This window comes from Idiotropiscis lumnitzeri, chromosome 2, assembly GCF_059441095.1.
Source record: "Idiotropiscis lumnitzeri isolate Australia: NSW breed Sydney's pygmy pipehorse chromosome 2, RoL_Ilum_1.0, whole genome shotgun sequence".
NCBI classification, from domain to species: Eukaryota; Metazoa; Chordata; class Actinopteri; order Syngnathiformes; family Syngnathidae; genus Idiotropiscis; species Idiotropiscis lumnitzeri.
Genome location: NC_142392.1, coordinates 28,356,164 through 28,500,342, shown reverse-complemented (window position 1 = coordinate 28,500,342; position 144,179 = coordinate 28,356,164). Strand labels below are relative to the sequence as shown.

The 144,179-nt window shown below is 42.6% G+C and overlaps 6 protein-coding genes, 2 long non-coding RNA genes and 1 pseudogene across 10 annotated transcripts in view; 7 read left to right on the top strand and 2 right to left on the bottom strand.

The window, feature by feature from the left end:
* Nucleotides 1-18,033, bottom strand: part of LOC148342209 (uncharacterized) — a 71,832-nt gene extending 53,799 nt beyond the window's left edge. Inside the window, exons 1-2 of one of the 3 annotated variants that reach the window (XR_015842003.1) lie at nucleotides 17,815-17,943; nucleotides 12,269-12,320 (exon numbers count right to left, since the gene is read on the bottom strand). Coding sequence is in view for 1 of the 3 variants with exons in the window: in XM_088287812.1 (XP_088143938.1) it covers nucleotides 17,815-17,938 (124 nt within the window). In the remaining 2 variants the exon portion in view is untranslated. Of the gene's footprint in view, nucleotides 1-12,268; nucleotides 12,321-16,271; nucleotides 16,715-17,814 lie in introns of those variants that run through there. The other 2 variants (XR_015842004.1, XM_088287812.1) reach the window with 2 other exon arrangements.
* On the bottom strand, nucleotides 10,575-16,498 carry LOC148342210 (uncharacterized; annotated as a pseudogene).
* A 9,031-nt stretch (nucleotides 18,034-27,064) lies between the features above and the next one.
* Nucleotides 27,065-56,323, top strand: LOC148342208 (uncharacterized). Its single transcript, XM_088288100.1, has 8 exons — nucleotides 27,065-27,158; nucleotides 34,755-34,817; nucleotides 35,217-35,507; nucleotides 35,604-35,822; nucleotides 36,251-36,995; nucleotides 40,168-40,896; nucleotides 50,493-51,486; nucleotides 56,153-56,323. Exons 1-8 carry the CDS (start codon nucleotides 27,065-27,067, stop codon nucleotides 56,321-56,323), a joined length of 3,306 nt encoding a protein of 1,101 aa, XP_088144226.1.
* A 4,906-nt stretch (nucleotides 56,324-61,229) lies between these two features.
* LOC148342207 (uncharacterized) lies at nucleotides 61,230-77,651 on the top strand. The gene is made up of 3 exons (XM_088288099.1): nucleotides 61,230-61,415; nucleotides 70,287-71,999; nucleotides 77,644-77,651. The coding sequence occupies exons 1-3, from the start codon at nucleotides 61,349-61,351 to the stop codon at nucleotides 77,649-77,651; spliced, it is 1,788 nt and encodes a 595-aa protein (XP_088144225.1). The 5' UTR covers nucleotides 61,230-61,348.
* Nucleotides 77,652-77,802: 151 nt separating this feature from the next.
* On the top strand, nucleotides 77,803-94,905 carry LOC148342206 (uncharacterized). Its single transcript, XM_088288097.1, has 3 exons — nucleotides 77,803-77,850; nucleotides 93,670-94,619; nucleotides 94,701-94,905. Exons 1-3 carry the CDS (start codon nucleotides 77,803-77,805, stop codon nucleotides 94,894-94,896), a joined length of 1,194 nt encoding a protein of 397 aa, XP_088144223.1. The 3' UTR covers nucleotides 94,897-94,905.
* Nucleotides 94,906-111,809: 16,904 nt separating this feature from the next.
* On the top strand, nucleotides 111,810-112,550 carry LOC148342205 (uncharacterized). The gene is made up of 2 exons (XR_015841560.1): nucleotides 111,810-112,022; nucleotides 112,111-112,550. It is a non-coding gene; the product is annotated as an uncharacterized LOC148342205 (long non-coding RNA).
* A 3,137-nt stretch (nucleotides 112,551-115,687) lies between these two features.
* Nucleotides 115,688-117,497, top strand: LOC148342204 (uncharacterized). Its single transcript, XM_088288096.1, has 2 exons — nucleotides 115,688-115,691; nucleotides 115,742-117,497. The coding sequence occupies exons 1-2, from the start codon at nucleotides 115,688-115,690 to the stop codon at nucleotides 117,247-117,249; spliced, it is 1,512 nt and encodes a 503-aa protein (XP_088144222.1). The 3' UTR covers nucleotides 117,250-117,497.
* Nucleotides 117,498-135,384: 17,887 nt separating this feature from the next.
* On the top strand, nucleotides 135,385-136,125 carry LOC148342203 (uncharacterized). Its single transcript, XR_015842367.1, has 2 exons — nucleotides 135,385-135,597; nucleotides 135,686-136,125. It is a non-coding gene; the product is annotated as an uncharacterized LOC148342203 (long non-coding RNA).
* Nucleotides 136,126-139,825: 3,700 nt separating this feature from the next.
* LOC148342202 (uncharacterized) lies at nucleotides 139,826-141,072 on the top strand (the record flags this gene model as incomplete). Its single annotated transcript, XM_088288095.1, has 1 exon — nucleotides 139,826-141,072. A coding segment is annotated over one exon (999 nt), but the record flags the coding sequence as incomplete, so codon positions are not given.
* Nucleotides 141,073-144,179: the final 3,107 nt, after the last annotated feature.

The following is a 144,179-nucleotide window of genomic DNA, read 5'->3' as shown; positions in this document are numbered from 1 at the left end:
CCTGCGGAAAAATATTTTACCATCAAAATGAAAACGCAACCTGTGGCCACAAAAAATGCATGTGGCAAGAAATATACTATGACCCCCCCCTGTCAACCCCACCCCCTAATGGGGTTGATCCCAATCAAAGTTATATGAGCCAACAAAAAGTAACAAATTAATTAGTGCCGTCCCGCAATTAAATTTCTTAACTAAATAATCACAACACTACCGTCATTAATTGCACTCAATCACCTTTTTAAACTTGTTTGTGAAGCTTGTATCAGTCACTTGAATAAGATATTGTAATTAACGTAGACCCACCAAATTTTATATCTTTATCTATTTAAATTCCCAGACTGTTGTAAAAGCTTTTTTTTAATATAATCTAGACAGTGGCATCCTCACAGGCATTGCCCCCAGAAACAATTTTCCAACGTATACATTTAGTTGTGCCGATAATCACCACAATCCAGCAGTGTTGGTTCGCATTAATGTCCGAATGATATCCAGCTAATATGGCACAATGTTAGAATTTAGCTTTGCAAGATGGGCAGATTATTCCTGAATTAAAGAAAATGTAGTTCACCGAGTTCAAATATCTAACTGTTTAGAGATTATAAATCAAGCCCTGAGCTAACGCTCCAATTTTGACAGTTTTTTGGCAAACCTTTAAAGCAAACCAAATGAAATAGTAACCATTTATGATAAAAAAAAAAAAAATAAATAAAAATCCCAAACTAGAATTACGCAGATACCAAATTAAACCATTTTTTACGGGAAGAATAGGTGCTCTCCAAGACGTAGACAGCTCCAAGACCGCTGCAGTCTTCACCTCCTATTGTCTCCCGAATGCCTCCCTCCACCTCCAGGCTGTGCCAACTCTGATTCTGTCAACTGGGCGAGGGTGTAGAGACGGTAAAACAATTGGGGGAGCTGTGGAGCAGAGCCCAAAATCAGTCGTGCCCCGTGTCCACAACCCCTCCGGCAGAGACGCACACAGAGCTACCTCTCCCGAGTGACACGTCTTGTGAAATTTTAAAATTTAGTCACGTTCCCAAAACCGAAGAATTTGTAGTGGGTGTTGAAATATGATATCCTGATAGTGACGCAGAGTATTCAACATTCGTAATAGACGTCTGAACCCAGCCCAACCGCCTCTACACACCGCTTTACCATGGGGCCTAGATCTTTAGTATGAAGACGCGCATCAATATTCAATGCGATTTGTGGCTCGGCGAAAGTAAACAATTCATACCATTTCCGCTGTCCAGGGACAAGGCACGCGTGCGAGGCAACGCAGGTAGACATAACACATATATAATTCTAACGCAAGATGCACTCATGACTAAATTTGGATGAATGCATTTTTGATAAACCAAATCATGTGTGCGATCATATGTACAGTGTACAATGTACTGGGTCAATTGGTGAATGGGTGCAGGTTGGATCAGGAACAGGGCATACCCACCGTGGGAGGATGGAGAACCAGGTTTCAGAGCTGCCCTCAGATGTTTCAGTTCAGCCACTGGAATGGAGGAGAGCACCACATATGCTCCGCGGCCCCCTGTCATGGAATGGGGTACCAGCGGGTTGGTGTCAAGAGTGCGTTGGGAGTGGGTAACGGTGGCGCCTCCTGCGCTGTTGGAGCTCTTTGTGACAGGCATGGCACCGGACCAGAGGATGGCACATTCCAGAAAGTGGCTCGGTGTGGACTGCTCATCACCCAGTGACCCCGCAGCAAGAGCACACCCCACTCACAACTCCCGTCTATAACCACCCCTACCTCTGTTACCGCAATCCTGACCTCGTTGACCGGCCGGGTACGGACAGCCAATCTGCTGTGGTGCCGCGTCAACCGAACCTTGCCTAGGAGCAGCAGAAGCGGAAGGCGCAGGTGCAATGGGAGCTGCATGCATTAGCTGCCCCACCCCTTTTTTTCATTTTTTTTATTTTATAATTTTTTGCCCTCTTGGCCACCTGAACCTGCAAGTACAACAATTTTTAGTAACGCTCCTTAATCCAATCCCACATTTTCCTTTTCTGATGTCGTGCAAAATGATGTAAAAAAATGTGTTCTCCTGAGACTGATTAGCATTTTTTCATTGATGGACTGTTTCACATGATGTCCGTAACCGGAAGGACACGCCCTAAGGACGGCCAACTGGAACAGCTGCGGAATGACGACATTATTGGATGGGTCACTGTCGGAAGTCTCACTCCATTCGCGTCTCGCCCTGGCCACAAAGACCAGGCCTGTCTCCTCCGCTCCCCACCTGAAAGATACAGCAACATCGGCCCCAACGGGGCCAGAAATATCTGATGCACGGTACGGCCAATCTCACCTGAGGTGTCCCCATTCAGCCGGTGACCGTCATGCTGGTCTGTAGGTCTGGCCTCGGCCTCAAGTGAGGACAGTTCCTGACAAGTAAATTTTGTCCCGCATGTAACTCTGTAATCCCCTCTACGAAGAACCTACCCTTGCGTTAAGTGAGTAATTTTCATAAAAACAGCGCCACCGCCAACTTAACTGAAATTAACCTCAAGTATCACCGCTGTGGTGCCGTATATTATGGAAAAGTCTCAACAATACAACAAAATTCTGCTCTATCCTGGACTGGGTGTGTGTTATCTATTCGTGCACCCAATGTGAATATTAAAACTGCGGAGCACATGAACAGGCTAAAGCAACAACTATATCTTAATCTGTTTTCATGGAACCTAACTTAGAATATCTTATATCTCCCTCCTTGTTGAGGAGAAACTCCGGGATGGGCGTGATGCGGCGCTATTTGAAGCGTTCTCCGACCTTCTGGTCACACAGGTCACATGTCACCTCAAACCTGTGGAGAGAACTGGAGGAGTGGCACTTGCCAGTGAGAAGGGGTAAATTACCTCCCTTCTGAAAATTTCAGTTTTGCATAAATTTTGTGTAATAATGTCAATCAATCATTCACTTGATGCTTGAATTTGATTAGTCCAATCTGTCTCCAATAACAATTTGAAAATCAGTACTTGGGAGTGCAATAGGGATTCAGGTTGATCAGACCTGTCCGCCCATTGCACCCTACGTGCTGTTCGGGCTTACCGTTGCCCTCAATCAGGTTTCTTTCCTGAGGCCCGTCCCTTAAACATTCACTCAAACCACTTAGACGTACAAACACTTTTTCTGTCACACTTTCATTCACCAAAAAGATACTTTCCAATTCCACACAGAGACCCCTCCCTCGGCGCTAATTTAGCCTCAATTTAGCCAGCGTATGCCAAAGTTTACCACTGTGCGTTTGTGGATTTTCCCATTCAGTCTCCGTGAAATCGTTTCTCCTGTTCCTCCTGGACGTAGCTGACGATCCTGCACCTGTGACATCAAACAACTCATAGATGCGGATGTTAGTCTGGTATTTCTGGAATGCTGTCTTGTCCCTTAAAAGTTGTCATGTCAGGGCTGGTGTCGCATAGTCATAAAAAATCTGTCGTCCACCTTTGTTACATTTGATACACATCAGTTAATAAATCAGCTGCCGAACTATTTAATCACACTTTATACTTAGCAAACTTCTCATCAATTGCTAGACATCTCCTGTTCTAAAGATTTTCTTTGAACATGATCATAAAATGTTTCAATTAAAACCTATCCCCAAAACCGAATCCTTTTGTGTCATGGTCCGTTTTGTCCTGTCATGTTTTTGTTTTGTGTTTGCCCAGCTGGAGTGGGGGCGTTTCCTTCCAGCGCTTGTTCCTGTTCATGTCGTCATGGCTGGAGAGACGCGGCCAAAAGACGCGCCGTATCAAAGGGCGCAGTCCCAGGTGAGGGTGCTATTTCTGTATTTGATACATAGATAGAACGCACCGTATCATTGGGCGCAAACAGAACCAAGCAACCGAGCAGTCGCGCTAGCTGCTCAGTCGCGCTCACGTGTTTTTAAAATGGCAGCGGGAGTTCTGTGGTATTTTATTTTAGCTCTTAACAACATGCTGAAGTTGTCCTTATCCAAAAATGCACCAAGTCCATTTCTTCTCTATCCAAGATAAACAGAGGGACAGTTCTCCACTAAACACGAGAGTCATTATCAGTCTGCCTCGCCGTCTCGCTGCGGCGCAGCCCCTCAGATGGGATGCCGACACAATGCCGGCGTGAGCAAATCACTAATCAACAAACGATGTGCGGTCACGGAGTTACATTAAAACTAAAACTATCACCCCAAATCAACTGAATAGCATAATAGTGTAGGCCCAGCAAAATTACACCTCCCAGATTACCATACACTAGCTTAGTTAACATGCATGCACACTAAAACAGAAGATAGCACGGCTAGCGTGGCTAGCTGTTTTTAAAAAGGCAACAGGAGCAAAACTGAGTTTGGTTGTATTTTATTTAACAATTTACTCACATTAATATTGATCAGTCATCCACAAATCCTTCAAAATCAGATTCTTCCGTATCAGATACAAACAGTTGGGCAAGTTCTCCCACAAACACGCCAGGTTCCCTCTCGTCATTGTCCAATTCTGTGTCACTGCTGAGCGGCTCCTCGGATGTAATGCCGGCTTTCGCGAAAGCTCTTACAATAGAGCTAGCAGACATGTTCGTCCAAGCACCTACAATGCACTCGCAAATTGTGGCATAACTTGCTCTTCGCTGTCTCCCAGTCTTTGTGAAGCTGTGTTCGCCCTCCGCCATCCATCGCTCCCACGCAGCACGCAACTTCACTTTGAACGCCCTGTTTATACTAATGTCGAGTGGTTGGAGTTCCTTTGTCAAGCCTCCCGGAATGATGGCAAGCTCTGAGTTCATATGCGTGACTTGGTTTTTCACAGCGGCTGTCAGATGGGTACGCATGGAGTCAGACCAACAGCGACGGTGACGCGTGGAAAAAACCACCGGGTCTCTTTACGTACACCTCACTCAGCCACTCTCTCATTTTGTCCTCGTCCATCCAGCCCTTTTGATTGGCCTTGATGATAACGCCGGCAGGAAACTTCTCTTTAGGCAGCGTCTTCCGCTTAAAAATCACCATAGGTGGCAATTTTTGTCCGTTAGCATGGCAAGCTAGCACAACAGTAAAAGCCGACTTCTCGTGCCCCGTTGTGCGGATTGCTACCGTGCTGAGCCCCTTCTTCTCCACAGTGCGGCTCGCCGGGATGTCGAAAGTCAGCGGCACCTCGTCCATATTGGTGATGTGACTGGGCTGGATACGTTTGTCGGCAATCTTTTTGCTGCAGTAAGAGCGGAAGTCGACCATCTTCTCCTTGTAATCCTCTGGGAGTTGCTGTGCGACGGTCGTCTTTGCCCGGATGGATAGATGGCGCCGTTTCATAAAACGAAAATACCAAGACGCCCCTCCTTGGAAATGTTCGATGTTCAATTCGCCAGCAAGCGTTACTGCTCTCTGTCGAATGGTGATGGTAGATACACTTCTCCCAGCTGTTCTGTGAGCAGCAATCCATTGCTCGAGCTGGTCTTCCAACACGGGCCATCTTGCCTTGCTTCCACGAAAACTCAGTGTAGTTTTCTTGACTTGGCGGAGTCTGTCTTCCTGCTTCCTCCACTTGCGAACCATGGATTCGTTGATTTTTAATTCCCTCGCAGCTGCTCGATTCCCATGAACATTTGCGTAGCTGATAGCTTGCAGCTTGAACTGTGCTTCGTAAGAGTGTCTCTTCATTGATGCCATTTTTGCTGATTAATTGCCTGAGCAACGTGTTGCACCTGGTATACATAGAGGCATTGGGGCTGCTTTGCACTGGGGGCGTGTCTTTGCATTGTCATTCACGCCCATCTCCCCTCTCATATCCGCATGTTGTCGTTCACGCCCATCGTTCCCCTCTCACGCCCCCTGCTGTCGTTAGCCACGCCCGCCTTCTCTCTCTATATAAGCGGTGTGCAGGCAGTAAATGTTCGCAGTCAGCCCAGCAGTGCACTTGTTGCACTTGGTCCACATAATGGGCGCTCCACCTCAAAAGGCGCCCTGGCTTTCTTGGACGAGTTTCAGGACTTTAAAGTGCGCCTGATGACTGCGAAAATAAGGTAATCCAATGTATAAAAAATATAATATAGCATTAAAAAAAATATTTGGTATATTTGACAAAATGATACGTTTTTTCCGAAGTGAGATCCTGCTTAGCAACAAACCCCAAACGCTTGATAGAGCTCAATCTAGAAAGTGGTTTTAGCAAGTCAGAAATTTATTCAGAAAGTGAAATATTAAATGTATGTGAGGGCATATTTGAAGAGTTTGAGTTATGTTCAATGAACCATACATATACGAGCCAGCCAAACACAGCGAGAAAACCAGCACTGATTCCAGTCGCCATCAAGTTGCCAACTCCTGACATTCCAAAACCTTTGAGAGAAACTGAGACTATTTGCGTTTCTCTTTCTGGTTCTTTTTATAGTTCAACTTCTAGTTCTGTTTTTCACCTTTTCACACAGCGTAATGAAGGCCAGTTGATCAAGTGGAACAAGTGATTTTATTGATGATTGTGGAAGGCACCGATTTCATAAGCACCGTTTCTTCTCACACCTTTTCCATTAAGTACGATTAAAAAGAAAACTGAAAAGCATAATGTTAACAAATGTTGTTCCAGGCGAAGGCAATTAATTTCATTTACATGTTTGATGTAAACACACAAAAAACTCATCATCACTCAGACACAATGGTTCTTCTGACACTGATCACATTGGCTTAATGTCAATAAAAAAGCTTTGCAAAATTCAATATAACATATTTGATTCAAAATCACATTTACATCTTACCACAAAGAGTCAGTTCCTTCAGTTTTTTGTTGTCTTTTTTTAAGCTTCAAGGATCGCTGCAATTCTCACCAGCACAATTGTGACTCTCAGCACCATTTTTAGAAAATAATTTTTTAGCACAAACCCTGCAACTGAATGGCTTGTCTCCAGTGTGTGTTCTTGTGTGGCTCGTTAAATACGACTTACGATAGAAACTCTTTCCACAAACTGAGCAGGAAAAGGGTTTTTCGCCACTATGGGTTCTTGCGTGTTCTGTTAAATGTGCCTTTTGAGAGAAGCATTTTCCACAAACTGAGCAAGAAAAAGGTTTTTCTCCACTGTGCGTTCTTGTGTGGATTGTTATCTCAAACTTTCGAGAGAAGCTTTTCCACAAACTGAGCAAGAAAAAGGTTTTTCTCCAGTGTGCGTTCTTGTGTGCCTTACTAGAGACTTTTGAGTGAAGCATTTACCGCAAATTGAGCAGGAAAGAGGTTTTTCTCCACTGCGTGTTCTTGTGTGGATTGTTACATCAAACTTTCGAGAGAAGCTTTTGCCACAAACTGAGCATGAAAAGGGTTTTTCTCCACTGTGTGTTCTTGTGTGCCTTACTAAATGAGACTTTTGAGTGAAGCATTTACCGCAAACTGAGCATGAAAAAGTTTTTTCTCCACTGTGTGTTCTTGTGTGCCGTTTTAAAGACAACTTTGAAGTTGATGATTTCCCACACTGAGAACATACCCAATTGTCAGTGTGACATGCCCTTTCACCTTTGCCATGCCCATCATCATCATTAGTATCATCATCATCGTCAAGAGCATCTGATAATGTGTCCTCACTATGTGCTTGTGATGGCCCCCAGTGGTCTTCATCACCTTCTGTTGTCACGTGATGACTTGAGCTGCTGCTTGTCGGCTCCGCCCCTCTGTTGTCCTCACTCTCATCCTTGTTTTCATCTTCAGTCTTTATAGGGACAACGTTCACTGGTGACTTGTTGATCTCCTCCTCCTCCTCCTCCTCCTTTTTGATGTGAGTCAAGTCTGGCTCCTCTTTCAGGGAACGGAGATTGTATTCACTGACGTCTGCAGGACACAAAAAGACAAATTTGGTTTGGTCAAGTCAAAGCTCAGGCGGCAACTTTGTCTTATATTGTTTCTACCGGACTACCTTGACTTGTGCCTGCCGCATACGGAGCAATGCGTGCGACCCCGATTTGGACCGGACCATGGGCACATTTCACAAAATTACGTCAGACGCAGTAAACCTCCCTTTCCTAGCAGCACAACAGTGATAAAAGAAGCATTTAAAAAGGAAGCACGCTGCGGCTAATGCCCGATTTCATTCCTGACATGGTCACAGACGTTTCCGGAAGCGAGCTGAAGTTAGCACACACAGGCTATTGTGTGCGTCTGATGGAACACCTGTTGTGGGACCCTAACATATTGATGGGGGCCATCGCAACATGTCATTAATAGAATAGAAATCCTTTTCGAGAAATATGTTTACAAGTATTTCTTTTTGCATTTCGAGATAGTTTCATCGTGGGTACTTTTTGCTTCCATTATAATCTGGATACTGTGGTAAATTTCCGCTGTTGATGTGCGGGTCTGGCTCAGCTCCCCTCCGGACAGGTCGCCAGGCAAGGTTGGCTTGGTGATGGAAAAAACTTCTGACACACACCGGTGGTTGGAAGAAGATTTTATTGATCTCAGCTGATGTCAGAAGTTCCCAAAAGAAAAAAGGTGTCCCCTTCTCGCGCCTTCCCTTCTTATAGGGAAGGCAAACAAAGGACATGAATATCTAATTTTCCCTTATTGCATATGCATTTTATCCAGCTGTCTCTTAGCTGACTCCTCAAACTGCCCCCATGGCTGCGGGGCACAGACTCCGCGAAGGTGCGACTTCCCGGCGCCAGACCCCTCTTTTGTAAACCCCCTCCTGGGACGCAGATAACCCCTGTTCTGCTTCCTGACCCCCGTAAATAAAGTTAAAGTCTCGTGCCTCTCAGGGCGGCAATCTACGTGTCAAAGGGGGAGTCAGGAAGCCCTGAGGGAGTTCAAAGCAACAGTTGTCATGGCCATAAAATAAGTTGTCTATGTCAGACCTTGTGAAAATACACTACAATACCAAAAAGAATTAAAGGGGCCCTGGCATCATAGTCACTATTTATTGCATGATTTACGTTTGTTTTGTTTTTTTTTCCCCAAAATGACTTTTAGCCTGCTAGTACGTTCCAACATTCCCCTTTTTACTAAAATTTCTCTTTCTAAATACAATTTAAAACAAAATTACGTTTGAAGAGACAAAATCCCTACACATAAGCATTAAGCAACAACACTTTCACTCTGACTTTCATGTTGACATATTTGAATTATGACTGTATACAGTGAACCCCCGGTTATCGCGGTTAATGGGGACCGAGACCACCCGCGAAAACTGAAAATCCGCGAAGTAGTGTCGCACCTTCAAAAAAAAAAAAAACACTGTATATAAATACTTCTATATCTATATATAAATATATATATATATATATATAAATATATATAGGTGCGAAGTAGCAGCACACCTTCCAAAATGCTTAAAAAAAAAAAAAAATATATATATATATATATATATATATACACACACTGGGAGCGAGAGAGAGAGAGTGAAATTCATGTTATAACAAAAAAATTATTATTAAAACTTATTATTTTTTTTATTCCCGGGCCATTATTTTTGTATTTATTCAATTACTTCTTTTTGTATTTATTTAATTACTTTGACTTTTACCTGGTGGTACGCCGTCCGGTGTGCCCTGTGAATGTTATGATCCTCCAGCAGAACTGGAGGATTGAACAGGACTCTCCAAACGCAGACATGGGAAAAAAGGTGGTGATACAAAGGTTATTTATTATAATCACTATATAGTCAGTGTAATCAGCGCGTTTTGCAGCAGCTGACGAGACGATCGCTGGAGGAACGCCCACACAGCTGAAAAAACAAAAACACGCGGCATGACAGGCACAGATCATGACAGTGAAATGATAGGTGGCATTCTTCATTTATTTATTTATTCATTTATTCATTCATAACTGACAGCCTCGCGCTCCGCCGGTGCCCGGGCGGAAGGTGCTCCTCTTCGGCTTACTGTGACGCGAGCATGCCCTCCTCCTCGGGAGCTTCCATTCGGTTAAACTTAGGGCCCGCTTGGCACCGCCCGTGCCCGGGGAAGGTGCTCATCTACGGCTTAACTGCCACGCACGCCGGCCGGAGCTCTGATACGGTCCGAACCGCGCGAAACGTCGCCATCAATTGTGTCCGGGGGAACCTGCTCTCCTTCGTCTACTCTCTTCTTCGTCCACTCTCCTCTTCGGCGCACGCCGGCCGTCTAACCGCTTCAGCGCCCCCTTGTGCCGCTCGGCGAAACTACAATGCCCCCGATTATTTTTTAGACCCGCGAAGCACTGAACCCGCGAAAGGTGAACCGCGAAGTAGCGGGGTTTCACTGTATTTGACAAAATGATAGTTTTTTTCCGAAGTGAGATTCCGCTTAGCAACAAACCCCAAACACTTGATAGAGCTCAACCTAGAAAGAGGTTTTAGCCAGTCAGAAATTTATTCAGAAAGTGAAATATTAAATGTATGGGAGGGCATATTTGAAGAGTTTGAGTTTTGTTCAATGGACCATACATATACGAGCCAGCCAAACACAGCGAGAAAACCAGCGCTGACTCCAGTCGCCATCAAGTTGCCAACTCCTGACATCCTAAAACCTTTGAGAGAAACTGAGCCGATTTGCGTTTGTCTTTCTGGTTCTTTTTATAGTTCAACTTCTAGTTCAGTTTTTCACCTTTTCACAGCGTAATGAAAGCCAGTTGAGCAAGTGGAACAAGTGATTTTATTGATGATTGTGGAAGGTAACGATTTCATAAGCAGAGTTTCTTCTCACACCTTTTCCATTAAGTACGATGAAAAAGACAACTAAAAAGCATAATGTTAAAAAATGTTATTCCAGGCAAAGGCAATTTATTTTATTGACATGTTTGATGTAAACACCAAAACAAATCATCATCACTCAGACACATTGCTTCTTCTGGCACAGATCACATTGGCTTTATGTCAATAAAAAAGCTTTGCAAAATTCAATAGATCATATTTTATTCAAAATCAAAATTTACATCTTACCACAAAGAGTCAGTTCCTTCAGTTTTTTGTTTTCTTTTTTTTAAGCTTCAAGGATCGCTGCTTTTCTCGCCAGCACAATTGTGACTCTCAGCACCGATTTTAGAAAAGAATTTTTTAGCACAAACGCTGCAACTGAATGGCTTGTCTCCAGTGTGTGTTCTTGTGTGGCTCGTTAAAAGCGACTTACGATAGAAACTCTTTCCACAAACTGAGCAGGAAAAGGGTTTTTCTGCACTGTGTGTTCTTGTATGATTTGTTAAAGTTGATTTTTGAGTGAAACCTTTCCTACAAACTGAGCAGGAAAATGGTTTTTCTCCACTGTGCTTTCTTGTGTGGCTTGTTAAATGTGTCTTTCAAGAGAAGCTTTTTCCACAAACTGAGCATGAAAAAGGGTTTTCACCACTGTGTGTTCTTGAGTGGCTTGTTAAATGAGACCTTCGAGAGAAACTCTTGCCACAAACTGAGCAGGAAAAAGGTTTTTCTCCACTGTGTGTTCCTGAGTGGCTTGTTAAATGAGACCTTCGAGAGAAACCCTTGCCACAAACTGAGCAGGAAAAAGGTTTTTCTCCACTGTGTGTTCCTGAGTGGCTTGTTAAATGAGACCTTCGAGAGAAACCCTTGCCACAAAATGAGCAGGAAAAAGGTTTTTCTCCCGTGTGTTTTCTTGTGTGTTCTGTTAAACTTGCCTTTTGAGAGAAGCATTTTCCACAAACTGAGCATGAAAAGGGGTTTTCACCACTGTGTGTTCTTGAGTGAATTATTAAATGAGACCTTCGAGAGAAACTCTTGCCACAAACTGGGCAGGAAAAAGGTTTTTCTCCACTGTGTGTTGTTGCGTGGCTTGTTAAATGTGTCTTTTGAGAGAAGCTTTTTCCACAAACTGAGCATGAAAAAGGTTTTTCTCCAGTGTGTAATCGTGTATGTGTTTTTAAATTTTGCTTAAAAGAAAAGCTTTTGCCACAAACTGAGCAAGAAAAAGGTTTTTCTCCACTGTGTGTTCTTGCGTGGCTTGTTAAATGTGTCTTTTGAGAGAAGCTTTTTCCACAAACTGAGCATGAAAAAGGTTTTTCACCACTGTGTGTTTTTCTGTGCCCTTTTAAAGACAACTTTGAAGATAATGAGTCAGTGTGACATGCCCTTTCACCTTTAGTTTGCTCATTATCATCATCATCATCGTCATGAGCGTCTGATAATGTGTCCTCATTTTGTGCTTGTGATGGCCCCCGGTGGTCTTCATCACCTTCTGTTGTCACGTGATGACTTGAGCTGCTGCTTGGAGGCTCCGCCCCTCTCTTGTCCTCACTCTCATCCTTGTTTTCATCTTCAGTCTTTATAGGGACAACGTTTAGTGGTGACTTGTTGATCTCCTCCTCCTCCTCCTTTTTGATGTGAGTCCAGTCTCGCTCCTCTTTCACAGAACGGAGATCGTTTTCACTAACCTCTGTCGGACACAAAAAGTTATTTGGTTTGGTCAAGTCAAAGCTCATGCGGCGACTTTGTCTTATATTGTTTCTACCGTGCTACCTTGACTTGTGCCTGCCGCACACGGAGCAATGCGTGCGACCCCAACTTGGACCGGACCATGAGGGCATTTCACAAAATTACGTCCTACGATGTAAACCTCCCTTTTGATGCCCGATTTCATTCCTGACATGGTCACAGACGTTTCTAGGAGCGAGCTGAAGTTAGCACACACAGGCTATCGTGTGCGTCTGATGGAACACCTGTTGTGGGACCCTAACATCAGGGATCGCGGTTAATTTGGCCACGGCAAGGTAAAATTATGGGCAACTTGCCCGACCGGGCAAGCATTTTTTAAAGCAGCCAAATATCTTTAATTCCGACGAAAACTGTGACGTGATCTGTTTGTGTGCACTGTATGGTGATGGTTTAACCCAGACACCCCCTTATGTTATGGTTTGGTCCATTGGCCTTATCGGGGGCAATGGGCGGGCGCTACGGGGATCAGTTAGTTCAGTGAATGTCGAGTTGAAGTGGACGTCAATAAATCCCGCAGTATTGGAACTCTCTGTAGTTGCATCCTCATTTGAAGTTTGAAAAACACAACAAAAACCTACGATATTTTGTCCGAAAATTGACAGCCGGAAGTTTTCTTACCTTCTGCGCATGTTTACAAGTGGCGACGAGTTCGTTCAAATCCGAACATTTCGGATTCCTCTGACATGATTAAAATAGCTCGAATATTTTTAAGTAGACAATTCAGTTGCGAGTAAGGAAGGGAGTAATATTTGATTATTGGCTGTTAATTCATTAGCTCCATGATGTGACCTGACATGTGTTCTGTTTATGCTATGAAACTTATGGAGGCAGCGCCACAGGCACTGGTCTTAAAGGAATACACAAATTTCCCACACTCATAATTTACTCATGTGATTCCTCAATTAATAGGCTCTCCTGGATTTAAAATTGATAATCTGGATTGCTGTAATATCATTTACCCAATTTAACATGCAGATTTGTTAATTATTAAAACTACAATTAACATTTTCATTAACTGCACAGGATGATACATGCTGTTGTGAGCAGGGTTTCATGGTTGATGATGAAAACAAGATTAATTTATGTTTATCAGATTATATGTTTATTTACATTTGTGGCGCACATTTTACAACCATAAACATTTTATTCTTAGAGAAAAAAAATTGTCACTTGCCCAAGTCGGGCAAGTAATTTGGCCACTCGGGCAAGGCAAATTTTAGTGGCACTTGCCCTATGGGCAAGCAGTTTTTAAAGTTAACCGCGAACCCTGGTTACGTGACCTTGTTGACCAGCCGGTGCGGACAACAAGCCTGCTGTGGCACTGCGTCACCAGAACATGGCCAAGGAGCAGCGGAAACGGAAAGAGCAGACGCAATGGGAGCTGCATGCGTCGGCGGCTGCATTAGCTGCTTCCCCCCGCTTTTATTTAATTTTTTTTCCCATATTCTTTTTTCCTTTCCGGGTGAATTAGCACTCTTGTCCCTCTGAACCCGCAGGTGTAACAATTCTTTTTCTCCATCCAATACAATATTTTCTTTCATCGATGCAAAAACGGGGGTTCTACTCATTCTGATTAGCAGTTTCTCATTGACGGATTGTTTCGCTTGATGTCAGTAACTGGGAGGCGCACGCCCTCAAAGACGGCCACCCGGCACAGCTGAGTGGTGGTGACACTATTGGACGGGTCACTGGCGGAAGCTTCAATCCATTCGCGTCTCGCCCCGTCTCCCATAAGAGCTCACAAACTTAATATTTTACATATATTTTACAAATGCCAATTGGTTTTGTCTTCTGTTTATTATTCATATTCAATCCCCATGAACACGTCAACTATAATTTAGCTATTCTTTTTTAACTAACTAATACAGTGATTCTCAAATAGTGGGGTGCGCCCCCCTAGGGAGGCGCGGTGCGATGCTGAGGGGGGCGCGTGGGACCCTGGGGAACCAGCTTTTTTGCATGGTTTTGGGACCAAAAAAGGCGATCTCAGACAACGCGAGTTTGAGCTTGTCAAAGCTGTTTGTGCCCCGAGTTCACGCAGTACTGATTAACAAAAAAAAAGCGTCACCCCGTCGCTCGTTGACCCGGAAGTGATATCTTTCGCCCCTCCTTAAATGCCCCGCGCCAAGCTATCTTGCGCAGCAGCAGAGCGAGCAAGGAGGCGCTAAGCGCGCTAATCGCTAAAATGAATTGCTTCGATGGACGCTCAACTTTGAAAAGAAGTCTGACTCAAACCGCGTTCGGGCGGAGAGCCAGCAGCTATGAACAGAAATGTTGGATTGCAACCATTACGTATCCAAAAAAATAAGACGATGGCTACGTGAGCACTTTAGCAGACGCTCTCAGGCTGGAACACAGAAATGGCTGACGTCATCACAACGAAGCGGTTCGACGTCAAACAGATTGTGAACATAAAAAAAATGTATAGTCAACAAATTGCTTTATGTTATTTATATAGAATTTTTGTTTCAAATCCCCCTGGCTCTTTTTGTCTTTTCTATATTAGGTACGTATTAATAACTGTTTGGGATATTTTATTGACAATCTAACATTAATATACAAAGAACATGTACATGAGTACGAAATGTAAAAAAACTGTAGTGGGGGGGCGCGAATTTATTTTCTTCTTGGTAGGGGGGGCGTGACAGGAAATAATCGAGAACCACTGAACTAATATAACCCCGTTTTCCTCAACCAATGAGTCAGTATAATTTGAAGTGGATTATGCGCAGACTAAAAATTTCCAATTTAATTTATATCAATTTACTGTATATCAAAAGTCCCCTCATAACATGATAATTCATGACATTCCTGTCATTTCCATCTGAAAATGTCGTTCCATTAATTGAATTACTGTAGTACATCCGTCGCCAAACTGAAGTATGTTTTTTTTTTTGTTTTACATGACCTTTAACCTTGCATGTTCTGTTTCAACAAAATTGTATCTTTTATCAGTTTCCCTGTTTCATGAGTTGCTGCCGGGGGCAAAAAGGAGGAGTTCAGAGAGGAATTTCACCCTCAGGGGCAATCCCAAACTTTTGTTTCCGGGACATTGAAACACTCTGGGCTGGTTTATTGTTCTTCTTATTGCAATTTTACTGCGTTCAGTCTTCCTCGAGACTGAATATGTTCTAGTGTTTGCCAAATAGTTAATCCTAGTTTCTCACTTTAGCTTTTCACAGTCAAGATATGAACTTTTTCAACTGCACAATCACTTCATTGAGGTCTAATTATCAATTGTTTACCATAGTCAGACTTTTGCCGTCAAAGAGACCTGTTCCTTAACCATATGTTAACGTTTTCATCACTCAGGGCATTTCCGTGTTGACAAATCACATTCCACGGAACATGCATTCATCCTTTTATTCTCTATTTATATGACCGCTTCTTGCAATGAAGATTAATTTCACCCCAATGATTATGTAGCCAATTATCTTTCTCATTCTAATTTTGCTTTAGTTATTATCCAAATTTTTGAACATTTTTTATGCTGCATCTTTCAATGCACACTAGGACGCACACGCGTTAGTTGAACTGATAAAACGGAATATTAATGCAATAACATTTGGGTTTTAGAAGGGGCAATTCGGCACTGGTTTATAACTATCACCCCTTATCTCCTGCGTGGGGAATGCCTGACTTCCTGGTCCCACAGTAGATGGAGGTGAGACCACAACGCTCTGCTTGCATTCTTCCTGCTGGGCCCAATCTTCAACTTTCACCTCTGCATGATCATTGTTGACATGTCCTATTAACACCTAAAAATCCTCACATGCAAAAAACAATTACGAGAACAAAATACTGCACCTATCTCCCCCCTTTGACACATGCCCCACATGTGTCAACATAAATAACAATAAAAAAAAATGAAGCAGCAACCCCCCTTATTAGGCCGAACTTCCACGTACTTTCATCTCATCTCTTCACAAACCCCTGCGTACATCCTGTGCCAATACGGGGCGGACCGCAGCCAGGTTTTTGATTTTGCGTGGCCTTGACCAGACCGTCTCTGTGTGCCCTGCGATTGGCTGGCAACCAGTTCAGGGTGTCCCCCCGCCTACTGCCAAAGACCGTTGGAATAGCCTCCAGGATGCCTGCGACCCTCGTGAGGAGAGGCATATCAAATGGTCATCCAACAGCTTCCGACACGTCACAGCCTCAGCAACCCTCCCATCCAGTCTGCCTGTTGTACTTCTGAAGGAAATCGAGGAGTGCTTTCTTCATTTGCAACTGGCAAATCTGGCCAGTTTACAACACTTAACTGGCTGAAGTTCTTCATTCCAAGTGTGTCCACACACTCAATTCGGTCCAGGTGTCGCAATAATGATATTAAGCCTACATGCAAAAAAAGTCAAAAAGCCACAAAGTAACCGACTGAGGATCAAACAATAAACAAAATTACACATAGAAATAGAATTCCAATTATAAAACAACTGACACAATTTACTGAGGACAGCATAAATATTACATAAGGACTGCACTATTACAGTATGTAAAGTTCTATGATACAGTAGTATTATTTATTTATTTTATTTTTTTATAGTATTAGCACTTAAATAAATATGTAAATGTGTGTTTGTGACTGTTTGCATATGCATTAATTTGATTACTGCATTTATCAAAGCAGGTGCTTAGAGGGGGGGGGTACTTATTGTGGCAGGGGCTGCCAGAATCAGTCCCCCCTGGTAACTATCCTACTGCCTAAGTGGTCAGTGAATGCACCTCGAGTCCGACGCAGAACGCGAGTGACTTTATTTATTTTTTTATTCTTTTGCTACTCTTGATGCAGCTATCGGTGGTTATAAAAAAAATAAACAAATCAGTCAATTGGAATACAATTACGTGTTCTCTAACAGGATACCACCTATCTGTATGTTGCCACTTAATTTGATCTCGCTGGAAAAACGATATAGCCCACTTCACTAATCCTCTCCCCTTTCCATCGTGTTTTGATCACTGAAATTCCCTTATGGTAGCTTCATTGATTGCAAAATTTCTTTGGTCTAACTAATGCAAATGCAGGGAATTTCCCCCCGATTTCGGAGGAGTCAAACGCTTACTTTACGTGTTAAATTGTAGCGAATGGTGTGCTGAAACCCACACCGACGAAGACTACCACTTTTATGGAAACCCTGGTTTAAATTACAGCAAATCAAACACACAAAATCATACATTCTTCGTGCCTTTCAATGAAAACAAACGTAGGAACATCGCGCCGCCTTCAGTCAATGCGTGCGCGCTCCCGCGACAGGGGATACAGATTTTGGCAGGGGTAAGTACTTTGGCACGACACCTGCAAGTAAAAGGCAATAATTAAAAATAAAACGGCAATAACCTCGAACGCATTTCCCCAAACAACTTAATGTTGTGATGCATATTTCTAATGATAGAAAGTCGTTCTTTACAAAGCAAATGCGAGTAAGACGTGTACAAACCTGCTTCGTGTAGCACAACACGAGGCTGCTTCCAACCTTCGCCCAGCAGTTGAAGATGTTGCTCGTTCTCTTCTTTTATTCCACAAAGTTCCTCTTTGTACTTGGGTGTCGTTCTTGCACACATTTTCAAACGTCAATCTCAACAAATCCGCACTTGACCTCTGCTTGGCGATAACTCGTGAGCTTCTCTTTGTTCGACGAGACGAATGAAAGATGGCGTCGTTTTTTTCCTTCGAGAAAATGGCAGTCTGTTCGTCACGAAAGCGGAAGAACAGGACACACCCCGCTGTGATATGATTGGCTGCTGGCTTTGTGGAGCACTGTCACCAACTCACCGACAGATGTCGCCATTTGCGATGCAAATCATTGTTATCTTCTTCTAAACATAGAGAAAAACCTAAGATGCACATGAACAAACATTTTAGTTCCCAAATATGAACTTGAGAGATGTATTGAATTTTACTTTTGTTGCTGGTTTTGTTTTCACATCTGACACCATGTTGTTGGTTGGATAGTATTCCAAATGTATTTCCCTATTATTAACAGTTGACATGATAAAGTGATACTTTATGTCAACATATTTGCCTTTTTACAGGGTTTTTCACCAGGTTGTGATGTGATTGCGAATTTTAAATTAAAATATGTCACTCTTTTATTACTTAACTGTTATTGTGTTCGAAAATGATTTCGGTATTTATTTAAAGTACTGTAATATTTCATTATTCGTTTCAGTATTTATTAAACTGCAATAATTCACTCTAAATTTCAAGATTCATTGATCTTGTCAGGGTTCGCCTTACGGCGAGGAGGAGGTGGACCCAAAAGGCGAGGAGGCAGAGAGGTGAGTAGCGTGAAGGGAATTTATTGAAGGGATCGAACATGGACAAACAACAGGGCAGGATACAAAACAACCAGGGCAAAGTGAACACGACTAACTGGGACAAGGATAAAGGGCATGAACGAGAGCGGGGCGTGAGCGAGAGCGGAACGAGAATCGGAACAGGAACGAGAATCAGAGCAGGAACGAGAACATGAACGTGCACAAAACGTGGTCGTGGCAGTACGTAAATTGCGGTAATGACCCGACACAGAGTGGTGGGTCTGGGATGCTTAAATAGTCCGAGTAATTAGGGGAGCAGATGGGAATCAGGTGCGTGATGAGGGTAACGGGGAACAGGTGCGTGGCTGGTGAGGACGAGTGCTGAGGGGAGGCGCTATCACAGCTGACCAAAACAATAACAGAAAACACATGGCGGGAAGGAGGGGACGAAAACAATAACAAAACCGCATGCACATGAAAACAATAACAAAGCCCCTCTCATGCCCGACGCGGATCATGACAGTACCCCCCCCTCAAGGGACGGATTCCAGACGTCCCACAAAAAAAGAACAAAAAGAAAAACCATGTCCAAAAACGAGGGTGGGCGGAAGGGGTCGGGCGGTGGGTCAACGACCCGTGATCGAAGCCGGTCTGGCGGATGTCCGGGAGGCCAGACCAGCGAGTCCTTTCGTGGCCATTCAGGCGGCCGTCCGGGTGGCCGAACCCGCAAGTCCAGTCGTGGCCATTCGGGCGGGCGTCCGGGAGGCCAAACCAGGGAGTCCGACTGTGGCCATTCAGGCGGGCGTCCGGGAGGGCCAGATCGCCACATCGAGTGCGCCGCCGAGGCTGAGACGAGAAGTGGCGGCGGGTCGCGGGGCGCAGCCGAGACAGGAACTTGGAGCGGCGGCGGGTCGCGGGGCGCAGCCGAGACAGGAACTTGGAGCGGCGACGAGTCGTCGAGCGTTGCTGACACAGGAACGTGGAGCGGCGGCTGGTCGACGAGCGTCGCCGAGACAGGAACGCGGAGCGGCGGCTGGTCGTCGAGCGTCGCCGAGACAGGAACGCGGAGCGGCGGCTGGTCGTCGAGCGTCGCCGAGACAGGAACGTGGAGCGGCGGCTGGTCGTCGAGCCCCGCCGAGACAGGAACGTGGAGCGGCGGCTGGTCGTCGAGCCCCGCCGAGACAGGAACGCGGAGCGGCGGCTGGTCGTCGAGCCCCGCCGAGACAGGAACGCGGAGCGGCGGCTGGTCGTCGAGCCCCGCCGAGACAGGAACGCGGAGCGGCGGCTGGTCGTCGAGCGTCGCCGAGACAGGAACGTGGAGCGGCGGCTGGTTGTCGAGCCCCGCCGAGACAGGAACGTGGATCGGCGGCAGGTCGTCGAGCGTCGCCGAGACAGGAACGTGGAGCGGCGGCTGGTCGTCGAGCGTCGCCGAGACCGGAACGTGGAGCGGCGGCTGGTCGTCGAACCCCGCCGAGTCAGGAACGTGGGGCGGCGGCTGGTCGTCGAGCCCTGCCGAGACAAGAACCAGGAGCGACCGGGGGTCGTCGAGCGCCGCCGGGACCAAGGCGAGCAGTGGCGACGGGTCGTCGGATGCTGCCGAGGCCAGAGCGGGGCGCGATGGTGGGTCGTCGTGCGTCGCCGAGGCTGAGGCGTGACGCGGCGGCGGACCGTCGTCCATCGCGGGCACCGGAACCGGGAGCGGCGGCGGGTCGTCGAACCCTGCCGAGACAGGAACCAGGAGCGACCGTGGGTCGTCGAGTGCTGCCGGGACCAAGGCGAGCAGTGGCGACGGGTCGTCGGATGCTGCCGAGGCCAGAGCGGGGCGCGATGGTGGGTCGTCGTGCGTCGCCGAGGCTGAGGCGTGACGCGGCGGCGGACCGTCGTCCATCGCGGGCACCGGAACCGGGAGCGGCGGCACTTCGTCAGGCGCCGCTGAGGCAGATACGGCAGGCGGCTGCTCGTCGTCCACCACGGATGCAGGGACCGGGGGTGACGGCTGCGGGCCGTGTTCGGCCGAAACGTGAGCTTGGGGCGGAGGCAAGGCGTGCCCCACCGGAACATGAACTTGGGACGGACGCACGACGTGCTCCGCCTGAACGTGAGCTTGGAACGGGCGCACAGCGTGCTCCGCCTGAACGTGAGCTTGGAACGGGCGCACAGCGTGCTCCGCCTGAACGTGAACTTGGGTCGGAAGCAGGATGTGCTCCGCCTGAACGTGAACTTGGGTCGGGAGCAGGATGTGCTCCGCCTGAACGTGAACTTGGGTCGGAAGCAGGGTGTGCTCCCCTTGAACGAGAACTTGGGACGGACGCAGGACGTGCTCCGCCTGAACGTGAACTTGGAACGGACGCACAGCGTGCTCCGTCTGAACGAGAACTTGGGACGGACGCAGGGCGTGCTCCGCCTGAACGTGAACTTGGGACGGACGCAGGGCGTGCTCCGCCTGAACGTGAACTTGGAACGGACGCACAGCGTGCTCCGCTGGATCGGGAACTTGGGGCGCGGGCGCGGCGCCGGAAAGGGGCTCAGCCGCTGGCGGGGAACCGGAACGGGGCTTGCCCGCGGGCGAGGAACCGGAACGGAGCTCAGCGGCCAGCGAGGAGCCGGGACGGGGCTCAGCAGCTGGCGGAAAGCCGGAACGGGGCTCAGCAGCTGGCGGGGAGCCGGGACGGGGCTCGACAGCTGGCGGGGAGCCGGGTACTGAAGGCTGCAGCGGACGAGGAGCCGGTCCTGGAGGCTGCACCGGACGGGGGGCCGGCACTGGAGGCTGCATAGGTTGCTGCAGCTGGCATGAAGGCGGCTTGGGTTGCTGCGACAGACGTGGGGGCGACATGGTCTGTGCAGCTGACGTGGAGGCGACTGCGGACCGAGCGCAGCATTCGGGCCGGGCGCAGCCGAGACGGGGGACCTGATCCCCGTCAGCCTTCTTCATGTCGACCAGCTGGGCTTGAAGTAAGGAGACCTGCTTCTCCGCGTTCCTCTTGCCCTCTTCTGCCTCAGCCAGCACCTTCCGCAGAGCGTTCTGCTCATCCTCCTGCTGCCGCAAGCGAGTGAAGAGGCTCAGCTTTTGGCGAGTCTCCTCTTGGAGCAACTCCTGGGCATCCTGCAGCTGCGACTCCACTGAAGACAGGTCTTGGCTGAGTTTGATGTTTCTGCCCTCGGCTTCAGTCAGCAGACTGTTGGTATTGTCCAGCTCCGACTGCATCTTGGCCAACTTGTCAGCCATCTCCCGCCTCTGCTGTTCGCTCTCTCCAAATTTAACCTGTAGCTCTTGCTGTGCTGCAGTTGAGTCTAAAACGTCCTCCAACTCAGTCTTGAGAGCTTCCAGCTCCTCTCCAAGGTCTCTGCGCCCCTCATCTGCCTTGTTGCGAGCCTGTCTCTCCGCTTCCAGATCCTCCTGCAGCTCCGAGATCTGAGCTTCCAGTTCCCGGGTCCTCTTCTGGACGAGGTTCTCCTCCTCCCTCCTTGCCAGTACAGTCAGCAGCTCCTCCTCTTTCTGGGCCATGCGAGCTTCCAGTTTAGCCAGGTGGGCCTGAAGTTCAGAAATCTGGTCACTGATTGAGTCCGGGTTGCGCTGGGCGTCTGGAAGACGGTAGAAATACTCGAGATCGTCCTCGTGATCCGAGTCGATGATCAGATGGGGTGGAATGACGGGTAAACCGTCGATGACGTAACCTGGAGACGAGGGGAGTGTAGCAGACGTGGCGCTGAGGTGATCGGCAGGTTGAGGGAGGTTGTCCGTGCGGTGGTGTCCATGACGCCGCCGCGAGCCCCTCGCTGGGTCCTTCTTTCTCGGTCGGGTCATTCTGTCAGGGTTCGCCTTACGGCGAGGAGGAGGTGGACCCAAAAGGCGAGGAGGCAGAGAGGTGAGTAGCGTGAAGGGAATTTATTGAAGGGATCGAACATGGACAAACAACAGGGCAGGATACAAAACAACCAGGGCAAAGTGAACACGACTAACTGGGACAAGGATAAAGGGCATGAACGAGAGCGGGGCGTGAGCGAGAGCGGAACGAGAATCGGAACAGGAACGAGAATCAGAGCAGGAACGAGAACATGAACGTGCACAAAACGTGGTCGTGGCAGTACGTAAATTGCGGTAATGACCCGACACAGAGTGGTGGGTCTGGGATGCTTAAATAGTCCGAGTAATTAGGGGAGCAGATGGGAATCAGGTGCGTGATGAGGGTAACGGGGAACAGGTGCGTGGCTGGTGAGGACGAGTGCTGAGGGGAGGCGCTATCACAGCTGACCAAAACAATAACAGAAAACACATGGCGGGAAGGAGGGGACGAAAACAATAACAAAACCGCATGCACATGAAAACAATAACAAAGCCCCTCTCATGCCCGACGCGGATCATGACAGATCTGTTTTAGGAATAATTTAGTATTCAATGTTTAATAGTTACAGTATTTACTTTTTAAATTTTTGTTTCACCATTTTGTTCAATCTTAATCTTATGGAAAATTATTTTGCAAGCACCAACACAAGGTTTTTAAAGATAACGATAAAGATGTCCTTTAATAGTCCCACAATGGGGAAATTTGCAGTGTTACAGCAGCAAAGGTATAGATCACACCGAGGCGGTGGTGCAATGTAGCCGTTAATGTATAACATTTGCAGCAGACATTCAGAAAAAGAAAACCTATGCGAATATACACAGTATATACGTAAATACACAAATCCCCATGTGTATATACACACTGACATCCCACAACATTTACAAGTGTAAGGAAACACTCCGAATGTCTGTCTATGGTACAGAGGGAAAATTAATAAAATGCTGCAATGATAAAAAATACTGCTGTCATAACCCGTGTCGGTCATGTCAGTGTTTTTGTTATTATTTTCTTCACCTTCCTGCCATGTGCTCATTCTGTTTATTTAGTCAGCTGAGTGGGGCGTTCCCTCCAGCACTCGTTCCCCACCAGCCACGCACCTGTTCCCCGTTACCCTCACACACCTGATGCCCATCTGCTCCCCTAATTACTGGACTATTTGAACACCTCACTCTGACAACTCATTGGCGGTGCATTACTCCGTTACGGACTGTGACGACCGCTCTCTGATCTCGTTCATGCTCTTGTCCTCGCCCCCCACTCTCGCCCCCCACTCTCGCCCCCCACTCTCGCCCCCTAGCATTTGTCCCTGTCCTTGCTCCTCACTCTTGTGATCCAGTTAGCCACGTTAAGTTCGCCTTTCTTATTTTGCACCCTGCCCCGTTGTCTGTCATTATTTTGGTCCCCTAATAAATTGCTTAAGTTACACCTTCTCCAGCTTCCTCGCATTCTGGGTCCACCTCCTCCTCGCCGACCGGCGACCCTGACAACTGCAATGATAAGACGACTGCAATGGTAAATGAAGGATTGTATTACGATTACTGGCATTATTTTAAACACTTACAGGACAGAAGGTCAATTATTTAATTTAGCAGGTTCATATTTACGGAATATGTTAAACATTGATGAAACAAAAAGCATTTATCAGATGAAAGTAGAAGCACGGGTCACAAGAATAACTGGGATTGTAGTCCTGTTTTCTGATTTATTATATTTTTCTCATATGCTAAATTTATAGTACTTAGTTTAAATGTGTGAACTTTATTGAAATTTTGGGTAGTGAGAACAAATTTGCACACATAGCATTTCCATGACTTGCATTCACAGCACTTCATGGTCTAATACGACGCTCATTCTCCACATTGGCTGTAGAGATGCAAACATACCAAATTTGGCACTAGAGGTGTCACATAGACACTATCGCCAAAAATACATTCCGAAAGACATAACAATTGGAGATCGGAGCACATGCACCTACGCATGCATACACACAGACACGTACTTACACCTGCACATACACGTGCACATACACACGCACACATGCACACCGACAAGATTACAGAGGAATGCCAGCGGGAAGAAAGACGGAGAGACTGCCTGCCGGAGAAGGCCAGCCTTGGCGTGCCAGTCTTGGGGACCAGACGGGAATCAACTATCCAGACGATGATTAACCTGGGGAAGACCTTCCCATGGACGTGGACCCGTGCCGTGGGAGGGAGCGAGTGTCAGGGCTCGCCGTAAGGCGAGGAGGAGGTGGACCCAAAATGCGAGGGAGCAGGGATGAGGGTAACTTAAAGGGATTTATTTAACCAAACAAAACCAAAAGGCAAACAAGGACAACAAGGTGGCCGTGAGCTAGATAACCAAGGGAAGACTAAACTGACAAAAACTGGGTTGAGGACGAGAACAAAAACCGAAACAAAATAACAAGGGACGTGAACGAGAGCGAAGGCGAGATTAAACACGTGAACGAGAACATGAACATGAACATGAACATGAACCAGGAACCAGGAACCAGGAACCAGGAACCAGGAACAAAATGCGGTCGTGGCAGTCCGTGATGTGCGGCAATGACCCGACCCTGCGTTGTGGGTCTGGAAAGCTTAAATAGTCCAAGTAATCAGATGAGCAGATGGGGACCAGGTGTGTGATGGTTGACGGGGAGCAGGTGTGTGGCTGGTGAGGACGAGTGCTAAGGGGAACGCCCCCACTCAGCTGAACAAACACAAAAGGCAAGGGAAAAGGAACGTGACCAAAACAATAACAAAAACACCTGACCAAACAATAACAGAAAAGCACATGGCAGGAAGGAGGGATGAAAATAACAACAAACACACTGACATGCCCGATGCGGGTCATGACAGTACCCCCCCCTCAAGGGACGGATTCCAGACGTCCCCAAAAAAAAAACAAAAAGAAAAACCATGTCCAAAAACGAGGGTGGGCGGAAGGGGTCGGGAGGTGGGTCAACGACCCCTGATCGAAGCCGGTCTGGCGGATGCCCGGGAGGCCAGACCAGCAAGTCCCGTCGGGGCCATTCGGGCGGACGACCGGGAGGCGGAACCAAGGCCCGCGAACTAGACCGGTCTGGCGGATGTCCGGGAGGCCAGACCAGCAAGTCCCGTCGGGGCCATTCGGGCGGACGTCCGGGAGGCCAGATAAGTAAGTCCACTCGTGGCCATTCAGGCGGACGTCCGGGCGCACCCGAGACAGGAACGTGGAGCAGCGGCTGGTCGTCGAGCCCCGCCGATACAGGAACGTGGAGCGGCGGCTGGTCGTCGAACCCCGCCGAGACAGGAACGTGGAGCGGCGGCTGGTCGTCGAACCCCGCCGAGACAGGAACGTGGAGCAGCGGCTGGTCGTCGAACCCCGCCGAGACAGGAACGTGGAGCGGCGGCTGGTCGTCGAACCCCGCCGAGACAGGAACATGGAGCGGCGGCCGGTCGTCGAGCCCCGCCGAGAAAGGAACGTGGAGCGGCGACGTATCATCGATCGCCGCCGAGTCAGGAACGTGGAGCGGCGGCTGGTCGTCGAGCCCCGCCGAGACGGGAACGTGGAGTGATGGCTGCGGGCCGTGCTCTGCCGAAACGTGAGCTTGGGGCGGAAGCAAGGCGTGCACCGCTTGAACTAGGGCTTGGGGCGGACGCCATACAGGCTCCGCAGGTACGGGAACAAGGGACGGACGCAAAGCGTGCTCCGCCCGAACAAGGGCTTGGGGCGGACGCCATACAGGCTCCGCAGGTACGGGAACAAGGGACGGACGCAAAGCGTGCTCCGCCCGAACATGAACTTGGAGCGAACGCACAACGTGCACCGCCGGACCATGGACTTGGGGCGGACGCGGAACGTGCTCCGCCGCAACATGGACTTGGGGCGGGCGCAGGACGTGCACCGCCGGGACCTGGACTTGGGGCGAACGCACGACGTGCACCGCCGGAGCATAGACTTGGGGCGGACGCCGGACGGGCTCCGCCGAAACGTGAGCCTGGGACGGACGCACAACGTGCTCCGCCTGAACGTGACCTGGGGACGGACGCACAACGTGCTCCGCCTGAACGTGAGCTTGGGACGGACGCACAACGTGCTCCGCCTGAACGTGAGCTTGGGACGGACGCACAATGTGCTCCGCCTGAACGTGAACTTGGGGCGGGCGCAGGGTCTGCTCCGCCTGAACGTGGACTTGGGACGGACGCGGGACATGCGCCGCCGGAACAGGGACTTGAAGCGCCGGAACGGAGCTCAGCAGCTGGCGAGGAGCCGGAACGGGACTCAGCAGCTGACGGGGAGCCGGGACGGGGCTCAACAGCTGGCGGGGAGCCGGGTCGGGTCATTCTGTCAGGGCTCGCCGTAAGGCGAGGAGGAGCTGGACCCAAAATGCGAGGGAGCAGGGATGACGGTAACTTAAAGGGATTTATTTAACCAAACAAAACCAAAAGGCAAACAAGGACAACAAGGTGGCCGTGAGCTAGATAACCAAGGGAAGACTAAACGTGACAAAAACTGGGTTGAGGACGAGAACAAAAACCGAAACAAAATAACAAGGGACGTGAACGAGAGCGAAGGCGAGATTAAACACGTGAACGAGAACATGAACATGAACATGAACATGAACCAGGAACCAGGAACCAGGAACCAGGAACCAGGAACCAGGAACCAGGAACAAAATGCGGTCGTGGCAGTCCGTGATGTGCGGCAATGACCCGACCCTGCGTTGTGGGTCTGGAAAGCTTAAATAGTCCAAGTAATCAGATGAGCAGATGGGGACCAGGTGTGTGATGGTTGACGGGGAGCAGGTGTGTGGCTGGTGAGGACGAGTGCTAAGGGGAACGCCCCCACTCAGCTGAACAAACACAAAAGGCAAGGGAAAAGGAACGTGACCAAAACAATAACAAAAACACCTGACCAAACAATAACAGAAAAGCACATGGCAGGAAGGAGGGATGAAAATAACAACAAACACACTGACATGCCCGATGCGGGTCATGACAGCGAGGACGACTGATTCAACCTACATTACCCTTGACATAAAAAAATTCCAATAAAAACTGAAGCTGGGCTGAAAGATGGGGCGCATTTTTCCACTGTGCTCGCCCGAGTGCAGTTTTCTCGTGAGATTAAGAAAAAGCTGCCCAGATATCTGTCTTTGTACTATTTCCTGAACTCCAGAAATGGAAGAAACTAAACATCGGAACTTTAATCAGTTGTTTAGTCTTTATTTGACCCTTTTCTTCTTGAGTACAAAAAACGAACACGTACTGGCGTAAGTTTGGCTTTTAAAGGTTGATTTACTAACTACTTCTCATTTCCACTGTGACTCAACTCCAACAATGCTAAAGCTGCTGCTTTATGTTATTCATATAGAATTTTTATTTTAAATTCCCCTAGCTCTTCTTTTTGTCTTTTCTATATTATGTACGTATTAATAACTGTTTGTTAATGTTAATAAAGTTTCTGACAAAAAACGTCTTCGTAAATATTTATCATGTCACTGATGGTGGAGTGGTACACTCGCCTGAGTTGTGTGCAGGCAGCGTGGGTTCAGTTCCCTCTCAGTTACGGTGTCTATGTCTGCCCTGTGACTGGCTGGCGACCAGTTCAGGGTGTTGTGCGCCTTTCGCCCGAAGTCAGCTGGAATTGGCTCCAGCCCTCTCCCGCGACCCTGTTCAGGATAAGCCGTGTGGATAATGACATGACATGACAAATATTTGTCATCTCATCAATATTTGCACAACAGAGTACTGAGCTTCGAGATCCTCACGATAATAGTTCTCGAAACTATATTTCTCATCAATGTAGGTTAGTTAAGGGATATTTTATTGACAATTTAATATCAATCTACAAAGACAGAAAAAAATTTGGTGGTGAGGGGGCGCGAATCTTTTTCTTCTTGGTAGGGGCGGGTGTGAAATAATTGAGAAGCACTGCTAGTATTTGCAGACATTATATCCATACAATCTTGCAGCCCGATTGAACCACAGCATTGTAGCAAGTTCGGTCGGAGAAACGTAAACGTCCCACTGCTGTTCCAGCAGCGGCTTCTCCGGGCATAGGCGGAAGTGATGCGAGAGATGACTCGCCAATGTGGCGTTAATTTAGTTATTTTGTTAATTTTTTTTATCAACCGAATTAAAATATTATATAAAATAAATATTAAAATAGAACAGCCAGGTGTAAAAAAAAACCCACTGAGGCAATGAAATATATATGGAAAATACGCGCTTAAAGCATGACGTCATTAGCAAGCGCGCCGCTTCCGAAGGACCTCGACCACATCCACCGACCCGTCCACATCGGAACAAAAGCAGTCCACCGCTAAATTCTAATGATTTAGTGTGGAACTGACTGTAATTTTCTCAAAGGATGTCCAGTGCTACTCTAAAGGACTACGACATAATTCATTAAGTCTTTGTGTCCCGATAACCTCATCTTCGCGCGTTGATGCTTTTCGGCCTAGTTAGCTTAGCTTGTTAGCTAGCTAGCCGCTAACAAAAAGAGGCACATGACTCATCGCCAAGCAGAGATCAAGTGCGGATTTTTGGGAATTATCATTTGAATATGTGTGAAAGAACGACACCCATGTACAAAGTGGATCTTTGTGGAATAAAAGAAGAGAACGAGCAACATCTTCAACTGCTGGACGAAGTTTGCAACCAGCCTCGTGTTGTGCCACTCAAAGCAGGTTTGTACACGTTTTACTCTCATTTGCTTTGTCAAGAACGACTTTCTATCGTTAAAAATATGCATCACAACATTAAGTTGTTTGGGGAAATGCGTCCAAGGTTATTGCCGCTTTATTTTTAAATATTGCCTTTTACTTGCAGGTCTGCTGAACATTTGTTTTTGCCAAATGAAATCAGTGCAGAAAATATATGCAGAAGAATAACCAATAGGGGGGGTGAACTCCATGGTTTTTTTTTATAAAATTTGAAATGATTATTTAACATTTTACATTTTCTGGTATTTCTATCTTGTTCAAGCAATTCCTTCCGGAAGGAATTCTGCCTGACTCTAAAGAATGTGCACACTGGGGCGAAAACATCAATGGTGGTTGATCAATTTTAGTGGATAAAACACAAAATATTAAGTTTTTTAAAAAAATCAAGCACGTAATGGTCTTATTTATTTATGAACTTTGTACTGGCTTGGTCGGGTGAGAGTCAATGAACCGCCGGTGGATCTGCACTGTTTTGTGCACATGTGCATAGTTTCACCCCATCCAAACATTTAAAATACATTGAATGCATCCATCCAGAGTTGCACGGATCTCATCAGTGAACAAGCGCATGCTGCAAGGAATGCATCTGCATCTTTGGCTTACAATGGGCTTAAAAAGGGAGTACGTCACAACCCCCTTTTCTACCAACAAGGCCAGGAACATTTATTTCCCGGTCATAAAGTTCCTGTGGCCCAGGTGGTTTGCATCTCCCCCGCAACTCATAGTTCCTGGTAATTTATGCAAATGACAATGTTGTGTTACTTTGTTACTCATTACTCACACCCTATGGCTGTTAAGCATTGTTGCAGTTCCAAAATAATTCAGTGAACTCTTAAAATATTGTGGTGTATCTTAGTCGAATTTGAATACATATTGGATAACTTTAAAATATACAGTCATTATTCAAATATGTCAACATGAAAGTCAGAGTGAAAGTGTTGTTGCTTAATGCTTGTGTAGGGATTTTGACTCTTCAAACATAATGTTGTTTTAAAATTTATTTAAAAACAGAAATTTTATAAAAAATAAAAAGGGGAATGTTGAATGTACGAGCAGGCTAAATGTAAATCATGCAATAAATAGCGACTCTGATGCCAGGGCCCCTTTATTTCTTTTAGAGATCCAGATTATAATGGAAGCAAAAATACCCACAATGAAACTTTCTCTAAATGCAAAAAGAAATACTTGTAAACATATTTCACTTGAAGGATTCCTATTCTATCAATGACATTATTTTGCGATGGCCCCCAGTGGTCTGCATCAATATGTTAGGGTCCCACAACAGGTGTTCCATCAGACGCACACAATAGCCTGTGTGTGCTAACTTCAGCTAGCTTCCAGAAACGTCTGTGACTGTCAGGAATCAAATCGGGCATCAGCCGCAACGTGCTTCCTTTTTAAATGCTCGTTTATCACTGTTGTGCGGCTAAAAGGAGGTTTACATCGTAGGACGTAATTTTGTGAAATGCCCCATGGTCCGATCCAAATCGGGGTCGCACGCATTGCTCCGTGTGCGGCAGGCATAAGTCAAGGTAGCACGGTAGAAACAATATCAGACAAAGTCGCCGCATGAGGTTTGACTTGACCAAACCAAATTTGTGTTTGTCTTTTTGTGTCCTGCAGACGTCTGTGAAAACGATCTCCGTTCTGTGAAAGAGGAGCCAGACTTGACTCATATCAAAAAGGAGGAGGAGGAGGAGGAGATCAACAAGTCACCAGTGAACGTTGTCCCTATAAAGAGTGAAGATGAGAGTGAGGACAACAGAGGGGCGGAGCCTACAAGCAGCAGTTCAAGTCATCACGTGACAAAAGAAGGTAATGAAGACCACTGGGGGCCATCACAAGCACAAAATGAGGACACATTATCAGGCGCTCGTGACGATGATGATGATAATGAGCAAATTAAACGTGAAAGGGCATGTCACACTGACTCATCTTCAAAGTTGTCTTTAAAACTGCACAAAAAAACACACAGTGGAGAAAAAACATTTTCCTGCTCAGTTTGTGGCAAGAGTTTCTCTCAAAAGTCAAGTTTAAAAACGCACACAAGAACACACAGTGGAGAAAAACCTTTTTCCTGCTTGGTTTGTGGAAGATACTTCTCTAGAAAGGCTAATTTACAAATTCACACAAAAACACACTGTGGTGAAAAACCTTTTTCATGCTCAGTTTGTGGTAAAAGCTTCTCTCAAAACTCAACGTTAACAAGCCACACAAGAACACACAAACAATGGAGAAAAACCTTTTTCCTGCTCAGTTTGTGGTAAATCTTTCTCTGTAAAGTCAAATTTACGAATCCACACAAGAACGCACAGTGGAGACAAGACATTCAGTTGCAGCATTTGTGCTAAAAAATTCGATCTGAAGCTTAAAAAAGGACAAAAAAACTGAAGGAACCGACTCTTTGCGGTAAGATGTGATTTTGAATAAAATATGATAAATTGAAATTTGCAAAGCTTTTTTATTGACACTAAGCCTATGTGATCATTGCCAGAAGAACCATTGTGTCTGAGTGATGATGATTTTTTTTGTTTTTATATCAAACATGTCATGTCTTTATCCACACCGCTTATCCGGTACAGGGTCGCAGGAGGGTGCGGGAGCCTATCTCAGCTGACTCCGGGCGAAAGGCTCACTACACCCTGAACTGGTCACCAGCCAGTCACAGGGCAGACATAGACAGTGAGAACTGAGTGGGAACTGAACCCACGCTGCCTGCACACAACTCGGGCAAGTGTACCACTACACCATCAGTGGCTTTATATCGAACATAAATAAAATTAATTGCCTTTGCCTGGAACAACATTTGTTAACGTGATGCTTTTCAGTTGTCTTTTAAATCGTACCTAATGGAAAAGGTGTGAGAAGAAACGGTGCTTATGAAATCGGTGCCTTCCACCATCATCAATAAAATCACTTGTTCCACTTGCTCAACTGGCCTTCATTACGCTGTGAAAAGGTGAAAAACTGAACTAGAAGTTGAACTTTAAATAGAACAAGAAAGATAAATGCAAGTAGTCTCAGTTTCTCTCAAAGATTTTGGAATGTCAAGAGTGTAGCTACACCGGTCCAGCGAAAAGGCCACGATTCAGACTGATGTCCAGATTTTCTTTTTTTATTTCTCTTCCTTTGATGGCTTTAGGAAATCACGTGACACAGTGAAAACTACAAATACATACACGCCGAATGAGTCCTTGAGGCTAATGCAAACAATGTACATTAATAAACAAAGTAAAAATGAAGAAAGGCACAAATGTCGTGTGCACCTCCTGAACACAGTGTATTTATCGCTCTGCTGATGCACGGTCCGTTCCTGCTTTCGTAAATCTTCCCGCTTCTTTTTTTTTGTCACCACGGAGGAGAGGATCCGCATTACGCAGTTCGTTGCTGCGCGTCTGAATTGCAAAAGTGAATCACCGTAATTTAATGAATACTGAAACGAATAATTAAATATTTAAGTACCTAAATAAATACAGAAATATTTTTTAACACTCTAACATTTACATAATAAAACAGCGACATATTCAATTTAAAATTCACAACCACATACTGAGTTAATTAAATTCATAATAAATATAGAAACATTTAATAAATATTGAACGAATTTTGAAAGATAAAAAATAATGAATGAAATTTTAAGTATTAATTAATGCAATAAATAAATAAAATAATTGCACACATATTTAAATGAACAAATATGTTGACAAATATTCAAGATTGAAATAAAAATAATTAAAAAATATTGAAATAATTTTTATGTATTAAAAAAATTAATAAATATTGTCGTATTATATAAGCAAGCTTAAATAATTCCATGAAAATCGAATTAAATACTGATAGTGGTAAAGAATAGTAAAAGAAAAAAATACTTAAATAGTGACGTGCAAATAAATGAAAAACAACAGACAAATCCCTGATGAAAAATACAATTTATCAACATTTGACAAACGACAATGTGAAATGTTGATCTGAGAGATTTCTTTCTTGCGTATTCATATTCTTAAAGAACCTTAATTATTTTTTTCTTTTACTTTTTTAGTTACTTAAGAGCTCAATCCACGTGAAATATCCCCTTGGGAGATAAAAAAAATATCTCATGCAAAAAATAAAGCGACTAATTGTTTTTGAGGACAATCAAGGCACCATAGCACTGGCGAAAAAGCCTGTAAAAAGGCAAAGGTGCAAATATGTTGACACCCTCCCGCGACCCAGTACAGGAAAAGCGGTGTGGATAATGACATGGCATGACATTTGGAATACTGTCCAACCGACAACATGGTGGCAGATGTTTCAACAAAACCAGCAACGAAAGTAAAATTCAATACATCTGTCAAGTTCATATTTGGGAACTAAAATGTTTGTTCATTTGCATACGGTTTAAATCTTAAGTTTTTCCGATGTTTAGAAGAATATGACAATGATTTGCATAGCAAATAGTGACATCTGTCGGTGAGTTGATGACAGTGCCCCACACGGCCAGCAGCCAATCATATCACAGCGGGGTGTGTCCTGTTCTTCCGCTTTCGTGCCGAACAGACTGCCGTTTTCAAGCAGGGGATCCATTCAGCGCTACTTTAAAAAACGACACGATCTTTCATTCGTCTCGTCTAACAAATAGAAGCACAGAGATCAAGTGCGGATTTGTTGAGATTGTCAGGGGAGGGATTTCACTGGTCACCACACCATAGAGTCATGGTTTTAAATCAAAACCAAAAATATCTCTGAACATCTTACAAGCAAACAATGAAACAAAGAAATAAAATTATCACAAAACGTGCATCTCTCATGCCATTCATATCCTCATAAGAAATAAAAACAACACAAAAACAGTACTGATGCATTCCGGGAGCCTCAGCCAATCAGATGGCTGGTTAGAGAAATGTGAGTGGTGTGCTTTGGGCAGTGTGTTTTCATTTATTTTTTTGCAGTCTGTTGTCTAAACCTGTGATGTATCTTGCTTGCAATAACATGAATGATAAGACAGACTACAACATCGTGGACAGCTGCCATTTTGTCCAGCTTTCTCCTGCACCATCTCCAAACACCGTATTCACATAATATATATGTCACAGTCAATTTGAAGCAAAGATGTCTCAGATTTTGGCCGGCAGGGTGTGCTAACATGCCCTCTGAAATACCTCAAGGGGAACATGCCCGATGGTCGAGCGAGTTGCTCAGTCCATATAATAGGCGAGTCGCATTACAAGGCGCGTCATATGTTTTGGGGAAGATTTAAGACTTTAAAGTGCGCCTGATGGTCGCGAAAATACGATAACCACGATGAAACTATCTCTAAATGCAAAAAGAAATACTTGTAAACATATTTCGCTTGAAGGATTCCTATTTTATCAATGACATTATGTTGCGATGGCCCCCAGTGGCCCCCATCAATATGTTCGGGTCCCACAACAGGTGTTCCATCAGACGCACACAATAGCTTGTGTGTGCTAACTTCGCTTAGCTTCCAGAAACGTCTGTGACTATGTCAGGAATGTAATCGGCATTAGCCGCAACGTGCTTCCTTTTTAATTGCTCGTTTATCACTGTTGTTGTGCTGCTAAAGGGAGGTTTACATGGTTGGACGTGAAGCCACTGAAGGAGGAGCTTCAAGACCTCGAGCGCAGAGGTATTATCGCACCTGTTGACTGTAGCACCGATTGGATCAGCAGCATGGTGGTAGTACAAAAACAAAATGGCAGGCCAAGAATATGCATTGATCCAAAGCCCTGAAACAAGGCTCTCAAGCGCAGTCACTTCCCATTGGCAACTATTGAAGATGTACTCCCAGACTTGTCTAAAGCTAGACTGTTCACAGTGTGTGATGTTAAAAGTGGTTTCTGGCATGTCAAACTTGAAGAGAATTCTAGCTACCTGACCACATTCTCCACCCCATTTGGGCGCTACAGATGGCTCCGGATGCCCATGGGGATTAGTCCGGCACCTGAGGTTTTCCAGAGGAAATTGAATCAAGCATTGGATGGACTGCCTGGTCTGTATATCATTGCTGACGATGTGCTTATTACAGGCCAGGGTGAGAGACAGGAAGATGCGATAAGAGACCATGATGCAAAGTTGAGACAGTTTCTGGACAGATGTAAACAAAAGAACATTAAATTGAACCCAGACAAGTTCAAACTGAGACAGGCTGAGTGCAATTACATTGGACACAGGCTCACAGCAAGCGGACTGAAAGTAGACCCAGACAAGGTCCGTGCCATTGAGCACATGCCGAGGCCCACAGACGTCAAGGCAGTGCAAAGACTGTTGGGCATGGTAAACTATCTGGCGAAATTTTGCCCCAAGCTTTCAGACCAATGTGAGGTACTGAGACAGTTGACATACAAAGATGTTGAATGGGAATGGATGGAGCAACATGAAACGGCTTTTGCGAAACTTAAAATGATGATTGCAGGTGCTCCTGTCCTGAAGTATTACTGCCCTGAGGAGGATTTAGTGGTGCAATGCGATGCATCGGACACTGGTTTGGGGGCAGCACTAATGCAGAAAGGCAAGCCCATTGCTTTTGCAAGCAGAGCACTCACGCAGACGGAACGTGGCTATGCTCAGATTGAGAAAGAGTTTTTAGCCATGGTTTTCAGTGTCGAGAAATTTCATCAGTTCACGTATGGCCGTAAGGTCACTGTCCAATCCGATCATAAGCCGCTCGAGACAATTGTGAGGAAACCTCTGTTGAGTGCTCCAAAGAGACTCCAAAGGATGATGCTGCGCATTCAGAAATATGATTTGACTGTAGTGTACGTTCCTGGCAGGGACATGTTACTGCAGACACGTTGAGCAGAGCATATCTCCCAGAATGCTCACCCCTGGGCTCTGTTGAGGCTGACATAGAAACTGTTAACATGGTACAGCACCTCCCTATCTCCAGTGACAGCCTGAGCAGGATTAGAGTAGCTACAGAAGAAGATAGAGCGCTTCAAACGCTTATTAAGACGATGCAACAGGGATGGCCATCAGACAGAAGATCAATAACGCCGGAGATCAGGCCATACTATTCGTTTCAAGGGGAGCTGAGTCACCAATATGGCATTGTTTTTAAAGGTGAACGTGCTGTTATCCCTACCGCACTCCAGAAGGACATCACCAGCCGTCTGCATTCATCTCATCTAGGTGTTGGAGGATGTCTGAGGAGAGCCAGAGAATGTGTTTTCTGGATTGGCATGAACGACCATATTACAGCACATATCACTCGTTGTGACATCTGCAGGTCAGTAGATGACAGACAACAGAAGGAAACACTCAACCCACATGATTTGCCAAACAGGCCATGGGCAAAGGTGGGCGTCGACATTTTTCAGTTAGAGGACAAGAACTACCATGTGACAGTGGACTATTACTCGAATTATTGGGAAATAGACTTTTTGCCTGACACTAAATCTGCCACGGTGATAAAGAAACTGAAAGCCCACTTTGCTAGATATGGCATTCCCAGCACTGTAATTTCAGATAATGGACCTCAATACTCATCGGAGGATTTCCACAGGTTCAGTCGGCTGTGGGAGTTCGAGCACAAGACATCATCTCCAGGTTACCCTCAGAGTAACGGCAAAGCAGAGTCTGCCGTGAAGACAGCAAAAAGACTTTTGCAAAAGGCAAAAGGGGCTGGGCAGGACCCATATCTTGCGTTATTGGATCACCGCAATACACCGTCACAAGGACTAGACTCAAGCCCGGCGCAAAGACTGCTGAGCCGCTGTACAAGGACACTGCTCCCAGTCAAGCCCAGCCTTCTTCGGCCCAAAGTGATTAGAGCAGGGCCAGTGCTGCTGAAAAATCAATTCCGCCAGTGTGCTTATTACAACCGCTCTGCTAGGGATCTCGATGCATTAAAACCTGGCGATTGTGTTAGGGTTCAGCCTTTTCACCCCCACACTAAGTGGAGGTTGGGCAGAGTGAAAAACTGTGTTGATTGCAGATCCTATGACATTGAATTGGATTCAGGTGCTGTTCTGAGAAGGAACCGTAGACACCTCAGGCGTGCTCTGGGAGATCCACATGTGGGGCCAATTGACATGGAGGCTGAGGATCCACCAAACACCCAAGCGAGTCCAATACAACCTCAGCCAGCCGCTCCGTCCGATAGGGATAGGCCGATGACAACTAGGAGTGGTAGAGTTATTCACAAGCCGCAGCGGTACAAGGACTTTACTACTTAATCACATGCTTTCGGGATTCTTATTTTTAAGGGTAATTGTAATTGTGGAAAAAAAAAAAAAAAGGGTGGGATTCCTCCTAACAGAGGAGCACTGTTTTGTTTGGGATGTTGAAATTGCATCTGTCACTGAGAAAAAAAAAACCTGTTGTCTCAGCATTGTTCACATTGTATGTGTTCGGCACCAAGTCCAATTTAAAGGACAAGCTTTCCAAAAAGAGAAAGGATGTAACAATATGGTATGCTGTGTTATCAGGTGCATCAGTAGGGGGCACTGCAGGGCAGTTGGATGTGTGTAAGCCTGTTGTTATGACTGCAGGGCATTCGAGGAACACGTTGTTGGAAATAAACGCTGGCCAAGTTGGGTCAGAGCAAAGAAACTGGACTTGTATCTTTTCTTAGAAAACCCCACTTAAACAGGGGTGGGTGTGAAATAATTGAGAAGCACTGCGAGTATATGCAGACATTATATTCATACAATCTTGCAGCCCGAGTGAACCACAGCATTGTTGCAAGTTCGGTAGGAGAAACGTAAACGTCCCACTGCTGGAGCAGCAGCGGCTTCTCAAGCCAAAGGCGGAAGTGACGTAAGAACTGCCTCGCCAATGCGGCTTCAATTTATTTATTTTGTTAATTTTTTCATCGACCGAATTAAAATATTATATAAAATATACATTAAAACAAAACAGCCAGGGGTAAAACAAACACAGAGGCAAAGAAATATATTTGAAAAATACGTGTTTAAAGCATGACGTCATTAGGAAGCGCGCATCTTCGACCTCGTCCACATCCACCGACCCGTCCACACCGAAATAAAAACAACCACCGCTAAATTTTTCTGATTTAGTGTGGAACCGACTGTAATTTTCTCACAGGATGTCCAGTGCTACTCTAACGGACATCGACATAATTCATTAAGTCTTTGTGTCCCGATAATCTAATTTTCGCGCGTTGATGCTTTTCGGTGCAGTTAGCTTAGCTTGTTAGCTTAGCTTGTAAGCTAGCTAGCCGCTAACGAAAAGAGGCACATGACTCATCGCCAAGCAGAGATCAAGTGCGGTTTTTTGGAATTATCATTTGAAAATGAGTGAAAGAACGACACCCAAGTACGAAGAGGAACCTCGTGGAATAAAAGAAGAGAACGAGCAACATCTTCAACTGCTGGGCGAAGTTTGCAAGCAGCTTCGTGTTGTGCTACACAAAGCAGGTTTGTACACGTCTTACTCTCATTTGCTTTGGAAAGAACGACTTTCTATCGTTAAAAATATGCATCACAACATTAAGTTGTTTGGGGAAATCGTTCAAGGTTATTGGCGTTTTATTTTTAAATATTGCCTTTTACCTGTCGGTTTGCGAAACATTTGTTTATGCCATATTAAATCAGTGCAGAAAATAAATGCCAAAGAATAACCAATAGTGGGGGGTACACTCCGTGTTTTTCCCAGTATAAAATTTGAACTGATTATTTTACATTTTCAATTTTCTATTTATATCTTGTTCAAGCAATGACTTAGGGAAGGAATTCTACCTGACTCTAAAAAATGTGCACACTGCGGCGAAAACATCAATGGAGGTTGATGAATTTTAGTGAATAAAACACAAAATGTTAAGTTAAAAAAAAAAGTACGTATTAGTCTTTTTTTTATTTATGAACTTTGTACTGTCTTGGTCGGGTGAGAGTCAATGAACCTCCCGTGGCTCTGCACTGTTCTGTGCACGTGTGCATAGTTTCACCCCATCCAAACATTTAAAATACATTGAATGCATCCATCCAGGGTTGCACGGATCTCATCAGTGAACAAGCGCATGCTGCAAGGAATGCATCTGCATCTTTGGCTTACTTTGGGCTTAAAAATGGAGAACGTCACAACCCCATTTTCCACCAACAAGTCCAGGAACATTTAGTTCCTGGTCATAAAGTTCCTGTGGCCCAGGTGGTTTGCATCTCCCCCGCAACTCAAAGTTCTTGATAATTTATGCAAATGGCAATTATGATGTATCAGAGGGAGGTCTTGTGTTACTTTGTTACTCATTACTGACACCCTATGGCTGTTAAGCATCATTGCAGTTACAAAATAATTCAGTGAACTCTAATAATATTCTGGTGTATCTTAGTCTAATTTTAATACATATTGGATAACTTTAAAATACACCTTATTCATATATGTCAGAGTGAAAGTGTTGTTGCTTAATTTATGCGTAGGGATTTTGATTCTTCACACGTAATTTTGTTTTCAAATTTATTTAGAAACAGAAATTTTATAAAAAAAATTAAAAAGGGGAATGTTGGAATGTACTAGAAACAATATAAGACAAAGTCGCCGCATGAGGTTTGACTTGACCAAACCAAATTTGTCTTTTTGTGTCCTCCAGACGTCAGTGCAAACGATCTCCGTTCTGTGAAAGAGGAGCCAAACTTGACTCACATCAAGAAGGAGGAGGAGGAGATTAACAAGTCACCAGTGAACGTTGTCCCTACAAAGAGTGAAGATGAAAACAAGGATGAGAGTGTGGACAAGAGAGGGGCAGAGCCTCCAAGTAGCAGTTCAAGTCATCACGTGACAACAGAAGGTGATGAAGACCATTGTGGGCCATCACAAGCACATAATGAGGACACATTATCAGACGCGCATGACGATGATGATGGTGATAATGATGATGATAATGGGCAAGCTAAAGGTGAAAGGGCACGTCACACTGACTCATTAACTTTGTGTTTAAAAGGGCACAAAAAAACACACAGTGGTGAAAACCCTTTTTCTTGCTCAGTTCATGGTAAAAGCTCTCAAAACGCAACGTTAACAAGACACACAAGAACACACACTGGAGAAAAAAAATTTTCCTGCTCAGTTTGTGGCAAGAGTTTCTCCCGAAAATCACATTTAACAAGCCACACAAGAACACACAGTGGTGAAAAACCTTTTTCCTGCTCAGTTTGTGGAAAATGCTTCTCGGAAAAGACATATTTAACAGAACACACAAGAACACACAGTGGTGAAAAACCTTTTTCCTGCTCAGTTTGTGGCAGAAGCTTCTTTGATAAATCAACTTTAACAAACCATAGAAGAACACACAGTGGTGAAAAACCTTTTTCCTGCTCAGTTTGTGGCAAGAGTTTCTCTCAAAAGGCAAATTTAACAAGTCACACAAGAATACATAGTGGAGAAAAACCTTTTTTCTGCTCAATTTGTGGAAAAAGCTTCTCTCAAAATTCAAGTTTAACAATCCACACAAGAACACACAGTGGTGAAAACCCCTTTTCCTGTTCAGTTTGCGGAAAAGGTTTCTCTCAAAAGTCTCATTTGGTAAGGCACATGAGAACACACAGTGGTGAAAAATCTTTTTCATGCTTAGTTTGTGGAAGAAGCTTCTTTGAAAAGTCAACTTTAACAAAACATAGAAGAACACACAGTGGTGAAAAACCTTTTTCCTGCTCAGTTTGTGGCAAAAGCTTCTTTTTCAAGTCAAATTTAACAAGTCACGCAAGAACACACACTGGAGAAAACCCTTTTTCCTGCTCAGTTTGTGGCAAGAGGTTCTCTCGAAAGTCGGTTTTACGAAGCCACACAAGAACACACAGTGGAGACAAGCCACTCAGTTGCAGCGTTTGTTCTAAAAAATTCGCCACTAAACAGCAAGCTGAGAGACACAATTGTGCTGGTGACAATAGCAGCGATCCTTGAAGCTTAAAAAAAGACAAAAAAACTGAAGGAACTGACTCTTTGTGGAAAGATGATGTTGGAGTTCAGTCACCATGGAAATGAGAAGTAGTTTCGTAAATCAACCTTTAAAAGCCAAACTTACTCCAATGCGTGTTAGTTTTTTTGTACTCAAGAAGAAAAGGGTCAAATAAAGACTCAACAACAACTGAATAGAGTTCCGATATTTAGTTTCTTCAATTTCTGGAGTTCAGGAAATAGTACAAAGACAGATATCTGGGCAGCTTTTTCTTAATCTCACGAGAAAACTGCACTCGGGCGAGCACAGTCGAAAAATGCGCGCCATCTTTCATCCCAGCTTCAGTTTTTATAGGAGTTTTTTATATCAAGCGTAATGTAGGTTGAATCAGTCGTCCTCGCTCCCTCCCACGGCACGGGTCCACGTCCAAGGGAAGGTCCTCCCCAGGTTAGTCATCGTCTGGATAAGTTGATTCCCGTCTGGTCCCTAAGACTGGCACGCCAAGGCTGGCCTTCCCTGGCGGGCAGTCTCTCCGTCGCTCGCCTCGCTGGAATTCCTCTGGAATCTTGTCGGCGTGCATGTGTGTGCAGGTATACGTGTATGTGCAAGTATGTATGTGCGTGTGCTCCGATCTCCAATTGTTCTGTCTTTCGGAATGTGTTTTTTTTATAGCGTCTGTGTGAGTCCTCCAGTGCCCAATTTGGTATGTTTGCATTTCTACAGCCAATGTAGAGAATGTGCTTCATCGTATTTGTCCATGAAGTGCTGTGAATGTGAGGGCAGCTCATGGAAATGCAATGTGCGCAAATCGCAAAATTCCGAACGAACTGGCGAGGCTGCCCGGCTCACCGTGGCTGGTCATCGGGGCCGGGAGGCGGCGCAGGCGACGCAGAGAGAGGAAGCAGAAGCGAGGTTGCAGGTCCGGTGTCTTGCAACGGCTGCGACGGCAACCCCATAGGCAGCCACTACCGAGTCTGCACCTCACCAACGCCAGATCCGTGGTCCACAAAATCGACGACCTGGGATTACAAATCCTGGGAAACCGCTATGTGCGCGATAGCAGTGTGATCGTCGTCACGGAAACCTGGCTGCACGCAGACGTCCCCGACGCTAGCATCCAGCTGGCCGGGCGCTCGCTACATCGCGCGGATCGGACGAGGGACACCGGTAAGAGGAGGGGCGGGGGGCTCTGTGTTTACGTGCATGAGAACTGGTGCGGCGATAGCACGATCGTCGAGAAGCACTCTTCCCCCGACATCGAGTTCATGTCCGTTAAATGCCGGCCTTATTTTCTCCCGAGGGAGCTAACGGTAGTGATTGTCACAGCTGTTTACATCCCTCCCGACGCTAGCACTAGCACGGCGCTCTCGCTACTCGCGTGCGTCATCAATAAACATCAGCGGGCCCACCCTGGTGGCGTTCACGTAGTAGCGGGAGACTTTAATAAGGCCAATTTAAAGACTGTACTCCCAGAGTTTCACCAGCATGTCAAGTGCCCAACGAGGGGAGACAACACTCTCGACCATGTGTACTCGAACATCAAGCACGCATACAGAGCCCTCCCACTCGCCCCTCTCGGCCAGTCAGACCACCTGTCCTTGCAGCTCGCACCTGCGTACACCCCTCTCAGACGCAGATTCAGGCCCACCACAAAGACTGTAAAAACCTGGCGTGACGACGCCATGAGTGAATTACAGGACTGCTTTCATGACACAAACTGGGACCTCTTTGATCATCAGGACCTTGATGTCTACACGCATTGTGTACTGGACTACATCAAGTTCTGCATGGAAACTGTGTCCCTACACAGGACTATACGGACCTTCCCAAATGCGAAGCCCTGGATGTCCAGCAGGGTTCGTTCTCTCCTCAAGGCCCGTGACGCTGCCTTCAGGTCAGGCGACAAAGCCCAGTACAGGGTGGCTCGTGCTGACCTGAGCAAAGGCATCAAGCTAGCCAAGGCAAACTACAAGGGGAGGCTGGAGGCCCACCTTGCCAGTAACAGGCCACGGGAGGTGTGGCAGGGTCTACGGAGCATCACCAACTTCCGTGGCAGCAGCACGACCTCTGTAGACCCGAGTGCATCGCTGGCAGAGGAGCTTAACTGCTTCTTCGCTCGCTTTGACTCGCCCCAACCGTCACACCCCCGCACTTCAAGCTCCAACTCCCCCCCACTCATCGTAGAGGAACACGATGTGAGGCGCGCGCTCCTGACGGTCAACCCCAGGAAAGCTACTGGACCCGACGGAATACCAGGCAAGGTCCTCAGAGCATATGCCCACCAACTGTCACATGTTTTCTGCAGGATCTTCAACCGCTCCCTGGCTCAGGCAGTCATCCCCTCCTGCTTGAAAACTTCCACCATTATTCCTGTCCCCAAAAAGTCACCAGCCGTCCACCTGAATGACTACCGTCCTGTTGCTCTCACACCAGTCATTATGAAGTGCTTCGAGAGGCTGGTTCTCCAGCACATCAGGGACTGCCTTCCTCCCACTCTGGACCCCTACCAGTTTGCATACCGGGCTAACAGATCCACTGAGGACGCCATCGACACTGCTCTGCATGTTGTGCTGGGCCACCTGGAACGACAGCAGAGCTATGCAAGGATGCTCTTTGTGGACTACAGCTCGGCATTCAACACGATCATCCCAGACATCCTCGTCGCCAAACTGGACACTCTCGGCCTCCCTGCCCTCACACGCATCTGGATTAAGGACTTTCTGACCAACAGACCCCAGACTGTGTTGCTCGGCACCTACACGTCCTCCACCCTCATGCTGAGCACCGGTTCCCCCCAAGGATGCGTGCTGAGCCCTCTCCTGTACGCCCTCTACACCTACGACTGCAGCCCGGCCCACGGCAACAACACCATCGTCAAGTTTGCTGACGACACGACAGTGGTCGGTCTGATCTCGGAAGGTGACGAGACAGCCTACAGAGAGGAGGTAAAGAGACTGACAACTTGGTGCAAGGACAACAGACTGCACCTTAACTCTGCTAAAACAAAGGAGATTGTCGTCGACTTCAGGAGGAACAAGACGCTGCCGCCCCCCCTCTGCATCGAAGGCGTGTGTGTGTAGAGGGTCCACACGTTCAAGTTCCTGGGAGTACAGATCTCCGATGACCTTTCTTGGAGTCACAACACCACAGCAGTGGTAAAGAAGGTCCGCCAACGTCTGCACTTCCTGAGAGTCCTCAGGAAATTCAACCTGGACAGGAAGCTGCTGCTGGCCTTCTACCACTCGTCCATCGAGAGCCTGCTGACGTACTGTGTCTCCACCTGGTACAGCGGCTGCACTGAGGCGGACAGAGTGAGGCTCTAGAGGACAGTCAAAACAGCGCAAAGGTTTATTGGCTGCCCTCTCCCCTCGCTGTCGGACATCTACACCGCCCGGTGCCTCAGAAGGGCTCTCAACATCGTCAATGACAATACCCACCCAAACTCACACCTGTTCGACCTGTTGCCCTCTGGCAGGCGCTACAGATGCATCAAATCAAGGACCAATAGACTGAGAAACAGTTTCTTTCCGAGAGCCATCTCCATACTGAACTCTCACACACACACGAGACCACCCTAACCTCGCAAAACAGCATTGTGATGTGTTTCTATATGCCCTATTCAGTACTGAATTCCATTGCACTGTCTTCTTTATTTATCTAATTTATATATTTGTCTGTATTATTGTTGTATTGCACTGGAGAGGGGAGCCCTCTAATCTCGTTGCACACTTGAGTACAATGACAATCAAGGGATTTCTATTCTATTCTAAAAAGCGGAAGAACAGGACACACCCCGCTTTGATATGATTGGCTGCCGGCTTTGTGGAGCACTGTCACCAACTCACCGACAGATGTCACCATTTGCGATGCAAATCATTGTTATCTTCTAAACATAGAGAAAAACCTAAGATGCACATGAACAAACATTTTAGTTCCCAAATATGAACTTGAGAGATGTATTGAATTTTACTTTTGTTGCTGGTTTTGTTTTCACATCTGACACCATAGTGTTGGTTGGATAGTATTCCAAATGTATTTCTCTATTATTAACAGTTGACATGATGAAGTGATACTTTATGTCAACATATTTGCCTCTTTACAGGGTTTTTCGCCAGCGACGTGGTTGCGAATTTTAAATTAAAATACATCACTGTTTTATTCTCTAAATGTTAGAGTCTTAAAAAATGATTTCAGTGTTTATAACTTAACTAACTTAAATATTTCATTATTCGTTTCAGTATTCATTAAACTACGGTGATTATTTATTTCAAGATTCATTGAACTGTTTTAGTAATAATTTAGTATTCAATGTTTACTCGTGACTGTATTTACTTTTTCAATATTTGTGTCACTATTTTGTTCAATCTTAATATTATGGAAAATTATTTTGCAAGTCAGGTTTTTGTTATTTATTGTGGCCACCTGCTTTTGAAGAAAGTGCCTTTCGCTTCTTGTACTCGAGGATTCTTTGTGAAGCCAAAACAACACGAACTTGACTGATAAGTAGGCTCAACGCAGAAAAAGTATCTTTTTGTTTTAAGATTACGCAGTTCCTGTCAAATAAATCTTCTTCTTCCTGTGTGCGTCAGTATCTTCCCACGCACTTCTCCCACTGAGATTACTCTGCAGACTGACCCAAAAGACAATTTATTTTCCAGACAATCTCATTGATCTTCCCTAACTGCTGAAAATTCCACAACAATCTGGGGTCAGACGTGGGATAGCAGAATATCCGCCGGTGAAATTCAGGGAAGCTGGCAGGTGACCTCCAGGGTTCAATTAAGACAGCAGCAGCAACGAACAGCGTGATGCGAATCATCTCGTCCGTGGTGACAAATAAACGCTGACTCCAGTCGCCATCAAGTTGCCAACTCCTGACAAATCAAAACCTTTGAGAGAAACTGAGACTATTTGCGTTTCTCTTTCTGGTTCTTTTTATAGTTCAACTTCTAGTTCAGTTTTTCACCTTTTCACACGGCGTAATGAAGGCCAGTTGAGCAAGTGGAACAAGTGATTTTATTGATGATTGTGGAAGGAACCGATATCATCAGCACCGTTTCTTCTCACACCTTTTCCATTAGGTACGATTTAAAAGACAACTGAAAAGCATAACGTTAAAAAATGTTGTTCCAGGCAAAGGCAATTAATTTCATTTCAATGTTTGATGTAAACACAAAAAAATCATCATCACTCAGACACAATGCACTGATCACATTGGCCTTGTGTCAATAAAAGAGCTTTGAAAATTCAATATATCATATTTTCTAAATCACATTTACATCTTACCACAAAGAGTCAGTTCCTTCAGGTTTTTTTTTTTTGTCTTTTTAAGCTTCAAGGATCGCTGCTATTCTCGTAGGGCTGGGCAATAAACCGAAAATTTACCGTGATCGAAATTTAATAAAATCATTTTGCCCATGTCAGTTAATTCTGTGTTTTAAAAAAAAAAAGAAGTCCTTTTAGTCTGCAGCTATGTTCATGCCCCTGTAAGACGGCTTGAGCGGCTGTAGTCACGTGACTCCACCCAGCTGAACAAGAAAGAAAACTGACGACGCGGTCGTAGCTGTCGATTCAAATCTAGAAGCAGCTGACACGGCTGAAGACGACGTAATGTTCGTTGAAATTGTTCCTGTCACGCTTGTCCCGAAAAGAAATTCGACATCTGTCGTTTGGAAATGTTTTGGGTTCCATTAAGACAATGTTTGAGCAAAAGAACATGAACTACAAAGTGCGTCGTAAGCACCTGAAACAGCGCGTCCAACCTTTTCTTTTTCACCACCCACAACACAACCATGCTGTTGACTTGGAGCTTGTGCTAAAAGTGAGAAGCAAGGTTCGACAAGTGACAACAGCCCATAACGGAGGCGACACCATACGAGACAACGTCTCAGAGGTGGACGCGATAGCCTAGCACATAGCTAAAGATAGCGCTCCTCTAGTTACAGTGGAGCGCACAGGATTGAAACGCCTCATGAACGTAGTCAACAAGAGGCACGAAAATATTTGTCGCAAACAGCACTTCCTTATATGGACAACATCGGGACGGGACCGGAGACATGTCGAGCATTTTGCATTCACATCCGACTTGTGGTCGAGTCGCAACATGGATCCCTGTTTGAGCCTGAATGTGCATGACGTAGACGACAAGTAGCGACCGCGCACCACTCGAGACGGCACATTTTCCTGATGAAGCACACTTGTTTATTTGGCATTGGCATTCCATTGACTTTTTTTTCATTTTAGTTCGCATTTTGTTTACAGGCGACTAGCTCCTTTGCACATGGCATTATTTATATTGTTTACAAGATACCTTTACACAAATTTAGGCCAATGCAAATGGCATTACAGCATCTCAGCACAATATTTGCAGAAAAAGATTTTGTGAGAGGTACCCTTTTTCTCCTGTTCTTTGTGACATTGTTCAAGTCATGCAAAGCAAGCTATTTTGAATGTTTATTCAAATGATTTTTGTACTTTTATTTTTCATTGAAACTAATGTGTACCAGTTGGTCAATAAAAAAAAGCCGTTAATATGCATTTCTTGCATTTATTTTGATTTTGGTCCTCAGGGGGAATTTATCGCACATTTATCGTGATTGAGGTCAAATTGCCCAATTTATCGCGATATTGATTTTAGGTCATATCGCCCATCCCTAATATCACCACTGATGGTGGAGCTGTACACTCGCCTGAGTTGTGTGCAGGCAGCGTGGGTTCAGTTCCCACTCAGTGACGGTGTCTTTGTCTGCCCTGTGACTGGCTGGCGACCAGTTCAGGGTGTTGTGCGCCTTTCGCCCGTTGTCAGCTGGAATTGGCTCCAGCACTCTCCCGCGACCCTGTTCAGGATAAGCGGTGTGGATAATGACATGACGTGACAAATATTTGTCATCTCATCAATATTTGCACAACAGAGTACTGAGTTTCGAGATCCTCACTATAATAGTTCTCAAAATTATATTTCTTATCAATTTAGGTTAGTTAATGGATATTTTATTGACAATCTAATATACAAAGACAGAAAAAAAATTGGTGGTGAAGGGTCGCGAATCTTTTTCTTCTTGGTAGGGGCGGGCGTGAAATAATTGAGAAGCACTGCTAGTATATGCAGACATTATATTCATACAATCTTGCAGCCCGACTGAACCACAGCATTGTTGCAAGTTCGGTAGGAGAAACGTAAACGTCCCACTGCTGGAGCAGCGGCGGCTTCTCGGGGCATAGGGGGAAGTGACGTAGAAGCTGACTCGCCAATGTGGCGTTAATTTAGTTATTTTGTTAATTTTTTTTATCAACCGATTTCAAATATTATATAAAATATATATTAAAATAGAACAGGGGTAAAAACAAACACAGAGGCAAAGAAAGATATTTGAAAAATACGTGCTTAAAGCATGACGTCATTAGCAAGCGCGCAGCTTCCGAAGGACCTCGACCACATCCACTGACCGGTCCACACCGGAACAAAAACCGTCCACCGCTAAATTCTTCTGATTTAGTGTGGAACTGACTGGAATTTTCTGACAGAATGTCCAGTGCTACTCTAAAGGACTACGACATAATTCATTAAGTCTTTGTGTCCCGATAACCTCATCTTCGCGCGTTGATGCTTTTCGGCGTAGTTAGCTTAGTTTGTTAGCTAGCTAGCCGCTAACGAAAAGAGGCACATGACTCATTGCCAAGCAGAGATCGAGTGCGGATTTGTTGAGATTGGCGTTTGAAAAATGTGTGCAAGAACGACACCCAAGTACAAAGAGGAACTTTGTGGACTAAAAGAAGAGTCCGAGCAACATCTTCAACTGCTGGACGAAGGTTGCAACCAGCCTCGTGTTGTGCCACACAAAGCAGGTTTGTACCCGTCTTACTCTCATTTGCTTTCTAAAGAACGACTTTCTGTCGTTAAACATATGCATCACAACATTAAGTTGTTTGGGGAAATGCGTCCAAGGTTATTGCCGCTTTATTTTTAAATATTGCCTTTTACTTGCAGGTCTGCTGAACATTTGTTTTCACCAAATGAAATCAGTTCAGAAAATAAATGCCAAAGAATAACCAATAAGGGGGGGGGGGTGAATTCCATGGTTTTTTTTTTTATAAAATTTGAACTGATTATTTAACATTTTACATTTTCTGGTATTTATATCTTGTTCAAGCAATTTCTCCCGGAAGGAATTCTCCCTGACTCTAAAAAATGTGCACACTGCGGCGAAAACATCAATGGCGGTTGATCAATTTTAGTGGATAAAACACAAAATATTACGTTTTTAAAAAAAAAAATCAAGTACGTATTGGTCTTATTTATTTATTAACTTTGTACTGCCTCGGTCAATAAACCTCGGGTGGCCCTGCACTGTTTTGTGCACGTGTGCATAGTTTCACCCCATCCAAACATTTAAAATACATTAAATGCATCCATCCAGGGTTGCAAGGATCTCATCGGTGAACAAGCGCATGCTGCAAGGAATGCATCTGCATCTTTGGCTTACTATGGGCTTAAAAAGTGAGAACATCACAACCCCCTTTTCTACCAACAAGCCCAGGAACATTTAGTTCCCAGAGTGAAAGCCAAAGATTTCTTCTCTCATGTGGCTTTTTATTGAAGCAGATTTGAATATGCAAACTCAAACAGAATGGACACATTTTGACTTTATCACACCCGTCCACACGCTTCCTTTTGTTCTAACGGTTTCAGCTTCCAAAACATCTTTGGGTCACACTTCTGCTAAACGGTTTCCCGTCGAACACGGTTCAAGACGTGCATTTGATTTTGTGGCTTCCTGCTAAACTGCCAGCATAGACACTTCTGTTCCGACTGAACTAACGTATTTCCGGTTTAAGAGGTCCATGTTTTTGTGACCTTCTATTAACCTGTAAGCATAGTTTTGAAACATGATGACATGACAAATTTAATTTCTTTAACACCGGGTCGCACGCATTGCTCCGTGTGCGGCAGGCACAAGTCATGTAGAAACAATATAAGACAAAGTCGCCACATGAGGTTTGACTTGACCAAACCAAATTTGTCTTTTTGTGTCCTGCAGACGTCAGTGAAAACGATCTCCGTTCTGTGAAAGAGGAGCCAGACTTGACTCACATCAAAAAGGAGGAGGAGGAGGAGGAGGAGGTCAACAAGTCACCACTGAACGTTGTCCCTATAAAGAGTGAAGATGCAAACAAGGATGAGAGTGAGGACAACAGAGGGGCGGAGCCTCCAAGCAGCAGTTCAAGTTATCACGTGACAACAGAAGGTGACGAAGACCACTGGGCTCCATCACAAGCACATAATGAGGACACATTATCACGCTCTCCTGATGATGATGATGATGATGGGCAAGCCAAAGGTGAAAGGGCATGTCACACTGACTCATTAACTTCAAAGCTGTCTTTAAAACCGCACACAAGAACAGTGGAGAATAGTGGAGAAACCCCCTTTTCTTGCTCAGTTTGTGGTAAAAGCTTCTCCCAAAAGTCGCATTTAACAAGTCACACAAGAACACACAGTGGTGAAAAACCTTTTTCCTGCTCAGTTTGCAGTAAAAGCTTTTCTCTAAAGTCACGATTAACAAGGCACACAAGGACACATAGTGGAGAAAAACCTTTTTCATGCTCCGTTTGTGGAAAATGCTTCTCTGACAACTCGGCTTTAACAAAACATAGAAAAACACACAGTGGTGAAAAATGTTTTTCCTGCTTAGTTTGTGGCAAGAGTTTCTCTCAAAAGTCGCATTTACGAATCCACACAAGTACACACGGTGGAGAAAAACCTTTTTCCTGCTCGGTTTGCGGTAAAAGCTTCTATGAAAAGTCATATTTAGGAATCCACACAAGAACACACACTGGAGAAAAACCTTTTTCCTGCTCAGTTTGTGGCATGAGTTTCGTTGAAAAGTCAAATTTAAAAAGGCACACAAGTACACACGGTGGAGAAAAACCTTTTTCCTGCTCGGTTTGCGGTAAAAGCTTCTCTGAAAAGTCATATTTAGGAATCCACACAAGAACACACACTGGAGAAAAACCTTTTTCCTGCTCAGTTTGTGGCATGAGTTTCGTTGAAAAGTCAAATTTAAAAAGGCACACAAGAACACACAGTGGAGAAAAACCTTTTTCCTGCTCAGTTTGTGCCAAAAGGTTCTCTCGAAAGTCGCATTTACGAAGCCACACAAGAACGCACAGTGGAGAAAAACCTTTTTCATGCTCCGTTTGTGGAAAATGCTTCTCTGACAACTCTGCTTTAACAAAACATAGAAAAACACACAGTGGTGAAAAACGTTTTTCCTGCTTAGTTTGTGGCAAGAGTTTCTCTCAAAAGCCGCATTTAACAAACCACACAAGAAAGCACAATGGAGAAAAACCCTTTTCCTGCTCTGCTTGTGGAAAATGCTTCTCTCAAAAGGGAAATTTAAAAAGCCACACAAGAACGCACAGTGGAGACAAGCCATTCAGTTGCAGCGTTTGTGCTAAAAGATTCTCCACTAAACAGCATGCTGAGAGACACAATTGTGCTGGTGAGAATTGCAGCGATCGTTCAAGCTTTAAAAAAAGACAAAAAAAACTGAAGGAACTGACTCTTTGTGGTAAGATGTAAATGTGATTTTGAATAAAATATGATGTATTGAATTTTGCAAAGCTTTTTTATTGACATTTAGCCAATGTGATCAGTGCCAGAAGAACCATTGTGTCTGAATGATGATGAGTTTTTTTGTGTGTTAACATCAAACGTAAATAAAATTAATTGCCTTTGCCTGGAACAACATTTGTTAACATTATGCTTTTCAGTTTTCTTTTTAAACGTACTTAATGGGAAAGGTGTGAGAAGAAACGGTGCTTATGAAATCGGTGCCTTCCACTATCAATAAAATTACTTGTTCCACTTGCTCAACTGGCCTTCATTACGCTGTGTGAAAAGGTGAAAAACAGATCTAGAAGTTGAACTCGAAAAAGAACAAGAAAGAGAAACGCAAGCAGTCTCAGTTTCTCTCAAAGGTTCTGGAATGTCAGGAGTTGGCAACTTGATGGCGACTGGAGTCAGCGCTGGTTTTCTCGCTGTGTTTGGCTGGCTCGTATATGTATGGTCCATTGAACAAAACTCAAACTCTTCAAATATCCCCTCAGATGCATTTAATAATTACTGTCAGGTTCAATCACCTAAGCATTCACTGAACAAAGGCTAAATGGATGGAAGGAAGACAAGAGTTGATCTTTTACTCGCGAGGAGAACGAACGGAGGTGTGCTCAGTTACATCTCCAACTTCGTTCTGGAGCACACTCCGCCGAGCCCTCTATTTTATTAGGGAAGTCCCTAACAATACAACGTATTTGCACGAAGGGGTGAAGGGGGGAGCACCAGCAGGAATATGTAAACATCTCAGACACAAGAGGAAAGACAGACATCAATGGCAGTCATCCACTGATTGAAAAGGCAGATATGCCTTTTAGTGCTCTGGTACTAAAGTCTCAGTCCTTTTGTTTCAGAGGTGTGTCTCGGCACACCTCTTTTGATGTTGCAGACGTTGATCCAGTCCTCAGGCATCCGCTTCTCTGTGAAGTCTTCTCATCCATATGGTCAAACATAGGTCACGCTGTGGAACAATTCTTTTGCAATACTAATAGAGTAAAATATGGGATAAAATATATCTTCAACCTAACAGTTTTCTTGGGTTTTACCCAATTTTAAAATTATTTGCATATGATCTGTTAATGGGGCATATTGATGATGAACTTCTTTTACAAATTGAAGAATAGATGATATTAAAAATAAATCTATTCTAGATTTCATTGTTGCATTTCTATTACACCAAGTGAATTCCACCACATTGGGGTTAAAAAAATCGCCAAGCATCAGTCAGGGAGAGATTAGAGCAAAGTAATGACAGAAGGTTATTTGTTGATCTCTGGGATAATCTAGGAGGATATCGATCCTTTGTGTCGTCTGGGCACTCGTTAAAATCTCCACAAATAATGGTGACAGCTCCTTGATATTTTTTGTTGAGGTCCTTTAATTTTGAATTTATTAATTCAAATAATCTTTTATTAAGACTGTGAGAGTTAAATCCGTATATGTTGCAAATGATAAATTTAGCGTTGTCTTGTTTAACTATCAACAGAATCCATCTACCATCACTTGCAGATATTGTCTCAAGAACTTCTCCCTTGAATTTATGCAAGAAAATCAAGACCCCTGCAGAATGATTAGTGCCATGGCTAAAATAAGATAGATTCCCCCATTGTGTTTTCCAAAAATTAACGTCTGACTCGCCAGAATGTGTTTCCTGAAGTAAAATTAAGTCAGCTTCTGATTTTTTACAAAACAAAAAAATTGCCTTACGCTTAGTAATATCCCTCAGACCTTTAACATTTAAGGACACAACATTAAGAGACTTAAACAAATGATCCATGAAAACAGAGTAGAACACTTGAAATTTTGAAATACCAGACAAGAAATGCGCTTTTAGAAAATAAAGATCTGAAGAGGTGGCGATTAACAACCATTTAAATTATCTAAGCATTTAGTAAAAGAACATGTTGCTCTCACAGCACAATCGTGAGTTAAACAAACTTGAAGAATAAAGGATCTAAAGTATGTGTAGACTATTTAGTGATTGAAGATGTCAGACAGTTGTAGGACGAGTGATTAGTGCAACAAAGTATAGGAATGGTTTGAAGAAAAAAAAGAAAAAAGAAGAGTTTAGTAATAATAAATAAATATATAAAAATGAAAATAAATAAATAATAAATAAATAAATGAATAATAATTAAATAAAATGTGTATATTAATATATATAAATAAGTAAGACAGAAGATATATATATAAAAAAAAAATAATAATAAAATAAAAAAAACAAACAAACACACACACACACACATAAATATAAGGAACCTTTTGTAATCAAAACAAATCTTTTCTAAAAAATTCAAAACAACCTTGTATTCCAAATATACTAGTGTAGAAATTAAATAAATTATAAATAAACTATAAAACAACCAAATAATTAAAATAACAAATTATTTAAAATCAAGTTCACATTAAATAATAATTGTCTCCAAAAGGGGTCCCATGAAAGTCTGCACAGTCTCAAACATTCTACAGTTTTGTTCCGGATTAGCCCACTTTAGTCAAAAAGACCAATTTATTTTAAGTTACCTGTGGAAAGTCCATCTTCTTCCCATTTATGAAGACGAAAGGACCACGGAAAGCAGCTTTCTCTTGCTTTCTGAACCAAAGGCCAAAGCTTTTCTCTTGCAGCTTTATCCTCTGGGGACAAAGCTTCGGTGATCCTCAGCTTGTTGTCAAGAAGAAACTTGGAACCTCTCGCCTCCTTCCAAACAGCATCCCGGTGTCGTCGCAAAGCAAACAGGACTATAGTTGAGCGAGTCGAGCCGTCTGGACGTCTCTGTCCAATGCGGTGAACGATGTCAATCCCCTCCTTCAAGCAACCTCGGGTGGATGGTGCAGTTCCCTCCAGGATGGTGATAACTTTGGACCTGATATTCTCGTTGTCTTCTTCCTTTATTCCGTGAATCTTCAATGACCAGCGACGGCTGTAGCGATGGCTCTCTGCAATACTTGCTTTCAGGAGTTTATTTTCAGCCTGGAGCTTTTTAATTTCCTTCTCCATTTGTACTGCTTTTTCTTTTTGTTGTCCAACATCTAACGTTAGTTGTTGGACTGTCGCATTTAGTTTTGCAAGCTCTTGTGAAGTGGCCTCCGTTGTTTTCTCAATGGTTGAAATTTTCTGAAAGGTCTCATCGTGTTTAGCAGATAGAGCTTTAATTGCCGCTAGTATACCACCTTCATCTTCGCTTTGCTCTTTTCGGTGACGGTTTTTTTGGAGTACCGTTCTGGGGCAATTTAAAGCTTGAAAGTTCCATATTTCCATCAACTTCTTCCATTGTTACCGCGGCAGTTGTGTCGTCGCTGGGCATGACTGAGGACTCCGCTGTCGACAAGTTATTGCTTTTCTTCCTTTTCTTCCCTTTAACTCCCTTTCCCATCCAAAAAAAAACGTGTCTCACTTCAAAATACAAGGTTGGATGCGTGAAAGCTTAAAAAAATCAACTTGTACTTACATAACTTGGTGTTAATCACAAAACCCCTTGACTATCTGAACAACATACGTTCTCTTACGTCGCAGCCATCTTGGCTCTCTCCCTGCATTCGTTATTTTTATTTTATTTTTTTTCTTTATTGCAAACTGCAGAAAATACAACAATTAGACAAATGTAAAAGTCATTATAGTAAATCGAACAATTGGACAAGAAAACGATCATGAATATAGTGGAAAAGAATAATATAACTATTAAGTAAAAATACAGATAGATTAACGGAGAAATAGAAACAAATAAAATAAATAAATAAAGAATAAATAAAGATATTAGGGAACAACTTGCTTGGGGCAGAAAAAATAGGACTATATAAACACCTTCAAGTTTTTGCAGATCTCTATTGTTTTATGAGCCTTTTGTTTAAAAGAATATTTGATGGAATGGATGTACTGTTGAAAATCGTTGTAAAAAACAATAAAGCATGGTTTCTTTCCACGAAATTTACAGGAGTGAATATGGTATTTTACCATTATAATCAAAAGATTTATCAAATAAAATACATTTCTTTTGTCCATGTTATCCTCAAAGAAACCAAACAACACATTTTTCCAAGCAATTCTTATATCACTTTCAATATTATTATGTATAAAATCACATAATTTCTGCCATAACAAATGAACATAAGGGCAATACCAAAATAAGTGAATAACAGATTCAGGGCATTTGTTACAAAAACTACAGTCCGTGTTAATACCGATCTTAAATAGTTTGTTTATATACATTTTGGATGGGTAGAATTTATGTATCAATTTAAAAGATATTTCTTTAATTTTGTTTGTGATTAGATATTTGCTTGATTGGAGCCAGACTTTTTTCCACGGTATATCATTAACAAACATATTCCAGTGTGGAATAACATAGGGTAATGTTGTAACGTCTTTCTGGAGCATGTTCCTTATGAGCCTATTGTTATTAATGGAGCCGCTAAGTAAACACACCTTCCCCACGGTTATGGTAGTTGGGGAGAGATAATCGGTTTTGTAAAAATCCAAACGCTTCTGACCTTTGAAAAGCATGCAAACACCAGTGGGGATGGCTCCAAAGACTTTGGCAAAATCACCAGGTGTCACAGGGATACGATATTTCCTAAGAAATTCCTCATATGTAAACAGAAGTCCTTCATTATTAAACAGCTGATCGACCCAGATGATTTTGTTTTGGAACCAGTATTCCAGAAAGAGTGACTTATGCTTATAAAGAATATCCTTGTTATTCCAGATCAAATACTTATGGGGTGAAAAATTGTGTTTGTAGATAAGTGACCAAGAAAGAAATGCCTGGCGGTGAAAAGCTGACAATTTAACAGGGATTTTATCAATGTTATAATTGCTGACAAGAAATAAATCAATACCACCCAGCTTTGATAACATATGGAGAGGAATAAGATTCCATATTGAGTCGGAGTTTTGATACATTTGCTTGATCCAATTGATCTTAAAAGTATTATTCAGTGTAAGAAAATCCAAAAAGTTAAGGCCACCAGTTTCATAAGAATTCATAACGACAGTCTTTTTTAGATGATGATGTCTGTTTTTCCAAATAAAGTTATATAGTATTCTGTCAATGTCTTTAAGGATCTCCTTATTGACATGTAATGCCATCGCCGCATATATAAGACGAGAGAGTCCTTCTGACTTGGCAAGCAAGATCCTACCTCTCAAAGACAGATCACGAAGAAGCCATTGGTTTAATTTGTTATGGGTACTTTTAATAATTGGAGAGAAATTTGTAGCGCATCTCATTTTTTGATCTTTTGTTATCAAGATACCTAAATATCTCACTTCATTTCTTATGGGAATGTTATACAGCTCAGAATTATCACAGTTTTTAATAGCAATAAGTTCACATTTTTTAATGTTCAGGCATAAACCGGAGGCCCTTGAGAATTCCCCGATGGTTTTGATAGCAATAGGAATTTGGTTTTCATTTTTCAAAAAAAGTGTTGAATCGTCTGCGAGTTGTGTCAGTATTAATTCTTTGCCGAGGAGAGAAATGCCTTCAACAGCACTACTTTGGATATGATAAGCCATCATTTGTGCCACGATTAAAAACAGATATGGGGAGGCAGGACAGCCCTGCCGTATACCTCTAGAGATTTTAAATCGAGGGGACGTGCCACCTGATAGTTTAATGGAGCTATTACCGTTTTCATAGAGAGTTTTCATAGCTGAGCAAAAATAATTACCAAAGCCAAATTTAATTAATGAATGAATTATGAACTGATGTTCAACTGTATCGAAGGCTTTATAAAAGTCAAGAAATAAAATAAAGCCATTAAGGTCCAAAATATCAGAGTAATCTAGTATGTCAATAACTAGTCTTATGTTGTTTGTTATGTGTCGTTTGGGCATAAATCCTGACTGAGTCTCATCAATAAGAAAGTTCAAAATTCTTTTCAGTCTTCTGGCAAATATCAGAGCAAAGATTTTGTAATCATTATTAAGCAACGAAATCGGACGCCAATTATCAATCAGAGTATTATCTTTGTTTGGTTTGGGAATTAATGTCGTTAAACCTTGAGTCATTGTTATAGGAAGTGTTCCTCTTTTTAGACTTTCTACATAAACTTCAAAAAGGAATGGAGTCAGCTCAGATTCAAAGGATTTGTACAGTTCTGAAACTAATCCATCACTACCTGGAGATTTGTTATTCTTTAGGAGAGTAATAGCTTCTTTTACTTCTTCTGGTGTAATAGGTTTATCACATAAGACCATATCAGCTTCCGTAATTGTTTTAACAATTAAAGGATTCAAAAGGGCCTCGGTTGACGCCTGACAAAATTTAGAACTGTATAAATTTGTATAAAAACGGCAACAGTATTTCGCTATAAGATTGTGGTCTTCTGTAAGTGTTCCATCAACATTTAATTTATTTATTTTATTAATAGTGGCATGACGTTTTTCTAAATTAAAAAAAGTAATGCGAGTTCTGTTCCCCTTCCTCCAGCCATCTTGTTCTGGACCTAATAAATGCTCCTTTAGCTTTTTGAACGTAAAGTTCATCTAATTTCGTTTGCAGAGTAGACAGTTCCACTTTTTCTGCCGCTGTCAAATTATCAAAGGGTTTGGAGGATAAGCAGGTGATTCTTGATATCACATTCGATTCTTCACCCCTTCTGGATTTAGCCAACTCACTACTAAATTTCCTGAAAAACTTACCAAGTTCAAATTTCAAAAGTTCCCAATTAGTGCAGAATTGTTTTTCATTTATAGCTTTAGACATGAAGTGAGAAATTAATTTTTTTACCTCCTTTTTAACAATATCATCTGTGAGTAATGAGCTATTAAGTTTCCAATATGCCGAGCGTGCATTACCAAGTTGAGATGTCGACAAGTTAATCTTAATGTATATAGCCTTATGATCTGTGAGAGGGGTAGGATGTATGCCCACCTCAATATTGTTTTTATTAACACTCTTTGATATTAGCCAAAAGTCAATTCTTGATTGGCTCGATCTTGTTTTATTACTCCATGTAAATGTTTTGTTCATGGGATATTTTACTCTCCATATATCATCAAGGTCAAATTTATCCATAAAGGAAATTAAGTTAGAGTTTGTCCGATTAGACGAGCTAGGCGGCCATTTATCCATGTTATTATCTAATATAAAATTAAAATCACCCCCTATAAGTAACACAGCATTAGGAAATTTAGTTAACCAGTTAATCAATAAATCATCAATTGACCTAATAAGATTATCATTTTCCGTTTTTTTATTATAACCATATATATTACTTATTATGTATACTTGATCATTAACTTGGATAGCTTGGCAAACACAGTGACCAGCTGGATCATATTCAGTAAGCAAAACTTCCCCGTTAAATCTGTTCTTTAAGGTAGCAACTCCAGCAGAATGTTCAGTGCCATGAGCAAGCCACATACTATTGCCCCATTGTGATTTCCAGAATTTTTTATCATTTGTGACTGAGTGAGTTTCCTGTAAATAGACCAGGTCTGTTTTGAATTGTTTGGCAAAAAGAAACAAGGCTTTGCGTTTTGTAGAATTTCGTAAACCCCTAGCATTTAGAGAAAGAAAAGAAAGATTCAATAACATTAAACAAACAGTTGAAAACAATTAGAGCTAAAGATAAACCTTTAAGTAAACCTGAAGATAGATTAAGTATATTGTCGAGATCAGCACTTGTAAACATGTCATAAAGACCAGGTAATAATAGCTACATATTAAATAAATATAGCGTTGCTATAAACACTAAGTATGTAACCGTTTAATAATACCAAAAGAACAGTCCCTTTTTTTTAAATGAACCCTGAGTTAGAAGAGTATTTCAAGAAAATAAGAATGGTTAGGAGCATGGTTTCAACTCAAACTTGATCCCAAGAAGATTGAGAAAAAAGAGAAAAGTACTGCAATACACCTGAGAGAGTCCAGGTCTCCTCTTTTGAGGAAACAATGACCCAACCCTTCTATATGCGAACTTCTGAACCATTGATGTATCCCTTTCCACCCACAAAGTAGGCCATCTTGCCCTCTTCTCGAGCCTTTTTAATTCTGGGCCACAGTCGTTGTCTATTATCGCGGTCCTCCTTTGTCAGGTCCTCAGTGAAGCGCAGTCCCTTTGCCTGAAGAAATGCAATGTTCTTTGCCGCTTTCCAGAGTTCCTCTTTGATCCGACGAGAGATGAACCTGATGATGATATTGCGAGGCTTTGCATTGTCTTGAAATTTTCTTCCTGCTCGATGAGTCACATCAACAACATCGGGAAACTTCTCTTTTTCAGATGGTAGTACGTGTTGGCAAACAGCGATAACCTCTGCGCGTACATCTTCCTTCTCTGCTTCTGGTAGTCCGTGTAGCCTCAAGTTCCAACGTCGCCCGTAGCTATCCAAGTCAACAACACGCGTCATGTATGTCAAGACAGCCTCCTCATTTTTGTCAAGACGTTTTTCAACGAGGGTTATTTTTCCATTCATCTCTTTTATTTTTGAGCGAACAATGTCCACCATTTTTTCAATAGCATCACATCTTGAGTTAATTTCTGAGCGAACAGTATCCACCATTTTTTCAATAGCATCACATCTTGAGTTAATCAAGTTGGCCAAAGTGCGGACAGCATCGTCGGAAGAAAGAGCACTTTCTTGAGCGAGGGTGTAGGACAAAATAGGTCTCTTGGCAAGCGGAGGCTTACTTGGAGTAACAGGCAGCAGCGGAAAGTCATCATTCGTCAAATGTACAGCGTCGTCCATCACGTTGCTAAAGACGTGGTCGCTAGCATTAGCAGAGGCTTGTTCTCCACATTCCCCGCTTTTTTCACTTCTTCTCCCCGACTTTGGCATTTTCAGCGGTTCAATAATTCAAATCGGGTTCAATTGACGTCGGACTGGCTCTATTGTATACCTTAGTTTTACCCGGGAATGTCTTATAAATCCGTTTTATGCTGAGAGCTCGACATTCACCGTCTCTTCAAGCCGCCATCTTGGGAGCAATCATCCCCTGCATTCGTTATTGATGGATGAGCGCAACTGGCGCTGACGTCATCAATTGCCCTAGTGGTGGTGTTGCCATACTGCATTACTCAAAAGAAAACTGCTCCAACACTATCCAACCAACAATATGGTGTCAGATGTCGTGTTCTTCAACGGAACAAAGTAGACGGGGGAACAACTGCAGGCTTGTCGGTGGCTTTATTTGTCTCTGCTTACACATCAACCTAAAGCAACAGTGCCTCCCCAATATATACCATCCCCGTAATCAGGATCAGCTGCAGGCCGTAATCAAGGATCAGCTGCAGCCCAGATGAACCTGTCTCATGCACAGCACCGTCAGTCCCAAACAATACAATCCACCACATCAGATGTGAAAACAAAACCAGCAACAAAAGTAAAATTCAATACATCTCTCAAGTTCATATTTGGGAACTAAAATGTTTCTTCATGTGCATACGGTTCAAATCGTACGTTTTTCCAATGTTGAGAAGAAGATAATGATTTGCATCGTAAATGGTGACATCTGTCGGTGAGTTGGTGACAGTGCTCCACACAGCCAGCAGCCAATCATATCACAGCGGGGTGTGTCCACTGCTCTTCCGCTTTAGTGCCGAACAGACTGCGGTTTTCTCGAAGGAAATCCTTTCAGTGCTACTTTGAAAAACGATGCCATCTTTCTTTCATCTCGTCGAACAAAGAGAAGCACACGAGTTATCGCCAAGCAGAGATCAAGTGCGGATTTGTTGAGATTGGCGTTTGAAAATGAGTGCAGGAATGACACCCAAGTACAAAGTGGAACTTTGTGGAATAAAAGAAGAGAACGAAGCAGGTTTGTACACGTTTTACTCTCATTTGCTTTGTAAAGAACGACTTTCTATCGTTAAAAATATGCATCACAACATTAAGTTGTTTGGGGAAATCGTTCAAGGTTATTGCCGTTTTATTTTTAAATATTGCCGTTTACTTGCAGGTCTGCTTAACATTTGTTTATGCCAAATGAAATCAGTGCCGAAAATATATGCCAAAGAAAAACCATTAGTGGGGGGTAAACTCCGTGTTTTTTTAAAATTTGAACTGATTATTTAACATTTTACATATTCCGGTTTTTATATGTTGCTAAAGAAATTAAGTTTGTCATGTCATCAAGTTTCAAAACTATGCTGACAGATGTAGTGTATGTTTATATCCACTGTTGGAGTTGAGCCACCGAGAAAATGAGAAACATTTAGTAAATGAATCTTCAAAGCCAAACTTACTCCAATGCGTGTTCGTTTTTTGTACTCAAGAAGAAAAGGGCCAAATAAAGACTCAACAACAGCTGATTAGGGTTGCGATATTTTAGTTTCTTCGATTTCTGGAGTTCAAGAAATAGTATCTGGGCGGCTTTTTCTTATTCTGACGAGAAACTATTATCAGACGAGCACAATCGAAAAATGTCGCGATGATCTCAGCCCAGCCTCACATTTTCTAGGTTTCCTATGTCAAGGGTCATGTAGGTTGAATCGGTCGTCCTTGCTCCCTCCCCCGGTCCACGTTCCACGTCCAAGGCTGACCTTCTCAGGCAGGCGTCAGTCTGTCCGTCTCGCCTGCTCACATTCCCCTGTAATCTCGTCAGTGTACAGATTGTGTGGTGTATGTTTTCACAGATCAAATTATGTGTTTTTGGTACTCCTGATCGTGTCCCTGTGACGTCCCCAACTTGATATGTTTGTATCTTCTATGGCAGCGGTCGGGAACCTATGGCTCTCGAGCCATATATGGCTCTTCCGGAGACGTCATATGGCTCCCAGACAGTTTGGAGTTGAGGGGGCCGAAAAAAAATAAAATAAAATTAAATTAAATTAAATTAAAATATATATATATTTTGCAACTGGTTTTAAAATACTAGTGATAATCTTAATAATATTAAGTAATTTAAAATTAGTTTTAAAGATACATTTTAAAAGTCAGGGGTGGGTTGCGGCACTTGCAATCCGCCGGTGACCCGAGGATCAGGTCGGGAACCAATCGATCGCAAGGACGTCACGGGTCATTGTCAATGTACGGAAATTAATTTTATCAGAGATAAAATTTCAACCCTTCAACCCGCTCAACCCTTGTAACAGAAAAGATGGCGAAAAGAAAAAAAGACGATGATTACCGTACATTCCAGGCTGCGTGGACAGAGGAATTTGCATTTGTGGAGAGAGCAGGATCCGCAGTATGTCGAATATGCAATGACAAAATTGCATCAATGAAACGCTCAAATATAAAGCGGCACTTCGATACGCGTCATGCTTCTTTTGCATTGAAATATCCACCGGGGGACAGCAGGAAAAAGGCATGCGAAGAGCTGCTACGGAAAGTGCAGACGAGCCAGCAGCAACTGCGTGTCTGGACCACGCAAGGTGACGGTAATTCCGCTAGCTTTGCGGGTGCTTTGGCAATAGTGAAGAGTGGAAAGCCGTTCACAGATGGCGAATATGCCAAAACATTTATGCTTGATGTGGCCAATGAACCTTTTGATGACTTTCCAAATAAAGCCAAGATAATCAAAAAAATAAGAGACATGCCACTGTCAGCAAGAACGGTTCACGATCGGAGCATCATGATGGCGAATCAAGTCGAGGAAACACAAATTAAGGACATAAAAAAAACCATGCAGAACCAGAAGTCGCATTAAAAGTAAACCTTTTATTATTTTTATTATTATTATATTTAAAATACTATATGGCTCTCAAAAAATATATATCTAGAAATAATTAGATTTTATGGCTCTCCAGGTCAAAAAGGTTCCCGACCGCTGTTCTATGGCCTATGTGGAGAATGTGTTTAGTCGTATTTGTCCATGAAGTGCTATCTGGTTTGTCATCAGTTTGACCTGAGCAGACTGAATCTGTTTATTCTGAATGAGAGTGTGGGTCATGAAAATACTATGTGTGCAATTTTGAGGTCTTACATTTAAACTAAGTCATGTAAATTTAGCATATGAATGCATCAGTAAACACCATGACTACAATCCCAGTCAATCTTATCGATGCACTGTACTTCTACATTCATTTGATAAATGCTTTTTGTTTAATCAATGTTTAACATATTCAGTAAATATGAACCTGCTAAATTAAATAATTGACCTTCTGTCCCGTAAGTGTTTAAAATAATGCCAGCAATCGTAATACAATCCTTCAATATTCATGTCCGGTGTGGCCATTCCCTATAAGAAGGGAAGGCCGGAGAGAGGGGACACCTTTCCCTTTTTTCTTTTTGGGGAGACTTCTTTTGACATCAGCATGTGACGAGAATAAAATCTCTTTCTAACCAAAATGGCTGTGTCAGAGAATTTTTTTCCATCACCAATTCTGCCATACTCGGCGACCTGTCCGGAGGGAAGCTGAGCATCAACAACAAAATATACCACATTTTTGGCATTTTGCTCCATTGAGGGTCTCAGGGTGCTGGGGCGCAGGCGTTCAACAGCCGGCCGGCTGAACGTTCGGTGAGATGCTTTTACTCACAAAGGGTGTTGTGCGCCTGTGTCCAAGCGGTCGGGGCTTTTGGGGTCGTTAAAGAAAGCTTGTGCGTGTGGGTCTGCTGGCTGATTGGTCATGGAAAATGTCCCTGTGTTAGTTTCAATTATCGTTTAAACAAGAGGCCTCCATAATGATTAAGACATAAAAGATGTGAAAGTAACCGCACTTTGAAAGAACATTAAAAAAAGTATTAAAAAAAAAAATTAATTAAAAAAATTATGATAGGAACTAAGTAAATGGGGACGAGTGTGGGAGAAATGTGCAGAAGATAAAGGAAAGAAAGGTCTAGTGCTTAAAGAGATGAGAAATAAGAAGTGTAAAATTATAGCTATAGACAACATAGTTGTGAATAAGCTCAGTTTGAGCACAGACCCTGGCCACGGTGTAAATTTTAGCAGGAAAATTATGAGCTCAAAATAGAAATAATGAAGAGAAGCGCGCTTCCACGTATCGTATTGGGCACTTTGTGGCATGGAACACAGTAAGGATCGAGGCGTACCGTTGTGTGGAGGGCCTGGGGCTGAGCCGACAGTTTCGCTGGTACGTAGCAAGAGTAATGCATTAAGTCTGGGCCGGTTCGACTCCGCTGTTCAGATACGTACCCTGTGATTACTCGTGTTCTGGTAAAGGCCACACAAAATCAAAAACCTGGCTACCATCTACTGTGGGACCAAGAAGTCAGGCAGCCCCCACGAAGGAGATAAGGGGTGATAGTTATAAACCAGTGCCAGTCCCGCCTTTGTAGAAAGAATTGCCCCTTCTATAACCCAAATGTTATTGCATTAATATTCCGTTTTATCAGTTCAACTAACGCGTGTGCGTCCTAGTATACATTGAAATTTGCAGCATAAAAAATGTTTAAAAATTTAGATAATAACTAAAGCAAAATTAAAACGAGTAAGATAATTGGCTACATAATAATTGGGATGAAATTAATCTTCATTGCAAGAAGCGGTGAATTAAATACAGAAATATAAGATCATAAAAGAATGAATGCATGTTCCGTGGAATGTGATTTGTCAACACGGAAAAGCCCTGAGTGATGAAATCGTTAACACTGATAAGAGATACAATTTTGTTGAAACAGGACATGCAAGGTTAAAGGTTATGTAAAACAAAAAAAAAAAAACATCTAATGTTCCATACTTCAGTTTGGCGACGGATGTACGACGGTAATTCTATTCATGGATTGACATTTTGAAATGGAAATGACAGGAATATGAATTATCATGTTATGGGGGACTTTTGATATACAGTAAATTGATTTAAATTAAATTACAATTTTTTAGTCTGCACATAATCCACTTCAAAGAATACTGACTCATTGGTTGAGGAAAACGGGGTTATATTAGTTCAGTGGTTCTCAATTATTTCCTGTCACGCCCCCCCTACCAAGAAGAAAATAAATTTGCGCCCCCCCACTACCTGGAGGCACAATCAGGTCCTACGGCAACTGGCGATCATACTGGAGAAAAGGAGAACGACCAACAATGCCCTCCCTCCCCACGCGCCTGGACTCCCAAGCACAATCGCCTTTGTGAAAGCAGGACAACTTCCAGGGAGACCATCTGTAAGAGTGGAAACAACCCTCCTGGACACAGCCCGAGACTGGAAAATGAAAGTTGACCTGGATCAGAAAATCATCTTTCCACCGGTGATCATTACAACTAATCTCAGGCCAGACCTGATCTTGTGGTCAACCTCACAGAAACTCCTGTACATCGTGGAACTAACAGTCCCATGGGAGTCTGCAGTGGATGAAGCCTATAATCGCAAAAGCCTGAAATACATGGACATCGCAGCAGAGGCAGAGCAGCGTGGCTGGCGTACACAGGTGCTCCCTGTGGAGGTCGGGTGCAGAGGATTTGTAGCCACATCAACAACAAGGCTCCTGAGAAGCATGGGGATCCAAGGCCAGGCCCAACGACAAGCTGTGAAATTGCTGTCGGAGGCTGCGGAGAGAGGCAGCAATTGGCTCTGGATGAAGAGGAAGGACCCCACTTGGGCTGTTCGATGCCAAATGTGAGGAAAAGTGGAGGAGGAACACCCTCATAAGACTTCAAAGACCTAGTAAAGGACTCTTCTCCCTTCCCAATTTTGACAATAGGCAGGAGGAGCAGAGGCAGAGGGGGGCACACCTGAGGCGCACAGATGTCGCTGTTGAACCCATCCTGAGGTGTTGTGGGTTTATCAACGAAACACCGATGAAGGAGGGGACCCACCTGATGACCCCAGTGAAGCCTCTGGTCCTCATGCAGGTCAAATTGAGTTGCTTCTTTTTCCCCCACTCTAAAACACCAGGAGTGCTGATTTTTTTGGGGGGATTATAACAACAAGTCCTATAGCTAAACGAATAGTTGACGTGTTCATGGGGATTGAATATGAATCATAAACAGAAGACAAAACCAATTGGCATTGGCATTTGTAAAATATGATGAGGGATTAAGTTTGTGAGATCTTATGGGAGACGGCGCAAGACGCGAATGGATTGAAGCTTCCGCCAGTGACCCGTCCAATAGTGTCACCACCACACAGCTGTGCCGGGTGGCCGTCCTCGAGGGCGTGCGCCTCCCAGTTACTGACATCATGCGAAACAGTCCGTCAATGAGAAACTGCTCATCAGTATGAGTAGAACCCCCGTTTTTGCATCGATGAAAGAAAATATTGGATTGGATGGAGAAAAAGAATTGTTACACCTGTGGGTTCAGAGGGCCAAGAGTGCTAATTCACTGGGAAAGGAAAAAAGAATATGGGAAAAATAAATAAAATAAAACAGGGGGAAGCAGTTAATGCAGCAGCCGACGCATGCAGCTCCCATTGCGTCTGCTCTTTCCGTTTCCGCTGCCACCGCAGGCTTGTTGTCCGCACCGGCCGGTCAACAAGGTCACGTAACAGAAGTAGGGGTGGTTATAGACATGGGTTGTGAGTGGGACGTTCTTTTGCTGTGGGGTCACTGGGTGATGAGCGGTCCAAACCGAGCCACTTCCTGAAATGTGCCATCCTGTGGTCCAGCGCCACGCCAGTCACAAAGAGCTCCACTAGCACTGGGGCGCCATCGCTACCCCCTCCTCCGACAACGCTTCTATGGCTTCCAAACGCACACTTGACGCCTCAACCCGATTGGGACCACATTCCACGATAGGGGTGCCCGCGGAGCCTCAGCATTCAAGGACCGGCAAGTCTTGGCATTCCGGTGACGATTGATGGACAACAGTTTTTGATGGTGGAACAAGATATTCCACGCTTTGCAAGCTTCTTCAGCATATCCCAATGAGCAACAATACTGTCATGCTTGTGGGACTCTTGAGATTGGCCAAGTCACTGCCGTGGACTGAATTTGACTGTGCACATCCGGCGGGGAAGCATATGTTGTCCTCCGTTCCAGTAGACTGGGCTGCTCTGAGACCAGGGTCTCCATCCTCCCGCGGGTGGTACGTCCTGTTCCTGCTCTGGTCTCTGAATTGTCTCTGTTCGCTGAGCCACAAATCACATTCACTATCGGTGCGCATCATCATACTAAAGATTTAGGCCCATTGGTGAAGACGGTTGGCAGAGTTAATTTCAGATGTAGAATACTCCATGTGACTTGCAGGGTGTGGTGTTTCAGCACCCATTGCGAATTCCTCTGTTATGGAACATTTTCAGAATTTCGACACTTTCACTCCCGTCAGATAATCATCACAAGTCTCGAATCTTCTCACACAGCTGACATTTATTAATTTGTCACCGTCAAACTATAAAACATACAAAAAATATAAATATACAACTGCAATATACAATATTTACAAAGATAATGAAAAGAAAGCACAGCAACACCATCAAGTGTAAACATAGTTGTTAGCAGCAAAACATACCTCGATGACTGCACAATAATTCTGAGGGGAATGAGCTTCAAATGCTGGCAGAAAAGTCACTTCAAAAACTGACAATTAGAACGGAAAATATTAACCATTGCCACTATAGACACAAAACCAGCAGGATATTAACCTGTAATCTTACAGGGGAAAGTTTACCATCTTATTCAGCCGACCAAACAGACTCAGCTTGTCAATCATGTCCGACGGCACTTGCCTTGCCACGTAAAGAGCGCATGAGTATGAACAGTGCAACTCTCAAACACGTCCCCGGAGCAACAAACAATATAATTACTTTCCTATTGTTCCATGTACAAACGATTCACAAATAGGAAAAGAAAACTTGCATGACAACTATACACAAATTATCAATAAAGTCAACTTGCCAATTGTTTGATGAATAATAAAATTATAATAAATTAAATGACATAATATTTTGGCAGTTAAAGACACTATGGTGGACCCGGGGTCTGACTGATGTTGTGCTCTGCTCCACAGCTACTCCAATTTGTTTTTGCAATATCTGCGAAAGTTTTTATATTATTGTGAAAGAAATTAAGTTTGTCATGTCATCATGTTTTAAAACTATGCTTACGGGTTAATAGAAGGTCACAAAAACATGGACCTCTTAAACAGGAAAACGTGAGTTCAGTGGTAACAGAGTTGTGTCTATGCTGGCAGTTTAGCAGGAAGCCACAAAAACAGATGCACGTCTTGAACCGTGTTTGACAGAAAACCGTTTAGCTCGCATTGAACAGAAGTGTGATAAAGTCAAAGTGTTCATGTTTTTCCATTCTTTATGAGTTGACATTTACAAATTGCTTTGCTGCGCTTCAATAAAATGCCGCACAGGAGCGGGAAAGCTTTTCTCTTTGGCGGACTGCTCCTCGCGAGTGACAAAGACAATCTTGGCTGGGTGATTCATTTGTGCACACTTGTCTCGTTTTTGACAAAAACTGTGCACACTGCGGCAAAAAGATCAATGGCGGTTGATGAATTTTAGTGGATAAAGCACAAAGGATTATTTTTTTTTTTTACATAAATCAAGTACGTATTGGTCTTATTTATGAAATTTTTACTGGCTCGGTCAATGAACCTCTGGTGGCTCTGCACTGTTTTGTGCTCGTGTGCATAGTTTCACCTCATCCAAACATTTAAAATACATTGAATGCATCCATCCAAGGTTGCACGGATCTCATCAGTGAACAAGCGCATACTGCAAGGAATGCATCTGCATCTTTGGCTTACTATGGGCTTAAAAAGGGAGTACGCCACAACCCCCTTTTCTACCAACAAGCCCAGGAACATTTAGTTCTATCTCTAAATGCAAAAAGAAATTGTCATGATCCGTGTCGGTCATGGCAGGGCTTTGTTGTCATTTTTCACGTCCCATGCCTTGTCCTTGTTTTTGTTTACCCCGGTAGGCTGAGTAGGGGCGTTTCCCCTCAGCTCTCCGTTCCCACCAGCCACGCACCTGTTCCCCGTTAGCCCCGCACACCTGACTCCCATCTGCTCCCCTAATCAATGGACTACTAAACCACCCTACTAAACAGCTCAGCGTCGGCGCATTGCCCCATTTGCGGACAGCACTGACATTGCTTTGCCCTTTCCTCATGCCACCGTTACTCTTTGCTGTCATTCCTGTTCATAGCTCGTAGTCACTTGTTATTGTCCCCGTTTCACAGTCGAGTTCAGTTCTGTCCTGTTGCGCCCTTGTTCGTCCTCATTGTTTTGTTATTTTGTCCCTAGTACCTTGTTGCCTTTTGGTTTCGTTTTGTTGAATAAATTCCCTTTAGGTTACCCTAATCCCGGCTTCCTCGCATTTTGGGTCCACCCCCTCCTCGCCGACCGGCGAACCTAACAGAAATACTTGTAAACATATTTCACTTGAAGGATTCCTATTTTATCAATGACATTATGTTGCGATGGCCCCCAGTGGCCCCCAATTATATGTTAGGGTCCCACAACAGGCGTTCCATCAGACGCACACAATAGCCTGTGTGTGCTAACTTCAGCTCGCTTCCAGAAACGTCTGTGACTCTGTCAGGAATTAAATCTGGCATCAGCCGCAACGTGCTTCCTTTTAAAATGCTCGTTTATCACAGTTGTGCTGCTAAAGGGAGGTTTACATCGTAGGACGTAATTTTGTGAAATGCCCCCATGGTCCGGTCCAAGTTGGGGTCCACGCATTGCTCCGTGTGCGGCGAGCACAAGTCAAGGTAGCATGGTAGAAACAATATAAGTCGAAGTCGCCGCCTGAGGTTTGACTTGACCAAACCAAATTTGTCTTTTTGTGTCCTGCAGACGTCAGACAAAATGATCTCTGTTCTGTGAAAGGGGAGCCAGATTTGACTCACATCAAAAAGGAGGAGGAGGAGGAGGCGGAGATCAACAAGTCACCAGTGAACGTTGTCCCTATAAAGACTGAAGATGAAAACAAGGATGTGAGTGAGGACAACAGAGGGGCGGAGCCTACAAGCAGCAGCTCAAGACATCACGTGACAACAGAAGGTGATGAAGACCACCGGGGGCCATCACAAGCACATAATGAGGACACATTATCAGACGCTCATGACAATGATGATGATGATGATGGGCAAGCCAAAGGTGAAAGGGCATGTCACTCTGACTCATTCACTTCAAAACTGTCTTTAAAAGGGCACAGAAAAACACACAGTGGTGAAAAACCTTTTTCCTGCTCGGTTTGTGGCAAAAGCTTCTCTCGAAAGTCTCATTTTGTAAGGCACACAAGAACGCACAGTGGAGAAAAACATTTTTCCTGCTCAGTTTGCGGAAAAGGTTTCTCTCAAAAGGCAAGGTTAATAGCACACAAAAGAATGCACAGTGGAGAAAAACCTTTTTCCTGCTCAGTTTTTGGGAGACGCTTCTCTGTAAAGTCAAATTTAAATTGTCACACAAGAACACACACTGGAGAAAAACCTTTTTCCTGCTCAGTTTGTGGCAAGAGTTTCTCTCAAAAGTCGCATTTAATAATTCACACAAGAAAACACAGTGGAGATAAACCTTTTTCCTGCTCAGTTTGTGGCAAAAGCTTTGCTTATAAGCCAAATTTAACTTGTCACACAAGAACACACACTGGAGAAAAACCATTTTCCTGCTTGGTTTGTGGTAAAAGCTTTTCTCAAAAATCAAATTTAACAAGTCACACAAGAACACACAGTGGTGAAAAATCTTTTTCCTGCTCAGTTTGTGGAAAATGCTTCTTTCATAAGGCAAATTTAACAAGCCACACAAGAACACACAGTGGAGAAAACCCTTTTTCCTGCTCAGTTTGTGGAAAATGTTTCTTTCGTAAGGCAAATTTAACAAGCCACACAAGAACTCACAGTGGAGAAAAACCCTTTTCCTGCTCAGTTTGTGGCAAAAGCTTTTCTTATAAGTCAAATTTGAAAAGGCACACAAGAACACACACTGGAGAAAACCCTTTTTCCTGCTCAGTTTGTGGGAAAAGCTTCTCTCAAAAGTCTCATTTGATAAATCACACAAGAACACACACTGGAGAAAAACAATTTTCCTGCTTGGTTTGTGGTAAAAGCTTTTCTCTAAAATCAAATTTAACAAGTCACACAAGAAAGCACAGTGGCGAAAAACCTTTTTCCTGCTCAGTTTGTGGCAAAAGCTTCTCTCAAAAGTCAAGTTTAACAGAACACACAAGAACACACAGTGGAGAAAAACCTTTTTCTTGCTCAGTTTGTGGAAAATGCTTCTCTCAAAAGGCACATTTAACACAACATACAAGAACACACAGTGGTGAGAAACCATTTTTCTGCTTGTTTTGTGGTAAAAGCTTTTCTCTAAAATCAAATTTAACAAGCCACACAAGAACACACAGTGGTGAAAAACCATTTTCCTGCTCAGTTTGTGGCAAAAGCTTCTCTGTAAAGTCAAGTTTAACTTGTCACACAAGAACACACACTGGAGAAAAACATTTTTCCTGCTCAGTTTGTGCCAAGAGTTTCTCTCAAAAGTCGTATTTACGACGCCACACAAGAACACACAGTGAAGACAAGACATTCAGTTGCAGCGTTTGTGCTAAAAAATTCTCCACTAAACAGCATGCGGAGAGTCACAATTGTGCTGGTGAGAAAAGCAGCGATCCTTGAAGCTTAAAAAAAAGAAAACAAAAAACTGAAGGAACTGACTCTTTGTGGTAAGATGTAAATGTGATTTTGAATAAAATACGATATATTGAATTTTGCAAAGCTTTTTTATTGACATTAAGCGTGTGATCCGTGCCAGAAGAACCATTGTGTCTGAGTATTTGTATTTGTATTTGTTTTTATTTTTGAAAGTATACAGGGACAATGCATATTAATCAAACAGTTTCCTGTAAATATGCCAAATTATAGCCAATGGCTAATTTGCATCCGTTGTCCCTGAGTGATGATGATCTTTTTTTTGTTTTCATATCAAACATTATTAATGAAATTAATTGCCTTTGCCTGGAACATTTGTTAACATTATGCTTTTCAGTTGTCTTTTTAAACGTACTTAATGGAAAAGGTGTGAGAAGAAACTGTGCTTATGAAATTGCTGCCTTCCACAATCATCAATAAAATCACTTGTTCCACTTGCTCAACTGGCCTTCATTGCTCTGTGAAAAGGTGAAAAACGTAACTAGAAGTTGAATTATAAAAAGAACAAGAAAGAGAAACGCAAATAGTCTCAGTTTCTCTCAAAGGTTTTGGAATGTCAGGAGTTGGCAACTTGATGGCGACTGGAGTCAGCGCTGGTTTTCTCGTTGTGTTTGGCAGGCTCGTATATGTATGGTCCATTGAACATAACTCAAACTCTTCAAATATCCCCTCACATACATTTAATATTTCGCTTTCTGAATACATTTCTGACTGGCTAAATACACTTTCTAGGTTGAGCTCCATCAAGCGTTTGGCATTTGTTGCTAAGCAGAATCTCACTTCGGAAAAATATACCAAATATTTTTTTTCATGCTTTATTATATTTTTTATAGATTGGATTATTTATATATTGATATAGGGAAATATTAAAATTTAAAATTGGCAACCACATACAGACTTAATTCAATTAATAAGAAATATAGAAACATTTTATAAATATTGAACTCATTGAGAAGAGTCCTGATCTTGAAATAAATATTGAATTATAAAAAAATACTAAAAAATTAATTCAATAACCCGACCCCGGATGAGCGGTAGAAAATGGCTGGATGGATGGAATAATTTAAATTGCATACATATTCAAATGAACAAATATGTTAAGAAATATTCAAGTGTGAAATAAAAAGGTTTAAATTAATATTTATATAATTTCACACATTAAAATAATTGAATAAATATTGTAGTATTACATCAGCAAGCTTAAATATACATTGAAATGAATAAAAAAAGTTGTGTATTTTTAAATCGCCTAATTTAGATATGGGAAGTAATTCTCTTTATGAAACTATGAAGGGACTGGAGCTCACAGAAGTGACCAGTCTTGGTTCTGAAGTTCCGATGTAACCAGATACTGCCCTGAGAGAAAATAGGCCTGAGCATTGTTTATGGTGGGGGCAATTCTCTCGCCAGGTCAGTGACCTTCCAGCATATGAGAGTAATTTAAGGTGGTCACGAGTAGACTGGTCGTATCAACGGGGAGACGCATCTGCTCTCCCTCAGGGGGACTTTTGGAGGGAAATCCCAAAGACTAGCGTGAGGGGAATGCATATGCAACAAGGGAAAATTAGATATTCATGTCCTATTTGGGCATTCCCTGTAAGAAGGGAATGTCTGAGAGGGGGCTCAAGTTTTTGGGGAGACTTCTTTTGACATCAGCATGTGACGAGGATAAAATCTTTTTCGAACCAGTTCTTTTCCATCACCAATCCAGCCTTGCTCGGCTGCCTCTCCGGAAGGCAGCAAGGACCCACACTTCAAAGACAAATATACTACATATTGAAAGAAAAATAATACTCAAATATTGAAATAAGTATAGAATTGAATGAATAAACAACAAAGAAATAAATACCTCCTGGAAAATATCATTATTTTTAGCATTTGTCAACATTTTTCTTTCTTGCACATTCTTAAACAATCGTAATTTTATTTTACTTTTTAAGTTACTTCAGTGCATTTCACACCTGTGCCTTCAAAGAAGTCCTACTTCGTCCTACTTGAATGAATCCCCATCAAAATACCAACATTTATGACACCACGGCTGGACAAATAATATCCAGAAACACACTTACGCACCACTGAGTGAGTGTTGGACGATATAGCTTCTTTTGAAAGGTCCGACTTGAAAATGTCCTTGCAAGTGGATCTGAAATTAAATCCACACTTTTCCTTCCTTCGGCCATTGTGGTTTAAAAAAAGCAAGAATATATTTTAGATTTTAGAACGGCCGCCAATTACAACTTTTGGGTGTGTTGATTCGGCATAGCGCCGCCCCCTCACAAGTGAGTATCCAATCACAAAATGCGTTCATCACCCTCAGCATAAGGCCAGCGAAAAGGCTCACTGTAACCAACTCGTGATCTGATTGGCTATCGCAACCGTCTAACAAATATGAAAGCTCATTGACTTTGACAGAAGAGATGCTCGCACAATTGCATCTTAAGGCCTCGGAACGCATAATGCGTGCCCCTGCTATTGTGAAACCTGCCCAGCAACACGAGCGAGCGGAATTCCGATTGGATTCAAAACTCTCACCTAAAAATAAAACGCTCAGCTATAATATGACATCAATGCGATGATTATGATCTTTTTTTTTTTATTGATTTTGTTCGGCCAACAGAGAAGGCCTTGAAGGCCCACCACTGAGTTACTTAATAGCCTAAATTAAACTTTACTTCCATGAATAGAGTTAAAGTTATGCTTTATTGTAGGATTTATGTAATTAATAGCCTTTGATGGACTTTAGTGTACTTAATGTAAACTGGTAACGCTGAAAAAACAAAACAGACAACAATTCAAGTTTAAACCCATATACGTGACATGCGCTTTAGAAATAAAGTATATTTTTGCACACATTACACCGACATTGAGTTACTCCAGATCGACGCTGACCTCAGTGATTAAGAGAGCCAATCAAAAATCGCAACCCAAAAGACAAGCAAACAGGAAAAAGTGACAAACAAGAAAGCTGGCAAAGTGAAGAGTGTGAAACAGGTGAGAAACCCTACAACATTTTACGTTTGTATTTCCATACGTTGTAATTTATGGATGGTAATAATTCTTCATTTCTACTTCTAACATAGCGCAACTGTTGGTCTGGTGAATGTATAATCTTGTGTTGAGCCGCCACTACAATGAGTTACGATTCTGAACTGCAGCGGGCCTCAACATAGTTTATGTCAGGTCAGGGATTTCGACAGGGGTCCCCGACAAATCAAGGGATGGATATACAGGAATGGGTCCCGGTTTAGACGAGATGGCGCAGAGGAGCAACATAAGGGGAGTCCACATCTGTTCTCGTCCTTGAGGGTTTTTGGAATGGCAGGAGTGTAGTCCAGCAAAAAGGCCACGATTCAGACTGATATCCAGATTTTCCTTTTTTATTTCTCCTTTTCCTCTGACGGCGTTCGGAAATTCCGGAGCCCCTTAGGGGACATGGAAGAAAAAAAAAACAACAACAAATCTTTGCTTTCCCTTGCAAAGATTGCGTTCCCTCGCAAATGCAAAGTAGGTTTTTTTTGAGTGAATGTTCGTTTATTTATTTTTCCAATACGTGTTTATGTACTTCCGGGTCAGTTTGGCTTGCCTAGCCTCTGATGCGCGGCTGTTCGAGAGACGACAGTACGTCAGATGCGGCAATAATCTTAGAGGGGGACTTGGAACGTTTCTTGCGGTCAAGAGATGTCCCTCACGGTGACATTCTGCACATGAAAAGCAACAAGGTACATACAATTCACTCGAACGCACATGTCAAACTCAAGGCCCGGGGACCAGATCTGGCCCGCAACCTCATTTTATGTGGCCCGCAAAGGGCAAATCATCTGCATCAACTTCCTGTTTCTATCATATTTTCTTCACTTTTAACAACACTGAGATATGAGATATTGCCATTTATTTGTTAGCAGTCCTCCCCTTTTAAAATAAATGGAAAAATTGTTGAACAATTACTTACGAGCTTCTGATTTCAAAACTGGCTTTCCATTCAATTTATATGGGTTCACAGTCCTCTGAGGGAAACCACAACTACGATGTGGCCCGTCCACAAAAATGAGTTTGACACCCCTGCTCTAACGATATAACCTTAATAATAGCAATATGGGTCCCTACTGTTAATGTTTTTGTATAATACTAGCGTGCAAATTGTTTACCTTTTGAGTGGCTAGAAAAGTATTGCTTTTCTGTTTTCAATTTGTAGTTCATTTAAATCCTGTTATTGCATTCAAATTACTGTGAAGTGTGACGTTAAATATTTTTCTAAATGTTTTTTGTAAAACGCAACTTTAGTTTCGTTATGGAGCAGTGTAGTTCGTACCCGGAAATGACGTCATCAAATCGGATGTCGCAGAAGCAGGAAGTATAATAATAGATCACCAATAAGAGAGAAATGTGATGAAAATGAAGTCCAATCGAGCACAATCTGCATACATCTTTTGCCTTATCGAAGCCGGACCGAGAACTTACATTGTGGAAACAAAGTATGGACAAAGAGTGAGGAGGAACAGGAGTCTTCTGAAGGTTCCCGAGGACTGGAAGAAATCTTCTGATGCGGCTGAGGCTGCAAAGCAGGTGGATACATCGAAGGAGCACAGACCTCAACCACCAGCAATTTCTGGGATTACTGAACCTCCTCGAAGATCAACAAGAGTTAGACGACAACCGGACAGGCTGATTGAAAATGTTTAATGTTGTGTGATTGTTGCTAAAATTGTTGTAGAGCTGCTTGTTGTCATAAAAATGTGTGGATATTGATAAGAAGTGAAAATAATTGAGAACAAAACAAAATAAAAATAATAATAAACAATAATAATAATAAAAAAAGGCATAGGCATTGTTTAACGTTTGAAAGGGAGATGTAATGATAGCAGTTATATCATTGGCCACTAGTTGGCAGTATTGCCTGACGTGTGTTTTGGTTACCAGACGAACAAGTGTGTCTGCACATCGACGAGAATGCAAGTCAATAAATAAATAGACACAAGTTTGCAGCGTCACGTTGCCTGCGTGACTTCTTAAGATAGAAGACGGAACATTACAGTAACCATTAAAAAAACGTAAAGTAACCATAAAATTATTTTAAAAAACGTATCGCAAACATACTAAAGCTGTTGCTTTATGTTATTTACAAAGAATTTTTGTTTAAAATCCCCCTCGCTCTTCTTCTTGTCATTTCTATATTATGTACGTATTAATAACTGTTTGGTTTGCTAATGTGAATAATGTTTTTTTTTTTTTTTTACAAAAAAACGTATGAGTAAATATTTATCATCTCATCAATAATTGCACAACAGAGTACTGAGTTTCGAGATCCTCACAATAGTAGTTCTCAAAATCATATTTCTTATGAATTTAGCTTAGTTAAGGGATATTTTATTGACAATCTAACATCAATGTACAAATATATATTTATATATATGTATAGCGTTTTTGACCGAAAGTTGTTGTTATTGTACCTTGTGACGCGCCACTTTCGTTTCCTTCTTGAAGGATGCCGTTTCAAGGCTTATGTGGCTCATAAGCCACTTACATTGGCAATGTCGAAGGTCACTGAACCATGGTCGGCCCGCCAGCAACAGCACTTAGCGGCCATTTCTGAGTTTACGACAGACATTGGGCACGTGGCTGGTAAATGTAACCCTGTAGCTGATTGTCTATCGCGCGCGATCGTATGTCCAGTCCAGCTCGGGGTTGATTTTTCAGAAATGGCTGCCGACCAGTCCGATGATCATGACACCCGCAACCTCAAGACGGTGAGTACGGCTCTTAAACTTGAAGTAGTGATGCGTGGCGGCGGCCCTGCTGTCCTCTGTGTGGCAGACATTAGGACTATGCCTCTCACCCAGCAGGCATAGTGCTTGGGGGCGTGTTCATGAAAATGTTTTTTGGTGCAAATTTATGATTGTGCATTATTCTGTTGTTGCTAGTCTTCAAATAAATGCGAGTTTCCAGTCAGACGTGTGTGTTCATCCGACTGCCACATAGTAACCATAAATGAAAAAAAAATAAAAATGTCGCGTATACATACTAAAGCTGTTGCTTTGTAATTTATGTAGAATTTTTGTTTAAAATCGCCCTTGCTCTTCTTTTTGTCTTTTCTCTATTTTGTACGTATTAATAACTGTGTTTGGTTTGTTAATGTTAATAAAGTTTTTTTTAACATAAACAAATATTCGTAAATATTTATCATCTCATCAATATTTGGACAACAGAGTACTGAGTTTCGAGATGCTTGCGATAATCGTTCTCAAAATTGTATTTCTTGTCAATTTAGCTTAGTTAAGGGATATTTTATTGACAATCTAACATCAATATAAAAAGACAGAAAAAAATGGTGGTGGGGGGGCGCGAATCTTTTTTTTCTTGGTAGGGGCGGGCGTGAAATATTTGAGAAGCACTGCTAGTATATGCAGACATTATATTCATACAATCTTGCAGCCCAATTGAACCACAGCATTGTTGCAAGTTCGGTAGGAGAAACGTAACCTTCCCACTGCTGTTCCAGCAGCGGCTTCTCGGGGCATAGGCGGAAGTGACGTCGGAGCTGACTCGCCAATGTGGCGTTAATTTAGTTTTTTTTTAATCAACCAAATTAAAATATTATATAAAATATATATTAAAATAGACTAGCCAGGGTTAAAAAAAAACACAGAGGCAAAGAAATATATTTGAAAAATACGTGCTTAAAGCATGACGTCATTAGCAAGCGCGCAGCTTCCGAAGGACTTCGACCACTGTGTATTGTTTGGTTTCTTTGAAGATAACATGGACGAAAGAGATGTATATTATTTGATAAATCTTTTGATTATAATGGTAAAATACCATATTCACTCCTGTAAATTTCGTGGAAAGAAACCATGCTTTATTGTTTTTTTACAACGATTTTCAACAGTACATCCATTCCATCAAATATTCTCTTAAACAAAAGGCTCATAAAACAATAGAGATCTGCAAAAACTTGAAGGTGTTTATATAGTCCTATTTTTTCTGCCCCAAGCAAGTTGTTCCCTAATATCTTTATTTATTCTTTATTTATTTTATTTGTTTCTATTTCTCCGTTAATCTATCTGTATTTTTACTTAATAGTTATATTATTCTTTTCCACTATATTCATGATCGTTTTCTTGTTCAATTGTTCGATTTACTATAATGACTTTTACATTTGTCTAATTGTTGTATTTTCTACAGTTTGCAATAAAGAAAAAAAAAAAAAAAAAAAAAAAAAAGGACTTCGACCACTGTATTACTAATAAAGCCAAGTTGATACATTTTAATATCTTACATAATATATATCCGGTTAATTCCTTAATTTCCAAATTTATTGATATTAGCAATATTTGCTCTTTCTGTGGGAATGAAACTGAAACAATATCTCATTTATTCTTTGACTGTATGATCACAAAGCAATTTTGGGCTGATTTAACGTTTCATTTCTTTAAACCATCTGAAACCCCCTGTGTTCTTAATCTGAAGGATATTATTTGCGATTATAGTCACCCAAACGATAACAATTTTGCATACTTAATTAATTTAATCATTGTTGATGCAAATTTTTTTTTATCCACAAACAGAAATTCTCAAGATCCTCTCCCAGATTTATGCCTTTCCTGATAGAGTTGAAATCCATATTTAATTCGATTAAATTAATTAACAACAAGAAAAGCAACAAGATATTGACATTTTTGAGTGCCTTTTTCCTTTAAAAGCCTGAATTACATATCCAGAGACATTGTTCCTGTTTTACTGTGTATTTTTATTTTATAATATAATTTTTTTCTACATTCATTATCCTTTGTTGTGAATTCTATTTAAGGATGAAAAATGTATATGTTCGTTCAATACCTGAACTGATCTTGTAATACTGTAGTACTGTCTATTCAAAGTGTTCAATAAAGTTAAAAAAAAAAAAAGGACTTCGACCACATGCACCGACCCGTCCACGCCGAAATAAAAACAAACACCGCTAAATTCTTCTGATTTAGTGTGGAACTGACTGTAATTTTCTCACAGGATTTCCAGTGCTGCTCTAAAGGACTACGACATAATTCATTAAGTCTTTGTGTCCGATAACCTCATCTTCGCGCGTTGATGCTTTTCGGCGTAGTTAGCTTAGCTTGTTAGCTAGCTAGCCGCTAACAAAAAGAGGCACATGACTCATCGCCAAGCAGAGATCAAGTGTGGATTTTTTGGAATTATCATTTGAAAATGTGTGAAAGAACGACACCCATGTACAAAGTGGACCTTTGTGGAATAAAAGAAGAGAACGAGCAACATTTTCAACTGCTGGGCGAAGTTTGCAACCAGCCTCGTGTTGTGCCACTCAAAGCAGGTTTGTACACGTCTTACTCTCATTTGCTTTGGAAAGAACGACTTTCTATCGTTAAAAATATGCATCACAACATTAAGTTGTTTGGGGAAATCGTTCAATGTTATTGCCGTTTTATTTTTAAATATTGCTTGTCGGTTTGCTAAACATTTGTTTATTCCAAATAAAATCAGTGCAGAAAATAAATGCCAAAGAATAACCAATAGTGGGGGGTAAACTCCATGTTTTTTTAAAATAAAATTTGAACTGATTATTTTACATTTTCAATTTTCTGGTTTTTATATCTTGTTCAAGCAATTCCTTACGGAAGGAATTCTGCCTAACTCTACAAAATGTGCACACTGCGGCGAAAACATCAATGGCGGTTGATCAATTTTAGTGGATAAAACACAAAATATTAAGTTTTTTTCTTTTTTTTTTTAAATCAAGTACGTATTGGTCTTATTTGTTTATGAACTTTGTACTGGCTTGGTCGGGTGAGAGTCAAAGAACCTCGGGTGGCCCTGCACAGTTTTGTACACATGTGCGTAGTTTCACCCCATCCAAACAATTAAAATACATTTAATGCATCCATCCAAGGTTGCACGGATCTCATCGGTGAACAAGCGCATGCTGCAAGGAATGTATCTGCATCTTTGGCTTGCTATGGGCTTAAAAAGGGAGTACGCCACAACCCCCTTTTCTACCAACAAGTCCAGGAACATTTCGTTCCTGGTAATAAAGTTCCTGTGGCCCAGGTGGTTTGCATCTCCACCGCAACTCATAGTTCCTGGTAATTTTTGCAAATGAAAATGATGACGGAACAATGGGAGTTGTTGTTACTTTGTTACTCATTACTGACACCCTATGGCTGTTAAGCGTCATTGCAGTTACAAAATAATTCAGTGAACTCTTAAAATATTATGGTGTATCTTAGTCTATTTTTAATACATATTGGATAACTTTAAAATATACGTTATTCAAATATGTCAAAGTGAAAGTGTTGTTGCTTAATTTATGTGTAGGGATTTTGACTCTTCAAACGTTAATTTTGTTTTAAAATTGTTTTAGAAACAGAAATTTTATAAAAAAGTAAAAAGGGGAATGTTGGAACGTACTAGCAGGCTAAATGTCATTTTGGGCAAAAAAAAAACCAAACAAAAAAAAACCAAACGTAAATCATGCAATAAATAGCGACTCTGATGCCAGGGCCCCTTTAATTCTTTTAGGGATCCAGATTATAATGAAAGCAAAAAGTACCCACGATGAAACTATCCATAAATGCAAAATGAAATACTTGGAAACATATTTCGCTTGAAGGATTTCTATTCTATCAATGACATTATGTTGTGATGGCCCCCAGTGGCCCCATCAATATGTTAGGGTCCCACAACAGGTGTTCCATCAGACGCACACAATAGCCTGTGTGTGCTAACTTCAGCTAGCTTCCAGAAACGTCTGTGACTATGTCAGGAATGAAATCGGGCCTCAGCCGCAACGTGCTTCCTTTTTAAATGCTCGTTTATCACTGTTGTGCTGCTAGGAAAGGGAGGTTTACATCGTTGGCCGTAATTTTGTGAAATGCCCCCATGGTCCGGTCCAATTTGGGGTCACACGCATTGCATGCATCACAACATTAATGCGGCAGGCACAAGTCAAGGTAGCACGGTAGAAACAAAAGAAGACAAAGTCGATGCACGAGGTTTGACTTGACCAAACCAAATGTATGTTTGTCTTTTTGTGTCCGACAGACGTCAGTGAAAACTATCTCCGTTTTGTGAAAGAGGAGCCAGACTTGACTCACATCAAAAAGGAGGAAGAGGAGGAGGAGATCAACAAGTCACCAGTGAAAGTTGTCCCAACAAAGACCGAAGATGTAAACAAGGATGAGAGTGAGGACAACAGAGGGGCGGAGCCGACAAGCAGCAGCTCAAGTCATCACGTGACAACAGAAGGTGATGAAGACCACTGGGGGCCATCACAAGCACATAATGAGGACACATTATCAGACGCTCATGACAATGATGATGATGATGATGATGATGATGATGATGATGATGGGCAAGCTCAAGGTGAAAGGGCATGTCACACTGACTCATTCACTTCAAAGCTGTCTTTAAAAGGGCACAGAAAAACACACAGTGGTGAAAAACTGTTTTCTTGCTCGGTTTGTGGCAAAAGCTTCATGCATAAGTCAACGTTTACTATCCACACAAGAACACACACTGGAGAAAAACCTTTTTCCTGCTCAGTTTGTGGAAAATGCTTCTCTGAAAGGGGAAATTTAACAGAACACACAAGAACACACACTGGAGAAAAACCCTTTTCCTGCTCAGTTTGTGGCAAAAGCTTCTCTGGAAAGTCTAATTTAAGAAAACACGCAACAACACATAGTGGAGAAAAACCTTTTTCTTGCTCAGTTTGTGGTAAAAGATTTTCTCTAAAGTCCCGATTCACAGAACATACAAGAACACACACTGCAGAACCTCCTTCTTGCTTAGTTTGTGGTAAAAGCTTCTCCCAAAAGGCTCATTTAACAAGCCACACAAGAACACACAGTGGGGAAAAATCTTTTTCCTGCTCAGTTTGTGGCAGAAGCTTCTCTCATAAGTCAAATTTAACAAGGCACACAAGAACTCACAGTGGAGAAAAACCTTTTGCCTGCTCATTTTGTGGAAAATGCTTCTCTCAAAAGTCTTATTTAAGAAATCACACAAGAACACACAGTGGAGAAAAACCTTTTTCCTGCTCAGTTTGTGGAAAATGCTTCTCTGAAAAGTCACATTTACAAAGCCACACAAGAACAATCAATGGAGACAAGCCATTCAGTTGCAGCGTTTGTGCTAAAAAATTCGCCACTAAACAGCATGCTGCGAGACACGATTGTGATGGTGAGAATATAGGGCTGGGCGATATGACCTAAAATCAATATTGCGATAAATTGAGCAATTTCACCTTGGTAATGATCGATGCACGATAAATTCCCCCTAAAATCAAAATAAATGCAGGAAATGCATATTAACTGTTTTTTTTTTTAACCAACTGGTACACATTACTTTCAATGAAAAATAATAGTACAAAAACCATTTGTATAAACATTCCAAATATCTTGCTTTGCATGATTTGAACAATGTCACAAAGAACAGGAGAAAAAGGGTAACTCTCACAAAATCTTTTTCTGCAAATCGATTGTGCCGAGATGCTATCATGCCATTTGCAAAGGCCTAGATTTATGTAAAGGTATGTTGAAAACAATATAAATAATGCCATGTGCAAAGGAGCTAGTCGCCCGTAAACAAAATGCTCATTAGAATGGAAAAAAATGTCAATGCAATGCCAGTGCCAAATAAAAAAAGTGTACTTCATCAGGAAAATGCTGTCTCAAGTACGCTGGTGCGCGGTCGCCACTTGTCGTCTATGTCATGCACGGTCAGGCTCAAACAGGGATCCATGTTGCGACTTGACTACAAGTCGGATGTGGATGCAAAATGCTTGACATGTCTCCGCTCCCGTCCCGATGTTGTCCATATCGGAAGTCCTGTTTGCGACAAATATTTTCGTACCTCTCGTCGGCTACTTTCATGAGGCGTTTAAATCCTGTGCGCTCCACTGTAACTAGAGGAGCTAAATCTTTAGCTATGTGCTAGGCTATCGCGTCCACCTCTGAGACGTTCTCTCGTATGGTGTCGCCTCCGTTATGGGCTGTTGTCACTTGTCCAAACTTGCTCCTCACTTTGAACTTTTAGCACAAGCTCCAAGTCAACAGCATGGTTGTGTTGTGGGTGGTGAAAAAGAAAAGGTTGGACGCGCTGTTTCAGGTGCTTACGACGCACTTTGTAGTTCATGTTCTTTTGCTCAAACATCGTCTTTATGGAACCCAAAACATTTCCAAACGACAGATGTCGAATTTCTTTTCGGGACAAGCCAGTCAGGAACAATTTCAACGAACATTACGTCGTCTTCAGCCGTGTCAGCTGCTTCTAGATTTGAATCGACAGCTACGACCGCGTCGTCAGTTTTCTTTCTTGTTCAGCTGGGTGGAGTCACATGACTACAGCCGCTCAAGCCGTCTTACAGGGGCATGAACATAGCTGCAGACTAAAAGGACTTCTTTTTTTTTTAAAACACCGAATTAACCGACATGGGCAAAATGATTTTATTAAATTTCGATCACGGTAAATTTTCGGTTTATTGCCCAGCCCTACGAGAATAGCAGCGATCCTTGAAGCTTAAAAAAAGACAAAAAAAAACCTGAAGGAACTGACTCTTCGTGGTAAGATGTAAATGTGATTTAGAAAATATGATATATTGAATTTTCAAAGCTCTTTTATTGACACAAGCCCAATGTGATCAGTGCATTGTGTCTGAGTGATGATGATTTTTTTGTGTTTACATCAAACATTGAAATGAAATTAATTGCCTTTGCCTGGAACAACATTTTTTAACGTTATACTTTTCAGTTGTCTTTTAAATCGTACCTAATGGAAAAGGTGTGAGAAGAAACGTTGCTTATGAAATCGGTATCTTCCACAATCATCAATAAAATCACTTGTTCCACTTGCTCATGGCCTTCATTACGCTGTGTGAAAAGGTGAAAAACTGAACTAGAAGTTGAACTGTAAAAAGAACCAGATAGAGAAACGCAAATAGTCTCAGTTTCTCTCAATGGCTTTAGTATGTCACGAGTTGGCAACTTGATGGCGACTGGAGTCAGCATTTATTTGTCACCACGGAGGAGATGATCCGCATCACGCAGTTTTTTGCTGCTGCTGTCTGAATTGGACCCCGGAGGTTACCTGCCAGCATCCCTGAATTTCACCGGCGGATCTTCAGCTATCCCACGTCTGACCCCAGATTGTTGTGGAATTTTCAGCAGTAAGGGAAGATCAATGAGATAGTCTGGAAAATAAATTGTCTTTTGAGTCAGTCTGCAGAGTGATCTCAGTGGGAGAAGTGCGTGGGAAGATACTGATGCACACAGGAAGATGAAGATTTATTTGACAGGAACTGTGTAATCTTAAAACAAAAAGATACTTTTTCTGCGTTGAGCCTACTTATCAGTCAAGGTCGTGTTGTTTTGGCTTCACAAAGAATCCTCTCGTACAAGAAGCTAAAGGCACTTTCTTCAAAAGCAAGTGGCCACAATAAATAACAAAAACCTTACTTGCAAAATAATTGTCCATAATATTAAGATTGAACAAAATAGTGACACAAATATTGAAAAAGTAAATTTAGTCACGATTAAACATTGAATACTAAATTATTACTAAAACAGTTCAATGAATCTTGAAATAAATAATGAATCACCGTAGTTTAATGAATACTGAAACGAATAATGACATTTTTAAGTTAGTTAAGTTATAAACACTGAAATCATTTTTTAAGACTCTAACATTTAGAGAATAAAACAGTGATGTATTTTAATTTAAAATTCGCAACCACGTCGCTGGCGAAAAACCCTGTAAAAAGGCAAACATGTTGACATAAAGTTTCACTTCATCATGTCAACTGTTAATAATAGAGAAATACATTTGGAATACTATCCAACCAACAACATGGTGTCCGATGTATAAATAAAACCAGCAACAAAAGTAAAATTCAATACATCTCTCAAGTTCATATTTGGGAACTAAAATGTTTGTTCATGTGCATCTTAGGTATTTCTCTATGTTGAGAGGAAGATAACGATGATTTGCATAGCAAATGGCGACATCTGTCGGTGAGTTGGTGACAGTGCTCCACACAGCCAGCAGCCAATCATATCACAGCGGGGTGTGGCCTGTTCTTCCTCTTTAGTGCTGAACAGACTGCCATTTTCTCTTTCATTCGTCTCGTCGCACAAAGAGAAGCTCACGAGTTATCGCCAAGCAAAGACCAAGTGCGGATTTGTTGAGATTGGCGTTTGAAAATGTGTGAAAGAACGACACCCGAGTACAAAGAGGAACTTTGTGAAATAAAAGAAGAGAACGAGCAACATCTTCAACTTCTGGGCGAAGGTTGCAAGCAGCCTCGTGTTGTGCTACACAAAGCAGGTTTGTACACGTCTTACTCTCATTTGCTTTGTAAAGAACGACTTTCTATCGTTAAAAATATGCGTCACAACATCAAGTTGTTTGGGGAAATGCGTTCAAGGTTATTGCCGTTTTATTTTTAAATGTTGCCTTTTACTTGCCAGTTTGCTGAACATTTGTTTATGCCAAATGAAATCAGTGCAGAAAATGGATGCCAAAGAATAACCAATAGTGGGGGGTAAACTCCGTGTTTTTTTTCCAGTTTAAAATTTGAACTGATTATTTAACATTTTACATATTCCAGTTTTTATATGTTGTTAAAGAAATTAAGTTTGTCATGTCATTATGTTTCAAAACTACGCTGACAGATGTAGTGTATTTTTATATCCACTGTTGGAGTTGAGCCACTGAGAAAATGAGAAACATTTAGTAAATGAATCTTCAAAGCCAAACTTACTCCAATGCGTGTTCGTTTTTTGTACTCAAGAAGAAAAGGGCCAAATAAAGACTCAACAACAGCTGATTAGGGTTGCGATATTTTAGTTTCTTCGATTTCTGGAGTTCAGGAAATAGTATCTGGGCGGCCTTTTGTTAATCTGACGAGAAACTGACGAGTACAATCGAAAAATGGCGCGCTGATCTCAGCCCAGCCTGACATTTTATAGGAGGTTTCCTATGTCAAGGGTCATGTAGGTTGAATCGGTCGTCCTTGCTCCTTCCCCCGGCCCGGCCCACGTTCCAGGTCCAAGGCTGACCCTCTCAGGCAGGCGGCAGTCTCTCCGTCTCTCCTGCTCACATTCCCCTGTAATCTTGTCAGTGTTCAGATTGTGTGGTGTATGTTTTTGTAACAAGTTGAAATATTAAAGTATAAATAAAATAATGTATTATTTGTAATACGATAGGAATTTAAATATTAATTTTGTCTTTTGAATATTTCCATGCTTTTCACATTAGTGACGCTGTCGATCTGGGTTCTCCTATAGTTTGTAATAAGAACAATCTGAGATCGATTATTTATGTCTGTATGAACCTAGCAGGCGGCCGTTGGAGACTTTCCTCATTCTAGTAAAGTCTACTGAGGAAACAACACACAACACTGTTGTGATTATTTCACCCTGTTTCAGGGTGTAACATTTTCACAGTTCAAATTATGTATTTTTGGTGTTCTTGATCGCGTCCCTGTGACGTCCTCCCCTGCCCAACTTGATATGTTTGAATCTTCGATGGCCTATGTGGAGAATGTGTTTCGTCGTATTTGTCCATGAAGTGCTATCTGGTTTGTCATCAGTTTGACCTGAGCAGACTGAATCTGTTTGTTCTGAATGAGAGTGTGGGTCATGAAAATACTCTGTGTGCAATTTTGAGGTCTTACATTTAAACTAAGTCATATAAATTTAGCATATGAATGCATCAGTAAACACCATGACTACAATCCCAGTCAATCTTATCGATGCACTGCACTTATACTTTCATTTGAGAAATGCTTTTTGTTTAATCAATGTTGGCAGAGTGGTACTACGCAGCAGTCGTATCGCGTCCAACTATTTTCAGGATCAGCAAACCAGAATTTCTGTATTGACAGAGGAATAACTGCACACAACCTGTCTCGTCTGACAGTGTGGAAGAAGTGAAGATTTTATTCTGAGGCGACAAAGGATAAACATAAAAAGATGTCAAAGTACCGCACTACGAAAGAACATTAGAAAAAGTATAAAAAAAATAAATTTAAAAAATGATGATAGGAACTAAGTAAATGGGGACTAGTGCGGGAGAAATGTGCAGAAGATAAAGAAAAGAAAGGTCTAGTGGTTAAAGAGATGAGAAATAAGAAGTTTAAAACTATAGCTATAGACAACATAGTCGTGAATAAGCTCAGTTTGAGCACAGACCCTGGCCATGGTGTAAATTTTAGCAGGAAAATTATGAGCTGAAAATAGAAATAATGAAGAGAAGCGCGCTTCCACGTATCGTATTGGGCACTTTGCGGCATGGAACACAGCAAGGATCGAGGCGTACCGTTGTGTGGAGGTCCCGACGGTTTCGCTGGTACGTAGGAAGAGATACGCTGTTCAGACATGTACCCTGTGATTACTCGTGTTCTGGTAAAGGCCACACAAAATCAAAAACCTGGCTACCATCTACTGTGGGACCAGGAAGTCAGGCAGCCCCCACGCAGGAGAAAAGCGGTGATAGTTATAAACCAGTGCCAGTCCCTCCTTTGTAGAAAGAAATGCCCCTTCTAAAACCCAAATGTGATTGCATTAATATTCAGTTTTATCAGTTCAACTAACGCGTGTGCGTCCTAGTGTGCATTGAAAGATGCAGCATAAAAAATGTTCAAAAATTTGGAGAATAACTAAAGCAAAATTAGAACGAGAAAGATAATTGGCTACATAATCATTGGGGTGAAATTAATCTTAATTGCAAAAAGGGGTAATTTAAATTAAGAAATCTAAGATCATAAAAGGATGAATGCATGTTCCGTGGAATGTGATTTGTCAACACGGAAAAGCCCTGAGTGATGAAAACGTGAACATATGGTTCAGGAACAGGTCTCTTTGACGGCAAAAGTCTGACTATGGTAAACAATTGATAATTAGACCTCAATGAAGTGATTGTGCAGTTAAAAAGTTCATATATTGACAGTGAAAAGCTAAAGTGAGAAACTAGGATTAACTATTTGGCAAACACTAGAACATATTCAGTCTCGAGGAAGACTGAACGCAGTAAAATTGCAATAAGAAGAACAATAAACCAGCCCAGAGTGTTACAATGTCCTGGAAACAAAAGTTTGGGATTGCCCCTGACGGTGAAATTCCTCTCTGAACTCCTCCTTTGTGCCCCCGGCAGCAACTCATGAAACAGGGATACTGATAAGAGATACAATTTTGTTGAAACAGAACATGCAAGGTTAAAGGTCATGCAAAACAAAAAAAACCCCATCTAATGTTCCATACTTCAGTTTTGCGACCGAGGTACTACGGTAATTCAATTAATGGAACGACATTTGAGATGGAAATGACAGGAATATGATGAATTATCATGTTATGAGGGGCCTTTTGAGATTCAGTAAATTGATTTAAATTAAATTACAAATTTTTAGTCTGCGCATAATCCACTTCAAAGAATACTGACTCATTGGTTGAGGAAAACGGGGTTATATTAGTTAGTTAAAAAAGAATAGCTAAATTATAGTTGACGTGTTCATGGGGATTGAATATGAATCATAAACAGAAGACAAAACCAATTGGCATTGGCATTTGTAAAATATGATGAGGGATTAAGTTGGTGAGCTCTTATGGGAGACGGGGCGAGACGCGAATGGATTGAAGCTTCCGCCAGTGACCCGTCCAATAGTGTCACCACCACACAGCTGTGCTAGTGGCCGTCCTCGAGGGCGTGCGCCTCCCAGTTACTGACATCATGCAGAACAGTCCGTCAATGAGAAACTGCTAATCAGTATGAGTAGAACTCCCGTTTCTGCATCGATGAAAGAAAATATTGTATTAGATGGAGAAAAAGAATTGTTACACTTGCGGGTTCAGGGCGCCAAGAGTGCTAATTCACCGGGAAAAGGAAAAAAGAATATGGGGGGAAAAAGATTAAATAAAACGGGGCGGAAGCAGCTCATGCAGCAGCCGACGCATGCAGCTCCCATTGCGTCTGCTCTTTCCATTTCCGCTGCTCCTGGGCCAGGTTCTGGTGACGCAGCGCCACAGCAGGCTTGTTGTCCGCACCTGCCGGTCAACAAGGTCACGTAACAGAAGTAGGGGTGGTTATAGACATGGGTTGTGAGTGGGACGTGCTCTTGCTGTGGTGTCACTGGGTGATGAGCGGTCCAAACCGAGCCACTTCCTGAAATGTGCCATCCTGTGGTCCAGCGCCATGCCTGTCACAAAGAGCTCCTCTAGCACGGGGCGCCATCGCTACCCCCTCCTTCGACAACGCTTCTATGGCTTCCAAACGCACAGTTGACGCCTCAACCCGATTGGGACCACATTCCACGATAGGGGTGCCCGCGGAGCCTCAGCATTCAAGGACCGGCATGTCTTAGCATTCCGATGACGACTGATGGACAACAGTTTTAGATGGTGGAACAAGATATTTCACGCTTTGCAAGTTCCTTCTGCATATCCCAATGAGCAACAACACTGTCACGTTTGTGGGACTCTTGAGATTGGCCGAGTCACTGCCATGGACCGAACCCACACCTGTGAAACAAACACTGGAATTCGAATGGGACTAAAATTTCCAGAAGGGACTGAATTTGACTGTGCACATCCGCCAGGGGAAGCATATGTTGTCCTCCGTTCCAGTAGACTGGGCACCTCTGAGACCATGGTCTCCATCCTCCCGCGAGTGGTACGTCTTGTTCCTGCTCTGGTCTGCGCGGTGTAGCCGCCTCCACCCTTTCAAACCACCAATTGGTCCTTTGCATTGAACACTGAGTGATGATGATTTGGTTTTTCAGGATGCATTCACCCAATTTCGAGGGTCAGAAGTGCGTCTTGCATTAGGATTATGTATTTGTGATGTCTACCGGTGCTGCCTCGCATGTGTGCCTTGCCCCAGAGCAGAGGAAACGCTATGAATTGTCTCTGTTCGCTGAGCCACAAATCACATTAACTATCGGTGCGCATCATCATACTCAAGATTTCGGCCCATTGGTGAAGACTTTTGGCAGAGTTAATTTCAGATGTTGAATACTCCATGTCACGACCAGGGTGTGGTGTTTCAGCACCCATTACGAATTCTTCTGTTATGGAACATTTTCCGAATTTCGACACTTTGGTAGACAGTGAATGGGTCACTCTGAAGCGAAATCTGTTTGCGTCTCTGCCAGAGGGGTTGTGGACCCGGGGTCTGACTGATGTGCTCTGCTCCACAGCTTCTGCAATTTGTTTTTGCTATATCTGCAAATGTTTTTATATTATTTTGAAAGAAATTAAGTTTGTCATGTCATCATGTTTCAAAACTATGCTTACGGGTTAATAGAAGGTCACAAAAACATGGACCTCTTAAACAGGAAAACGTGAGTTCAGTGGTAACAGAGTTGTCTATGCTGGCAGTTTAGCAGGAAGCCACAAAAACAGATGCACGTCTTGAACCGTGTTTGACAGAAAACCGTTTAGCTCGCATTGAACAGAAGTGTGATAAAGTCAAAGTGTTCATGTTTTTCCATTCTTTATGAGTTTGCATATACAAATTACTTTGCTGTGCTTCAATAAAACGCGGCACAGGAGCGGGAAAGCTTTTCTCTTTGCCGGACTGCTCCTCGCAAGTGACAAAGACAATCTTGGCTGGGTTATTCATTTGTGCAGGCTTGTCTCGTTTTTCACAACCTCTCTGACATATCTAGTTCAAGCAATTCCTTATGGAATGATTCAACCTGACTCTAAAAACTGTGCACACTGCGGCAATAAGATCAATGGAGGTTGATCAATGTTCGTGAATAAAACACAAATGATGACGTTTTTTTAAGAAATCAAGTACGTATTGGTCTTATTTATGAAATTTTTACTGGCTCGGTCAATGAACCTCCGGTGGCTCTGCACTGTTTTGTGCACGTGTGCATAGTTTCACCTCATCCAAACATTTAAAATACATTGAATGCATCCATCCAGGGTTGCACGGATCTCATCAGTGAACAAGCGCATGCTGCAAGGAATGCATCTGCATCTTTGGCTTACTATGCGCTTAAAAAGGGAGAACGTCAAAACCCCCTTTTCTACCTACAAGCCCAGGAACATTTAGTTCCTGGTAATAAAGTTCCTGTGGCTCAGGTGGTTTGCATCTCCCCCGCAACTCGTAGTTCCTGGTAATTTATCCAAATGACATTGATGATGTATCAGTGGGATGTCTTGTGTTACTTTGTTACTCATTACTGACACCCGATGGCTGTTAAGCATCATTGCAGTTACAAAATAATTCAGGGAACTCTTATCATATTATGGTGTATCTTAGTCTAATTTGAATATGTATTGGATAACTTTAATATAAACAGTCATTATTCAAATATGTCAACATGAAAGTCAGAGTGAAAGTGTTGTTGCTTAATTTATGTGTAGGGGTTTTGACTCTTCGAACGTTAATTTTGTTTTAAAGTTCATTTAGAAACAGAATTTTTTTAAATATAAAAAGGGGAATGTCGGAACGTACTAGCAGGCTAAATGTCATTTTGGGTAAAAAAAAAACAAACAAACGTAAATCATGCAATAAATAGCGACTCTGATGCCAGGGCCCCTTTAATTCTTTTAGGGATCCAGATTATAATGTAAGCAAAAAGTACCCACGATGAAACTATCTCTAAATGCAAAATGAAATACTTGAAAACATATTTCGCTTGAAGGATTCCTATTTTATCAATGACATTATGTTGCGATGGCCCCCAGTGGTCTGCATCAAGATGTTAGAGTCCCACAACAGGTGTTCCATCAGACGCACACAAGAGCCTGTGTGTGCTAACTTCAGCTCGCTTCCAAAAACGTCTGTGACTATGTCAGGAATGAAATCGGGCATCAGCCGCAACGTGCTTCCTTTTTAAATGCTCGTTTATCACAGCTGTGCTGCTAAGAAAGGGATGTTGACATCATCGGACGTAATTTTTTTGAAATACCCCCATGGTCCGGTCCAAAGTGGGGTCGCACGCATTGCTCTGTGTGCGGCAGGCACAAGTCAAGGTAGCATGGTAGAAACAATATCAGACAAAGTTGCCGCCTGAGCTTTGACTTGACCAAACCAAATTTGTCTTTTTGTGTCCTACAGACGTCAGTGAAAACGATCTCCGTTCTGTGAAAGAGGAGCCAGACTTGACTCATATCAAAAAGGAGGAGGAGGAGGAGATCAACAAGTCACCAGTGAACGTTGTCCCTATCAAGACTGAAGATGAAAACAAGGATGAGAGTGAGGACAACAGAGGGGCGGAGCCTCCAAGCAGCAGCTCAAGTCATCACGTGACAACAGAAGGTGATGAAGACCACTGGGGGCCATCACAAGCACATAATGAGGACACATCAGACGATGATGATGATGATGATGGGCAAGCCAAAACTGAAAGGGCATGTCACACTGACTCATTAACCTCAAAGTTGTCTTTAAAACGACACACAAGAAACCACGGTCAAGAAAAAACTCTTTTTTGCTCAATTTGTGGCAAAAGCTTCTCTCGAAAGTTTCATTTGACAATTCACACAAGAACACACAGTGGAGAAACATCTTTTTGCTGCTCAGTTTGTGGCAAAAGCTTTTCTTTAAAGTCAAATTTAAAAACACATACACGATTACACACTGGAGAAAAACCTTTTTCATGCTCAGTTTGTGGAAAATGCTTCTCTCAAAAGGCAAGTTTAACAGAACACACAAGAACACACAGTGGCGAAAAACCTTTCTCCTGCTCAGTTTGTGGCAAAAGCTTTTCTGGAAAGTCAAATGTTACAAGTCACATAAAAACACACTGTGGAGAAAAAAACTTTTCCTGCTCAGTATGTGGCAAAAGCTTTTCTTTAAAGTCAAATTTAACAAGTCACATAAAAACACACACTGGAGAAAAAAACTTTTCCTGCTCAGTTTGTGGCAAAAGCTTTTCTTTAAAGTCAAATTTAACAAGTCACATAAAAACACACACTGGAGAAAAACCTTTTTCATGCTCAGTTTGTGGCAAGAGTTTCTCTCAAAAGTCAAGTTTAAAAGAACATATAAGAACGCACTGTGGAGAAAAAACCTTCGCCTGCTCAGTTTGTGGCAAAGGATTCTCTCTAAAATCAACTTTAACAAAACATAGAAGAATACACAGTGGAGAAAAACCTTTTTCCTGCTCAGTTTGTGGAAAATGCTTCTCTGTAAAGTCAACGTTAACAAGCCACACAAGAACTCACAGTGGAGAAAAACCTTTTTCCTGCTCAGTTTGTGGTAAAAGCTTCTCTCAAAACTCAACGTTAACAAGCCACACAAGAACACACAGTGGAGAAAAACCTTTTTCCTGCTCAGTTTGTGGACAATGCTTCTCTGTCAAGTCAACGTTAACAAGCCACACAAAAACACACAGTGGAGAAAAACCCTTTTCGTGCTCAGTTTGTGGCAAAAGTTTCTCTGATAAGTCAAGTTTAACAAAACACACAACAACACATTCTGGAGAAAAACCCTTTTCCTGCTTGGTTTGTGGTGAAAGCTTTTCTATAAAGGCAAGTTTAATAAGCCACACAAGAAAGCACACTGGAGAAAAACCTTTTTCCTGCTCAGTTTGTGGTAGACGCTTCTCTGTAAAGTCACATTTACAAATGCACACAAGAACACACAGTGGAGAAAAACCTTTTTCATGCTCAGTTTGTGGCAAGAGTTTCTCTCAAAAGTCGAATTTAACAAGCCATACAAGAACACACAGTCGAGACAAGCCATTCAGTTGCAGCGTTTGTGCTAAAACATTCTCCACTAAACATAGTGCTGAGAGACACAATTGTGTTGGTGACAAAAGCAGCGATGCTTGAAGCTTAAAAAATGACAAAAAAAACTGAAGGAACCGACTCTTTGTGGTAAGATGTGAATGTGATTTTCAATAAAATATGATAAAATTGAATTTTGCAAAGATCTTTTATTGACACAAAGCCAATGTGATCAGTGCCAGAAGAACCATTGTGTCTGAGTGAGGATGAGTTTTTTTGTGTGTTCACATCAAACATTATAAATAAAATTAATTGCCTTTGCCTAGAACAACATTTGTTAACGTTATGCTTTTCAGTTGTCTTTTTAATCGTACTTAATGGAAAAGGTGTGAGAAGAAACTGTGCTTATGAAATTGCTGCCTTGCACAATCATCAATAAAATCACTTGTTCCACTTGCTCAACTGGCCTTCATTACGCTGTGAAAAGGTGAAAAACTGAACTCGAAAAAGAACCAGAAAGAGAAACGCAAGCAGTCTCAGTTTCTCTCAAAGGTTTTGGTATGTCAGGAGTTGGCAACTTGATAGCGACTGGAGTCAGCGCTGATTTTCTCGCTGTGTTTGGCTGGCTCGTATATGTATGGTCCATTGAACAAAACTCAAACTCTTCAAATATCCCCTCACATACATTTAATATTTCACTTTCTGAATAAATTTCTGACTTGCTAAAACACTTTCTAGGTTGAGCTCTATCAAGTGTTTGGGGTTTGTTGCTAAGCAGAATCTCACTTTGGAAAAACTATCATTTTGTCAAATACAGTAATACCCCGCTACTTCGCGGTTCACCTTTCGCGGGTTCAGTGCTTCGCGGGTCTAAAAAATATTCGGGGGCATTGTAGTTTCGCCGAGCGGCACGAGGGGGCGCTGGAGCGGTTAGACGGCCGGCGTGCGCAGAAGAGGGGAGTGGACGAAGAAGAAAGTGGACGAAGAAGAGAGTGGACGAAGAAGAGCAAGTCCCCCGGGCAAGATTTGGGGCGACGTTTCGCGCGGTTCGGACCGTACCAGAGCTCCGGCCGGCGTGCGTGGCAGTTAAGCCGTAGAGGAGCACCTTCCCCGAGCACGGGCGGTGCCAAGCGGCCCCTAAGTTTAACCGAATGGAAGCTCCGGGGGAGGAGGGCATGCTCGTGTCACAGTTAAGCCGTAGAGGAGCACCTTCCCCGAGCACAGGCGGTGCCAAGCGGGCCCTAAGTATAACCGAATGGAAGCTCCGGAGGAGGAGGGCGGGCGTGCGTCACAGTTAAGCCGAATAGGAGCGCCTTCCGCCTGGGCACGAGCGGGGCGACATTTCGCTCCGTTCGGGACCGTACGAGAGCTCCGAGAGCTCCGGAGGAGGCCGGCCGGCGTGCGTGGCAATTACGCCGAAGAGGAGCACCTTCCGCCCGGGGCACGAGCGGGGCGAAATGAAACCGAGTTCAACCGAACGGAGACGCGCTTCGGGGGAGCAGGTCCGGCGTGCGTGACAATTAAGCCGAAGAGGAGCACCTCTTCCGCCCGGGCACGAGCGGAGCGCGAGGCTGTCAGTTATGAATGAATAAATAAATAAATGAAGAATGCCACCTTTCATTTCACTGTCATGATCCGTGCAGCGTGTGTTTTTGTTTTTTCAGCTGTGTGGGCGTTCCTCCAGCGATCGTCCCGCGCCATGCCGTCAGTTGCTGCGAGACGCGCCCACCAGCCCCGCACCGGATTCCCATTCACTCACTGATTACACTCACTATATAATCCACCTACACTGACTACCTGGCGTCGGATTGTTATCCTACTTGCTCATGCTCCCGTACTTCGATCGTTATCTTGTTCAAGTGTTTCTTGTTGTCGCGTTTTTCTTTCATTTCGTTATCAGCTACAGCTCGGCTCGTTTTCTGTTCTCTTTTTCTGTCGATGATTGGTCTCCTCTTATCCTTCCGTGGTAAGCAATCTTCGTTAGTCATTCCTTGCCTTTTGCAAGCGTTTTTCGTTCTACAGTTATTCCCTTTTCCTGGTGCGAGTGTTCCACCAGCGCTTTACGTTCTTTCCGCCGATAGATTGGTATTATATATATCATAGCCTCATTGTCCTAGATTGTAAATGGATACTGACTATATTGTGATTATAATAAATATCTTTGTATCACCACCTTTTTTTCCGTGAGCTGGAGGATCATAACATTCACAGGGCACACCGGACGGCGTACCAGCAAGTAAAAGTCAAAGTATTTAAATAAATACAAAAAGAAGTAATTAAATAAATACAAAAATAGTCAAGTCAAGTCAATTTTATTTGTATAGCCCTTAATCACAGACAGTCTCAAAGGGCTTTACATAGCCACAATCGACATCCCCGATCTTAACCCCCAGGAGGGCAAGGAAAAACTCACAAAACCTCATTAGGGGAAAAGTGAGAAACCTTGAGAAGGGACCACAGATGGGGGAATCCCCCTTCCAGGATGACCAGGCTGCAATGGATGCCAACTGGGCAACATTTGACACATACAATGATGCTATGCGATAATAGATGAGATAATATAAGAGTCAATTGAATGAAGTGCTGCAGGAAGATGACTTCAGTGGACTGGGTCCTCATCCAGGGCCGTAATATCCATGGAAGCATATCCGAAGATGAGCCTTCGATCTTGTACCGGTCAGTTGGTGTAAATTCAGTACAGCCACTTCCAAGTGAATCGCCATCACCTAATTCGGGGAATTGGGAACAGAAAAGAAAGAACAGAAATAGCAAACAGGCCAACAAGTAGTTCAATGAAGTGCTGAAATATAAGGAAATCAGAAAAGGCGCTGCATGAAGACGACTTCGGAAGAGCAGGTCCCTTCCCGGTTCGTCAGTGCCGTAATCTTCAAAGCATGTCCCCATCACCTAATTCCCAAGCAGGGGAAGGAGGGGGCAGAAAAGAGAAGAAGCGGCAGTAAACAGGCCAACAAATAATTAAATTAGATGCTAAAGTATATAAATAAATTGATCAAATGTCGCGCTGCAGGAAGACGACATCACTGGAACAGGTGCATGCCCAGTTGGTCAATGCCTTAAACTTCCTAGTGGGTCACCGTCACCTAATCCCCCAGCCGGGGGAAAAGGGGGCAGAAAAGAAAACAAAAGTGAAAAAAAAAACGGCAGTAAACAGGCCAACAAATATTTCAGCTAAATGCACAAGAGTATAAATGCGTCTTTAATAGTGTTTTGAACATTTCTACTGAGGTGGCGCCTCTAATATCTGAGGGAAGTGCATTCCAAAGCATTGGTGCCCGAATAGAGAACGCTCTAGAACCTGCGGACTTCTTTTTGGCTCGCGGGCTCACTAAAAGACCAGCATTTTGTGAGCGAAGGTTTCGGGACGGAACATATGGTACCACGAGGTCAACGAGATAAGAAGGTGCTAAGCCGTGCAATATTTTAAAAGCAAGTAGCAGAACTTTAAAATCACATCTCAAGTGGACCGGGAGCCAATGCAAATTGGCTAATATCGGGGTAATATGATCAAACTTTCTCGTCTTAGTTAAGAGTCTAGCTGCTGCATTTTGAACTAACTGCAGACTTTTAATACTCGACATGGGGAGACCCGAGAGCAAAACGTTACAATAGTCGAGGCGAGACGTAACAAACGCATGGATTAAGATTTCCGCGTCACACGTTGATAGAATTGGGCGAATTTTAGCAATGTTACGCAGATGAAAAAACACAGTTCTAGTAATATTTTTAATGTGCATTTGAAACGACATAGTTGCGTCAAATATAACACCGAGATTTTTTGTTGAATCCTTTTGGATAATATTACATTTATCGATACCCAGAGTGGTGTCTTTGAAAAGGTACCGATGACGCGCTGGTCCAATGATGAGCATCTCGGTTTTATCTGAGTTAAGACGCAAAAAATTGAAAGACATCCATTGTTTAATTTCGGCAAGGCACGCCTCGAATTTATAGCAGTCGCGCGGATTCGTTATATCCAACGGCATGTATAATTGCGTATCATCAGCATAACAGTGAAAACTAATGTTATATTTCCGTATAATATCACCAAGCGGTAGCATGTAGATGCTAAACAATACAGGTCCAAGTACCGATCCCTGCGGAACTCCACATGTGATCTTACAAAGATCCGAAGTCGCATTGCCATGAATTACACGGTGTGTCCTCTCCGACAGATACGAATAAAACCAAGAAAGCGCTGAACCTGAAATGCCAACACACGTTTCAAGGCGTTTTAATAATATGTTATGATCAACGGTATCAAAAGCGGCACTAAGATCGAGTAAGAGTAATATTGATGAGGTGTCGGCGTCCATAGCTATGAGAAGATCATTAGTAACTTTAGCAAGGGCCGCCTCAGTAGAGTGGTCGGCTCTAAAACCCGATTGGAAAGGTTCAAATTGATTATTTGCAGTCATATATTCATTAAGTTGTTGCGCTACGACTTTTTCAAGAATTTTTGCAATAAACGGAAGATTTGAAACCGGCCTATAGTTGATGAGACTCTCTGGGTCAAGGTTTGGTTGCTTAAGTAACGGTCGGATAACGGCGGTCCTAAAAGCTGCTGGTACTACACCCGTGGTAAGTGATAGATTAATTATATTTAAAACAGACGGTCCTAGGGTCGTAAACAGTTCTTTAATTAGTTTGCCAGGAAGCGGATCGAGTACACAAGTTGTCGGTTTTGCCGCACTAACCAATTTTGTTAGGCTCTCAAGAGATATTTTTTTAAATTGACATAAGGTTATCGGACAGTTATCAGCCCTAATGTCCCTATTAACACCATTTATCGCGGAATTCGACGGAATTTTAAGAACAGGGTCTTTAGTCTCATCACGAATACATTCTATCTTCTGAGTAAAAAATTGCATAAAATCGTGAGCTAAATAGGAAGAGATATCCGAGGTTGGTCGCTGTTGCGTTAGCATTGCTACGGTATCAAATAAATATTTAGGGTTGTTTTTATGTAAGACAATTAATCTAGAATAATAATTAGTTTTGGCTAGATTAAGCGCTTCTTTGTATATTAGTAAACTATCGCACCATGCCTGACGGAAGACCTCAAGTTTGGTCGCACGCCATTTGCGCTCAAGCTTCCTACAAGATCGTTTCAGTATGCGCGTTTCCTCTGTAAACCACGGAGTCAGCCTCTTTGGGCGAGTTTTAGTTTCTAAAGGTGCGACGGAGTCAAGCGCATTTAACAAAGCGACATTAAAGTTGTTTGTGAGATCATCAATCGTACCAATATAATTAGGAAACGAAGCAGTTGCTAAAGGGAGTAGCTCAGAGAGCGCAACGATGGTTGAGGAGCTAATGTTACGGCTGCTATAATTTTGATTATGGTCAGAACGATGACAGTGAGCCAAGACTTCAAATTTGATAAAGTAATGGTCAGATATAGCACTGGTATATGGTAATACAATTATTTTTGAAGATGCTAAGCCTCGGGTTAATACCAAATCTAGCGTATTGCCATTTATATGCGTTGCTTCATCTATTATTTGCGTGAAACCAAACATATCAATTATTGTCTGAAACGCCACGGTAAGTGGTTCCGACGGGAGATTCATATGAATGTTGAAGTCGCCCATGATAAGTTACCAAATCAGCTACGAATTCATCTAAAAAGCCGGAGTTAGAGCGAGGCGGACGATAAAGAACGGCAAGATAAAACGGCAGCGCGGCTGAGGATCGCATAATGAGAACTTCAAATGTTTTAAAGGAATTGCTAGGACGAGGACTAAGTTTTAGATTAGATTCGGAAATGAGGGCTACACCCCCGCCTTTCTTTTGGGGGCGCGCAACATGCGAGCTCACGAAGTTTCGAGGTGAAGCCTCATTTAGCGGTAAAAACTGATTCGGTTTTAACCAGGTCTCGCAAAGACCAATCATGTTAAGATTATGGTCTCTAATAAGGTCATTAACTAACAAGGCTTTCGATGAAAGCGATCTAATATTTAAAAAACCGAGTTTCAGTAAAATAGGTCTATCTAACTTATTCCGCGCAACAGGACTCCTGGTCATAATATTAAGGAGATTGCCTTGCCTAGGTCCCGGATTGTACCTCGAGCGACTATAAACGCGGCGAGAAATTCTGACGGTCGGAATCCGATAGTTATTTACCAGCTTTCGAGTGCTATTATTTTGAGAGAACGGCTCGTCGTCGATAAAACCGACCAATGAGGAATGCTTAAACCCATCATGTATTGCCACCTCAGTAGAAATTACATCAGTATGAGATGTAACAGCGTATGGTGTGTAGCGCTCAGATCTAGAAGAAAAGCTATGTGTGTTGTCTAAGTCTAGCATAGCGCTAGTTAGCTCTAGCCTTACAGACTCCATACCCTTCCTTACAGGCTCACTATTCGCCTGCAACCCGACCTGCTCTAATATGAAAAGTCATGGAAGGCTCAAACAATAATCTATGTTTCTAGAAAGAGTGATGGCGCCTTCCCAGTTAGGGTGAAGGCCGTCCATCCTCAGCAGGTCGGGTCGGCCCCAGAAAGAAGGCCAGTTATCTATAAACTGCAGTCCCTGCTCACTACAAAAACTAGCCAGCCACTTATTTAGCGAGAATAATCTACTAAACCTCTCATCATTGCCTCTCGCAGGCAAGGGGGCCAGAGACAATTACTTGATGCTGACTCATCTTTCTGGCGAGATCACAAGTCCTTGCTATGTTTTTCTTTGTGATCTCTGATTGCTTCATCCTAGTGTCATTGGAGCCAACGTGTATCACTATATCTGAATAACTAGCGTTGTTTGCACTGCGCTGGTGTCTCGGTGTCATACGCGCTAGCTCCATAAGATTAGCTTCTATGTCGGGTGCTCTGGCCCCAGGAATACACATTACTGTGGCTGGATTTTCAAGCTTAATGTTGCGGGTAATGGAGTCACCTATCACTAAGGTGCGGGAGCCATGAGACCGAGGTGGAATGGAACTGCTATGTGTCTTAACAGGCTCACCGCGATTAGCAAGCCGTTTACGGCCAATGCTAACCAGACTAGCAGGTTGGCTACAACCCGTGCTAACAGTCGTGTCCGCCACGTTTACGCTTACCACATTACTCTGCTCTAGCTGGCGGACACGTCCCTCTAGCAGGGAGAGTCTTTCCATGAGAATGGTGTAAGTGTTGCATGTGGTGGTGCACGAAACCATAGTTGCGTTTACTCGCCCGGTGGATAAAAGCGGAGGAAAAGATGTCGCGCCGAAAGTGACGTCCTGTCGCGCCGAAAGTGTACTATTTCAATACTTTTAACACTGCAGCATATTTTATCATTGCAGTACTTTTACCATTACAGTACTTTTATCACTGTAGTATTTTCTATCATTGCAGTATTTTCAATCATTCAGTAGTTTTTATCATTACAATGTTTCCCCCTCTGTATAATGGACAGGCATTAGGAGTGTTTCCTTACACTAGTAAAGGATAATGTAAATGGCAGTCAATTTAAAACTGAACAAAGGTTAGACGGCTCGGAGTCACTTTTGTGATCCTGGCATGGAAGTCCATTGTTTCAGAGGGGTCTCGTTCACACCTCCTGTGGTGCAGCTGTGATCTAATCTTCCTGCATTCCTCTCCTGAATGTCTGGTCATTAGCATGGTCTAAACTTCAGTTACACTTAAAGGATTTCATACTTTTGACTATTAAAGGAATATAAGAGTTTGAGCTTAACATAGTTCATTAGGTGTTGGTGCATCCAATGTATGAAAATGTGATATTGTAAAATGCTGAGAGTGTGACTGGTGGCGAGAAACTGGTTGCGGGGGTTGTGCAAGAATGGAATGTTTTAGAAACCGAAGGTGCTGAGCGAGACGAGATGACTCCGGGAAGGAGCGGCCATCGGGGGAATCGCACGCAGGAGGAGCCACGGGATTCGGCGGGAGGAGAAAGACCAATGAGAGCGAGCTAAAGTTAACTGCAATACACATAGCCAATAGAATCATGCCAGGATGCCTTTGTCTGTGCCATTTTTGCATGTTGTATAGTATGAATCAGGACTGGGCAACTCGGGGGTAGAACACATTCGCTGGTGGTATGAGAGGTGTAGAGCTGTATTGAGAGGGACCCAAACTCAAGTTGTAGATTTGTGTGTTAGGAATAAATCCACTCGTGTGTGAAAATGCCGGCTTCCTGATACCTTTCTATTGCAGAACGAGCGCGCATATTGTTGGATGTGTGAGAGTTGGGTAAGGTCGCAAATTGGAGTCAGATTACTTATTTGAGTTTACATTGGGTTAAAGTTAAATTCTAACATTGATATAAAGATAAATTCCAACAATTTATGGTGACCCCGACGTGATGCATGAGAGGTAATAGAAGTCTGGGACTTCAAAGAGAGTCTGGGACTCTAAGAAAAGAAGAGAAGCCTGGGGCTCAAAGGAAGCCTGGGGCTTCAGGAAAAACCACAAGAGTCTGGGACTCGGGCCTGGGGCCCACGTCCACACCAGGTGACGACCTGATAAAGATTAAAGGATAAAGGAGCCACACTTCTGACCGGCCTTCCTCTTGGGCCCACAGTGACATAAGGTAAGCAGATCCTTTTCAAATTCTGCATATTGGCAACGCTAAATTATAAGAGGAAGGCGGAGTGGAACGGCGTTAAAATGTATAAATAAATAAGTGTAAAAGTGTGGACGATAGTAGTGTAAAATCTGGGATTTACCTACTAGAATAGTTTGGAACTATTCGTGGTTAAGATACGGTATAAAATCTGGGATTTACGTATCGGGACACGGTTTAAAATCTGGGATTTACGTGTCTGTGTGGAAGCTGTGTGAATGTGAAGGCTAAAATTGTTCTGCGTAAGAAGTGGTTGGGACACACACGAGTGGATTTCAAGATGGCGAAGGAGAGTAAGTGTGATAGTGGTCTCGGGTGTGGCACGGAGATTAAGGATAAATTCATAAAAATGAAACATAAAAAAAGAGAAGAAAAACATGAAGTAGGGATGAAATAAGAAAAGAGAAAGAAAGAAAGCTAGAGAAAAGAGAAGAAATTGTGTCAGTGTAGAGATTGGAAGTTCAATAAGAAAAGAGAAAGGAACAATTAATGTTCCATTGAAAGGAGGATGATTAAACAGGCAGTATTGAAGAAGGTGTGACTTGAACAAATGAAAAGGATAAGAATTAGGGTCTGCTGTAAGGAGGAATTGAAGAAATAAATATTTTATGTTTCATACTTTAGTTGATGGTCTTTCTATTAAGGTAACTGTAATTAGTAACTGGAATGAAATGCACAGATGGAAATGACACAAAGAAAAAGATTGGTGTTAAGAAATCATAATTGAATGAAGCTTTTGAGAGCATGAGAAAACTTTGCAAGAGCATAGGTGGTTCCTGACTTTGTAGTTTGTGATTTGATACCTTGATTGTTTGAGTGGCTTTGGTAAGGCTACAGTGAATTTGGAAAATTAAAGGAAAAAAAAAATAAGAGTGAGAAAGATTTTACAGAAGGCAATGAGTATAGGTGTAATCGTAAAATCATGAGTGTGCTCTAACAAAGAGTTAACAGCTCTTTGAAGTTAGATGCTCGTTCCCAAGTAGGGGGAGGAAGTCAGAGAAAGAGGATGAAGTGATTGAAAAAGCGGAAGAAAAGACGGAATGTCTGAGAGGCATTCATCCACAGTTGCCAGACTCGCAACAGTATGTGTTTGAGCCGCCGCCCGATCCGACGGCGCCATTAATGGGGGGGGAGCAGAATGGTTTGAGATGCAAAAGATAACGATTCACAGATGACACCAGCGACCATACAATTGATCGAACAGGCTGTGAATAATGAGAGAGAGGGTGCAAGGAGAACAGCAGGGGAGTGTGGAGACGCCCGTGCTGGCCCCGGGGGGGGGAAGCACCAGCAGGAACATGTAAACATTTCAGACACAAGAGGAAAAACAGGCATCAATGGCAGTCGTTAACTGATTGAAAAGGAAGATATGCCTTTTGGTGCTCTCGAAAGAAGGTCACAGTCTTTTTGTTTCAGAGGTGTGTCTCGGCACCCCCCTCGATGTTGCTGACGATCTAATCTTCAGGCATCTGCCTCTACTTGAGGTGTTCTAATGTGGTCGAGCATGGGTCGCACTGTGGAGCAGTTTTTTTTTACAGTGCTAGTGTAGTATGGTACGGGATAAAATATATGTATTCAACCTAACAATAAATACAAATTAGCAGGGAATTAGAACACAAGTTAAACACTGAAACATGCAGGGGATGCCTGAGGAACAGCAGGGCGGCGACAATCTTATTAAAATTTAAATTTTAAGCAAAGGGATTATGGTTTTGGGATAAGTTTTAAGTGAAGTATTCTATGGACATGTTGAAAGAAAATCTTTGGAAAGGGGAATATCTAGCCATTGGAGATTGGTTTACCAAATTTAAAGTTGGACTAAATAGTTTTGTAGATGATTTATTAACTGATGTGTATTAAATGTGACAAAGGTGGAAGACAGATGTTTTTTTTTGACTATACGACGCGGACGCTGACATGACAATTTTAGAGGATATGACATCATTCCATAAATACCAGACTGCTAACATTCGCATCTATGAGCTGTTTGATGTCACAGGTGCAGTTTCGTCAGCTGCGTCCAGGAGAGGAGAAACAACTTCACGGGGAGTGAATGGGAAAATCCAGAGACCCACAGTTGTAAATTTTGGCATACGCGGGCTAAATTAAGGCAAAATTATGGATCTGCCAGCACAAATCTCAGTGAAATCAAGGCGGACGCGCCAAGGGAGGGGTCTCTGTGTGGAATTGGAAAGTATCGTTTGGTGAATGACAGTGTGAAAGAAAAAGTGTTTGGATGCATATGTGGTTTGAGTGAATGTTTAAGGGACGGGCCTCAGGACAGAAAATTGTTTGAGGTCACCGGCAAGCCCTTACAGTACTTAGGATGCGATGGGTGGACAGGCCTGATCAACCTGAATCCCTATTGCACTCCCGAGTATTGATTTTCAAATTGTTTTTGGAGAAAGATTGGAGTAATTAAATTCAAGCATCAAGTGAATGATTGATTGACGTTATTACACAAAATTTATGCAAAACTGAAAGTTTTGGAAGGAAGATAATTTGTCTCTTCTCACTGGCAATTGCCACACCTCCAGTTATCTCCACAGGTTTGAGGTGACATGTGACCAGTGTGACCAGAAGGCCAGAGAATGCTTCAAATAGCGCCTCACCACTACCATCCCAGAGGTTCTCCTCAACAAGGAGGGAGATATAAGATATATTCACATTGGATGCGCGACTAGATAACACACACCCAGTCCAGGATAGGGCAAAATTTTCTTGGATTGTTCAGACTTTTCCATATAATACAGCACCACAGCAGTGATACTTGAAGTTAATGTCGAATTAGTGGCACTGTTTTTATGGAAAATTACTCACTTAACGCAAGGGTAAGTTGTTGTAGAGGAGATATTTCAGACAAAAATGACCCTGAAGTGGTCACAAGCACGTGTCTCATGTTGGATGTATGAAATTTTATTCTGATATTTTCCATTGTAACGTATTTCATTGTATTTAGGACTAAGACATTGTAAAACATTGTTTGGAAGAACTTATAGAATACCTCAAATTTAAGAACAAATGGGAAATAGTTGTTAAAGCAACTTTAGCTGACCATATGTGAAAAATGTTAGGAAAACAAAAGACAGGCGCAAATTTAGAGTGACAAAGCTCTTTCCGTCTCCCAGCAGGGCAGTAATCTAGTAAAGCCAGGATACTGGGTGCTTGTAAGAAGTTTGAAGATAAGACATTCGTAATTACCCAAGGGGGGATTCCATGTTAAGTGTTAGTGACAGCTCTCACAGCTGTAAAGATAGCAGAAAGGTCAACATTGGTTTATTTGACACGTTGTAAAAAGGTCACGTTGGTTGAAATCTCCTACAAAGGAGACACCAGACTAAGAGGTTTATACAGAGTTACAAGCGGGACAAAATTTATTTCAGAGGAACTATCCTCACTTGAGGCCGAGGCCAGATCTGCTGACCAGCATGATGGTCACCAGCTAAATGGGGACACCTCAGGTGAGATTGGCTGTGCCGTGCATCAGATATTTCTGGCCCGTTGGGGTCGATGTTGCTGTGTCTTTCAGGTGGGGAAAAGGGAGACAGGCCTGGTCTATGTGGCCAGGGCGAGACATGAATGGAGTGAGACTTCCGGCAGTGACCCATCCAATAATGTCGACATTACACAGCTGTTCCAGTTGGCCGTCCACAAGGGCGTGCACCTTCCAGTGGCAGACATCATGCGAAACAGTCCATCAATGAAAAAATGCTAAATCGGTCTAAGTAGAGCACATTTTGTACATAATTTTGCACAACATCAGAAAAGGAAAATATGGGAGTGGATTAAGGAGCGTTACTAAAAATTGTTGTACTTGCAGGTTAAGGAGGCCAAGAGAGATAAAAAAAACAAAAAAAAAAGGGGGGGAGCAGCGAAGGCAGCAGCCCATGGCTGCCATTGGAACTGCTCCTTCCACTTCTGCTGCTCGTAGGCAAGGTTCGGGTGACGCGGCGCCACAGCAGACCGGCTGTCCATAGCAGGGCGGTCAACGAGGTCGGGATTGCGGTAACAGAGGTAGGGGTGGTTATAGACAGGGGTTGTGAGTGGGGTGTGCTCGTGCTGCGGGGTGTGGGGTCACTGGGTGATGGGCTGTCCGTGCTGAGCCACTTTCTGGAATGTGCCATCCTCTGGTCCGGTGCCATATCTGTCGCAAGGAGCTCTCCACCAGCGCAGGGGGCGCCACCGTTACCCACCCCCAACGCACTCTTGACACCAACCCGCTGGTACCCCATTCCATGACAGGGGCCCACGGGGCTTCAGGGTTCGAGGACTGGCAGGTCCCTGCATTCCGGGGACGGTGGATGGACAAGTTTTCGATGGTGCTGGATATTAGGGCGAGCTATGAGCTCCTTCCGCATCTCCCAGTGAGCCTTGTGGACTCTCGAGATTGCCTGAGTCACTGCCCTAGACTGAACGAACACTGGAATTCGAGTGGCATTTCTGGATGGGACTGAACTTGACTGTGCACATCCTTCGGAGGGAGCATATGTCGTGCTCTCTTCCTTCCCAGTGGCTGAACTAAACTGAAACATCTGAGGGCAGCTCTGAAACCTGGTTCTTCATCCTCCCGCGGTGGGTATGCCCTGTTCCTGCTCTGGTCTGAGTGGTGTAGCAACCTCCACCCATTCAATTCACCAATTGACATTACATTGTACATGTGGTCACACATGGTTTGGTTTATCAAAATGCATTCATCTAAATTTAGGCAGGAGTAGATCTTCCATTAGGATTATATATTTGTTATGTCTACCGGCGTTGCCTCGTACGCCTGCCTTGTCCCTGAGCAGCGGAAATGGTATGAATTGTTTACTTTCACCGAGCCACAAATCACATTGAATATCGATGCACATCATCATACAAAAGATCTAGGCCCCATAGTTGTTGAATACTCCGCGTCACTATCAGAATATCATATTTTAACACCCACTACAAATTCTTCGGTTTTGGCAACATCCAAAATTTCACAAGACGGGTCACTCGGAAGAGGTAATTCGGTGTGTGTGTATTGTTTTTACTGTCTCTACACCCTCCCCAGTTGACAGAAGCAGTGTGGGCACGGCCTGGAGGTGGATTGAAGCATTCGGGAGACAATGGGAGGTGAAGACTGCAGCGGTCTTGGAGCTGTCTATGTCTTGGAGAGCACCTATCCTTCCCGTTATTATAGTTTTGGGATTTTTTATTTTAAGCATAAATGGTTACTATTTCATTTGGGTTGCTTTAAATATTTGTCAAAAAACAGTCAAAATTAGAGCGTTAGCTCGAGGCTTAAATTGTAATCTCTAAACACAGTTAGATATTTGAACTCAGTGAACTAAATTTTATTTAATTCAGGAATGATTTACCCATGTTGCGAAGTCAAATTCTAATATTGTGCCATATTAGCTGGATATCATTAGGACATTATTGCGAACCAACACTGCTGGATTGTGGTGATTATCAGCAAAACTAAATTTATACGTTGGAGAATTGTTTCTGGGGGCAATGCCTGTGAGGATGACACGGTCTAGATTATATTCGAAGAAAGCTATTGCAACAGTCTGGGAATTGAAATAGATATAATATTTGGTGAGTTTACGTTAATTAAAATATATTATTCAAGTGACTGATACAAGCTTCACAAACAAATTGAAAAAGGTGATTGAATACAATTAATTATGGTATTATTGCGATTATTTAGCATGCATTTTTTGAAGGATTGTATAACGATTGCTGGCATTATTGTAAACACTTACGGGACAGAAGGTCAAATATTTAATTTAGCAGGTTCATATTTACTAAATATGTTAAACATTAATTAAACAGAAAGCATTTATCAAATGAAAGTACGGTGCAGTTAGATACAAAAGGTTGTAAGTGGTTCTATTACACACAACTTCAACCCGCACCGGAGTTCTTTCCCCGATATGGTGAGCCTGAAGGTTGACCGCCCGGATGGGCAGGTCAAGAGAGGGGGAGATACTGACCAATTGAAACACATACAAATCAAACATAAAAATGGACACATCTGTCCTTTTTCTTATTATTTCTGAATGATAGGCTTGCTTTCTACGCTTTTAGTATGTTTGCTTATAATATATGAGACTGTTTTTTAGACAGATGGAGGGGAGACAAAAATTGTGATGTTACAGTACCACTGCAACCAGACGGTCATGTACGAGGAACGGGAGGACAGGTTGACAGACGCACAGGTGATATTGTTTCATAAAATTTGTGACCAAGACCCCGAGATTAGTATATATGCGAGATTATTCAATCACACATTTGATTTGGAGAATTTAAGGGATTGATAATAAGGTGTCCAAGCAAGATTTTACATGTTTGAAGTTGAATGGAGCAGGACACTCAATTGGACAAATACCGTGGAATTGGTGTGAAACGAATGTGTCTCTTCCAGCAGGACCCCCGCTTTCCCGTGCAGACGTCTGGTTGTGTTATGGTGGGAAATTTCTATACGACAGGCTGCCGACCAATGCCTCTGGCAGGTGTGCCCTGGTGACTTTAATTATGCCGGTGAGTGTGACACCTGTAGATTTGGACTAGTTAAATTGGGATCAATTAAATCAGGTCATCCCGATGTCCGGTTTGGTTAGACAAAAAGAGGTTACAACAGGGGGACCTCACTTACATCGATGCAATAAGCGTGCCAAGAGGGGTCCCGGACGAATACAAATTGGCAGACCAAATCGCATCAGGGTTTGAGAGGGTGATCCCAAACAAAAATGTGGATTGGATAAATTATGTTCATTATAACGTTCAGAGATTGAGTAATTTTACTACAGAAGATTTAGAGGCAGTACATGAACAATTGTCAGAAAACTTTATGACGTTTCAAAATAGGATTGCTTTAGATATGTTATTGGCTGAAAAACAAGGAGTGTGCGGGACATTTCGGGATCAATGTTGTAGTTTCATACCAAACAACACGACACCAGATGGGCGTCTCACCAAGGCATTGGAAGGTTTGCAAACTTTGAACAAAAAGATGAAAGAACATTCAGGTGTAGATTCGGAAATGTGGACAGGATGGTTGAATGTCTTTGGTAAATGGAAAGGTCTGATTAGCTCTATATTAATCTCAGTGGCAGTATTTACAGCTATTATGGTGCTTTGCGGATGTTGTTGTATACCTTGTATCAGATCTCTTACAGTTAAAACCCTCGAGCGCACCTTGGGCCCGCTGCCACAGAGTGGCAAGTACATGATCCCCCTGTCGGACCCAGAGCCGGTTCCTCTGGCAACCAGAAGGTCCATGGGGTCCAGCGGAGTAAGTGGTAATGGCCTCAGTTGTCTGAGGCCATGAGAGGGAATAAAATTTTAAATATTCTACATTTTTTATTTTTTACTGTTTTTATTATTTTTCTATTACAACTTGTATATATTATTCTACATTTTTTATTTTTTACAGTTTTTATGATTATTTTTCTATTATTTTTGCGGGGGTGATGGCCTCAGTTCACTGAGGCCATGAGAGGGATTAAAGGATTTTATACATTTGACTATAAAGGATTTAATACGATTGACTACAAGTTACATGTATTTCGTTTAATGCAATAAAGATATTTGCTGATTGTGCTTTGATTCGATGTGCAGTGGAAGGTCAGGGCAGGCTGTGTGTAATGCGTAGGTGGCAGATATGTTTTGTACAGGACGAGCCGCACTTCTGATAACGGGGGTACTGACGCAGGCCTCCCGCCATCAAGGCGCTGCTGTGTGAGATTGGACGAGCCGACACGTCATCCTGCGGGCAGAAGACATCCACTAAGAGAAAGCTAAAGTTAACTGCAGATGACACATAGCCAATAGTAGAATAGTAGGTTATCTTTGTTTTGTTTGCTGAAATGTATAATTGATCCTGGGCAACTCGGGGGGGGGGGTCGTCCTCTGTTGGGTACAGGGACGCGCAGAGCTGTAATGGTAGGGACCCGAGCCCCAGATTTGTATTAGATCTCCTGTTAGGAATAAATCCGCTCCCGTGTGAAGTTGCCGGCTTCCTGGTCATCTTTCTCTCAAAAACGAGCGCGCATAATTGTTGGATGAATGTAGGTCGTGTTTGGTTAACCATTAATGGAGTCAGATAATTAATTCAAACTTTTGGTACATTTAAAGTGAAAAACCCAACAAACTCTACACCTCTCTTGCCACCAGCGAATGTGTTCTACCTCCGAGTTGCCCAGTAATGATTCATACTATACAACATGCAAAATGGCACAGACAAAGGCATCCTGGCATGATTCTATTGGCTATATGTATCCTGCAGTTAACTTTAGCTTGCTCTCATTGGTCTTTCTCCCCCGCCGAATCCCGTGGCGACTCCTCCTGCTTGTGCGATCCCCCGATGGCCGCTCCTTCAGCCGATGCTCCCGGAGTCATCTCGTCTCGCTCAGCACCATCTGCTTCTAAAACATTCCATTCCTGCACAACCCCCGCAACCAGTTTCGCTCCACCAATCACACTCTCAGCATTTTACAATATCACATTTTCATACACTGGATGCACCAACATCTAATGAACTATGTTAAGCTCAAACTCTTATATTCCTTTAATAGTCAATAGAATTCTTTAAGTGTAACCGAAGTTTAGACCATGCTAATGACAAGGCCCTCAGGAGAGGAATGCAGGAAGATTGGATCACAGCTGCACCACAGGAGGTGTGAACGAGACCCCTCTGAAACAATGGACTTCCATGCCAGGATCACAAAAGTGGCTCCTAGCAGTCCACCCTTTGTTCTGTTTCAGGTTGACTGCCATTTACATTATCCTTTAATATACATGTGCCCATACACACGCACACATGCACACCGACAAGATTCCAGAGCAATGCCAGCTGGAGAGACGGAGAGACTGCCCGCCGGAGAAGGCCAGCCTTGGCGTGCCAGTCTTGGGGACCAGACGGGAATCAACTATCCAGACTAACCTGGGGAGGACCTTCCCTTGGACGTTGACCCGTGCCGTGGGAGGGAGCGAGGACGACCGATTCAACCGATTCAACCTACATTACTCTTGACATAAAAAACTCCTCTAAAAACTGAAGCTGGGCTGAAAGATGGTGCACATTTTTTGACTGTGCTCACCCGAGTGCAGTTTCTCGTGAGATTAAGAAAAAGCCACCCAGATATCTGTCTTTGTACTATTTCCTGAACTCCAGAAATGGAAGAAACTAAATATCGGAACTCTAATCAGTTGTTGAGTCTTTATTTGACCCTTTTCTTCTTGAGTACAAAAACCGAACACGCATTGGCGTACGTTTGGCTTTTAAAAGTTGATTTACTAAATACTTCTCATTTCCACGGTGACTCAACTCCAACAATACTAAAGCTGTTGCTTTATGTTATTCATATAGAATTTTTGTTTAAAATCCCCCTGGCTCTTCTTTTTGTCTTTTCTATATTATGTACGTATTAATAACTGTGTTTGTTAATGTTAATAAAGTTTTCGGCAAAAAACGTATTAGTAAATATTTATCATGTCACTGATGGTGGAGTGGTACACTCGCCTGAGTTGTGTGCAGGCAACGTGGGTTCAGTTCCCACTCAGTGACGGTGTCTATGTCTGCCCTGTGACTGGCTGGCGACCAGTTCAGGGTGTTGTGCGCCTTTCGCCCGAAGTCAGCTGGAATTGGCTCCAGCACCCTCCCGCCACCCTGTACAGGATAAGCGGTGTGGATAATGACATGAAAAATATTTGTCATCTCATCAATATTTGTACAATAGAGTACTGAGTTTCGAGATCCTCACGATAATAGTTCTCGAAACTATATTTCTTATCAATGTAGGTTAGTTAAGGGATATTTTATTGACAATCTAATCTCAATATACAAAGACAGAAAAAAAATTGGTGGTGGGGGGGCGCGAATCTTTTTCTTCTTGGTAGGGGCGGGCGTGAAATAATTGAGAAGCACTGCTAGTATATGCAGACATTATATCCATACAATCTTGCAGCCCGATTGAACCACAGCATTGTTGCTTCGTTCCGTAGGAGAAACGTAACCTTCCCACTGCTGTTCCAGCAGCGGCTTCTCCGGGCATAGGGACGAAGTGACGTCGGAGCTGACTCGCTTTTGTGGCGTTATTTTAATTATTTTGTTACATTTTTTTATCAACCGAATTAAAATATTACATAGAATATATATTAAAAGAGAACAGCCAGGTGTTAAAACAAACACAGAGGCAAAGAAATATATTTGAAAAATACGTGCTTACAGCATGACGTCATTAGCAAGCGCGCAGCTTCCGAAGGACCTCGACCACATCCACCGACCGGTCCACACCGGAACAAAAACACCCACCGCTAAATTCTTCTGATTTAGTGTGGAACTGACTGTAATTTTCTCAAAGGATGTCCAGTGCTACTCTAAAGGACTACGACATAATTCATTAAGTCTTTGTGTCCCGATAACCTCATCTTCGCGCGTTGATGCTTTTCGGCGTAGTTAGCTTAGCTTGTTAGCTAGCTAGCCGCTAACGAAAAGAGGCACATGACTCATCGCCAAGCAGAGATCGAGTGCGGATTTTTTGGAATTATCATTTGAAAATGTGTGAAATAACGACACCCAAGTACAAAGAGGAACTTTGTGGAATAAAAGAAGAGAACGAGCAACATCATCAACTGCTGGACGAAGTTTGCAACCAGCCTCGTGTTGTGCCACTCAAAGCAGGTTTGTACACGTCTTACTCTCATTTGCTTTGTTTCGAACGACTTTCTTTCATTAGAAATATGCATCACAACATTAAGTTGTTTGGGGAAATCGTTCAAGGTTATTGCCGTTTTATTTTTAAATATTGCCTTTTACTTGCAGGTCTGCTGAGCAATTTTTTATGTCAAATGTAATCAGTGCAGAAAATATATGCCAAAGAATAACCAATAGTGAGGGGTGAACTCCATGTTTTTCCCAGGATAAAATTTGAACTCGTTTAACATTTTACATTTTCTGGTTTTTATATCTTGTTCAAGCAATTCCTTACGGAAGGAATTCTGCCCGACTCTAAAAAATGTGCACACTGCGGCGAAAACATCAATGGCGGTTGATCAATTTTAGTGGATAAATTAAATAAATATTACGTTTTTAAAAAAAAATCAAGTACATATTGGTCTTATTTATTTATTAACTTTGTACTGGCTTCGTCGAATGAGAGTCAATGAACCTCGGGTGGCTCTGCACTGTTTTGTGCACGTGTGCATAGTTTCACTTCATCCAAACATTTAAAATACATTTAATGCATCCATCCAGGGTTGCACGGATCTCATCAGTGAACAAGCGCATGCTGCAAGGAATGCATCTGCATCTTTGGCTTACTATGGGCTTAAAAAGGGAGAACGTCAAAACCCCCTTTTCTACCAACAAGTCCAGGAACATTTAGTTCCTGGTAATAAAGTTCCTGTGGCCCAGGTGGTTTGCATCTCATAGTTCCTGGTAATTTATCCAAATGACATTGATGATGTATCAGTGGGAGGTTTTGTATTCCTTTGTTACTCATTCCTGACACCCTTTGGCAGTTAAGCATCATTGCAGTTCCAAAATAATTTAGTGAACTCTTAAAATATTATGGTGTATCTTAGTCTAATTTGAATATGTATTGGATAACTTTAATATAAACAGTCATTATTCAAATATGTCAACATGAAAGTCAGAGTGAAAGTGTTGTTGCTTAATGCTTATGTGAAGGGATTTTGTCTCTTCAAACATAATTTTGTTTTAAATTTGATTGCGAAACAGAAATTTTATTTAAAAAAAGGAAAAAGGGGAATGTCGGAATGTACTAGCAGGATAAATGTCATTTTGGGTAATAAAAAAAAACAAACAAACGTAAATCATGCAATAAATAGCCACTCTGATTCCAGGGCCCCTTTAATTCTTTTACGGATCCAGATTATAATGGAAGCAAAAAGTACCCACGATGAAACTATCTCTAAATGCAAAATGAAATACTTGAAAACATATTTCACTTGAAGGATTCCTATTCTATCAATGACATTATGTTGCGATGGCCCCCAGTGGTCTGCATCAATATGTTAGGGTCCCACAACAGGTGTTCCATCAGACGCACACAATAGCCTGTGTGTGCTAACTTCAGCTCGCTTCCAGAAACGTCTGTGACTATGTCAGGAATGAAATAGGGCATCAGCCGCAACGTGCTTCCTTTTTAAATGCTCGTTTATCACTGTTGTGCTGCTAAAAGGAGGTTTACATCGTCTGACGTAATTTTGTGAAATGCCCCCATAGTCCGGTCCAAGTTGGAGTCGCACGCATTGCTCCGTATGCGGCAGGCACAAGTCAAGGTAGCACAGTAGAAACAATATAAGACAAAGTCACCGCATGAGCTTTGACTTGACCAAACCAAATGTGTGTTTGTCTTTTTGTGTCCGACAGACGTCAGTGAATACAATCTCTGTTCTGTGAAAGAGGAGCCAGACTTGACTCACATCAAAAAGGAGGAGGAGGAGGAGGAGATCAACAAGTCACCAGTGAACGGTGTCCCAATCAAGACTGAAGATGAAAACAAGGATGAGAGTGAGGACAACAGAGGGGCGGAGCCTCCAAGCAGCATCTCAAGTAGTCACGTGACAACAGAAGGTGATGAAGACCAATGGGGACCATCACAAGTACATAATGAGGACACATTATCAGATGCTCATCACGATGATGATACTTATGATGATGATGAAAATGATGATGATGATGATGGGCAAGCCAAAGGTGAAAGGGCATGTCACACAGACTCATTAACTTCAAAGTTGTCTTTAAAAGGGCACACAAAAACACACACTGGAGAAAAACCCTTTTCCTGCTCAGTTTGTGGCAAGAGTTTCTCTCAAAAGGCACAATTAACAAGGCACACAAGAACACACACTCGAGAAAAACATTTTTCCTGCTTAGTTTGTGGCAAGAGTTTCTCTCATAAGATAAGTTTAACAAAACACACAACAACACACAGTGGTGAAAAACCTTTTTCCTGCTCAGTTTGTGGAAAATGCTTCTCAAGAAAGACATATTTAACAGAACACACAAGAACACACAGTGCTGAAAAACCTTTTTCCTGCTCAGTTTGTGGCCAAAGCTTCCTGTATAAGTCAACTTTAACAAGACACACAAGAACACACAGTGGTGAAAAACCTTTTTCCTGCTCAGTTTGTGGCAAGAGTTTCTCTCAAAAGCAAGATTTAACTAAACATAGAAGAATACACACTGGAGAAAAACCCTTTTCCTGCTCCGTTTGTGGCAGAAGCTTCTTTGATAAGTCAACTTTAACAAAACATAGAAGAACACACAGTGGTGAAAAACCTTTTTCCTGCTCAGTTTGTGGCAAAAGCTTCTCTCAAAAGGCACAATTAACAAGGCACACAAGAACACACACTGGAGAAAAACCTTTTTCCTGCTCAGTTTGTGGCAAGAGTTTCTCTCATAAGATAAGTTTAACAAAACACACAACAACACACAGTGGTGAAAAACCGTTTTCCTGCTCATTTTGTGGAAAATGCTTCTCAAGAAAGACATATTTAACAGAACACACAAGAACACACAGTGGTGAAAAACCTTTTCCCTGCTCAGTTTGTGGCCAAAGCTTCCTGAATAAGTCAACTTTAACAAGACACACAAGAACACACAGTGGTGAAAAACCTTTTTCCTGCTCAGTTTGTGGCCAAAGCTTCCTGAATAAGTCAACTTTAACAAGACACACAAGAACACACAGTGGAGAAAAACCCTTTTCCTGCTCAGTTTGTGGCAAAAGCTTCTCTGTAAAGTCAAATTTAGGAATCCACACAAGAACGCACAGTGGAGACAAGCCATTCAGTTGCAGCGTTTGTGCTAAAAAATTCTCCACTAAACGGAGTGCTAAGAGACACGATTGTGCTGGTGAGAATAGCAGCGATCCTTGAAGCTTAAAAAAAGAAAACAAAAAACTGAAGGAACTGACTCTTTGTGGTAAGATGTAAATGTGATTTTGAATGAAATATGATAAATTTAGTTTTGCATAGCTCTTTTATTGACACTAAGCCAATGTGATCATTGCCAGAAGAACCATTGTGTCTGAGTGATGATTTTTTTTTTTGTGTGTTACTTCAAACATGTAAATAAAATTAATTGCTTTTGCCTGGAATAACATTTGTTAACGTTATGCTTTTCAGTTGTCTTTTTAATCGTACTTAATGGAAAAGGTGTGAGAAGAAACTGCTTATGAAATCGGTACCTTCCACAGTCATCAATAAAATCACTTGTTCCACTTGCTCAACTGGCCTTCATTACGCAGTGTGAAAAGGTGAAAAACTAAACTAGAAGTTGAACTATGAAAAGAACCAGAAAGAGAAACGCAAATTGGCTCAGTTTCTCTCAAAGGTTTTGGTATGTCAGGAGTTGGCAACATGATGGCGACTGGAGTCAGCGCTGGTTTTCTCGGTGTGTTTGGCTGGGTCGTATAGGCATGGTCCATTGAACAAAACTCAAAGTCTTCAAATATCCCCTCACATACATTTAATATTTCACTTTCTGAATAAAAGAGATAGAAAATAGGCCTGAGCATTGTTTATGGTGGTGGCAATTCTCTCGCCAGGTCAGTGACCTTCCAGGGTATGAGAGTATTTTAAGGTGGTCACTAGTAGACTGGTCGTATCAACGGGGAGACGCATCTGCTCTCCCTCTGGGGGACTTTTGGAGGGAAATCCCAAAGACTAGCGTGATGGGAATGCATATGCGTCACGTCAAGTCAATTTTATTTGTATAGCCCTTAATCAGAGACAGTCTCAAAGGGCTTTACATAACCACAATCGACATCCACTGATATTAACCCCCAGGAGGGCAAGGAAAAACTCCAAAAACCTCAGTAGGGGAAAAGTGAGAAACCTAGAGAAGGGACCACAGATGGGGGAATCGCCCTTCCAGGCTGCAATGGATGCCAACTGGGCAACATTTGACACATAAAATGATGCTATACAATGTTAGATGAAATAATCTGAGAGTCAATCAAAAGAAGTGCTGCAGGAAGATGACTTCAGTGGAGTGGGTCCTCATCCAGGGCCGTAATATCCATGGCAGCATATCCGAAGATGAGCCTTCAATCTTGTACCGGTCAGTTGGTGTAAATTCAGTACAGCCACTTCCAAGTGAATCGCCATCACCTAATTCGGGGAATTGGGAACAGAAAAGAAAGAACAGAAATAGCAAACAGGCCAACAAGTAGTTCAACGAAGTTCTGAAATATAAGGAAATCAGATGAGGCGCTGCATGAAGACGACTTCGGCAGAGCAGGTCCCTCCCCGGTTGGTCAGTGCCGTAATCTTCATTGCAGGTCACCATCACCTAATTCCCAAGCAGGGGAAGAGAGGGCAGAAAAGAGAAGAAGCGGCAGTAAACAGGCCAACAAATAATTAAATTAGATGCTAAAGTATATAAATAAATTGATCAAATGTCGCGCTGCAGGAAGATGACATCACTGGAACAGGTGCATGCCCAGTTGGTCAATGCCTTAAACTTCCTAGTGGGTCACCGTCACCTAATCCCCCAGCCGGGGGAAAAGGGGGCAGAAAAGAAAACAAAAGAAAAAAAAAGCGGCAGTAAACAGGCCAACAAATATTTCAGCTAAATGCACAAGAGTATAAATGCGTCTTTAATAGTGTTTTGAACATTTCTATTGAGGTGGCGCCTCTAATATCTGAGGGAAGTGCATTCCAAAGCATTGGTGCCCGAATAGAGAACGCTCTAGAACCTGCGGACTTCTTTTTGGCTCGCGGGATCACTAAAAGACCAGCATTTTGTGAGCGAAGGTTTCGGGACGGAACATATGGTACCACGAGGTCAACGAGATAAGAAGGTGCTAAGCCGTGCAATATTTTAAAAGTAAGTAGCAGAACTTTAAAATCACATCTCAAGTGGACCGGAAGCCAATGCAAATTGGCTAATATCGGGGTAATATGATCAAACTTTCTCGTCTTAGTTAAGAGTCTAGCTGCTGCATTTTGAACTAACTGCAGACTTTTAATACTCGACATGGGGAGACCCGAGAGCAAAACGTTACAATAGTCGAGGCGAGACGTAACAAACGCATGGATTAAGATTTCCGCGTCACACGTTGATAGAATTGGGCGAATTTTAGCAATGTTACGCAGATGAAAAAACGCAGTTCGAGTAATATTTTTAATGTGCATTTGAAAAGACATAGTTGCGTCAAATATAACACCGAGATTTTTTGTTGAATCCTTTTGGATAATATTACATTTATCGATATTCAGAGTGGTGTCTTTGAAAAGGTACCGATGACGCGCTGGTCCAATGATGAGCATCTCGGTTTTATCTGAGTTAAGACGCAAAAAATTGAAAGACATCCATTGTTTAATTTCGGCAAGGCACGCCTCTAATTTATAGCAGTCGCGCGGATTCGTTATATCCAACGGCATGTATAATTGCGTATCATCAGCATAACAGTGAAAACTAATGTTATATTTCCGTATAATATCACCAAACATTTCCAAACGACAGATGTCGAATTTCTTTTCGGGACAAGCGAGTCAGGAACAATTTCAACGAACACTACGTCGTCTTCAGCCGTGTCAGCTGCTTCTGGATTTGAATCGACAGCTACGACCGCGTCGTCAGTTTTCTTTCTTGTTCAGCTGGGTGGAGTCACATGACTACAGCCGCTCAAGCCGTCTTTCAGGGGCATGAACATAGCTGCAGACTAAAAGGACTTCTTTTTTTTTTAAAACACCGAATTAACTGACATGGGCAAAATGATTTTATTAAATTTCGATCACGGTAAATTTTCGGTTTATTGCCCAGCCCTACGAGAATAGCAGCGATCCTTGAAGCTTAAAAAGACAAAAAAAAAAACCTGAAGGAACTGACTCTTTGTGGTAAGATGTAAATGTGATTTAGAAAATATGATATATTGAATTTTCAAAGCTCTTTTATTGACACAAGGCCAATGTGATCAGTGCATTGTGTCTGAGTGATGATGATTTTTTTGTGTTTACATCAAACATTTAAATGAAATTAATTGCCTTTGCCTGGAACAACATTTGTTAACGTTATGCTTTTCAGTTGTCTTTTAAATCGTACCTAATGGAAAAGGTGTGAGAAGAAACGGTGCTGATGATATCGGTGCCTTCCACAATCATCAATAAAATCACTTGTTCCACTTGCTCAACTGGCCTTCATTACGCCGTGTGAAAAGGTGAAAAACTGAACTAGAAGTTGAACTATAAAAAGAACCAGAAAGAGAAACGCAAATAGTCTCAGTTTCTCTCAATGGCTTTAGTATGTCAGGAGTTGGCAACTTGATGGCGACTGGAGTCAGTGTTTATTTGTCACCACGGACGAGATGATTCGCATCACGCTGTTCGTTGCTGCTGCTGTCTTAATTGAACACTGGAGGTCACCTGCCAGCATCCCTGAATTTCACCGGCGGATATTCAGCTATCCCACGTCTGACCCCAGATTGTTGTGGAATTTTCAGCAGTTAGGGAAGATCAATGAGATAGTCTGGAAAATAAATTGTCTTTTGGGTCAGTCTGCTGAGTGATCTCAGTGGGAGAAGTGCGTGGGAAGATACTGATGCACACAGGAAGATGAAGATTTATTTGACAGTAACTGTGTAATCTTAAAACAAAAAGATACTTTTTCTGCGTTGAGCCTACTTATCAGTCAAGGTCGTGTTGTTTTGGCTTCACAAAGAATCCTCGAGTACAAGAAGCGAAAGGCACTTTCTTCAAAAGCAGGTGGCCACAATAAATAACAAAAACCTTACTTGCAAAATAATTTTCCATAATATTAAGATTGAACAAAATAGTGACACAAATATTGAAAAAGTAAATACAGTCACGATTAAACATTGAATACTAAATTATTACTAAAACAGTTCAATGAATCTTGAAATAAATAATGAATCACCGTAGTTTAATGAATACTGAAACGAATAATGAAATATTTAAGTTAGTTAAGTTATAAACATTGAAATCATTTTTAAGACTCTAACATTTAGAGAATAAAACAGTGATGTATTTTAATTTAAAATTCGCAACCACGTCGCTGGCGAAAAACCCTGTAAAAAGGCAAATATGTTGACATAAAGTTTCACTTTATCATGTCAACTGTTAATAATAGGGAAATACATTTGGAATACTGTCCAACCAACAACATGGTGTCAGATGTGAAAACAAAACCAGCAACAAAAGTAAAATTCAATACATCTCTCAAGTTCATATTTGGGAACTAAAATGGGTCTTCGGGTGCATCTTAGGTTTTTCTCTATGTTTAGAAGAAGATAACGATGATTTGCATCGCAAATGGTGACATCTGTCGGTGAGTTGGTGACAGTGCTCCACAAAGCCAGCAGCCAATCATATCACAGCGGGGTGTGTCCTGTTCTTCCGCTTTCGTGCCGAACAGGAAATCCTTTCTGTGCGACTTTGAAAAACGACGCCATCTTTCATTCGTCTCGTCGAACAAAGAGAAGCTCACGAGTTATCGCCAAGCAAAGACCAAGTGCGGATTTGTTGAGATTGGCGTTTGAAAATGTGTGCTAGAACGACACCCAAGTACAAAGAGGAACTTTGTGGAATAAAAGAATTGTAAAGTATCTTTTTGGTGAATGAAAGTGTGACAGAAAAAGTGTTTGTACGTCTATGAGGTTTGAGAGAATGTTTAAGGGACGGGCCTCAGGAAAGAAACCTGATTGAGGGCACCGGCAAGCCCTAACAGCACGAAGGAAGCAATGGGCGGACAGGTCTGATCAAACTGAATCCCTATTGCACTCCCAAGTACTGATTTTCAAATTGTTATTGGAGACAGATTGGACTAATCAAATTCAAGCATCAAGTGAATGATTGATTGACATTATTACACAAAATTTATGCAAAACTGAAATTTTCATAAGGGAGGTAATTTACCCCTTCTCACTGGCAAGTGCCACTCCTCCAGTTCTCTCCACAGGTTCTAGGTGACATGTGACCTGTGTGACCAGAAGGTCGGAGAACGCTTCAAATAGCGTCTCATCACGCCCATCCCGGAGTTTCTCCTCAACAAGGAGGGAGATATAAGATATTCTAAGTTAGGTTCCATGAAAACAGATTAAGATATAGTTGTTGCTTTAGCCTGCTCATGTGCTCCGCAGTTTTAATATTCACATTGGGTGCGCGACTAGATAACACACACCCAGTCCAGGATAGAGCAGAATTTTGTTGTATTGTTAAGACTTTTCCATCATATACGGCACCACAGCGGTGATACTTGAGGTTAATTTCAGTTAAGGGGGCGGTGGCGCTGTTTTTATGAAAATTACTCACTTAACGCAAGGGTAGGTTCTTCGTAGAGGGGATTACAGAGTTACATGCGGGACAAAATTTACTTGTCAGAAACTGTCCTTACTTGAGGCCGAGGCCAGACCTACAGACCAGCATGACGGTCACCGGCTGAATGGGGACACCTCAGGTGAGATTGGCTGTGCCGTGCATCAGATATTTCTGGCCCCGTTGGGGCCGATGTTGCTGTATCTTTCAGGTGGGGAGCGGAGGAGACAGGCCTGGTCTTTGTGGCCAGGGCGAGACGTGAATGGAGTGAGACTTCCGGCAGTGACCCATCCAATAATGTCGTCATTCCGCAGCTGTTCCAGTTGGCCGTCCTTAGGGCGTGGCCTTCCGGTTATGGACATCATGTGAAACAGTCCATCAATAAAAAAATGCTAATCAGTCTCAGAAGAACACATTTTTTTTTTACATCATTTTGCACGACATCAGAAAAGGAAAATGTGTGATTGGATTAAGGAGCGTTACTAAAAATTGTTGTACTTGCAAGTTCTGGTGGCCAAGAGGGCTAAAAATTATAAAATAAAAAAAAGAAAAAAAAGGGGTGGGGCAGCTAATGCATGCAGCTCCCATTGCACCTGCGCCTTCCGCTTCTGCTGCTCCTAGGCAAGGTTCGGGTGACGCGGCACCACAGGAGATTGGCTGTCCGTACCCGGCCGGTCAACGAGGTCGGGATTGCGGTAACAGAGGTAGGGGTGGTTATAAACGGGGGTTGTGAGTGGGGTGTGCTCTTGCTGCGGGGTCACTGGGTGATAAGCAGTCCATACCGAGCCACTTCCTGGAATGTGCCATCTCTGGTCCGGTGCCATTCCTGTCGCCCAGAGCTCAACCAGCGCAGGGGGCGCCACCGTTACCCACTCCCAACGCACTCTTGACACCAACCCGCTGGTACCCCATTCCATGACAGGGGGCCGCGGAGCTCTCCTCCATTCCACTGGCTGAACTGAAACATCTGAGGGCAGCTCTGAAACCTGGTTCTCCATCCTCCCGCGGTGGGTATGCCCTGTTCCTGATCCAACCTCCACCCATTCACCAATTGACCCAGTACATTGTACACTGTACATATGATCGCACACATGATTTGGTTTCTCAAAATGCATTCATCCAAATTTAGTCAGGAGTTCATCTTGCATTAGGATTATATATGTGCAATGTCTACCGGCGTTGCCTCGCATGCGTGCCTTGTCCCTGAGCAGCAGAAATGGTATGAATTGTTTACTTTCGCCAAGCCACAAATCGCATTGACTATTGATGCGCGTCTTCATACTAAAGATCTAGGCCCCATGGTAAAGCGGTGTGTAGAGGCGGTTGGCTGGGTTCAGACGTCTATTACGAATGTTGAATACTCTGCGTCACTAACAGGGTATCATACTTCAGCACCCACTACAAATTCTTCGGTTTTGGGAACGTGACTAAATTTCAAAATTTCACGAAGCGGGTCACTCGGGAGAGGTAGCTCTGTGTGCGTCTCTGCCGGAGGGGTTGTGGACACGGGGCCCGACTGATTTTGGGCTCTGCTCCACAGCTCCCTCAATTGTTTTACTGTCTCTACACCCTCGCCCAGTTGACAGAATCAGAGTTGGCACAGCCTGGAGGTGGAGGGAGGCATTCGGGAGACAATAGGAGGTGAAGACTGCAGCGGTCTTGGAGCTGTCTACATCTTGGAGAGCACCTATTCTTCCCGTAAAAAATGGTTTAATTTGGTATCTGCGTAATTCTAGGTTTGGGATTTTTATTTATCATAAATGGTTACTATTTCATTTGGTTTGCTTTAAAGATTTGCCAAAAAACTGTAAAAATTGGAGCGTTAGCTCAGGGCTTAATTTATAATCTCGAGACAGTTAGATATTTGAACTCAGTGAACTAAATTTTCTTTAATTCATGTCGGGGGGCTCGCCTTACAGCGAGGAGGAGGTGGACCCAAAAGGCGAGGAGGCCAAGAGGTGGGTAACGTGAAGGGAATTTATTAAATGAAACAAACAACGTGGCAGGGTGCTAGGTATCAAGGGCAACCAAAACGTGACTAACAGAAAAGGAGGACGAGGAACAGAAGCCGGGGCAAAACGCTGAGGGACGTAACGGGAACGAGGACGTGAACAAGAGCATGAGCTTGACAGGAACAAACGTGGTCGTGGAAGTCCGGAAAGTGTGGCAATGACCCGACGCTCAGTAGTTGGTCTGGGAAGCTTAAATAGTCCGAGTAATCAGGGGAGCAGATGGGAATCAGGTGCGTGATGGTTGACAGGGAACAGGTGCGTGGCTGGTGAGGATGAGACGGCTGAGAGGGAAACGCCCCTACACAGCTGACAAAACAATAACAGAAAAGCACATGGCACGAAGGAGGGAAGAAAATAACAACAAACACACTGACATGCCCGACACGGGTCATGACAGTACCCCCCCTCAAGGGACGGATTCCAGACGTCCCAAATAAAGCCAAAAGAAAAAAAACAACAACCCAAAGAACAAAGTCCAAAAACGAGGGTGGGCGGAAGGGGTCGGGAGGTGGGTGTTCTTGTGTGGATTCCTAAATATGACTTTTCATAGAAGCTTTTACCGCAAACCGAGCAGGAAAAAGGTTTTTCTCCACCGTGTGTACTTGTGTGGATTCGTAAATGCGACTTTTGAGAGAAACTCTTGCCACAAACTAAGCAGGAAAAACGTTTTTCACCACTGTGTGTTTTTCTATGTTTTGTTAAAGCCGAGTTGTCAGAGAAGCATTTTCCACAAACGGAGCATGAAAAAGGTTTTTCTCCAGTGTGCGTTCTTGTGTGATTTATTAAATCAGACGTTCGAGAGAAACATTTACCGCAAACCAAGCAGGAAAAAGGTTTTTCTCCACTGTGTGTCCTTGTGTGCCTTGTTAATCGTGACTTTAGAGAAAAGCTTTTACTGCAAACTGAGCAAGAAAAAGGTTTTTCACCACTGTGTGTTCTTGTGTGACTTGTTAAATGCGACTTTTGGGAGAAGCTTTTACCACAAACTGAGCAAGAAAAGGGGGTTTCTCCACTATGTGTTCTTGTGTGCGGTTTTAAAGACAGCTTTGAAGTTAATGAGTCAGTGTGACATGCCCTTTCACCTTTGGCTTGCCCATCATCATCATCATCATCAGGAGAGCGTGATAATGTGTCCTCATTATGTGCTTGTGATGGCGCCCAGTGGTCTTCGTCACCTTCTGTTGTCACGTGATAACTTGAACTGCTGCTTGGAGGCTCCGCCCCTCTGTTGTCCTCCCTCTCATCCTTGTTTGCATCTTCACTCTTTATAGGGACAACGTTCAGTGGTGACTTGTTGACCTCCTCCTCCTCCTCCTTTTTGATGTGAGTCAAGTCTGGCTCCTCTTTTACAGAACGGAGATCGTTTTCACTGACGTCTGCAGGACACAAAAAGACAAATTTGGTTTGGTCAAGTCAAACCTCATGTGGCGACTTTGTCTTATATTGTTTCTACATGACTTGTGCCTGCCGCACACGGAGCAATGCGTGCGACCCGGTGTTAAAGAAATTAAATTTGTCATGTCATCATGTTTCAAAACTATGCTTACAGGTTAATAGAAGGTCACAAAAACATGGACCTCTTAAACCGGAAATACGTTAGTTCAGTCGGAACAGAAGTGTCTATGCTGGCAGTTTAGCAGGAAGCCACAAAATCAAATGCACGTCTTGAACCGTGTTCGACGGGAAACCGTTTAGCAGAAGTGTGACCCAAAGATGTTTTGGAAGCTGAAACCGTTAGAACAAAAGGAAGCGTGTGGACGGGTGTGATAAAGTCAAAATGTGTCCATTCTGTTTGAGTTTGCATATTCAAATCTGCTTCAATAAAAAGCCACATGAGAGAAGAAATCTTTGGCTTTCACTCTGGGAACTAAATGTTCCTGGGCTTGTTGGTAGAAAAGGGGGTTGTGACGTTCTCACTTTTTAAGCCCATAGTAAGCCAAAGATGCAGATGCATTCCTTCCAGCATGCGCTTGTTCAATGATGAGATCCGACCAACCCTGGATGGATGCATTTAATGCATTTTAAATGTTTGGATGAGGTGAAACTATGCACACGTGCACAAAACAGTGCAGGGCCACCCGAGGTTAATTGACTCTCACCCCGACCAAGCCAGTACAAAGTTCATAAATAAGACCAATATGTACTTGATTTTTAAAAAAAACTTAATATTTTGTGTTTTATCCACTAAAATTGATCAACCGCCATTGATGTTTTCGCCGCAGTGTGCACATTTTTTAGAGTCAGGCAGAATTCCTTCCGTAAGGAATTGCTTGAACAAGATATAAAAACCAGAAAATGGAAAATAATCAGTTCAAATTTGATACTGGGAAAAACATGGAGTTAACCCCCCACTATTGGTTATTCTTTGGCATTTATTTTCTGCACTGATTTCATGAGGCATAAACAAATGTTCAGCAAACCGGCAAGTAAAAGGCAATATTTAAAAATAAAGCGGCAATAACCTTGGACGCATTTCCCCAAACAACTTAATGTTGTGATCCATATTTTTAACGATAGAAAGTCGTTATTTACAAAGCAAATGAGAGTAAGACGGGTACAAACCTGCTTTGAGTGGCACAACACGAGGCTGCTTGCTAACTTCGCCCAGCAGTTGAAGTTGTTGCTCGTTCTCTTCTTTTATTCCACAAAGTTCATCTTTGTACTTGGGTGTCGTTCTTTCACTCATTTTCAAATGATAACTCCAAAAAATCCGCACTTGATCTCTGCTTGGCGATGAGTCATGTGCCTCTTTTTGTGAGCGGCTAGCTAGCTTACAAGATAAGTTAACTACGCCGAAAAGCATCAACGCGCGAAGATGAGATTATCGGGACACAAAGACTTAATAAATTATGTCGTAGTCCTTAAGAGTAGCACTGGACATTCTGTGAGGAAATTACAGTCAGTTCCACACTAAACCAGAAGAATTTAGCGGTGGGTGTTTTAGTTCCGGTGGAATGAAATGCACAGATGGAAATGACACAAAGAAAAAGATTGGTGTTAAGAAATCATAATTGAATGAAGCTTTTGAGAGCATGAGAAAACTTTGCAAGAGCATAGGTGGTTCCTGACTTTGTAGTTTGTGATTTGATACCTTGATTGTTTGAGTGGCTTTGGTAAGGCTACAGTGAATTTGGAAAATTAAAGGAAAAAAAAAATAAGAGTGAGAAAGATTTTACAGAAGGCAATGAGTATAGGTGTAATCGTAAAATCATGAGTGTGCTCTAACAAAGAGTTAACAGCTCTTTGAAGTTAGATGCTCGTTCCCAAGTAGGGGGAGGAAGTCAGAGAAAGAGGATGAAGTGATTGAAAAAGCGGAAGAAAAGACGGAATGTCTGAGAGGCATTCATCCACAGTTGCCAGACTCGCAACAGTATGTGTTTGAGCCGCCGCCCGATCCGACGGCGCCATTAATGGGGGGGGAGCAGAATGGTTTGAGATGCAAAAGATAACGATTCACAGATGACACCAGCGACCATACAATTGATCGAACAGGCTGTGAATAATGAGAGAGAGGGTGCAAGGAGAACAGCAGGGGAGTGTGGAGACGCCCGTGCTGGCCCCGGGGGGGGGAAGCACCAGCAGGAACATGTAAACATTTCAGACACAAGAGGAAAAACAGGCATCAATGGCAGTCGTTAACTGATTGAAAAGGAAGATATGCCTTTTGGTGCTCTCGAAAGAAGGTCACAGTCTTTTTGTTTCAGAGGTGTGTCTCGGCACCCCCCTCGATGTTGCTGACGATCTAATCTTCAGGCATCTGCCTCTACTTGAGGTGTTCTAATGTGGTCGAGCATGGGTCGCACTGTGGAGCAGTTTTTTTTTACAGTGCTAGTGTAGTATGGTACGGGATAAAATATATGTATTCAACCTAACAATAAATACAAATTAGCAGGGAATTAGAACACAAGTTAAACACTGAAACATGCAGGGGATGCCTGAGGAACAGCAGGGCGGCGACAATCTTATTAAAATTTAAATTTTAAGCAAAGGGATTATGGTTTTGGGATAAGTTTTAAGTGAAGTATTCTATGGACATGTTGAAAGAAAATCTTTGGAAAGGGGAATATCTAGCCATTGGAGATTGGTTTACCAAATTTAAAGTTGGACTAAATAGTTTTGTAGATGATTTATTAACTGATGTGTATTAAATGTGACAAAGGTGGAAGACAGATGTTTTTTTTTGACTATACGACGCGGACGCTGACATGACAATTTTAGAGGATATGACATCATTCCATAAATACCAGACTGCTAACATTCGCATCTATGAGCTGTTTGATGTCACAGGTGCAGTTTCGTCAGCTGCGTCCAGGAGAGGAGAAACAACTTCACGGGGAGTGAATGGGAAAATCCAGAGACCCACAGTTGTAAATTTTGGCATACGCGGGCTAAATTAAGGCAAAATTATGGATCTGCCAGCACAAATCTCAGTGAAATCAAGGCGGACGCGCCAAGGGAGGGGTCTCTGTGTGGAATTGGAAAGTATCGTTTGGTGAATGACAGTGTGAAAGAAAAAGTGTTTGGATGCATATGTGGTTTGAGTGAATGTTTAAGGGACGGGCCTCAGGACAGAAAATTGTTTGAGGTCACCGGCAAGCCCTTACAGTACTTAGGATGCGATGGGTGGACAGGCCTGATCAACCTGAATCCCTATTGCACTCCCGAGTATTGATTTTCAAATTGTTTTTGGAGAAAGATTGGAGTAATTAAATTCAAGCATCAAGTGAATGATTGATTGACGTTATTACACAAAATTTATGCAAAACTGAAAGTTTTGGAAGGAAGATAATTTGTCTCTTCTCACTGGCAATTGCCACACCTCCAGTTATCTCCACAGGTTTGAGGTGACATGTGACCAGTGTGACCAGAAGGCCAGAGAATGCTTCAAATAGCGCCTCACCACTACCATCCCAGAGGTTCTCCTCAACAAGGAGGGAGATATAAGATATATTCACATTGGATGCGCGACTAGATAACACACACCCAGTCCAGGATAGGGCAAAATTTTCTTGGATTGTTCAGACTTTTCCATATAATACAGCACCACAGCAGTGATACTTGAAGTTAATGTCGAATTAGTGGCACTGTTTTTATGGAAAATTACTCACTTAACGCAAGGGTAAGTTGTTGTAGAGGAGATATTTCAGACAAAAATGACCCTGAAGTGGTCACAAGCACGTGTCTCATGTTGGATGTATGAAATTTTATTCTGATATTTTCCATTGTAACGTATTTCATTGTATTTAGGACTAAGACATTGTAAAACATTGTTTGGAAGAACTTATAGAATACCTCAAATTTAAGAACAAATGGGAAATAGTTGTTAAAGCAACTTTAGCTGACCATATGTGAAAAATGTTAGGAAAACAAAAGACAGGCGCAAATTTAGAGTGACAAAGCTCTTTCCGTCTCCCAGCAGGGCAGTAATCTAGTAAAGCCAGGATACTGGGTGCTTGTAAGAAGTTTGAAGATAAGACATTCGTAATTACCCAAGGGGGGATTCCATGTTAAGTGTTAGTGACAGCTCTCACAGCTGTAAAGATAGCAGAAAGGTCAACATTGGTTTATTTGACACGTTGTAAAAAGGTCACGTTGGTTGAAATCTCCTACAAAGGAGACACCAGACTAAGAGGTTTATACAGAGTTACAAGCGGGACAAAATTTATTTCAGAGGAACTATCCTCACTTGAGGCCGAGGCCAGATCTGCTGACCAGCATGATGGTCACCAGCTAAATGGGGACACCTCAGGTGAGATTGGCTGTGCCGTGCATCAGATATTTCTGGCCCGTTGGGGTCGATGTTGCTGTGTCTTTCAGGTGGGGAAAAGGGAGACAGGCCTGGTCTATGTGGCCAGGGCGAGACATGAATGGAGTGAGACTTCCGGCAGTGACCCATCCAATAATGTCGACATTACACAGCTGTTCCAGTTGGCCGTCCACAAGGGCGTGCACCTTCCAGTGGCAGACATCATGCGAAACAGTCCATCAATGAAAAAATGCTAAATCGGTCTAAGTAGAGCACATTTTGTACATAATTTTGCACAACATCAGAAAAGGAAAATATGGGAGTGGATTAAGGAGCGTTACTAAAAATTGTTGTACTTGCAGGTTAAGGAGGCCAAGAGAGATAAAAAAAACAAAAAAAAAAGGGGGGGAGCAGCGAAGGCAGCAGCCCATGGCTGCCATTGGAACTGCTCCTTCCACTTCTGCTGCTCGTAGGCAAGGTTCGGGTGACGCGGCGCCACAGCAGACCGGCTGTCCATAGCAGGGCGGTCAACGAGGTCGGGATTGCGGTAACAGAGGTAGGGGTGGTTATAGACAGGGGTTGTGAGTGGGGTGTGCTCGTGCTGCGGGGTGTGGGGTCACTGGGTGATGGGCTGTCCGTGCTGAGCCACTTTCTGGAATGTGCCATCCTCTGGTCCGGTGCCATATCTGTCGCAAGGAGCTCTCCACCAGCGCAGGGGGCGCCACCGTTACCCACCCCCAACGCACTCTTGACACCAACCCGCTGGTACCCCATTCCATGACAGGGGCCCACGGGGCTTCAGGGTTCGAGGACTGGCAGGTCCCTGCATTCCGGGGACGGTGGATGGACAAGTTTTCGATGGTGCTGGATATTAGGGCGAGCTATGAGCTCCTTCCGCATCTCCCAGTGAGCCTTGTGGACTCTCGAGATTGCCTGAGTCACTGCCCTAGACTGAACGAACACTGGAATTCGAGTGGCATTTCTGGATGGGACTGAACTTGACTGTGCACATCCTTCGGAGGGAGCATATGTCGTGCTCTCTTCCTTCCCAGTGGCTGAACTAAACTGAAACATCTGAGGGCAGCTCTGAAACCTGGTTCTTCATCCTCCCGCGGTGGGTATGCCCTGTTCCTGCTCTGGTCTGAGTGGTGTAGCAACCTCCACCCATTCAATTCACCAATTGACATTACATTGTACATGTGGTCACACATGGTTTGGTTTATCAAAATGCATTCATCTAAATTTAGGCAGGAGTAGATCTTCCATTAGGATTATATATTTGTTATGTCTACCGGCGTTGCCTCGTACGCCTGCCTTGTCCCTGAGCAGCGGAAATGGTATGAATTGTTTACTTTCACCGAGCCACAAATCACATTGAATATCGATGCACATCATCATACAAAAGATCTAGGCCCCATAGTTGTTGAATACTCCGCGTCACTATCAGAATATCATATTTTAACACCCACTACAAATTCTTCGGTTTTGGCAACATCCAAAATTTCACAAGACGGGTCACTCGGAAGAGGTAATTCGGTGTGTGTGTATTGTTTTTACTGTCTCTACACCCTCCCCAGTTGACAGAAGCAGTGTGGGCACGGCCTGGAGGTGGATTGAAGCATTCGGGAGACAATGGGAGGTGAAGACTGCAGCGGTCTTGGAGCTGTCTATGTCTTGGAGAGCACCTATCCTTCCCGTTATTATAGTTTTGGGATTTTTTATTTTAAGCATAAATGGTTACTATTTCATTTGGGTTGCTTTAAATATTTGTCAAAAAACAGTCAAAATTAGAGCGTTAGCTCGAGGCTTAAATTGTAATCTCTAAACACAGTTAGATATTTGAACTCAGTGAACTAAATTTTATTTAATTCAGGAATGATTTACCCATGTTGCGAAGTCAAATTCTAATATTGTGCCATATTAGCTGGATATCATTAGGACATTATTGCGAACCAACACTGCTGGATTGTGGTGATTATCAGCAAAACTAAATTTATACGTTGGAGAATTGTTTCTGGGGGCAATGCCTGTGAGGATGACACGGTCTAGATTATATTCGAAGAAAGCTATTGCAACAGTCTGGGAATTGAAATAGATATAATATTTGGTGAGTTTACGTTAATTAAAATATATTATTCAAGTGACTGATACAAGCTTCACAAACAAATTGAAAAAGGTGATTGAATACAATTAATTATGGTATTATTGCGATTATTTAGCATGCATTTTTTGAAGGATTGTATAACGATTGCTGGCATTATTGTAAACACTTACGGGACAGAAGGTCAAATATTTAATTTAGCAGGTTCATATTTACTAAATATGTTAAACATTAATTAAACAGAAAGCATTTATCAAATGAAAGTACGGTGCAGTTAGATACAAAAGGTTGTAAGTGGTTCTATTACACACAACTTCAACCCGCACCGGAGTTCTTTCCCCGATATGGTGAGCCTGAAGGTTGACCGCCCGGATGGGCAGGTCAAGAGAGGGGGAGATACTGACCAATTGAAACACATACAAATCAAACATAAAAATGGACACATCTGTCCTTTTTCTTATTATTTCTGAATGATAGGCTTGCTTTCTACGCTTTTAGTATGTTTGCTTATAATATATGAGACTGTTTTTTAGACAGATGGAGGGGAGACAAAAATTGTGATGTTACAGTACCACTGCAACCAGACGGTCATGTACGAGGAACGGGAGGACAGGTTGACAGACGCACAGGTGATATTGTTTCATAAAATTTGTGACCAAGACCCCGAGATTAGTATATATGCGAGATTATTCAATCACACATTTGATTTGGAGAATTTAAGGGATTGATAATAAGGTGTCCAAGCAAGATTTTACATGTTTGAAGTTGAATGGAGCAGGACACTCAATTGGACAAATACCGTGGAATTGGTGTGAAACGAATGTGTCTCTTCCAGCAGGACCCCCGCTTTCCCGTGCAGACGTCTGGTTGTGTTATGGTGGGAAATTTCTATACGACAGGCTGCCGACCAATGCCTCTGGCAGGTGTGCCCTGGTGACTTTAATTATGCCGGTGAGTGTGACACCTGTAGATTTGGACTAGTTAAATTGGGATCAATTAAATCAGGTCATCCCGATGTCCGGTTTGGTTAGACAAAAAGAGGTTACAACAGGGGGACCTCACTTACATCGATGCAATAAGCGTGCCAAGAGGGGTCCCGGACGAATACAAATTGGCAGACCAAATCGCATCAGGGTTTGAGAGGGTGATCCCAAACAAAAATGTGGATTGGATAAATTATGTTCATTATAACGTTCAGAGATTGAGTAATTTTACTACAGAAGATTTAGAGGCAGTACATGAACAATTGTCAGAAAACTTTATGACGTTTCAAAATAGGATTGCTTTAGATATGTTATTGGCTGAAAAACAAGGAGTGTGCGGGACATTTCGGGATCAATGTTGTAGTTTCATACCAAACAACACGACACCAGATGGGCGTCTCACCAAGGCATTGGAAGGTTTGCAAACTTTGAACAAAAAGATGAAAGAACATTCAGGTGTAGATTCGGAAATGTGGACAGGATGGTTGAATGTCTTTGGTAAATGGAAAGGTCTGATTAGCTCTATATTAATCTCAGTGGCAGTATTTACAGCTATTATGGTGCTTTGCGGATGTTGTTGTATACCTTGTATCAGATCTCTTACAGTTAAAACCCTCGAGCGCACCTTGGGCCCGCTGCCACAGAGTGGCAAGTACATGATCCCCCTGTCGGACCCAGAGCCGGTTCCTCTGGCAACCAGAAGGTCCATGGGGTCCAGCGGAGTAAGTGGTAATGGCCTCAGTTGTCTGAGGCCATGAGAGGGAATAAAATTTTAAATATTCTACATTTTTTATTTTTTACTGTTTTTATTATTTTTCTATTACAACTTGTATATATTATTCTACATTTTTTATTTTTTACAGTTTTTATGATTATTTTTCTATTATTTTTGCGGGGGTGATGGCCTCAGTTCACTGAGGCCATGAGAGGGATTAAAGGATTTTATACATTTGACTATAAAGGATTTAATACGATTGACTACAAGTTACATGTATTTCGTTTAATGCAATAAAGATATTTGCTGATTGTGCTTTGATTCGATGTGCAGTGGAAGGTCAGGGCAGGCTGTGTGTAATGCGTAGGTGGCAGATATGTTTTGTACAGGACGAGCCGCACTTCTGATAACGGGGGTACTGACGCAGGCCTCCCGCCATCAAGGCGCTGCTGTGTGAGATTGGACGAGCCGACACGTCATCCTGCGGGCAGAAGACATCCACTAAGAGAAAGCTAAAGTTAACTGCAGATGACACATAGCCAATAGTAGAATAGTAGGTTATCTTTGTTTTGTTTGCTGAAATGTATAATTGATCCTGGGCAACTCGGGGGGGGGGGTCGTCCTCTGTTGGGTACAGGGACGCGCAGAGCTGTAATGGTAGGGACCCGAGCCCCAGATTTGTATTAGATCTCCTGTTAGGAATAAATCCGCTCCCGTGTGAAGTTGCCGGCTTCCTGGTCATCTTTCTCTCAAAAACGAGCGCGCATAATTGTTGGATGAATGTAGGTCGTGTTTGGTTAACCATTAATGGAGTCAGATAATTAATTCAAACTTTTGGTACATTTAAAGTGAAAAACCCAACAAACTCTACACCTCTCTTGCCACCAGCGAATGTGTTCTACCTCCGAGTTGCCCAGTAATGATTCATACTATACAACATGCAAAATGGCACAGACAAAGGCATCCTGGCATGATTCTATTGGCTATATGTATCCTGCAGTTAACTTTAGCTTGCTCTCATTGGTCTTTCTCCCCCGCCGAATCCCGTGGCGACTCCTCCTGCTTGTGCGATCCCCCGATGGCCGCTCCTTCAGCCGATGCTCCCGGAGTCATCTCGTCTCGCTCAGCACCATCTGCTTCTAAAACATTCCATTCCTGCACAACCCCCGCAACCAGTTTCGCTCCACCAATCACACTCTCAGCATTTTACAATATCACATTTTCATACACTGGATGCACCAACATCTAATGAACTATGTTAAGCTCAAACTCTTATATTCCTTTAATAGTCAATAGAATTCTTTAAGTGTAACCGAAGTTTAGACCATGCTAATGACAAGGCCCTCAGGAGAGGAATGCAGGAAGATTGGATCACAGCTGCACCACAGGAGGTGTGAACGAGACCCCTCTGAAACAATGGACTTCCATGCCAGGATCACAAAAGTGGCTCCTAGCAGTCCACCCTTTGTTCTGTTTCAGGTTGACTGCCATTTACATTATCCTTTAATATACATGTGCCCATACACACGCACACATGCACACCGACAAGATTCCAGAGCAATGCCAGCTGGAGAGACGGAGAGACTGCCCGCCGGAGAAGGCCAGCCTTGGCGTGCCAGTCTTGGGGACCAGACGGGAATCAACTATCCAGACTAACCTGGGGAGGACCTTCCCTTGGACGTTGACCCGTGCCGTGGGAGGGAGCGAGGACGACCGATTCAACCGATTCAACCTACATTACTCTTGACATAAAAAACTCCTCTAAAAACTGAAGCTGGGCTGAAAGATGGTGCACATTTTTTGACTGTGCTCACCCGAGTGCAGTTTCTCGTGAGATTAAGAAAAAGCCACCCAGATATCTGTCTTTGTACTATTTCCTGAACTCCAGAAATGGAAGAAACTAAATATCGGAACTCTAATCAGTTGTTGAGTCTTTATTTGACCCTTTTCTTCTTGAGTACAAAAACCGAACACGCATTGGCGTACGTTTGGCTTTTAAAAGTTGATTTACTAAATACTTCTCATTTCCACGGTGACTCAACTCCAACAATACTAAAGCTGTTGCTTTATGTTATTCATATAGAATTTTTGTTTAAAATCCCCCTGGCTCTTCTTTTTGTCTTTTCTATATTATGTACGTATTAATAACTGTGTTTGTTAATGTTAATAAAGTTTTCGGCAAAAAACGTATTAGTAAATATTTATCATGTCACTGATGGTGGAGTGGTACACTCGCCTGAGTTGTGTGCAGGCAACGTGGGTTCAGTTCCCACTCAGTGACGGTGTCTATGTCTGCCCTGTGACTGGCTGGCGACCAGTTCAGGGTGTTGTGCGCCTTTCGCCCGAAGTCAGCTGGAATTGGCTCCAGCACCCTCCCGCCACCCTGTACAGGATAAGCGGTGTGGATAATGACATGAAAAATATTTGTCATCTCATCAATATTTGTACAATAGAGTACTGAGTTTCGAGATCCTCACGATAATAGTTCTCGAAACTATATTTCTTATCAATGTAGGTTAGTTAAGGGATATTTTATTGACAATCTAATCTCAATATACAAAGACAGAAAAAAAATTGGTGGTGGGGGGGCGCGAATCTTTTTCTTCTTGGTAGGGGCGGGCGTGAAATAATTGAGAAGCACTGCTAGTATATGCAGACATTATATCCATACAATCTTGCAGCCCGATTGAACCACAGCATTGTTGCTTCGTTCCGTAGGAGAAACGTAACCTTCCCACTGCTGTTCCAGCAGCGGCTTCTCCGGGCATAGGGACGAAGTGACGTCGGAGCTGACTCGCTTTTGTGGCGTTATTTTAATTATTTTGTTACATTTTTTTATCAACCGAATTAAAATATTACATAGAATATATATTAAAAGAGAACAGCCAGGTGTTAAAACAAACACAGAGGCAAAGAAATATATTTGAAAAATACGTGCTTACAGCATGACGTCATTAGCAAGCGCGCAGCTTCCGAAGGACCTCGACCACATCCACCGACCGGTCCACACCGGAACAAAAACACCCACCGCTAAATTCTTCTGATTTAGTGTGGAACTGACTGTAATTTTCTCAAAGGATGTCCAGTGCTACTCTAAAGGACTACGACATAATTCATTAAGTCTTTGTGTCCCGATAACCTCATCTTCGCGCGTTGATGCTTTTCGGCGTAGTTAGCTTAGCTTGTTAGCTAGCTAGCCGCTAACGAAAAGAGGCACATGACTCATCGCCAAGCAGAGATCGAGTGCGGATTTTTTGGAATTATCATTTGAAAATGTGTGAAATAACGACACCCAAGTACAAAGAGGAACTTTGTGGAATAAAAGAAGAGAACGAGCAACATCATCAACTGCTGGACGAAGTTTGCAACCAGCCTCGTGTTGTGCCACTCAAAGCAGGTTTGTACACGTCTTACTCTCATTTGCTTTGTTTCGAACGACTTTCTTTCATTAGAAATATGCATCACAACATTAAGTTGTTTGGGGAAATCGTTCAAGGTTATTGCCGTTTTATTTTTAAATATTGCCTTTTACTTGCAGGTCTGCTGAGCAATTTTTTATGTCAAATGTAATCAGTGCAGAAAATATATGCCAAAGAATAACCAATAGTGAGGGGTGAACTCCATGTTTTTCCCAGGATAAAATTTGAACTCGTTTAACATTTTACATTTTCTGGTTTTTATATCTTGTTCAAGCAATTCCTTACGGAAGGAATTCTGCCCGACTCTAAAAAATGTGCACACTGCGGCGAAAACATCAATGGCGGTTGATCAATTTTAGTGGATAAATTAAATAAATATTACGTTTTTAAAAAAAAATCAAGTACATATTGGTCTTATTTATTTATTAACTTTGTACTGGCTTCGTCGAATGAGAGTCAATGAACCTCGGGTGGCTCTGCACTGTTTTGTGCACGTGTGCATAGTTTCACTTCATCCAAACATTTAAAATACATTTAATGCATCCATCCAGGGTTGCACGGATCTCATCAGTGAACAAGCGCATGCTGCAAGGAATGCATCTGCATCTTTGGCTTACTATGGGCTTAAAAAGGGAGAACGTCAAAACCCCCTTTTCTACCAACAAGTCCAGGAACATTTAGTTCCTGGTAATAAAGTTCCTGTGGCCCAGGTGGTTTGCATCTCATAGTTCCTGGTAATTTATCCAAATGACATTGATGATGTATCAGTGGGAGGTTTTGTATTCCTTTGTTACTCATTCCTGACACCCTTTGGCAGTTAAGCATCATTGCAGTTCCAAAATAATTTAGTGAACTCTTAAAATATTATGGTGTATCTTAGTCTAATTTGAATATGTATTGGATAACTTTAATATAAACAGTCATTATTCAAATATGTCAACATGAAAGTCAGAGTGAAAGTGTTGTTGCTTAATGCTTATGTGAAGGGATTTTGTCTCTTCAAACATAATTTTGTTTTAAATTTGATTGCGAAACAGAAATTTTATTTAAAAAAAGGAAAAAGGGGAATGTCGGAATGTACTAGCAGGATAAATGTCATTTTGGGTAATAAAAAAAAACAAACAAACGTAAATCATGCAATAAATAGCCACTCTGATTCCAGGGCCCCTTTAATTCTTTTACGGATCCAGATTATAATGGAAGCAAAAAGTACCCACGATGAAACTATCTCTAAATGCAAAATGAAATACTTGAAAACATATTTCACTTGAAGGATTCCTATTCTATCAATGACATTATGTTGCGATGGCCCCCAGTGGTCTGCATCAATATGTTAGGGTCCCACAACAGGTGTTCCATCAGACGCACACAATAGCCTGTGTGTGCTAACTTCAGCTCGCTTCCAGAAACGTCTGTGACTATGTCAGGAATGAAATAGGGCATCAGCCGCAACGTGCTTCCTTTTTAAATGCTCGTTTATCACTGTTGTGCTGCTAAAAGGAGGTTTACATCGTCTGACGTAATTTTGTGAAATGCCCCCATAGTCCGGTCCAAGTTGGAGTCGCACGCATTGCTCCGTATGCGGCAGGCACAAGTCAAGGTAGCACAGTAGAAACAATATAAGACAAAGTCACCGCATGAGCTTTGACTTGACCAAACCAAATGTGTGTTTGTCTTTTTGTGTCCGACAGACGTCAGTGAATACAATCTCTGTTCTGTGAAAGAGGAGCCAGACTTGACTCACATCAAAAAGGAGGAGGAGGAGGAGGAGATCAACAAGTCACCAGTGAACGGTGTCCCAATCAAGACTGAAGATGAAAACAAGGATGAGAGTGAGGACAACAGAGGGGCGGAGCCTCCAAGCAGCATCTCAAGTAGTCACGTGACAACAGAAGGTGATGAAGACCAATGGGGACCATCACAAGTACATAATGAGGACACATTATCAGATGCTCATCACGATGATGATACTTATGATGATGATGAAAATGATGATGATGATGATGGGCAAGCCAAAGGTGAAAGGGCATGTCACACAGACTCATTAACTTCAAAGTTGTCTTTAAAAGGGCACACAAAAACACACACTGGAGAAAAACCCTTTTCCTGCTCAGTTTGTGGCAAGAGTTTCTCTCAAAAGGCACAATTAACAAGGCACACAAGAACACACACTCGAGAAAAACATTTTTCCTGCTTAGTTTGTGGCAAGAGTTTCTCTCATAAGATAAGTTTAACAAAACACACAACAACACACAGTGGTGAAAAACCTTTTTCCTGCTCAGTTTGTGGAAAATGCTTCTCAAGAAAGACATATTTAACAGAACACACAAGAACACACAGTGCTGAAAAACCTTTTTCCTGCTCAGTTTGTGGCCAAAGCTTCCTGTATAAGTCAACTTTAACAAGACACACAAGAACACACAGTGGTGAAAAACCTTTTTCCTGCTCAGTTTGTGGCAAGAGTTTCTCTCAAAAGCAAGATTTAACTAAACATAGAAGAATACACACTGGAGAAAAACCCTTTTCCTGCTCCGTTTGTGGCAGAAGCTTCTTTGATAAGTCAACTTTAACAAAACATAGAAGAACACACAGTGGTGAAAAACCTTTTTCCTGCTCAGTTTGTGGCAAAAGCTTCTCTCAAAAGGCACAATTAACAAGGCACACAAGAACACACACTGGAGAAAAACCTTTTTCCTGCTCAGTTTGTGGCAAGAGTTTCTCTCATAAGATAAGTTTAACAAAACACACAACAACACACAGTGGTGAAAAACCGTTTTCCTGCTCATTTTGTGGAAAATGCTTCTCAAGAAAGACATATTTAACAGAACACACAAGAACACACAGTGGTGAAAAACCTTTTCCCTGCTCAGTTTGTGGCCAAAGCTTCCTGAATAAGTCAACTTTAACAAGACACACAAGAACACACAGTGGTGAAAAACCTTTTTCCTGCTCAGTTTGTGGCCAAAGCTTCCTGAATAAGTCAACTTTAACAAGACACACAAGAACACACAGTGGAGAAAAACCCTTTTCCTGCTCAGTTTGTGGCAAAAGCTTCTCTGTAAAGTCAAATTTAGGAATCCACACAAGAACGCACAGTGGAGACAAGCCATTCAGTTGCAGCGTTTGTGCTAAAAAATTCTCCACTAAACGGAGTGCTAAGAGACACGATTGTGCTGGTGAGAATAGCAGCGATCCTTGAAGCTTAAAAAAAGAAAACAAAAAACTGAAGGAACTGACTCTTTGTGGTAAGATGTAAATGTGATTTTGAATGAAATATGATAAATTTAGTTTTGCATAGCTCTTTTATTGACACTAAGCCAATGTGATCATTGCCAGAAGAACCATTGTGTCTGAGTGATGATTTTTTTTTTTGTGTGTTACTTCAAACATGTAAATAAAATTAATTGCTTTTGCCTGGAATAACATTTGTTAACGTTATGCTTTTCAGTTGTCTTTTTAATCGTACTTAATGGAAAAGGTGTGAGAAGAAACTGCTTATGAAATCGGTACCTTCCACAGTCATCAATAAAATCACTTGTTCCACTTGCTCAACTGGCCTTCATTACGCAGTGTGAAAAGGTGAAAAACTAAACTAGAAGTTGAACTATGAAAAGAACCAGAAAGAGAAACGCAAATTGGCTCAGTTTCTCTCAAAGGTTTTGGTATGTCAGGAGTTGGCAACATGATGGCGACTGGAGTCAGCGCTGGTTTTCTCGGTGTGTTTGGCTGGGTCGTATAGGCATGGTCCATTGAACAAAACTCAAAGTCTTCAAATATCCCCTCACATACATTTAATATTTCACTTTCTGAATAAAAGAGATAGAAAATAGGCCTGAGCATTGTTTATGGTGGTGGCAATTCTCTCGCCAGGTCAGTGACCTTCCAGGGTATGAGAGTATTTTAAGGTGGTCACTAGTAGACTGGTCGTATCAACGGGGAGACGCATCTGCTCTCCCTCTGGGGGACTTTTGGAGGGAAATCCCAAAGACTAGCGTGATGGGAATGCATATGCGTCACGTCAAGTCAATTTTATTTGTATAGCCCTTAATCAGAGACAGTCTCAAAGGGCTTTACATAACCACAATCGACATCCACTGATATTAACCCCCAGGAGGGCAAGGAAAAACTCCAAAAACCTCAGTAGGGGAAAAGTGAGAAACCTAGAGAAGGGACCACAGATGGGGGAATCGCCCTTCCAGGCTGCAATGGATGCCAACTGGGCAACATTTGACACATAAAATGATGCTATACAATGTTAGATGAAATAATCTGAGAGTCAATCAAAAGAAGTGCTGCAGGAAGATGACTTCAGTGGAGTGGGTCCTCATCCAGGGCCGTAATATCCATGGCAGCATATCCGAAGATGAGCCTTCAATCTTGTACCGGTCAGTTGGTGTAAATTCAGTACAGCCACTTCCAAGTGAATCGCCATCACCTAATTCGGGGAATTGGGAACAGAAAAGAAAGAACAGAAATAGCAAACAGGCCAACAAGTAGTTCAACGAAGTTCTGAAATATAAGGAAATCAGATGAGGCGCTGCATGAAGACGACTTCGGCAGAGCAGGTCCCTCCCCGGTTGGTCAGTGCCGTAATCTTCATTGCAGGTCACCATCACCTAATTCCCAAGCAGGGGAAGAGAGGGCAGAAAAGAGAAGAAGCGGCAGTAAACAGGCCAACAAATAATTAAATTAGATGCTAAAGTATATAAATAAATTGATCAAATGTCGCGCTGCAGGAAGATGACATCACTGGAACAGGTGCATGCCCAGTTGGTCAATGCCTTAAACTTCCTAGTGGGTCACCGTCACCTAATCCCCCAGCCGGGGGAAAAGGGGGCAGAAAAGAAAACAAAAGAAAAAAAAAGCGGCAGTAAACAGGCCAACAAATATTTCAGCTAAATGCACAAGAGTATAAATGCGTCTTTAATAGTGTTTTGAACATTTCTATTGAGGTGGCGCCTCTAATATCTGAGGGAAGTGCATTCCAAAGCATTGGTGCCCGAATAGAGAACGCTCTAGAACCTGCGGACTTCTTTTTGGCTCGCGGGATCACTAAAAGACCAGCATTTTGTGAGCGAAGGTTTCGGGACGGAACATATGGTACCACGAGGTCAACGAGATAAGAAGGTGCTAAGCCGTGCAATATTTTAAAAGTAAGTAGCAGAACTTTAAAATCACATCTCAAGTGGACCGGAAGCCAATGCAAATTGGCTAATATCGGGGTAATATGATCAAACTTTCTCGTCTTAGTTAAGAGTCTAGCTGCTGCATTTTGAACTAACTGCAGACTTTTAATACTCGACATGGGGAGACCCGAGAGCAAAACGTTACAATAGTCGAGGCGAGACGTAACAAACGCATGGATTAAGATTTCCGCGTCACACGTTGATAGAATTGGGCGAATTTTAGCAATGTTACGCAGATGAAAAAACGCAGTTCGAGTAATATTTTTAATGTGCATTTGAAAAGACATAGTTGCGTCAAATATAACACCGAGATTTTTTGTTGAATCCTTTTGGATAATATTACATTTATCGATATTCAGAGTGGTGTCTTTGAAAAGGTACCGATGACGCGCTGGTCCAATGATGAGCATCTCGGTTTTATCTGAGTTAAGACGCAAAAAATTGAAAGACATCCATTGTTTAATTTCGGCAAGGCACGCCTCTAATTTATAGCAGTCGCGCGGATTCGTTATATCCAACGGCATGTATAATTGCGTATCATCAGCATAACAGTGAAAACTAATGTTATATTTCCGTATAATATCACCAAACATTTCCAAACGACAGATGTCGAATTTCTTTTCGGGACAAGCGAGTCAGGAACAATTTCAACGAACACTACGTCGTCTTCAGCCGTGTCAGCTGCTTCTGGATTTGAATCGACAGCTACGACCGCGTCGTCAGTTTTCTTTCTTGTTCAGCTGGGTGGAGTCACATGACTACAGCCGCTCAAGCCGTCTTTCAGGGGCATGAACATAGCTGCAGACTAAAAGGACTTCTTTTTTTTTTAAAACACCGAATTAACTGACATGGGCAAAATGATTTTATTAAATTTCGATCACGGTAAATTTTCGGTTTATTGCCCAGCCCTACGAGAATAGCAGCGATCCTTGAAGCTTAAAAAGACAAAAAAAAAAACCTGAAGGAACTGACTCTTTGTGGTAAGATGTAAATGTGATTTAGAAAATATGATATATTGAATTTTCAAAGCTCTTTTATTGACACAAGGCCAATGTGATCAGTGCATTGTGTCTGAGTGATGATGATTTTTTTGTGTTTACATCAAACATTTAAATGAAATTAATTGCCTTTGCCTGGAACAACATTTGTTAACGTTATGCTTTTCAGTTGTCTTTTAAATCGTACCTAATGGAAAAGGTGTGAGAAGAAACGGTGCTGATGATATCGGTGCCTTCCACAATCATCAATAAAATCACTTGTTCCACTTGCTCAACTGGCCTTCATTACGCCGTGTGAAAAGGTGAAAAACTGAACTAGAAGTTGAACTATAAAAAGAACCAGAAAGAGAAACGCAAATAGTCTCAGTTT

Coding starts and splice junctions, on each gene's coding strand:
- LOC148342208 (XM_088288100.1), top strand. CDS start 27,065: ATGAACATGAACATGAACATGAACCAGGAACCAGGAACCAGGAACCAG. Junction 27,159..34,754: donor AAATGCGGTCGTGGCAGTCC/GTGATGTGCGGC, acceptor GTGCTGCTAAAG/GGAGGTTTACATGGTTGGAC. Junction 35,823..36,250: donor TCATCAGTTCACGTATGGCC/GTAAGGTCACTG, acceptor TTGTTTTTAAAG/GTGAACGTGCTGTTATCCCT.
- LOC148342207 (XM_088288099.1), top strand. CDS start 61,349: ATGAGTGCAGGAATGACACCCAAGTACAAAGTGGAACTTTGTGGAATA. Junction 61,416..70,286: donor AAAAGAAGAGAACGAAGCAG/GTTTGTACACGT, acceptor GTTCTGTGAAAG/GGGAGCCAGATTTGACTCAC.
- LOC148342206 (XM_088288097.1), top strand. CDS start 77,803: ATGGCTGCCGACCAGTCCGATGATCATGACACCCGCAACCTCAAGACG. Junction 77,851..93,669: donor ACACCCGCAACCTCAAGACG/GTGAGTACGGCT, acceptor TTTTCTTTAAAG/TCAAATTTAAAAACACATAC. Junction 94,620..94,700: donor TTAATAAGCCACACAAGAAA/GCACACTGGAGA, acceptor AATGCACACAAG/AACACACAGTGGAGAAAAAC.